The following is a 134,325-nucleotide window of genomic DNA, read 5'->3' as shown; positions in this document are numbered from 1 at the left end:
GCTCACTAACCCTAAACTTAGGAGTCATCTGGCAAAAGAAAGGCAGAAAACTCATTACATTTTCTATTTTCAAGGTTTTATTTCAAGGTTAGCTAAAATTTTTGTAGATATTTTTTACTATAAAAGGGTAAAATTTACTATTTTTAAATACCTTTTGTCATTCAACTTTTTCTTATTGCATTCCTTCAGTATTTCTTTGTTCCCCACAAGTTAACAACTGATATAAAAATAATAAAAAACCAACAAAGAGAAGAAAAAAATGAGAAATACAAAAAAAAATACAAAAATAATAATAATTAGCAGTACAAACAAAAAGGAAGATAAACATGAGAAAATAAGGTAAATTAACAAAACTATTATTAAAATAATAATAATAATAAATATTTTTAGATAACTTAAATAAAAAAACATTCTGGAATACATCTCACGACCCACCATTTGTGTCTACGACCCCCCAGGGGGTCCCAACCCACACTTTGGGAACCCCTGTCTAACTCTGTTTAGAAACAAAGATCTGAAAAGGCTAACAAGGGTACATTTAACTCCAACACATTGTATTTTGTAAGCAAAATAATAAAAAATCTTTGTGCTCTTGCCAAAAGCCAGTTAACCTTACCATTCTTCAGTTAGGTTAATTTTCCTCCCAGCCCAATAAGCCCCCAAACAAGCACCAGGCAAATTTTAACCTCTAAAATCTGTTTCAGTATCGACCTCAAGTACTTATTTTGGCCTGGGAGTTCAGAGCTCCTCTGAGGGACTTCAGGTTTGTGTTGATTTCGGTTCCTGCTGTGGACAAAGCTTACGTCTTATCATTTTGCTGATTTTGCTGTTCATGCAAAAGTACTGTATTTATATATATATATATATATTTATAAGATTGTTGCTTGGGAAAATGTGAAATAAAAAAAGAAGAAGCTGTTTCATATTGTGTCACAAATGTTGTCAGTCCTCTCCCTTTGCAGCTTATCTCAGTTTGAATGATAACAATATAGAAATGATCAGTCCTGTCAGTCTTGTTCAGGTTTGTAGGTCATATACACTACCAGTCAAAAGTTTGGACACACCTTCTCATTCAAGGGTTTGTATTTATTGTAATGATTGTAAACACTGTAGATTAATACTGAAGACATCAAAACTATGAAAGAACATATATGGAATTATTGAATGAACAAAAAAGTGTTAGACAAAGCAGAATATGTTTTATATTTTAGATTCTGTAAAGTAGCCCCCTTTTTCCTTCATGACAGCTTTGCACACTCTTGGTATTCTCTCAGTCTGCTTCATGAAGTGGTCTCCTGGAATGGTTTCTAATTAACATGAGCCTTGTAAATAGTTCATTTGTAGAATGACTTGCCTTCTTAATGTGTTTGAGACCATCAGTTGTGTTGTTCAGAGGTAGGGTTAGTACACAATTGATAGCCCTATTTGACTACTGTTGTAATCCAGATTAATGTAAAACCAGATTATTTCATAGTTTTGATGTCTTCAGTGTTAATCTACAATGTTGAAAATAGTTAAAATAAATAATAACCATTGCATGAGAAGGTGTGTCCAAACTTTTGAAGCTTTTGTAGATTGATAGAATTAACTCTAGTCTGTTTCATAAGCAGCATAAAAAAACCTCACCAGAGCTTTGAATGGACTTTTACAGAGAGATTACATGATGATCAATGTAAAGTCCTGACAGCCTGACATCTTGATAAAGCTTCTAAAGTTACATTAATTCATTTATAATAATTGACTGATGAAACCAGGAAACACTAAAACGCTGCTCTGTTATAAATGCTGCCTTCATATATTTATGTTGGGGTAATGCTCAGTTCTTTTTCTGACTGTTGAGGAGAAGTTGTGGTTATGAATGAGGCATTATGGTCTTCAGGTTCCCTAGTTCGTGTTGCAATATTATTAGAAATTGATTTCAGGTTTAAAAACCACCACAACAATGACTGCTGTCCATGAATCTGATTTTATGACAGATGAAAATATTTTTAACATGTATAACCCGAGCAGGGCTGGTTGAGCCTCATTGTGATTTGATGATATATTTGACAAATAAATCCACCTGTGACACACACTGGGTGCTCTCCAGGTTGTCTTTATAATTAAACAGAAGAGCTTGTTGAATAGAAAACCAAAAGGATTAAGTATACCTTTCACCATGGAATAATGACAACGTACTGCTGAACACAAAGGCTTTGAGCCTCAGATCATCTTTTCCCCCCCAGGGTTAGTGTGTGTGTGTGTGTGTGTGTGTGTGTGTGTGTGTGTGTGTGTGTGTGTGTGTGTGTGTGTGTGTGTGTGTGTGTGTGTGTGTGCGTGCGTGCGTGCGTGCGTGCGTGCGTGCGTGCGTGCGTGCGTGCGTGCGTGTGTGTGTGTGTGTGTGTAATATAATAGAAGTACAATATCCCTGACTTCCTGCTCCCGTTACACAGCTTCAGAAGAGGAGCAGCTCAAGTCCTGATTTTACCTGAATAGAGAGAGAAGCATGTTTGAACGGTCGGATTTGGCCGACATCTGCCGCTCTGGTTTGCTCTCTGAATTGCTTTGTGATGAAAGCTTTGGACAAAAAGCCACAAAGCAAACACAGGGCAGACTGCTGCTCACTGAGTGTGTCACAGATTTTGTCTTAGGTAATTACGGGCTGATGAGGTCCTGTTTGGACACGGCTCCTGTATGCAGGAAATCAAGGATCAGTATGCGATGATTGTATTACATTTGTCTTCTCATGGTAGGCTTTGTTGGATCAGATTAATGTTTTGATTTGGTAAAAAATAAAATAGATATCATTTTTCAATGGTCAATTTTAAGTAAACCTGAGAAATATGTCCAATGAAGAGGACTTTTAAATGCTCCTCACATCTTAGTAACTTCAGAATCTTAATATGAAAAACAAATTCTAAGTAGTAAAATGTCATAAAGTGGATTAAATACTCCTTAGTCATTTGTAATTTATACATTTACACTTTAACTACTGCTGAACTTCAAGAACAAGAGTTCTAAGAATACTTGTATGCTTTTACATCAACATTTTAACAATATTTTTAATTTCATAAAAGAAGCATTATAAAGATCTATCTATCTCATGCTCAAAAAAGCAACGTTTCAGTTTGAAAAGATTAATCTTAGATTTTGATTTAGAGTTTAACACGTGAATAGTTAAAATTCTGCTTCTACAGGACTTTGTGGGTGTAGTTTGATCAGATAAGGTGACACTGACTGAGGTGGTAACAGTCATCAGATTCAGATTTAGATGTGGTTAAGTACTGATTGGTTCATCGTAGTATGTGATATCTTTTTCTTCCAGTTAAACCCCGCCTATTCAAACCGAAAATGACACACACACAAACAGAGACACACACATATATTCATATATTACTGTAAATCCATTACAATATAATCAAATTAATCACATTAATCACATTTTGAAATGCTTGTCCTTTGTTGTATTTTTCGCCTGCAGATGATAAGTCAAACTTGTAGTTCTTGTGGTGGAAAGATGGTTCATCACAGTAACGTGCACACAACTTGTTTTTCTCAAAACTTCCATCTGGAAGCTTTTTTAAAAAAAATGAAACTTGATGTTCGGTAAACCAGGTCTCAGTCGACATGTCACAGTCAGGTCATCAAATTGCTGAAAGTACGAGAGGAAGTTTGGTTTTAGGATTAATGGGCGTTAAAATCAACACACTAAAGGTGATTGTATTAATCACATGCTTTAACACATTAATGTTGACAGCCCTGATATAACTGTACATTATCTAACTCTGCTGCATACATATGGGGGATTTGGCTGAGCTGTTTTCTTCTCACATAATCAATCTGTTTTGATGATTAAACCGTTCACTACATTGCCTGATACACAGTATACTGCTACATGTATCATGGTGTGAGGAGATAAAATGTCTGCGTGTGTAATGTGATTATCTGCAGCCTCAAACCTGCAATTTATCTTAGTGCAGCAGGTGCATTTATTTGTAAGCCCCCCCAGCAGAGTATCTATTTCCATAATTGAATATCAGGAGCAATCTTCAGGTCAGGTGAAGATACTGTATGACGGTCTGTTTACTGTCGGCGCATGTGGGGAGCGGCCATCAGTGTTCAGAGGCGTGCATGTTTCTCAGGTCACTGATATCACATGTCCATTTATATTTAATTTGCTGGACTACAGCAACATCGTTGAGTAACGAGGTGTGCAGAGGACGCTCCTGTAAACAGCTCCTGAAGAGTTCAAGATCAGAGTTTTGCAGTTTAACAGTGACTTTTTAAGGAATAGGGTTTCTTCTGGATTAAACCCAAAGTTTAGTACTCATTTTTATTTTATTACTAACTCAAAAATAGTTTTATTCTTTTATTAGAAGAAAAAGCAGTGACTGTATCATTTCAGTCGTGCAGCTGCAGTATTTATGGAGCAGTCTAGTATACAAACAGGCAGCAGTCCTATGAGAACGAGACAAAGTCTCTCCATTTTCCCTTTCCATCCCATATTTCCTTGGTGACCTCTTAAAGAGCAAGAGGTTCTAAGTGAACTATTTATCCAGTCTGCATCCCCTGGAGGCCTCTGCAGACTGCTGCAAGCTCTCCTGTCTGCCCAAAACCTCCCCAGGCCCCGCTGTGCTTGTCAAAGAAAAACTGCCATGTTTAGTGCCTCTCCCTTGAGTGCTGCTCCAGCTTCACTGCTGCTTTCTTCACATGAATTTGATTTTAGGAGTTTTTTTAATAAGGTTCAGATTTACTTTTGTGATTGCTGCTTTAATGTTTGATCGAAATGACCTTAGATTAGTTTATAAATGAGCCTGAATCAATCCTGTTTTCTCATGCACCCCCCTGGTGATATCCAGCCAGAGGAGCTGTTCATTAAACACTGGAAACACTGGAACTCTCAAAGAAATGCAAAAGAGAAACAGAATAGTTTTCATCATTCAAGTTAGCCTGATATCAATTTGCATTTAAGGATTAATTTACATTAAATGAAAAATTCTCAATCACACTAAGTACTTCAAACTTTGTATGGCATTAGTATGGAGTAACTGTCATTTCCACCAGTAATTTATATTAGCAGCTTTTTAAAGATCTTTTCATTTGTAATGAATGTCTATCAGAAGTCATTTCTTCTTTCCATCCTCCTGTAGAAATAGTCCACACTCTGTATGATGCTTTTAATGGAGTAGGTTTGATTAACTCTACACACATTTAGTGTTTGCATGCACACGTGGGGGTGAAAGATCCAGCACTTTAAATGTGGCCTTTTCAAGTTCCTCATAGACACAGACACAATTTTGCACTGAAGCCTGTAGTTGTATATCTGTGCAAATATATGAAACCTGCTAAAGAGAAATGCTAGTCAATTTGAAAGGCCATGTTGTTAGCCATGTATACGTGCAGTATATGTTGGGTTTGATGAGGGCCTGAGACTGTTGTGTCCCCCACTTAACAGCATTGTTTTTTATTCTTCAAGCAATGAAGAGGTTTGTCAGGATAATGAAAAATGTAAAAAGCTCCAATGAGGAACTTTTGGTTTGTGTTGATTTTGGACCCTCCTGTTGACAACCAATACTTCTTATCTCTGCTGATTTTGTTCTGTACATAAGTAAGAGATGCCCCCCTGTCTTCTTCTTCTCAATGGCTCAAGTCAAAAAAGTGGTGTACTGAAGTAGAATATCTAAAGGGGTAAGAGATACAGGATCGTGGAGCTAATGGAGACGGTGGTCTCACTAGGGAAAATTGTGACCATGGCCCCTTTTTGTAAAAGCTTTGCCCCTGTAGCAAACAATTGCAGGGAGGGGCTGTGTGGGAGCTGCTGACTGTTTAGTGAACATTTGTCCTCTTGCAGAGACGGGTGCAGTAGTGCTGTCCTGTCTTTTTCTTATCTTTCAGCATGGCATGAAGCTGCTTTATCCACCAGTGTGCTGTAAGGTGAAAGCTCCCAAGGTGAGACAAAGGCCCAGACTGGACTCCTCAGTCCTGCCTCAGTCTGTCTGGTATGGTGCGCCGCTGGGAGATGTGCATCAACAAATCCATATGACCGCACCAGACAGACTTCAGCACCGCCTGCTCAACCTTTTGTAAATCGGCATTTTGATGACAATTCCCTGTGTCGACTTGTTCCCAATCAATACACACAGAGCGGACGCCTTAATAGACACAGATAACTCCTGCTTGGCTGCTGTATCTGTGGGCTACGGAGACTGACACCCTGTCTCACTCTAATCAATAATCGGCGTGTGGCGTGGTGCACACGCTCGGCCCTGCCCACTCTGCTATCACACACAGGGGCTTGGTTTCCCCCGGCAGCAGGGTAAAACTGCCCAGCAACTCCCCAAGGTGGATGAATCGGAGATGTTACATGTGAACTGGCTGTCAAAACGATTTTGTCATCTCCCCTTCTCTCCGGTGTTTAAAGATGCTGACACACTGTGTTTGGGGTACCAATGTCTTCTTGGAAGTGATGGAGGCTTTTAGCCTTTTTTTTTCAAACTGCCTTTATCCGTTTAAGTGTTCACTCGAGTGTTAGAATTCACATTTCACCTGCCACAGACATCTCCCGGCACCTCCTGCCCTCTCACGGCTCCCTCTCAGGTCATCTGATTCAAATCCTTCTTTGAGTTTATAAACTTTAGCCTGAATCTTTTCTTACACTGCTGGTTACAAAGGTCAGGGGTATTTGTCAGTTCTCTTTTTTTTTATTTTTTTTTATTTTGAGGTGACTTTACACTTTGTCAGTCAGGATTTATCCCCAAAATTAAACAGTATACAAACTTCCCTTTTTTTAGGAATAGGGTTACAAAATCCCTCATCAAAAATAAGATAACTATAAAACCATCCTATAAAAATATTTTATTTAAATATATTTCTTTAAAGAATGTCTTGAGAAGAAATTTGGCTTTTGAAAATACCAGAAGGCCTTCATCAGCCGGCTGCATAAGACTCTGAGGTTCATAGTTGGTTTATGGATCTTTGCTATAAATATCCATCCTTAAATGTTAAGCCTTGATTGTCAACATTTAGTTTTTGAAATCAATTTAAAAGCCGATACAGGAAGGTAACGATCTGTATTTATTATCTTTATTTCTTGAACTGGTAACATCCGTGGAAGCAGTGTTTTTAAGGCGATAGAGGACATCACAAAAAAGAAAAGAGGAAATTTAAAGGTACAGTTTGTAGTATTGGAAATATTTCTGCAATAGGATTCAGATTCTAAATTTAAACACTCTTGCTCACACACCTCTCAATGATGGAGCTCCTGTGATGTGTGTTAAGTACGATCGTCCATTCATCAAGTTTTACCAGCAAAGATTCTATCAGTACGTATTATTTTGCACACAACAATTGATCGCAGATTGTCTTTGAGTGATCAGAGGGTAGATGGTTAGAAGTCAAGCTCTAACTCTGAGTGAAGAGGGCCAGATCAGATTCAGCTTGGGGTCATTAATGTTTCAGAGGATGCCAGAGGGAGAATGGGAGAGTTTCCATGTCCTTACACTGAGGCTTTATCATTTGGATCCTACTGTGTGCAGGTCTATTGTGAAAGTGTCCCTTCTCTGCTGACTGGCAATGGACTGGCCTGAGATGAAAGAACTAGAGACGTTAGGTTAATGCAGACTGAAAGAAAACTCTTGTTTTGATCAAGAAGGATGTTTGATGAGGAACAAAAGATGGAACTTGAAATCATATGACAAACACTCTTCTCCTGCAGGATTTCTCAACCAAGACAACAAATTTAAATAGCTTTCATTTTCAACCTCTCTCCTTGCTCCGTCTTCCCCAGTCATGGCCCAGTGTAGACCTCTGGGGCTGTGGAAGTACTTACCATCCTACTCGTATATGCTGCGATCCCCACAATGGCATTACTCTGCTTTGATCCTGCTGCAGTCTGACACATGACCACACAGACCCCTGAATGGGCATTAGTGCAGGCTTCAGCAAACCCAACATCTGTGCCTCCCAGCACTGCCACTGCTCAAATCATTCATTAAATCAGAACACAAAAAGTAACTTTACTTGAATGCCTCAGCATAAATATTTGATCATGGCTGAGAATAAATCTTTGTCATTTTGTTCTCCTTCCTCCGGCTGCGGGCTCCTCTTATAGATCCCTCCTCGCCTAGCGCTCTCTCTCTCTCTCTCTCTCTCTCTCTCTCTCTCTCTCTCTCTCTCTCTCTCTCTCTCTCTCTCTCTCTGCTGTTTGGATACAGGCACATGCTTGGCTTGGTCATTTATGAAATGGATCTTATTAATATTTTAGAAAGATTCATAGCTGCAATCAGGCCTGGTTAAGGGAATGAATGTATCACAGAGTAACATCTTGAGCTGCCATGCTCAGTCACAAATCATAGCCTGTTTGCATAGATAATATATGCTGAGAGAGGGTTTGTGTGTTAAGTTGACAGGAGGACTAAACATTCTTCTGTTATAACACATCTTACTACTTCATTAACAGTTTGGCTACACAGCACTGGCTAGTACTCCACGTGGTGGATGTAGTCATGCATAGAGTTCCTCTGTAAGTGTTTAGGTCAGATTCAAAAGTGAAATTATATAAAAATATAAGGTGCTCAGGCTCTGTCAGGGTGGACTGGGAACCTGAGTGAGTAGCTATCAAGGTTGCACCACAACTGAGCGATGGGCTATAGGACTTAAGCATCTTTTAGGTGTGTTTGTGTCTTTTTCTGTCATTGTGTGCTCTTTTCAGACGTGCAGCTGTGTTGGACAAAGCAGCAAACTCTGCTGTTGAACAATGAAGCCAATGTGGAAGTGCAAAACATCTGGGTATTAAAAACCGTTGTGGTCTATTATATGCACACAGTTTACAGGAATTTATTTTTTTTGGCGCCTCACACTTCTTGTTTGGCTAAAGGCTGATTTATACTTCTGCGTTGAATCAACGGCGTACCCTACGCCGGGGGTCGACGCGGACCGCAAGCTCTGTGATTGGTCCGCTCGGCGGCTTTGTCTTTCCCGCATTTACAACACTTCCGGGATCCCGGACATCGGCCACACATCGGCCGTGTATTTCATCTCCTCCTCTCTATTCTTCATGTAATCATGTCTGTATGATAAACAGCAACATGTATCAGCTGTAGATTAACATAACACGCTCTGAATCTCTGTGGAAAAGTAAACAGAGATCGTAGCGGGACCGGAAGCAGGCGGCCGGCTATCAGAGAGACCGCACTGCCCTCAAGTGCTTCGGCGGAGAATTGCTGCGCGACACAGACACACCGACGCACAAGTATGTGGGGCTCATGTCCGCGTCAGCCCCTGCTGCGTAGGGGAGACGCAGAAGTATAAATCAGCCTTAAGAATTGAAGGCCATGCAGAAGTGTTAAAAACTGCAGTTCATCAAGTGTCCACTTGAGGCTGGCTACAGGAGTACCGGAAACCACATACACACCAATTCAAAAAAGTCGATCTTTACAGCAGAAATAAACATGTTTACAGCCTGGTACAAAAGACGAGTGTAGTCTGGATAGCTTGTTTCTCTATCAGCACACACACTGTACGGGGGTGAATTTTTCTCTAACATGGCAATTTCGAAGATATTAAGATTACGAGTCTTCCATAAGAGGCACAGCTGACTTGATTGGCAGGCGGGAACACTGTAGCTGTTGGCTAGGAGGCGCAAAGCCCGCCACTCGCTGGACAGCAGTTATATTGCGTTCATCATTTCCAATATGGCTGCCGCCAACGATTGGTCTCAAAACAGTGCTTCAGAGACACATGGGTGACGTCACGGATACTACGTACATTACTTATACAGCCTATGAGAGTCATGCGTAGTCTTGCATAATTAGGGGTGTGACTGTTCTGACCGAGAGGCGGGTACATTGTACCTTTCAGCCAGGAAACCAAACACCTGCTTCAGCTCCACCTCTTAGCTTGTGACTAGACTGACCGGAAGTTAGATTGAGTCAGCATTTCAAATATGGCGACCACCATTGGTGGACTTCGAAATGCTTCTTCAGAAACCAGTGGGTGACGTCACTGAGACGATGTCCATGTTTCATCCAGTCAAAGTGTCAAACTCTTTCTATCTCTCAAGAATTGATCCTGGACCTCAGCCTTTCAGTAAATCTAAAGCCTGCTACACACAGGTAGCTTCATTTCATTATGTTTTGTTGGTATAACAGTTTCACCTTTGAGATACAAACACATCAAGAACTCCTCTTCTTGTAATAAAAGAATCAGCACTTCTCAAATGTTGAATTTTTTCTTGTCTTCAGCAGTTGTACAAGAGTAAACTCTGAATGAGCAGTAGTGCTGAGAACACATTTTCATGGTTCTCTTGTAAAATGTGAGGTTTAATCTCCAGCTTCAGCTGGGTTTGCTCTCGTATTTCTCTCTGCACATTTTAAAGTCAAGTCTTCTCTCGACATTAATGCTAGGATTTGTATGTGAATCTTGCAGCTTTACTCTTCACACATCAATATCTAAGTGATGCAAAGCCTCTTTACAAGTGAACAAGAGTATCAACTGCACGCTAAAAGGATATAAAGCTTGCTCTCTCTTGTCAAGATTTCCTTTCCATGTGTTTTCTTTCCCCTGAAGAGAAGAGAATCTTTTGTTTTCAGGCCTTTTAGTCTGAGTGGATCCTTTTAATGTCACCTTAAGGATTCATATGTTATCAGACATGACTGCAGATAAATGATGAATCCAGGCCAACAAAGTGGGAGTGTGGTGAAGGAGCAGAAGGGGGAAAAGAGGTGAAAACAAGTTGTTTTTGTTCAGTTACACAATATAAAATGATATGTGTAAACCCGTGGAGAAAGCAGAGGACTGTGACACTGACACAAGTTTTATCTGAGGAGCAGAGCAGCCTTTTTGTTCCTGAGTGACGGCTCACATCCAAATGGTCCAGTGATATGTAATGCTTAATGAACCAGAAAAACATGTCTTTAAATGAGCGGACAGCCTTACTGACCCCCTCTTTCGTCAAACCTGTGGGTCCCCCATCCCACACTTCCTCCCCCTACCCACCACCAGCAGCCCCCCATGGACTCACGCTGTTCAGGGCCTCAGACCCTCTGAACAGAGTCCGGCTAATGGAAAGCTTTCAAGGCGGCCACAGAAGATGTCGGCTCTCATTTGGCCTTCCTTATGTTACTGATGTGTATGCCTGTGTGTGTGGGTGTGTGTGTGTTCGTGTGTGGTCACCGCTGAAGAATCACACACAAACACCTTGGGACATGCCATTATAAACAGGCCTGAAGACTGAAAACAACACATCTCCATCCAAACACACACATGAACACACACACCAACATCGACTCACACTGAAGGTAAAATATGCTCTGAAACATTCTCCTTAAAAAAAACTCCACAAAGCTTCCATTACCCTTGTTATTCATCAGTGTTTTATTTTGATTCTCAGAAGTTGGAGAAGTAATTTTGATAAATACGATTTATGAAGCATTTTGCTATACAAAGGTGCTGTGGGATGTGATACATGCTTTATATATAATTCCATACAACTCCAAACATTGAATTGTCCCTAGGAGTTTGCGTTGGTCTCCAGTGCAGCCTGCATGTAACTGCCTCTGCATATTAATAAATAACAATTAAATCAAACAATTGACCATTCCCTGTAGCAAAGCAAAAACCAAAGAACCAGAAAAAGCATATATTGCACATTATCCATATTGCACATGTTTTTCAAAATAAAGCTGCTAGCTGTGTAATGATTCAAAATAAATAGACATTCAAAGTCATTTCTCAGACGAGGAGCAGGCAGTACAGAGAAGCTGAAATAGACAGAATGAAATCCAATATTTGAAGTCACTGTTTGGAGCTTTTGGTTTGTGCCAATTTTGGCACCCCCTGTGGACAAAGTAGTACCTGCTTTCTCTTTGCTGATCTTGTCCTGTACATAAGTCATTTTTACTGGCAAAAAAAATCCCACTCCTGATGTCTTTAACATTCAGATGTATCACTCTTTGCAAACTCTTTCTGTGTTAAATGTGAAACAACGGCTGTCTCAGTTAATTGCTCTCTCTGACATCGACCATCCAACAACTGTACACATTCATTATAACAGTATATGAAAACTCAGTCTTGTTCCTGATGGTCTTGTTTGCTGTTTTAGGTCATAAAAATACTTCAGTATTATTTTTAATCTGATTCATAATGGACTAAAAACCCCACACAGGAGCTTTAAGTTCTGGTTGAAGCCTAGCAGCCCTCTTCAGAATCAGAAGCCTGAATAAGATGTTCTAACTAAGGCAATGAGAACTGCATTGTTCTTAGTTAATATGAAAGTAAAACCAGGTGCATTTGTGTGATTCAGTTTAACCCTCCTGTTATGTTCATGTCTCAGGAACAGCAATAATGGTTCTGGGTCAATTATCTATAAGTGTCAGAAACCAAAAAAGTCCACAAAAACTTTATTTATATCTCATTATTAACTCCATTACTAACCATTTAAATCACTACTTGGTGCATTGAGGAGAACTCACTGGTTTACATGAAAAATTGATGTTAAAGTTTGTAATGTGCTGCTAATGTACACTGGAAAGACCTACTTATAAATACAATAGTTTTACATAACATATATTTTTGTTTATTTCATTTTACATTTTGATTTTTTTTCTTTCATTAAGTGAAGCCCAGATAGTTATGCCGTATTTAGCTAGTTTGGAGGGCATATATTGCCTAAATGGGCAGCAACCTCTGAATACCGCTAGCCTTTCATCCACTTTGACATTAGGGCCTGGGTTATAGAGTAGTAGAAGTTGCTCTACACACAATCCCAAAGAAACAGTTAGTATTTGACTCTTCTAACCCCTTTTAGCCTCCACTTTGACTGCTGACTGTAATATGAACATTAGGGGGGGTTGCAAATAGGTGAAATGAATCATTTTCATTGTATGTGTTGATAAAGCTAATTAAGCCAAGCAGAAGAAGTTTCATACCAAATAAATACCTTTAAAACATTTTTTTAGATTTTTGAACTTTATAATGGGTCAATTTGACCCGCAACAAAAAATAAAGTGTTTTTGATTTTTTTAATTTTTAGAGACTGATCAGGTTTATGAGATAAATGATTAAAATCAAAACTGTGACTTATATTTCTACAGCTGATTGAGTCACAGATGAGAGTTTCGTGATTAAATCCTGGACATTGCCGTACCTTGCCAGGGATATGTTTAGAGTCAATGAAGATATTTTAACAACATAACTTTTTTTGCTATCCAGTTTTTTCTTCTTAGCAAAGCTTTATGATGAATGCAGCATAGAAAGGGGGCTTTATTAGAAGGTATAGATATGCGTTGTCTGTTTCAATGAAACAAGATGCCTCACCGGGAATATTAGGAAAACACAAGGGCGGTAACTGACTGAATATTTTTCTGTTAAATCAGTTTTGACTTTTGACTACAAAGCTTAATAGAAATCTAACCTTACCCAAACCCTCTCTGCTGTTCAGATTCATGTCAAGCTGGAACCTCAACCATCATTCTCAAAGGGCTCTGAACACCAAAGACACAGACATTACTGCTCACTCAAGATCATTTTAGAATATATTTTTGCAATATATTACTTCATGATTTTTTGAATCTCGCAAGAAATATGAAAGTTATAAGTAACCATGCTAAACTCTTAAAGTCAGTGTGGTTTATAAGACCAATGCAGGGGAAGCTTGGTGTAGTGGTGGCTGACACTCCAGCAGTAAGTTTGTCACTAACAGGGCATCTCTCCTCACACGTGTTCAGCCTGTCAGCTGCCTCGTCGACGTCTCTTGTTATTATTTTCCTCTCATTCTGCTGCCTTTTCTTTGCGGAGTCATGAATAATTTGTGTCTACGCCTTGTTGCTCGATGACAGCTGTGCAGTTGGTTTGCAGTCTGTTTTTCAGATCAGGTGAATAATAAATAAGCCTCTCGCAACAAAAGAGCTGTGTCCTATATGAGCCCTGCCTCACTTCATCTGTCCTAGCTTAGCTCTGCGTGTCAGCCACAGGGGAGGGGGACAGGTGAGCAGAGAAGTCTCCCTGGTGTTGAACGTTTCCTAAATGAAACGTGTGTAGAAGGCAAGACAACACTTTTTATCTTACAAGACCTCCCCCCACCACTTCCCCTATTTGAGCATTAATCAGTGCTTTTTCTCAGAACCTTGCAGTTAAATCCTTTGTCTCTCTCAGCTTATCTCTCTTTGTAACTCGTCTAACCTGTGTGAAATCTGCTGAACAGAGAGGGAAAGTAAATACCTCATTATTATTACAATATACACAGCAGGTCTGCATGCCCTCAGGGAGATTATCCCGCTGATCCTCTCTTCATACGACTCTATCTTCTCTCATGAACAGCACAGATATATATAAACATTTAGCTAAAGCTGCTTATTCTACATATTAATGCTAGTCATTTGCTGCGTCTGATTTGTTCCTTTTAATTTATAATCTCTGTGGTATTGTATGTGAGTGTTTCATTAGATTCCCTACTGCAGTCTGTGAGTATTTAAGTTGTAAATCAGGAGTTGGGCTCTGGTTTCAAAACCAGTTTCATCACGCTAGTAACAAGCGGTCTGCTGTAACATGTAGCTTACTATGTTTAAACTTATTTCATAGATTAGCATCATACCTCAGAAAAACGTAGTGGTTGTAGAGGTTGAGCTGGACAATGTGGAAACAATGTGATCATTAGATTATTTTCCTGGATTTATTAAAATCACTGTTTGTCCTGACACATAAATGCTACAAGTTTGAACCATAGACTGTATAAATAATGGACGTAGTATCAGTGATGTCACCCAACCGTTCCTGAGAGCTGTTTTGAAGCCAATCATAGGCAAGAGCCATATTGGAAATGCTGAACTCAATCAAACTTCGGCTGTTTTCGAAAAACGGCCTGCTAGATACTGCGTTTGAATTTAGTATGTAGTATGACTGTTCTGTTGGATCTGGTCTGCAGTACCCTGGGTCAGACGTCACTGAATTTCTGCTTTCTGAAAGCTGAAGTAAACAACGGCTGAGTTGTTAGCGAAACTGATCGTTAGCATCACTTCAATCAATCAATCAATCAATCTTTATTTGTATAGCGCCAAATCACAACAAATGTTATCTCAAGACACTTATGATTTAAGAAGTTAAGAAGTGGTTTATATGTAATTTAATAATCTTCACAGCACCTAAAAACTGAGTTCCCCCCATCAAAAAAAAAAAGAAAAAAGAGAAAGCGGAACCAGCGCTGTGCATTGTGGGAAACAGTATGCGAGGCAGACTGGTCCGATGCCTACTGTGAGATTTCCCCGAATCAGTAGACATCCAGGGAGTTTTGAGATACTGCAGATTTTGCTCTTGCTGTTTTTTTAATCAGGCTGTAAACATGTTTATTAATGCTGTAAAGATCATCTTTTTTGAACTGGGGTCTATGTGGTTTCCGGTGTTTCCGCAGCCAGCCTCTAGTGGATGCTCGATGAATTGCAGTTTATAACACTTCTGCATGGGCTTCATATTCTGAGACGGAGGTTGCCAAAGACAATGTTGAATTATGATGGAGGCCTAAAGAAAACATTTAGTTCTGTGGTTTTATAAACATGCACCAAGGGTGTGAATGAAAGTCTTCAGGCAGTACATGAGGAGGTTTTTATCACTAAAACTAATCTAGACCAGGAAATCAACTCAGCTATGTATAACAGGACTCTGGTGTGTGTGACTTAACTTGGACTCGAGCACTTGTGACAACCCCCTACTTAGATCCCCTCCTCTATCTGTCTCCAGGGCTGCAGACCCATGAGCAGGCTAATCAGGAGGATGAGACACACCTAATCTCTTGACTGCACACCTCTGCTTTAGAATTTAGTTTCTTTGTTTTTACAACACAACACCCCTACAGCACATTTACAGTCATCATCACCTGTCTGACGTCACAGATTCTTCACATCCTCATGTTTTTGTCAATTGTGACTCCCATATTTATCCGGTCTAAGAGCAGGGTTTAGACACACTGATGACCTAAACTGGGGTTGGGCTCGAGCATTAACTTAATTCAGACTTAGAGGACTGTGACCTTTACTATTGTTAAAGACTATTTTATTGTTTTATCATTATTATTATTATAATTATTATAATTATTATTATTATTATTATTATTATTATTATTATTATTATTATTATTATTATTATTATTACTATTATTATTTAGTTATCATTATTTTATATCAAACTTAATAATGTATTCAGTTATTCAGTTTCAAGCAAGGCTTGCACATGGGTTCACTTTCATGCATATTCCTGTGTTGTCTTTAGCAACAGTACCTGCCGTAACACCTAAAGAGTACTTTGGTGACTCAGACTCAAAATCAGACTGGAACACTAGAGACTCAAGACTCAGGTCAAATTTCAGGCTTAATGTTTCTACTACAACACTGCCTTCTTCACTGGAAAAAATGCCCCTCCAAAAACAAGAAAGAAAAACTTATTTCAAGGTACTTTTGCCTTGAAATAAGCAAAAATAATCTGTCAATAGAACAAATGAAAATTAGCTTTGTAAGATTTCTTAAAATAGGACGAAATATTTAGAAAACTGTGATCTTAAAATTAGCAGGGAAAACTTATGTTAAGCAATATTTAACCAGTATTTTAAAGCTTAATGCCTCAGAATAAGCCAGGAATGATAAGAATTAGTATTTTGTTACGCAAAAAAATATTTTTGCACTAATATATTTCATGTCAACTTCTTCATTTGAGATATATTCACCTTAATTTGAGTTGTATTATAGCGGCACTTCTCTAGGTTTAAGACCATCTTGTACTTGAAATAAGATTTTGAGTTTTTTTAGGATAAGCCAGCTATGCTCTAAAGTAGGTGTTTCATTGTGTGCATGTAGTTTGAGGATGTATAATTTTATCTGATTTAGACGAAACAGTGCCTGAAACTGTAACCCACCCTTAAAAACAACAACTTTCCTTTCTTTCTTTCTTTCTTTCTTTCTTTCTTTCTTTCTTTCTTTCTTTTATCAATGGAGCTGTTTTCTGATAGATTCTCCAATGAAATGCATTTACTTAAATCAAGTAAAGGGTTTGTCTTAAATGAAGATTATCTGTCTTCTACAAATAAGATCTCAGCTTGAAAAATGTATGAAATGTAAAATAAACCTTGTTTCTTCTAAATTACAACTCAAAACAAGATCATTTCAAGATTGTTTGACTCAACAAGATATTTAAGATGTCTTAAAACAAGTCCCTCTACCTTGCTCAAATGTTACTTGTTAAGTAAATGTATCTTAAATCAAGTGGGAGAAGACATTTTGACTAAAAATGAGACAGTTTCACTTGGTAAGATTTTGAGTTTTTGTAGTGATAATTGTTCCTGAGGTGAACAACTGAAGCTGAATTATCCAAAGAAGTCTCCTCCACAAAATAAACCGACCTGTTGAAGCCAGTGACATGCTGAGCAAAAGTTTCAGGCTACTTTAGTTCCCTGATGATATTCAGCCAGGCAATGGGGCTGCTGAAAATGTTAATAACTACAATCCCTCTGCCTGGTGAAAGATAAACTAATGAGGAAAAACAATCTGAAATACTACAGTTAATGTTAGGGTAAAAATAGACAGATGAATTTTGTTGTGTGTTTCTCGCAGTGTGTGATGTTATGTGAGGCCTATTCATATCAAGTCAGAGATGTCTAAAGCTCATACATCTGATCACTTTTATTGAGATTGATTTAGAAATCAGCATTGTTGAGAGGTATTTAAAAGGTTGAACTAAATGTGCTGTCCACAGTCTGATGAGAGTTATCATGCTTGTTTCAGAGTTCAGCTTCTTTAAACAGTCATGGTGATAAAATCAAAACCAAACACCAGAGTGTCTAAAAACCCTTTTATTATTCATGTTTAATTTCAATGAATAATTAAATCTTCCTAAACCACAAAACCCAAACCCTGAACTTTTTAATGGCACAACTATGTCTGTCAGGAAAAATTAATCCAGTGCGTCCTGTGGGTGCATGCATATGTGATCGTGTGCATGTGTGTGTGTATTTCTGAGTGTGAGCACTTAGGGTCAAAGATGCAGGCCTGGATTTGAGCCCTTAGACTGCAATGCTCTGATTACTCACTCGCTCGAATCGATTGAGCCGTCTTCTATTCATATTTGATAAGCCTCCGGGCAGTGGGGTAATGCTTTAAAAAAATCCAGCCGTGCCCTTGGAGGAAATCTGGTCAGCCCTAATGGCTGGTTTTGAAGATTTTTGCTTGAAAGTTCTCTCTGAGATTGTGCTTGAGGTGTGTCTCTCAGCTGCAATCATGCAACACAGATGAGGGGAAACATTAGTCAGATGATGTTTTCCTACAGGGCCGTCAGCGTTAATGTGTTAAACTGTGTTATGATGAAGGTCTGAAAGTATAAAGTTTGATTTGCTTACATTTGTTTTAAACGTGTCCCTATCAGCACACTGTAGTTAAACTGCTGCAGTGTCTTCCTGCTTCTTTCTGAAAGGCACATTTTGTTATAAAAATATCCCAGATGGTTCAGTTGATGAGTCATAACTTAAATACACCCTTCGTTCAACAGTTTAAAAATATCACAGAAGCACAGTGAGTTTGAGCCACCACCTACATACAGGGGCAGCTAATCAATTGCCAATTGCCACAGACCTGTGGATGAAACCTAACCAGGCCACTCAATATTATGGAAGACTAAGGTCTCAGGGAAGTCCACGTGTCTTAAATTGTAAATATGGACTTTAAAAACTGTTTTAAAATGAAAACTAAAGGAACTTTGAAGCACTTCAAAAAGCAATTAATCCTGATTAACTATTGAAGCTCAGCTATTACCAGTGATTCAAAAATAACCTTAAATGACACGATGTTGTTCAGTTGCTTAAATTAAATTAGATAAGAGTATTATGATGGAGGTTCAGGTTTCTTAAACCAAATTAACTTGGATGTAAACTGTTGTAGACTCTTAAGTATTAAAGCTAAGAAGTGCACCAGCCCATTATTCCATCTGTTCTGGTGAGGTCCCTTTTAGTATGTTTTAGAAAGAAGTCTTTTTCTGAAACCCTCTGCCAAACTGAACCAGGTCCTTTGATTTCCTTCCTTCTCGTCAGCTTAGTGTTACCTTCAGTCTTGAATTTGTAGAATCTGAAAATCAAACGTGTTGCTGTATGTCTCTTTTCTTAGCTGATGTGTATGATGAGTCTACCTTTTTTTCTTCCTGGCACCCCTCCCTTTATGAATTCAGATAAAATCCTCTGCACTGTTTGGAGATCAGAGTACGATTTTACAGAGTGAGGTTCCCCTCCTTGACATTTTTAAGAAACTACCTGAGTATTTTTTTTTAATGGAGCTAGTTCTTTGTAAATTCATATTACAGTGTGTAACATTGATGTCCTCTCTGTATTGCTGTCTTATATTTAATCTATTATTCAGAATGTATCCTCTGATCAGCTGATGTTTGAATGTTTGATTTTGTTCCTCATTGATTACAGTTGAAAAAAATTAAGCATTTAGAAGAAAGAAAGAAAAAGAGAAAGACAAGCTTAGGTGAACATGTTCCTCTTTACACCTGAAAAGGCCTGCTCTCCTTTAATTCAAGGAGCCTGTGGTCCGGCTGTTGGCTTGAGGCTGCCTCAGAGTGTTAAAGGCACTTAATGGTAAACTCAGCTTTATCCCAACAGGAAGAAAGTCCCCTGTGAGCAGATTCAACATCACTCAGACTGAACAGTGTGTGTTTTTATTTTAGATGGCTGCTTTGTCTCCGTCACGCTTTGCAGTTTCCGTTATATAAAGTGCAGATTTCCTGTAAAGTGAGTCATTTTTAGCAGACATTTAAAACTGGGGGAATGTGATAAACATCAGGTTTATTTTTATTCAGAGAGAAGAAGTGACACGACTCCCTCTGTGCAACACAGCACCAAGGTGCACAGCTCCATTAACTTGGTCTTTAAAATGAGCTCGCCTCTTTCCTGTGTTCTCCTTCAGCCTGTTCATCTGGGGCTTTAAAATATTCAGTATTTTCGCAGGCCTGGATGTTGTACGATTTTGAGGGAAGTGAGGCATAGAAAATCCTTGTGAGTCAGTGATTTCAATCAATGTTGAGGGAGGACGACTAACTGATTGTTCTTGTTTTTTCTCTTTTGTCCTTGTTGGACTAAGAGAGAACAAAGTCAGAGGGATATTAATGGAGAGAGCTAACCGTGTCAAGGATATATTGTGTGCAACGTCAGCAGTTCTTTCTGAATTGAAATGATTTTCTAAAGAATTTGATTTATCTGGTTTCTATTGAAACCTTTTGATAATGACTCAATGAAAGAGTTTCTATTCTAACAGCTTTTTTTCACACCAAATTATTTGCCACTGTCCATTTTATAGCACTCTAATTTACTTTATTTCAAACTACACATACTGAAGTCCCTCCGTCCACCCATGTCCCCCAGGTTAGACCAGTTTTTAACTCCACACTGGCAAAAAAATCCTCTGACTCCAGCCCATCCCTCTGAGGATCACAGCTGCTGCATGCGTCTGCCAGCTTCCTGCCCAAACCCAGCTTTGTTTTTCTTTTTTTTTGAATAACAGCCATGAGGGTTAAAAAAAAACACCTGTTTAACAGTTAAATCTGCTCAGACTGTTTAAGGTTAAAACACTCTGCTGCAGTGGTCAAAACAAACATGAGCTGCAGTCGCCTCTGGGCATTCACAATCACAGCAGTAAGATGCAGAGGTGTCCTGCTTCTTTGTTAGTGTTTGAAGCTTTAACTCACCAAAACACTTTGAGAGGCACAAATTATTTAAGCTTATACTGCTGTTCTGTTGCTGGATTAGTATACAAAAGTGCATAAAACATTTCACTCACTGAGGGTACAGAAAAAATAAACTCATGCAGGAGATGTTTGCTCAGCATTTAGAGCTGAAAATGGAATGAAAATACAAGTGGCCTTTTTAAATTTCTTCTAAACTCCTTCATTCAGTCTGACAATTCACTTTATCTCTCAAAGAAGTCATCTTAGAATCGTCAACTTTCAGATTTTATTGCATTTCTTGATTTCAATAAAACCAACCATCAAAAACGTATTTGACAAAATGCATTATGAGAGCAAAATGTGCAAAATGTAAAAGTGGAAGATTACATCTAAGGCCTTCTGTTTATTAAATCACACAGGCTGAGGAGACTGTTGTGCCAGCATATCTTCAAACTGAAAACAGAAACCCTCTGGTCTTTGCAGAGGCGCTGATTTGCAGCTTTGCAGGCTTTACTGTCATCAAGGTTATTAAAGTGAGAGTACCAATATTTGGGTTTAGAGTCCACTGAAGCCGAATCCAGTCGACGTTAGCACGATGCATTTCTTTCATCATGCGCCATCACATGTATTTATTCGTTTTGATCAAAGCTTATCTCTGGTTTCATGGGCCTGTGGAGCAGTCTTTGAAAGAAGTAGTGTTTCTGATGTCTTCACTGTAAAACGTCCGTAAGAAAACGGTTCAAGCCTTCACGCGTCTTATGAAAATAAATAAATAATTATACATATAGATCTATGATACATGTCTTTCATCTGTAATAGCTCTGTCAGATATCCGGACTCTTTCCAGTAATAATACTTTAAAGACCCTGAGGTCAGATAATATTATGACATGATTTTTGCAGAGGACTAGTCCTCTTTATTGTTTCAGTCCGTGCTGCGTCTCTTTGTGCCGCCTCAGGTCCACTTTCCTCTGGAAGCCTTTCCCGCAGAGGTCGCAGCCGAAGGGTTTGTATCCGGTGTGTTTCCTGCTGTGCGTGATGAGGTTGGAGCTCTGGCTGAACGCTTTCCCGCACACCTGACATTTGTGTGGCTTCTCACCTGGAAAAAAACAAAAAAAACATGTAAACACATTTTAGCTCAGGTGAACTGTGATCAAATTTAGAACATATTATATTTATTTTGAGGCGCTTTCGGACTTTTACGCACAAATGATTGACATCCTGTGAGGTACAGGAGGAATACCAAAACAATTTAACTTGTGTGAAGATTTACTATCTTCCGTTTCTCCACTCACCTGTGTGGATGAATGTGTGTTTCTTCATGTCTGACTTCTGGTGGAACCTTTTCCCGCAGTACTGGCACGGGTACGGCCGCGTGTCTGAGTGGATGAGCAGATGCGTCGACAGAGTTGACGACCTCTTGAAACTTTTACCGCATATTTTGCAGTCGAAGCTTCTTTCCTGAAACGAGAGCGGAGGTGAGTTAAAGGTGACACATTGATAGAAACTCAGGCTTTGCGATCAAGAATACGCAGACCCCAGCGTAGAGGTGTGAACTCGCTGGGGTTTCTTTGAAGTCTTGAGAGGTTACCTGGGAGTGCACAGCTTTGTGTTGCTCCAAACTGACTGCGTGCCCGAACGTTTTGCCGCAGATTTCGCAACCAAACGGTCTCGTGCCGCTGTGCGATCTGCGGACGTGGACTTCCAAACCGTGTGGAGTAGAAAACACCTGACGGAAGAAGAAGAATTAGATATGGAAGTTTGAAAGAATCGCAATTAAATAGTGTTAAAATAGAAATATGTTTTTGTTGGATTGATAATTCAATAGTTGTAATTTGGATATATTATTGGGAGGGCAAAGGTCAACAAAGGGAGTCTTTGCCACAGAGCTTTGTTACTTTAATCGCATTAATCATTAGGATTGGCAGGCAGAGCATGGATTTGGTGTCTTCCTTTTTTTATTGTAAAGGCTGAGATACACAAAATTGTATTTCATTCCCACACATGTTTGTATGTCAATCCTCACCTTACTGCACTTGATACACTTGTAGGCACCATTGAGGATCAGACTGGAGCACAGCAGGTCAGGTGGGGCCTTCACACTGTGAGCTTTCCCGTGCAGGCCTCCATCAGGAAACAGCAAAGCAGCAGCATGCCTCCTGTAGTCTCCATAAGCCTCCTCGCCCAGAGTCCTGTATGAGTCCAGAGCTGGGTGGGTGCTCCTGTCTCCGTAGAACGATAAAGCTCCTGGCCCCCTGTCCACCTCCATGCTGGAATGGAGGCTTTGCTGCACCAGGGGCCTCAGTCCGGGCCCCGGGTAGCTGCTCCAGGCGTATGGCCGGAAGGGGATGGTGAAGGGCTGAGTCTCGTCCACCAGAGGAGAGAGGGATTTCTCCGAATCAACTGCAGAGAACAAATGAAAATTTAATGAAACCAGAGACATGGTTAAAGTGAGGCGTTTATGCCCCACAGGGCCCAACGGAGTCATGCAATGTTTCTTCAGAGAATTCTTAGATGGTGATACTGCTGGGATATCAGACTATCAAATGGAGAAGACGGAGTATGTGCTGTTATAATGATGAAATGGAACAAAATGGTTAGATATTCACGTTTAACACACTCTTCAACAAGTAAACATGGAAAAAAACAGATGACTGTAGCCTCATCAGTAATAGAAGGTATACATATATATATATGGTTATTTCAAATTTGCTGAAAAATAAAGCCCCTCTCAAACCACAATGTGGTGTGAAAACAGACAGAATTGATTTAATCTGAGAATTGAGTGTATCTGCTGTGCGTCCCTCTCTCCCGGACATTAGATATGTACAGTGTTTATTCTTTGTTTTTCATTATTTGAACTGATGAGTCTGTGTGGTTTTGTTTGTACCCGGTGATGCAGAGGGGGACGGAGGCCTCCAGAAATCTTCATAGTCAGAGGAGGGACCGCACAGACTGTCGGCGATGCTCAGCGGAGACTTGGGGGAGAAATCCGCAGTGTCAGCCAGGTGAGAGTCAGGAGAGAGACCGTACCTGTCCTCCGACATGTCGGTGTCATCCGGGAGTTTATCCACCTCTAAGGAGAAAACAAGGAGAGACGGCAGGTAAGCAAAAAAGAAGTGAGGCAGTTTTTGAAAAATCTACAAACTGTATTATGGCACATTTAGTTTAGTGCTCTACAAATACGGCTCCAAGTAAACCTACTGAATGTCAAATTATTTTGAAGTGCATGTGCAAAAGCATAGGAAAAGACAAGCTGTATCCTGCTTTAAACAGCATGACGATGTTACATAAAACTGGGAAATTCAAAAAACGATCATATTTAAATGATTTGTTCAAATAAATTCTTAGAAATACTTTTTCGTTTGTTCAAAATATTCCTACAGATATTTTGTCTTTATTTCAGTATTATTAAAAAAATGAAGGCCTATTTGGATGAACTGCGTCAAGCTTTAATTCTATAAACCGCAAATCAGTGGCACCTCAGTGCATGTTTTGTCTCTACAATTTATCTCTAACATCATGGATATGTGAAAAATTATGTCAATTGAGTTGAAAAAATTGCAAGATTGAAAAAGGGTAGATCATACTAGTGAAAATGATGCATTTTTCACAAACCTGAGCATATGTGCGCCAGAATACAGTCCAGTCTGTTGTAGTCATCCTCCAAACTCCGGGGCTGGTGGTAGCTGTGCGCCTTCTTACTCTTCACCATGAAGGACCGAGGCATCTCTGAAGTGAGAGGAGACAAATCCTGGATGAGAATCCCGCTGCAGGAGGAGAGAGCTGAGCGCGCGGAGTGAACCCTGAAAGATTTGATCTCCACTGGACTGCTGCAGAGATGCGACTCCAAGTGCTTTAAGAGATTTCAACCTGACCACAGAGCATGCGCGCCAGTGTTTGTCTCGTCTGCCAGGTGTTAAGCGGACAGGTGTCACTGCAGCGGCTCCTCCACTGCAAAAAATATCCGGCTTCAGTGTTTGTCATGCAGCACGTATTGTGGTTACAGGTGAAATTAAAATAGTCTGCAGCGTGGGCGACTTCTTGTCACCATGTCCTCCATTTAAACCCACTCACTTCAGGCCTGTTCAAAACCAGACAGTGTGATTTAAGTGAGTGTCAAGAAACAGTCGAACAATTAATAACTTTCATTAAAATGTAAAGACAAATGCTGAATTTAGTGACGCTTTGAGTCGGACTTTTTACAGCGCAGCGCTCATCGCCTGGAGCTGCTGGCCCTTCCCGGATCAGACTACGGCTCGTGTCTCCTGAAAGAGCCCTCGGCAATCAGGAGAAGTGATACAGGCCTTATCAGAGTCTCTCTCAATCTTACATGAGAGGAAATGCTGAGGCGAACCCCTGGGTGTCAGTTGCTGAGTGGCATAAAGCATGTAGTAATAAAAGGTTGGGGGGAAACTCTGATCGTCAAGTGGCATCTTGTGCGTAGTATGGATCATATATTTAGATCATTGCTCGGAAATGCATAAGGGGGGCAGCCTACAGGCTGATGATGAAGCTGACGAGGGCTGTTTATTTTTCAGTTTCATTGTATACTTGGAAATGAATGAATCCGAGGTCAAATTTTAACAGAACCTTTATTGAAATGTCAGATTAAAAAAGGGAGGGTTAGGGCTCTGCACATGTCAGAGTTCGGTGCAGCTTTGTCCGGTCTGTTGCTCTGTTGGGCCTGAGACTGTCATTACGCGACAGACACTAGCCGTCCTCACGCCTGCGGTGACCGTTTCACATTACCCTGAGTATTATGCTCAAAAGAAAGAAGCCCAAAACAGAGACAATTTGTTTTCTGTTCGCCCTGCAGGGTGCAGATTGTTGCGCCAGTTAAGCGTCATTACGCACATGCAGGACAAAGGAGTCGTGCGTCCTGGTGCCTTTTTATCCACCGCAGTGAATCCTAAATCAGTTGCGTGGTGGAGCAAAGAGGACTTTGATTATCAGATAGTTATTTAACCTTTAAGATTAATGACATTTAAATCAATTGATTTTTGATTTAGGCAGGTCTTACATTTTCAATTCTCCTTTTCAGATAATTCTCGATATCTTTAAATGTTTAAATACAAAATTAAAAAAAAAGTCAAAATCGAACCTTTTTTTTTTTTTTTTTTAAATCGCAGAGCTTCAATGTAATCTAATTTTATAAACCGGACACCAGCTCTCAGCTCAAACACAGCACTGAAAACACACGTTCATTGCTTGAGTGACCGCTTCATTCTGGACTCAGTCAGGTCAACGCGAGAATCTTCTGCCTGGGTCAAAAGCTACAGATCACTGCAGCTGTCTATCAGTTCATGACGACAGGAAATCAAAGCGCCACATGCAGATTAGACACAGCACGGCCTGACATCCGGACACAGTGTGGGTGAAGATATGAGAAAAGTGTAAGCAGACAGGAGGCCCTGCTAGCCGGAGAGAACCGATAGGCCGGCGGAGTTGCGTAAGATGGATACCAACTGTTGCGACAAGGAGTTACTGTAAATACAATGAACACGATGAATAATAATAATAATGAGAATAAACAATTTCCCTAATAATAATAATAATAATAGTAATAATAATAATAATAACCAATATAATATAGTATAATAATAATAACCACTATAATGTAATAATAATGATAATTCTGCAGAGGCTTGGCTTTGTGTGGAAGTTGAATAGACTATTATTATCCAAATGTGCAGTTGTTAATCCACAGACTGAACGAATTGAACCATTGCAGAATTTGCACTGCATAATGTATTAAGTAACACGTTACTCTCCATAATAAAATATCAAGTAAATTACAATCGAGTCATAAATCCCACATAGCAGCATAAATAGATATCATCGCGATCTTACCATAAAGAACGCTTCAGGATGCATCACACTGTTACAAACTGTAACAACGTAAGGTTCGTCAGAAAATACTTCAAATTCTAAGAATAAATTCAGGAAACTGCGTCAGTAATATCTGTCCTGTGCCGATTTAAGGACAGGGATTTTCTGTCAAATTCGGCTACTGATGAAAGTCCCCATGAAGGCCGTAGGGACTTATTTCTAACATGACGGTAGAATTACTAACACGTCTTGTTGGCATATGCAAATATAAGTAGTCTGGTTTTCAACCAGCCTGCTTAGATTAAACTGTTATATTGAAGTGTTACTTCCCTGCTGCGTCTTAACACTCACCATCAAACATCAGCTAGCATCATCAGTCACTTCAATATACTGAACATCTTAACTCAGTCCACTCAGAGCTACTCTAACCATCTCACAGTGCTGTCTAACACATTCCCGTCTTTATGGCATTAGGCGTTAATACAAACCTTCTCAATCTTCAGGAGAGCCTGAAGAGAAACGCTCCTTTGAAATGTGGTTTTCTGCTTGAAATGATTAGTAGTTTGAGGCTGAGCTCTGAAAAACCGCTTGAAATCACTTCCTGAAAGCTCTCAATCTTAGCTCTCAGTCTTCACAGAGGAAGGCAGTCAACATCACACATGTGCGCTCACTCTGCGGCTGAGCTGGAGCAGGTTAGAGGTGACATTAAAGAGACACAGGAGTGAAGGAGTTTAGCAAACATTTTTATTGTGAACTCATCACACACACATACACTCAAATCTCATGTAGTCTCCAGAGTGTGCTGACTGCTCCATAGTGTTGCCATGTGTGTCCTTACTGCACTGCAGACTCCAACAACAAAAAAGTGCCATAATGTGAACCTCGCATCAAACAAACACAGGGTATCTTTTCAACTCAAGTTTTTTTTTTCTGTTTCCTGGACTGTTCACGCTGCTCACCTTTCAGTTAGTGTTCAGTACAGACATTCAGAGAAATTCTGACTCATCCAGGTCCTTGCTAATGAAATGGAGTGAAAGTGGCTTGTGGGTGAGCTCAGTTTAGAATACAGTGCTTTTACTTTAGTAACACTGACCGCTCCTAATTTCCAATTTATGCCCAGCTTGAATTCCCCAGGGTTACAAACCATTGTATGTGCAAATTGATGATACACAGATGTATGATAGGTTAACTCAGGTCTGACTCTTTAACAAATGAACTATGTGCAGAATGGACTGACTCATTTTGAAAGCTGAGCTGTGGTGCTTTCAGAGAATTCAGTACAAAAGTCATATCATGAAGAAATAAAGCAGTCCCCTTTGCTGCACTGATTTTAAATAGAAGAGTGTTCAAATTTGTTTAGACCAAAGGGAAATTCTAAACATAAGTACAAATAAAGTGGACTGAAAGCTGTATGTTAAGGCCAGGCAAAATTGATCATTCAAATTTTAGTCATCCCTCTGACAAGTTGAAGAAAATCAAATTTAAACAGGTAACTTCTGCAGCACTGAGAGATGTCCTCAGATCCATTTAGAAATGGTAAACCAAACCTCATTCACAAAACACTCATTTTAAAAGTCCTTTGCTTTTCATCTTGTGGACAAAGCACTGACTTTTACTTTTGTAAATCTGCATTATAATGTATGTCTTTCAGAAACATTTTAACTCCTCATTTAATACAAAACAATCAGTTTATTTTGGAGTCATGCTGCCACAGTGAGACAGATTACGACAGAGGAATCTTGGTAGTGAGCCTGGTTGAGTCTAACCCATCTAACAGGTGATCAAACGGAGTAATGTTTAGTCTCAAGCAGCTGGAATCAGCACTTAGTTTTATAGTCAGCGGAGGTGGAGGTTAGTTTCCTGACACATCCAGAAGCGTCGATATTGGCAGATGTTTTACAGACAGAAATAAACACAAATAATCTTGCAGTCAAAATCATGCAGGTATATCATGGCTATTGGTCTGAACACCATCAGGGCCACGCAGAAGATAAAGCGTGGGGGGATCTCTTAATTATCCTTTTTTAGAATAAAGTCAAATAGTTGGGAATACGCCAAACTCTTAGTCGTAGGGTCATTTAAAGGAAGAATTTCATGTTTCTCATATCAAAATGTAAAGAAAATTCTTCCTCATGGGGTTCATTTTACTTTGACCTGGCACTAATACTGTTCATCAGTTTGTTCCTGACATTCAACTTCATTTTAAGAATGCAAATAATGAAAATACCCTCTATCTCTCCACTTTTTTATCCAATGCCTGGCTATAAATACTCTATAATTCTTTTTTAACTTCTCAGGAAAAAGCATGCCAAAGTCTTCTCAGGAGGAAAGTCAGTAATTATTTTTCTTGTCTTGCACAAACGTATCTCCGTGTTCAACAAACAGGATCTGTCATTTGTGTTAGCGTGTTTTAACTACATCCCTTTTTTCTTTCCGAATTGTTCAATATAATCTTAACATCAGATATGCAATAGATACATATTTTCAAGTTCAAAAGGAATTGAAAACAAAACAAACAAACAGAAACAATGATATTACACATTTACATATCTACAGGTATGCAGACGTCACACTGACCTCATGCTTCACCAGCTCTGGTGAAAGCCATGCGGCGTGCGCTAAGGCCAAAAGAGTCATTGCTGGAGGAGACGAGCAGCTTCAACAGCAGCCTCTGACCGAGCTCATCAGGACAATAGATATATTTATATATACACACAGTACTTGTATAAATGTGCCTCTGCATGGTGGACACTTAGTAACGGCATCAATACATGTTTGATGTTCTTTTATAAAATGCTTTTAAAAGTATAAAAACACGTTAGATGAAGAAGTGGGTGATATAGCATAAAATGTTTATTGCACAGTCTCTCTCTCTGTGTTGTACCTACAGGATGGAGGGGGGCGGAGGAGTGTGATCCTCCTCCTCCTCCTCCTCCTCCTCCTCCCCCTCCCCCTCTCCTCGGGTTATTGTGGCCCAGTAGAGTTTGATATGCTGCAGGTTATTGATGTCTCTGCTGAGGCCCATGCTGAGGATCTGCCTCTGTCAGTGGCGTTTGCGGCCCTCAGGAACATAAAGAAAAAAACTACAAAAGAACTAAATAGACTCCATCTCTAAATGTGTTTCTCATGATATGAAATGATGATGCATCTGATGTCTGAAATTCAGAACTCCTAGATCCAGACTTCTCTGAAATGGCTGCTGGGAACACCTCCTCTCCCTGACTGGAGGCTGTCAGCATGTGTCCCATTCTGCTCATCACACGGTGGTGGACTTGCTGCTTGGAGGAACAGAGAGTCGCAGGGCCTCATCATCCTCTTCCTCCTCATCGCTGTCTGTGTCCGGGAGGTTTGGCCGCAGTCTGATTCGACCCATGCCCCTCTGCTGGGTGTCCTGCAGGATGGTGTCCTTGACTCCATCCTCATCTGAAGACTGGTAGGACCGACTGTCCCCCACATAGTGATTGACGATGTGGATCCCATCAAAAGTGGACGGATTGTCCAAGCGCCTCTGTCCTTTTAAGCAGCATATCTGTGAGAGAAAGCAGGAGGAGAGTTAAGAGCTGCAAAGAGATTGATTCATCCTGCATGCAAACCAGAGACTGTATACAAAAGATGGACGACATGACAGCTCCCTGAAAGTGAATACAGTCAACGATGCAAACACAAATGTGTGAGAATAGGTGGACACAAAGACTAACAGATAAAACATCAACAACACAACATGTAAGTGAGGTTTGACCAGGGGTGCATCTCGGCTTGAAGTGAAGCTTTCAGCAGAGCGTCTGCCCCCTAGTGGCCGGCTGCAGCATAGGTCAAAAAATCTGTCTGGGAGCAGTCAAACTTTAAAAACTAAATACACGTTGTAAGGGCCATTTCAAGATGTTTGTGTGTGTGTGTGTGTGTGTGTGTAGGACATTAAGTTGTCCACTAGGGGTCTCCCCTGTTCAGTGCACATGCATATTTAGGTAGGAACCTTTCACCAGGTATCAGGTGTTGCTAGACGGGGAGCACAAAAAGTTTTTTGACCGCAACGTGCCGCAACGCCAGGACGCTGGCAAGGTGTAAATGGGAATTAATTACGTTTTATGGTTTTGATGGACACTGTATTGGATCTTGTATGTTGACACGGTTGGAGAAAGGACGATGAACAATAAAACATTCGTAAATTGCAACCTGAAGACATCAGGATCTTATTTCCACAAGACACACGAGCAAGAGCGCGTCAACTATATTTAAGCCCGTCTAGGCAGCCCCTCTGTGGCTTTAAGTGTGAGGCTTGGCCGCTATACACGTCGTACGAATGTTTCTCACATCTGTATGCTGTGGTGATATGTAGTTAGTATCTGAGTGTTTTTTGTTCAAGTCCTCTTTTTTCTGAAAAGTTTCTTTTTCGTTAGTTATTAGAGTTTAAAAAACAGGGTTTTACTTCAAGGTTTCCTTTGATTCACAGCCGCCGTAGAGTGAAACTTCAAAGGACACACAGCGTCTTGTGACGTAAAGCTGTAGGGTGGAGCTCGTTACAGTGGCTTCACAGGCTCTGGCTGCACAATGGCTGCACCCAGGAGCGAGATTTTTTGGCTTCAGAACCGTACAACGGGAAGAGGCGGAGAAACGCTGTCCATTTTTATTTACAGTCTATGGGTTTGACAATGCAGGGTGAGATGACTTTCAAAAATCAAAGATGCAGTCGGCAATAAAACCAAGATGAGATGGGAACAATGTCACATGGGCCCAATCTCAATGTCCTCCCTGAGGCCTGAGCCCTTCTTGACTTTACTGACGTCAGCTGTAAAGTGATTGAGGGCAGGAGGCTGTAAGGGCTCAAACTGGAGAACTGGGAATGGGACAGAACTTTGTGACTTCTCATGTGACCTGCATGACGTCACCAGCTCACCTTAGAGATGTTAGGATTTTTTATTGCACAATTTCCTCAAATTCAAGTAACTTAAGGGAGTGACTGCCTGATTGTCATGATCGTCATGTGATCCAGGCTCTTACCGTACAGACTGCTTGATCACACAATTTAAAATATATAAATTATAGGCTATATAACTATAAATATATAAATTATAGGCTATATAACTATACATATATAAATACACATATGTGTGAAGATAAATAGATTAGGCTGTTTTCTATATTTATACTTACAGGCAGACTGTTTTACCTGTAAATTTCCTGCTTCTTTTTTGCCGTCGCACTTTCTTTAAATTTCATGTTATGGTGTTCGTTTACCTTTCCATGCTCGCGGGCTTCCCCTGGGAGCCCCGTGTTTCACGTCACAATGCTATGAACTCTGGGTAATTCCCTTACGCTAAGTCTCGCGCCTCAAAGTCAGTGAGTGCTTGAGTGTGGACTTTGAGATTGGGCCATGGTATGAGCTGTCTCCCAGTTCCAAACTACATTCAGCTAATGCATGGTAGAAACGGATGATTTACGTACTGCACTACAGCTGCAAGAAGGGTCTTCATGAATCACCAGCAGCAGCAGCAGCAGCAGCGGTGATACGAGAACCGCAAAACGAATGAGCCGCAAAAATGATGAGTCAACATGGACCATCTCTGACACTGAAGGTGACAAAGTCACAGGTTGCAGATCAAATCGAGAAGTTATCCAGTGGACAGATAATGCGAGGCTCTGCTGAATGTGCTGCTGACTTCTGAGTGTTCAAAACAATGGAGTCAGAAGATGGTCAAACCACAGAATGAACTCCGACAATCTTTCATAATTATCTCAATCATTTAAAATTTTAAAAAACGTACATCAGTATGTAGACTGGAACTGGGACACAATGCTGTGTCATTCCCTCATGGGTGAGCGTGAGCCCTACTGAGGACTACATGGGAGACGGCCCTGAAGGTGTCTATTGGAAACTTGTGAAGTGGCTATGTGCTGTTGTTTTGCACATGATCTTTTCCCTTGTTAGACTGAAACCTTTTTGATGAAGCTTAAACCTCACCTTCCTGTGGTTTGTCCAAATAAGTGTTAGAAACCATCATCTTACGACCTGCGATGTGACTGAGGGGGGAAATAACAACATCGCAGCTATAGCAACACTGCAGTTTGTCTTGCATTAGCCTCAAGAGCTCAAACAATTCTGAGTATGTATATGTATGTATGCTTGTGTGTTTCTGCAGGCATGTAAATTTGCACTTGTGTGGACGTGCCTGTGCTTGTGCATGTCTGTGCAGGCAGATGTATGTTGGTATGGATAATGGGGTACCTGCTTCTAGATGAGGTTTTGGTCAGCTAGGCATTCTTTTCTTTTTTCTTTTCAATGGTTGTGATAGGTTGGTACTGTTGTTTTTGATTTTAGTGATATATCGTGAACCCTGACTTTACATCCTGATGGGGGGGGCTAGGGGGGGGGGGGAGGGGGGGGTGTCCAGTTATTCCATGACCACTCAATTGAGTATAATATGTGAATAAGAATGTGAGAAAAACAAATAGTCTATCTAAGAGCTCAAACAATTCTGACACTCAAAAACAAACTTGGACAAACCATTTAAAGATGAGATTAAAACTGAGTGTCATGTTTTAATGTAACAAGAGGGAAGATGAAGCAGTAAGTGTGACGTCTATTTTTCTCTACGCTGTTATCTGGAAGCATTCTGTCTTTCACCAAGTTAGGGAGGAGGCTACACAGTGAGGGTTCAACGTTTAGGTCACAATGTAACATCTGCACCAGCTTACCTGGGTCCACCTGCCATTCAACAGACAGACATGTAGGAAGAGAGACATTCAGAGGCCAGTTCAGAACTCAATACAGAAAATGACAGAATAAGCCTACGTTAAGCTGCACCTGTCTAAACTTGGCACCCTGGCTTCCTGTTGTTTAATGCAAGAAGGAAACTTTAAACATCTGACTGGCTGTAGTCAAAATTTCCAGCAATATGATGCAGTGATGGAGGAGGATGGTGCGACAATATATACGCATGCAGCTTTCAAGTTTGCTCACTGCTGGCACTTGAGGTAGAGTGAGTCAGAGGGTCACGGCTCGCACACGCTGGCCACCGGTGAAAAAGGGTGCGAGGAGAAATGACTCCTTACCTGCACACACGTCAACTCTTCGACCCTTGATCCTGTTTTTAGTTTTCATTCTTGTGTTTCAGTGAAGACAAAATATGTCAGAGTATTTCCCCTTACTGTAAACAGTGATGAATTCTGATAATGATGCACCAAATCATTCAAACACAGACACTTGTTTGTTTAAGGCTGACACTGCAATTTCTTAAGATATACAGATTTAAATATATATATATATAAAAACTTTATCACCAGATACATGCATGTTCAGGTACATATTGAAGAATTTCAGAACTTTAGGATCCTGTTTTCTTCCAACAAAACAAAACACAAGTCCATCCTATCGTAAAACACTGTTCAGTCCTCTGCCCGCAGCTCTGACACATGCACGGCACGGGTGTAAATATATACGAAGCAGAGGAACTGAAGCATCACCCTCTGTGTTGCAGATTGGTTATTTACTGGTTATCTGTGTAAAAATGTTCACATCTTAATCTACATCTACATTGTAAAGATAAACAAGCCTCCCAGTGCGCTGATGAGATAAGTATCTCAAACTGAAGCTGCAGATCTGTCAGCTGGCACGATGTACACCAAAATCTGATTACTGCTATTTGTGTGTTTTAATTTGAATCATAAAGATGGTGGAGCGTGGAGCTACGGAAGAGGATAGGGCCACTGTAAAAAATAAATAATTTACGTCCAATATATATTTTGTATAATAATTCTGACTTTAATCTCAGAATTCGACTTTTCAGAATTCTGAATTCTAAAGCACGTTTCAGAATCAGCTAACTGCGCACAGCAGAGACGCTCAGCTGAGGGCTGCAGCTGAGTGACAGGTCTCCACGAGCGCTTTTTTTTCTCTGTTGCCGGACTGATTCTGACCTGGTTGCACTCCCGGCTGACACATGACTGCATTTAAATGCTTATTTTGCTATACATATATATATATATATATATATATATATATATACACATGTATGTATATGTACATACGTATATATATATATATATATATGTTTATATATATATCATTATAAGAATAATAATAATAATACAACATATTTCTTGGACCCTTTTTTATTTTTTTCGTTGTCCCTAATCCTCTTCTGTATGTAGCAGACAGTGGACGCTTACTTTTGAAAACAAAAGCTCACTGTCTTATAATACCTGTGATTCATGTACACTGCAGATGCACTCACTAAGAGGAAACATTTATCAACACATCATCTCAGAAAACAATGAACGAAGTATGTTTTGTTAACACAATATACACATTGCATTACTTGTTGCAGTGACTGCATGACATGCATGTTTGCAGGCAGGTGAAATGCAGACTCATTTCTGAGTACTCTGGAAAAGGGCTGCGACTGTATAGTTATATAAAAGACAATAACTCAAATGACCAAACTGAAGCAACATATGTTTAGTGCAACCCTGACATGCATCAAAACCAAGAAGATAGGCAGAATAATCAAAAGAAAGATGTTCTAGGGCCGTAAGATTGAGATATATGATCAATCTTTTGATGTTGTTTAAATTTATCATTGATCACGTTTGACTTGTTTACTTGAAAATCTTCATGATATGCATTAATGTACATCATGATCTGCTTTGGCTTCACTCTGTGATAAACCATGCAGAACTCTCTACAGTCTTCTCTAGTTGATGACAGTGAAGGTGTCTGCAAGACACGTGCAGTTACTACTCCGCACAGGAAGTCTCTGGGTGTAGTTAACACTTGTACCAATCTGTAAGCTCAGAGTCAAAACCATATCTGAGCCAATGTTTTGAAATGCAAGATCAAAGCAACGGCAACAACAAAATCTGAATCTGTGCAAAGAAAAAAAAAAGGGTGCAAAATAAGATAGTGTGAACACGAGTGGACCTTCAGCTTGTTTTGAACGCCTCACCTCGTGCTTTAGCTCTGATATCTGGTCTTTGAGGTCATGGATGTACTGACTGGAGTCGGTGTGGTTCAGCTGGCCTTGGACCTTTCCTTCTTCTTTCTGTTGGTAGACAGGAGGAGAGCAAAAACAAAAATCAGTGCTCCATGATAACAGCATCTTTTCAATTCAGAGGAGGGTGAAGAGAAGAGTGGAGCTGTTTCAGGACAAAGTCATTCAAACTTGAATTAAGTAGTAAAATAAATATCTGTATGCAAAGAACTTAAATCATTATGTGTGTGTTTCTTCACTGAGAAATTAAAGCATCGAATGCAATCACGTCAAAGGGTGAATTTTTTTTTTACAGTGGGAGAAAAGCTGTTTTTAATATCCAATAAAACTTGAATCAAAAGATATTTTGTTGTGGAAAAGTAGAGCGCGAAAGTAAAACCAGAAGATATAAAAACAAGCATGAACGTACGCTACCAGTCAAAAGTTTGGACACACTTTCTCATTCAATGGGTTTCAGTTACTGTAATTATTTTCCACATTGTAGATTAATACTGAAGACATCAAAACTATGAAATAATCTGGTTTTACCATAATCTGGATTACAACAGTAGTCAAATAAAGCTTTCCAGTGTGTGCTAACCCTACCTCTGAACAACACAACTGATGGTCTCAAACACATTAAGAAGGCAAGTCATTCTACAAATGAACTCTTGACAAAGCTCATGTTAATTAGAAACCATTCCAGGAGACCACTTCATGAAGCAGACTGAGAGAATACCAAGAGTGTGCAAAGCTGTCATGAAGGAAAAAGGGGGCTACTTTACAGAATCTAAAATATTAAACATATTCTGCTTTGTTTAACACTTTTTTGTTCATTCAATAATTCCATATATGTTCTTTCATATTTGTCTTCTGTATTAATCTAGTGTTTCAAATAATTCCAATAAATATAAAACCTTGAATGAGAAGGTGTGTCCAAACCTTTGACTGGTAGTGTATTTGAATGGATTCACCTAAATGAGATCACATGTTCCTCTCTTCTTGTTCTTATTGTGCAGTGAGAAATGAAGCAACGTTCATGAATATCTTTCAGTACCAAGGTTGTTGTTATTGAAATCACAAATGGCCTGAGAAGCTCAGTAAACTCCTCCTTCACTGGACATTTTTCCACCAAGCATATTTTTGCACAAGTTAGGGACTTGGCTGAAAATATATCAAGGAGCTGTGTAATCAAAATAGATTTGAGGACCATAAACCTGCTGCACAGAGAAAACAGCAGCAGACAGCAGAGCCCTGCTGCTCTAAAAGAAGCACTGCAGAGAGCACATCTTGTGAGGCGGGAGAATGAAGCAACAGATGTCAGGGGAAACACAACACAGTGTCACTTGTGCTTGATTTCCTCCTGGGGCCCTGGGGATGAGTTTGGTTGGTAGCTTTAACAGTTAAACAGACCCCTATTGGACATTTTCTCAAGACATCTGGAGACAAACACACACTCTATTTCAAACCTCATTCACAACCTTGAACCAGCTCTACACTTAGACCAGCTAAAAACACACACAGGAGTTCAAACCACAAGCTGCAGCACGGGGGCACTGAGACAAAAAAGGGAAGATGTGTAAACAGCAGCTAGTATCACAGAGAGGTGATCAGTGGCTGGCTACCACCACAGAATATATACAGTATATCGTTTCTGACTCCTGTGCTGAGGTGTGGTTGAATATGGCAGGTCTCTGTGGGACTTCTTTTTTTTTTTTAAGGAGTGAAAACAAGTGAGATGATTCTAAGAATCTGTTGTTTTTGAGGTTTCACAGCCCCAAAAATCAGCAACAAAAAAGGCAGTTAGAGAGACTTCCTTGTGTTCAGCTGTGTGAATCAACAGGTGTCAAACATGTCCTTCTCGTGTTTTTCAACTCTCGAAGTCTGTAGAGGAATCAAAGATAAGAGGGGGGGATTCAAGAACCTGGCATAATACAGACAACATGCCACGGTTAAAGTATTCAGAGAGTGAGCGAAATCACTGCAATGACACAGAAGAGCTCAAGACATGCACAAGAAGTCTGTTTGACGGGATGGTTCAGACAGCAGTTATTCATTTTTATTTTGTTCATGTTCTCTGATGAAGCGAGGGACTCCTACAGAAATATGTAGACATTTAGGAGATGAAACAATGCCCTATACTAATGTATTCATGTAGGCTTATGGACTTTATTCAGTAGGTCTGTTGTTTTATCTACACATGTTACTGATTCACGTAATAAAATCACTACACCTCTGTTAGGTTAGGTTAAAACTTCTTTGAGGAGCAGATGATGATTCAGGCTAAAATAGTACACCAACACTGTACTCTGGTTTGGGGACACATTCATCCAACAAACCGCTTCACTGCGACGGGCAAAACATCAAACATGCTGATGAAAAACTGTGTGTAAGGAGCCCAATCATTGTATGCATTATTGTGATTTTTATGATGGTTTTAATGTGTAACATTAATGATCAAGTTCCACATCATGCCTTATTACACATGAATTCAGAGCAAAGATAAAAATGTCTCACTACAGGCTATAAAACACTCAGTATAAATCTCTGAGCATGTTATAGAAACCTCAGAATAAACCATGCATGTCACCTCTGGTAGAGTCTCTGCTTCAAAATGAGAAACCACTTCCTATCAGCCCAGAGACAGAGCGGCTGCGGCGCTGAGCAGGGACCATATCTGTGATAGTGAAGCAGCTTTACATGCAAACCTCTCTGGGCGGCTTGGTTTTCGTGACAACTTGGTTGATGTCAATAATTCAAATCTGTTTATTCAATCTCTGCTCATCTACGACCACCTGCCTAATGTCCTGTGGGCCATCCTCTCATCAGGTCGGTCTGTTCAGACCCTGACCTGATGAGAACTGGACAACAAGATGTGAATGTTAGTTTTATAAGGCACATTTTAAATCTAACACCCTTGGTGTCTTTTGTTTTTTTAAGTTATATTTATGGGCTCTTTTTTGAAGAGAGACAGGAAATGAAGACATGTAGGAAATGGTTGCGGTCAGGAGTCCAACCGGCGACCCCTGCGATAAGGACAGCCTCTGTATGTGGGGGGCTTAGACCGCTAGGCCACCCTTACTGTTAATGGAATTATTGACCGACCTAAATTAAAGCATCAAATGCAATCACGTCAAAGGGTGAATTTTTTTTTTACAGTGGGAGAAAAGCTGTTTTTAATATCCAATAAAAACTTGAATCAAAAGATGATTTGTTGTGGAAAAGTAGAGAGCGAAAGTAAAACCAAAATATATAAAAACAAGCATGAACGTACGCTCCAAGTCAAAAGTTTTGCTTCTCATCCAACGGGTTTCATTTATTGTAAGTATTTTCAACCTTGTAGATTAATGAAGACATCAAAACTATGAAATAATCTGGTTTTACACACCTCTGAAAGTGCGCTGTGGTATCTGACAACAAGACGTTATCAGCAGATCCTTATAGTCCTGTAACCCACGAGGTGAGGCCACCACCCATACACATCAATGAACCTTTGCCCCCTGATATCTGTGGACCACTAGCCTGACTCAGACCTCTAGCTATCAGACTTTGGTCCTTTTGGTCCTCTGGTCAAAATGGCTCACATCCTTACACGTCCTTTAATGTTCAGACTGTTCGCTGTGTATCACTGTATGGATTTCTAAACAGAAAATTGTCAACATCCTTCTGCGTCATATTATCTCAAATGTTGCAAGAAACAGATTTTTTTCATGTTCTTGTAAGAGAAGCAGATTTCACCCACAGCTTGTGCAGAAGTAACCAAACCACAGACCAGAAAGCCATGACTGCCACAGTGATTTCACATTTAAGATTCCATAACCTGGTCCTGACGGGAAAGCAAACACACCTTTGAAATGTCTATAATCTCAAACTGAAGAAAAGCGGCGTCACTAAAGTACAGCTATAAAGTTTTTCTTGCTACTGACACACTTCACTGCGAGTTCACTGAGCGGATTCTGCAGAGAATGAGGGCGGTAGTGGTAAATTTCTGGTGTTGCATGTTTTGGCTCTATCACTTAGTAACAAAACCTCAGACCACACAGTGTGATTGTGTGTGCCTGTGAGGAGCTGGAGGTGTCACAACTTATAAATAGTGTCAAACATCTCAAACTAAGCAGAAATCTCATTTTACAGGAGGAGATTCAAAGTGTTGGAGGTTGTGTGGATTTCAGGAAGCAGATCACTGGCATACAGTACCAGTCTAAGTTTGGAAACACCTTCCCATTTAATGGTTTGTATTTATTTTAATTAATTTCCACATTGTAGATTAATACTGAAGACATCTGGTTTTGACATAATCTGGATTACAACAGTAGTCAAATAAAGCTATCCATTGTGTACTAACCCTACCTCTGAACAACACAACTGATGGTCTCAAACACATTAAGAAGGCAAGTCATTCTACAAATGAACTCTTGACAAGGCTCATGTTAATTAGAAACCATTCCAGGAGACAACTTCATGAAGCAGACTGAGAGAATACCAAGAGTGTGCAAAGCTGTCATGAAGGAAAAAGGGGGCTACTTTACAGAATCTAAAATATAAAACATATTCTGCTTTGTCTAACACTTTTTTGTTCATTCAATAATTCCATATATGTTCTTTCATAGTTTTGATGTCTTCAGTATTAATCTACAGTGTTTACAATCATTACAATAAATACAAACCCTTGAATGAGAAGGTGTGTCCAAACCTTTGACTGGTAGTGTATTTGAATGGATTCACTTAAATGAGATCACATGTTCCTCTCTTCTTGTTCTTATTGTGCAGTAAGAAATGAAGCAACTTTCATTAATATCTTTCAGTAACAAGGTTGTTGTTATTGAAATCACAAATGGCCTGAGAAGCTCAGTAAACTCCTCCTTCACAGGACATTTTTCCACCAAGCATATTTTTTGTTCATTCAATAATTCCATATATGTTCTTTCATGGTTTTGATGTCTTCAGTATTAATCTACAGTGTTTACAATAATTAAAATAAATACAAACCCTTGAATGAGAAGGTGTCCAAACTTTTGACTGGTAGTGTATATTCTGGGAATGTCTAGTGTTAAGACCCATTCTGGATAGAGTTTAATAGAATATCAAAAAGTACATTTAACATTGACCTGCCCCTATAAATTACTGCATTGTTTTTAGGAGATGTAGATTTCCAGGCAAGACCTGTTGATAAAGACCTGTTTGGCATTTTGAGTTGTGCTTGTAAAAAAAGCCATGACGAGGTGCTGGTTGCTTCCTGAACCTCCCACAATACAGGACTGGATTAATATAGTAAAGTATATTTATGTTATGGAAATGATTACTTTCTGTTTACAACTTCAAAAAGATGTATTTATTAAACTCTGGTCCAAGAGGACTAACTATGTAAAATCCCTACAGACAGATTATGTGAATGATACCATTAAGGGCCCGGTGATGCTGTCTTGTCTCAGCTAATTGCATGTTGTTGTTTTTTTTATTTATTTTTTTTGCGTTTGATTTTCTGTCACTTAAATCCCCTGAAATGCTTCTGGCTCACTCTAATGTATACATATTGTCTCCCCCAGGTTGTCTTTAGTTGTAATAATCTTTAAAAACGGAGGACTTCAGAGGAAATGAATATTATTCTCTCTTTTATATGTCAATGCTCTGTATAACAAACTGCTGTCCAATAGCAAAAATAAAGAATAAAAACAAACCATCTCAAACTACATCACTACTTCACTACTTGTAATATTCTATGGAAATGTCATGAACTGTTTATAACAGTGTGAACTGGTTGTGTGTGGTCATGAGGACATCTGAGATTCTCTTTGAAATGCTGGATTTCAAAGCAATCAGGACTTAAACAGACGTATTCTGAATGATTACAGCTGTGATGGCTTCACTGTGATTCAGCAAACCTTCTTCACAGGAAAAGTTATAGATCATGCAAACTACTTTAACACACATTATAATCCACTTGCATGCACATTATACGGCAAAGGTATAAAACACTAAGTTAAAGTTTATCTCCTGCTAATCAATGCTGACTATAGAGACTTAAAGTATCTATGCTCAAACACAGATATTTTAACAAGACTGTCATTGGAATTGAAGCAGAAATCAACATATGCAATATTTTTGGTTGAAGGTGCTCCTGGTGATGTTGCCAACTTGCAATTGTGCAATTTTGAATCAATCAATCTTTATTTGTATAGCGCCAAATCACAACAAACGTTATCTCAAGACGCTTTTACAAACAGAGCAGGTCTAGACCACTCTAATGTTAAATTATGAACAGAGATCCAACACCAAGACTCAGCCTTATCTCATCTTAATCCACCATGAGCATTGCACCTCGCAGTATTTAGATAGTTACAGCTGCGAGAAAAAACTTCCTTTTAACAGGCAGAAACCTCGAGCAGAACCAGACTCATGGTCTTTAGTTATAAAGCACCAGATCACAACAGAAGTTATCTCAAGATGCTTTTCCAAACAGAGCAGGTCTAAACCATACTCTATGTCAAATTATTAACAAAGATCCATCATCAAGACAGGATGAGATCCAGTCCCATCTTACAGACAGGACTCAGTCTGATCTCATCTTAATCCACCATGAGCAGAGCACCTCGCAGTGTTTAGCAAGATACAGCGACAAGGACAAACTTCCCTTTAACAGGCAGAAACCTCCAGCAGGACCAGACTCATGTTAAACACACATCTGCTGAGACCGTGTTGAGTTGTGTTGGCATTATCTTGCACTTGTACTTGTTGTGTGCTGCTCTATCAGAGGGCATGGATGACTCAGAGGAACTTAAAGGGTCAAAGTTCCTGCATTGACATCAGCAGAGCACTTAAAGTTTGGGATAATGTTTCAGTTTGTTTCTTTATTTTTATCACATTTCATTTATTTTTCTTACTGTTATCAGAGATGATTTTAGATTCACAAACAAGTAGCAATAGCAAAATGTCTGTTACTGATCAGTACGGGGGACATGGTGGTGTGTAGAGTTTTATAAGAACACAGAGTTTAAGGATGTGACTTAAAAAAAAAACAACTACATTTTGACTTGAAAAGAGGAAATGATGCTCACTGTGCGCTGCTGAGTACCGATAGGAAGTGAGGGTGCTATGATACAATCACTGCTTCTGACATTTCAAATAAAAACTCTATTTTCAACACTTAAAGATTTGGGGCTAGATACGTGATGAATCATGTATAGCCCCGTCTGAAGTAATCACATTCACCAGAATATATACGCAGGTTGTTAAAAAGACGAGTCACATTTCCTCCTGAACATCAGCTCCTTCAGAAACATCTTGTAAGTGTTCACTGAAGACCAACCACACCCTCTGAAGCCCGTATACACGTCATCTCAGTATCCACAAGCTGCCACACTGACTGCGAATAACAAACCAGTATTACTGCTGCAGACGAGTCTGAAACCAATCATGATCGGTCTGGAGATTATTTGTTATCAATTAGAACGACTTGGTTGTGGCAGAGTAAGACCAGGCCTGTATTTGTTTTGGTCACCCTTGTTTTGTGTAGCATTACATCTGTTTGGGGGTAAATACTGGCTTCTTCACGCTGGGTGGTTGAGACTGGTTTACAGTGTTGGTAGTTTTACATTTATTCATAATATATACATTTTTCTAATTCAGTTTGACCAACGTTTGACTCCATGATAGTCCTTTGATCATGGCTATTAAATGATGCATAGAAATAGATAAATCAACATAAATGAGCTGCAAGATAAAAACAATGTAATTGTAGCAAACAGTCTGACTGCAGAGTATTAGATCCTGTGTTAAAGCTGGGGTTGGTAGTCAGATTTAGATCCACTTTTTGTTATACTGATTAAAATGATCTTTATGTCCCGATGGCAATCAATACATAATGTGTTCTTAAAAAAAAGTGAAAAAAGCCGCTATCTACAGCCGGAGTAAACCTGGGAAAACCAACCAATCGCTGCCATCAGGAGCCAAATGATGAAACCAATCAAATCCCATCCTGACGTTCTGCCCGCCTCCTGCACGTACATTTCATGTTTGTTTGTGTTTTTAACTTTCACTATGAGAATGTTTTGGTGTTTTCTTACTGCTGAGTGAAACAAAGCGGAAACCTCCGGTCTCAAACTATGAAGCCCATGCGGAAGTGTTGTAAACTGCAATACATCAAGAATCCACTTGAGTCTGGCTGCAGAAACACCAGAAACCACATACACACCAATCCAAGACAATCTTTGCAGCAATAATAAACATGTTTACAGCCTGGTTCAAAAAACGGCTTGGCTCTACGTAGCTAATCTCTCTATCAGCACAAACTGTACGGGGGGTGAATTTTTTTCTAACGCGACGGTTCGCAAGATATTAAGATTACAAGTTTTTGCCCAAATAAGGACATGACTGACTTGACTCCTGGTTGGGAACACATAGCTGTTGGCTAAGAGGCTCAAACTCCGCCCGTTTACGTCACACTTTGACTGGTTGAGTTCTTTTACATACATTTCCAATATGTCTGCCGCCGTCGATTGGCTTCAAACAGTGCTCAGGAACAGATGGGTGACGGATACTACGTCCATATTTTATACAGTCTATGAGTGAGACATGAGTTGACGTAGTGCAAAACACAAACGATGTACTGAGGACTGGTTTTGAATCAGTCACCATCATATGGTCGTGAATCAGCGGTGCTCATGCATGTGAGTGGGGGCGCCGTTTTGGAGGAGCTCCGAGGGGAGGGGGGAGGGGTTAGAAGGAGTCCTGAGGAAATGCTACATTCAAATTCATTCTAGTGTTGACTACCAACCCTAGCTTCAAGTACCGTTTATGTTAGGCGAACAAAACAAATCTGCACTGTTGTCTCTAACTTCTGCCTGTCATCACTATCTATGTCTAGCTAATTTTTCTCTCTGAGCTTTAAAACACCAAAACACTTGATCTATATCTACATTTTCATCTCTTCATATGCAACAGCTCATATCTAAAAAGGGGAAATAACTCAGCTAATCTCTGCCTTTGGGGCTGCGTGGGTGCAGTTGGATTAGATCATATTGACACTGGCGTCTCTGTGGCAACATGAGCAAACCACACGGTTTTCAGATTCAGTCATACATAAGGAACTTCTAATTGGTGTACAGGATTAAGTGATATAAGCGTTTTCCTATCAGAGATTAAAGCCCCGCCCATTTCAAAGCAGCGAGTAATCTGACAGAGACTACAAATGTAAAAATGATCGGAGGATTAAATGATATGTTTCTTTTTTGTTTCTCTTAACATTACATCATTTTCCAAAACTCATTCTTTAGAGCTGACCTACAAACCTTCATCCTCACAGCATTGAAGATAACACTCTTCCAGAGATGTGTCAATATACACATTCATGAATGCAGTGTTGCTCTGTCTGAGGTGAAGTTAAATATGTTTAATGTGGTTTGCGAAGGAGTTGTGGAAACTTCAAGTTTAGTGCAGAGGCAGGAGTGTGACTGACAAAACAAAGAGTGGAGCATGTGTGAGTGTGTCGGTACTTTACCTGAATCTCAAGCTCTGAGATCTGTTGCTGGAGTTCAGCCATAGCAGCAATGTTGTCAGCTTCCCGTAGCCTCACTGCCATCACTTCTTCTTTACTCTGAAGGAAAACAAAAGAAGTTATTGGGACGTTATTTGAGACACCAAAGCCCCCGGGGGGGATTAAGTGGACAGTTACAAAAACGTTTTATGTAAACAATTTTTTGGGAACTATTACATGTTTAGATATAGATCTTGCAGAGGGAAATTCCTCTGCTTGACAGAAATCTTGCACCATCAACAAACCCAAAGGGAAATACCATCTCTGAAAACATGAAAGATTTCCTTCTCTCTTCATATTTTGATACTGTTTAATCTTTGTTGTTTTCAAGATAACTTGCTGATTTATTAGAAGTCTGTTTCTTCCTGTGCACTCAATGCTAAATGTAGTAAGCATTGCAGATTAGAAGGAGAGTAGTACCTTGCATTCAATCTCAGCTTGTCTCCGCTTGATCTCTTGCAGTTGCACACTCAGGTCTTTGTTTTGCAGCGTCAAGGTTCGCACACACTCCTGCAGACAGCGGCCCTCCTGCTCGGCCCGTCGCAGATGGTTACTGTGAATCTGATTCTGTTTGAGCACAGGTGGCAGGGTGACAAAAACACTGATGAAAAAACATTTTATTTTGTTAGAAAATGGGGTCAATGCATAAGAAAGACTGAGAGTTAAAACCAGGTGACAAGTATTGCCTGCACTGCTTCACTCTCATGAGTTGATACATGAGCTACAAATGAATGCTGCCCTCTGAAGGATCAAATGTGATAATACAGGTAGAGAGCTCACTTCTTTTGCTTCAAATGATCTGGGAATTAGACACATTTAAAATCCAGCTCCCTCGTGAGGGTCGCAATAGTAGAATACGTTTTTATTCCTAAGATAAATGGCTTTGCAAGAGGAAAAAACTCAGACTCTAAATTGCAAAACAGAAAGATATCAAAAGAATGAATCAGCTGGCTCAGGTAAATGTAACGTTTTGACCTCTGACCTGTGTTTCCAGCTCCAGCATCCTCTGCCGTGTCTCTCTCAGCTCTGCCTGCGCTTCAGCTTCTCGTAGCCTCACACTCATCAGCTCATCCTGCAGCTCGCTCAGGGCGTTCTTCTTCGGGCTTTCCTTCCAGCGACCTGCCGTGCGTGCCAAGTGACGCTGAGGAAGAGTCGCAAGTCAGTCACCGTCTTTTCATGTTGACTCAAACAATGATAATGAACTGATGACCTGATTCTCACCTGCCAGTGCTCTTCCAGGTCTCTGACTTGCTGCCTCAGCTCTTTGAGGCCGGTCAGAGCCTCGGCCTCTCTCAGCTTCACCCCGATCAGCTCCTCCTGAAGACGAGCCACGTTGGTGTCATCTGGTAGAGACGTGTTTCTCTGGAGAGAGCATGTCAGGATTTTAAAACTGTGGCAGTAGTTGTAGAGTTTTCTAGCCAGTTCATATATTATTAAGATGTTAACAATACATAAGTATTAAAAATGTACCTTTTCCACATCCAAAATCTTGTCCTGCATCTCCTTGAGGGCGCACTGAGACTCGGCCTCCATCAGTCTGGCCTGAACGAGCTCTCTCTCCAGCTGCAGGACAGACTCCTCAGAGTACCGAGGGGCTCTCTTCTACAACACAACATGAGTCTAATTGAGAAGGGACAGCAATGTAGTCCTCATGGGTCTGACTCTAATATTAGTCCTAAATGAAAAACTGGATTTTCAGATTTCAAGCAAAGTAAATAAGCTTCTCAAAATGATTCAAGTCTATGAATCCCTGAAGGTGATATCATGTTTAATATCTTATCTTAAAAACATGAAATATATTGACTGATAAGCGCTGGTCTGTTACAAATTCATCATTATCTATGGGCAGCACTTTCTGCACCACATGAGGCAGAACTTCACAGCTGAGCAGGTGGTTTGACTAAAACTGATTAACAGTGTGCAAAAGGATATTTTAAAGAAGGTTGTCTCAGTAGCTTTGCAAAGTAAAATAACTGCTAATGTCACATGCAGAGCTCTACTTACATTGCAGCCAAATGTTTTACTGTATCCCTACTATATAAGTAATTAATGAATGTTTCATCTCCAAACTCTGAACCCTCACCAGTCTTAAAATTACCAGGCTGGAAAGGCCCAAGAAAACTCACCTCTCTGCACTCCTCATTAAAATCATTCAGCTGACATCAACCATTTGCTGTTCACCTTCACGTGAATGATTAATGACAACTCATTGTAAAGCAAGATAGCAAATTATGTAAAACATGGAAATACATATGCATTATCATCAGGAGCCCAAGCATCAATAATTCACTATGTTAGATGAAGAGATATGCAGTGAGAGCAGCCTGTGAACAGGGTGCAACGTGTGAAATCCAACCAGCCTGGAAGACAGCTACTCAGAAATTCATGAATGCATCTCTGAGAATGCAGAGGACTGGAAATGGTGCCTGAACTGTGTAGTTCTCCATGTTCCAATTTGAATTCATGCATATCAAATCAGATCATTACCCAAAGCTGATGTGCAAAATGAGAAACGGCCTGCTTACCCAGTGCTTGGGTTTTTGTTGCAGGGCGATAATCAGACACATCTGACTTTATTTGTTTTAAACTGGACCATATGTCAGTTCAGAGTTTTAAAAAGCCCAAAGTTTCAGCTCTGCACATCACAAACTCTTCTGGGAAACATCCTCAGAGTCCCGGTATCTATGACAGAAGACAGGATCTGAACCAGTGAACCTGCCAGATGGAGACCCTGTGGTCCTCCTTACCGCGTTTGGCCGATGCTGTTGCTGCGGCTGAAGCTGCTCGATGGTTTTCTTGGCCTGCTCCAGCTGAGCAGTGGCCTCCTCGCTCTGCTGTTTGACTGTGGCCAGCTCCCGCTTGACCAGGTAGTTCTCCTCGGCCTCCTGAGCTCGAGTCACTTGTCCCTTGGGACATAACCAACCGAGGAGGAGTGAAGTGAGCACGAGAAGAAGTAGAACGCAAGGACGGCATGGGGGCAAATTAGAGATAGAGGGCTGGGATTTCTAAGGACATGCTTGGTTAACTCTAGCAATGTGTGATTTGTATTTAACTTCTTAGCTTTTCTCAGCATGATTTGTGACACAGTGTAGCATGTCATGCACCTGTTTGATACTGTAATAAGTAATAGTGATCAGGTTTAGTGCTTAATTCAGAGAATCAATGGAGTTCATTAGATTCTGTATTATTACTGTGTCTTTTATTGAGCTAATCATGCAAGGCTATAAAGAAAGACAGAGAAAGAAGGACGCAACATTAAGGGACGAGGGTAAAGAGAAAATAAGGGAATATACCTGGATCAATCTATCTGCCAAGGAAGCACTTTCCTACAAAACAGAAATATTGACAAGAGACAGCAGAGAGAGAGAGAGACAATCCAGGGGACAGTTTAAGGCACACACAGGAACAATTGATTTTTTTAGAAAGAAATGCAATGTTCATTTCCCCTTTAGAATTATCCTTTTACAGATGGCACAATATTGTTTATACTCAGAGGTAGAAAAAGAACATTGCATGCAGGTGTGTTGAAAAAAGTGCAAATAAGCTGGTCACAAAGTGAAAAAATCAGGCAGTGCAGCAACACAACAACAGGTTTCAGAAAGGAAGAAGCAAAGGACAGCTCAAGTTTTAGCAGAGAATGAAGTAAGGTGCAAAAATATGCATGATAAAAGTGCGGAGCTATGTTAATGTAGTTAAGTGTAGTTGATAAAGTTTTTTAATGGTTAGAAAGAGTTAAAGAGGACTTTGAAGTTACGTGACAGAGCAGCAGCATCCAGCTAGGTTTGAATAACGGATCTGATCAGACCGCAGTGTTCTTCCCTGCAGGCAACAAGGAGTACCAAACACCCTGAACTATCCATGACAGACCTCATGCACGGTGCTTTTACTTGGAATAAGACGTGTCAAAGACACAAGAGGGTGCAGAATGATACAAACTGTGCACCTGGGCATGCAGTGCTTTGTATCAGCTTGAGCAGCATCAAGCAGCCACTTTCACGCTCCAGACAGGCTTGTTTTAGTCTCTGCCTCAGTTAGTGTGTCCTGGTGGTGAATTTAAAAATTCACTACAAGTTATTCAAGCCACGCACAGAGTCAGCATGATGCCAGGTCCAAATGTGACGTCTGTTTCTGACTCCATGTACAATCAGAAACTCCCCAGACAGAGCAATCAACCCACAGCGGTGTACTGTGTAAATGCACATCCTTCAACTAACACAGCTCAGTTAGTGTAAGACAAGACTCCGTTATTATCATTATGAGGGGATGCATGATGTACGAGCAGACACGGCTGGATGGGTTAATGTGATGCTGATGAGTGAGGAGCTTTGTCACAGGGGCTCCATCAATAGAATCAACTTCAGACAAACCCTGACGCACTCACTTTCTCTAGTGTATCTATCCTCTGCTTCAGCAGCCGGTTCTCTGTCCGCAGCCTCTGCAAGACAGAGAGTTACAATCACATCAAACTAATAAAGCACAGTGGGTCCTCCAGGACACTCAGGGATCTGCACCAACCTTTATCTCCACCTGCTCCTCCATCTCTTTAGTTTTGATTGTAGTGTATTCTTTCTCTAGCCTGAAAAGAATTGGAGACAATTAGTAAAAACCACAAACATCTGTTGTAAATGTTGATTTAATCATATCAGTCTAACACGGGACTTCCACCAGATCCATGTCCGGTCCGTCTCCGATCAGCTGCGGTCCAGCTCTGTGCTCTCTCCTCCGTCAACACCTACTGGTTGCGTTTTCAGAACACAGCACGGAGCAGGACCGTCGACAGCTGGAGTCATGTGACAGAGGTTTTCTCGCAGTAAATACTGAATCAAGGATTCTCCTCCTCCTCTCCTCATCCACTTTGTCGGAAAACATCTGACTTGATGACTCCAGGCCTGCCTCCGTTCAAAATGACATTTTGTTGTCATAGTTAAGTTTAAAACGATCTAAAGATTAACATAGAGTGTTTTATTCTGAAAATTAACCAGATGTTTCCATTTTGTTTTGGTGCCTGACTTCCTGTCCCACTCCATCTGCTCTGTTGAGATTGATGCGTCGTGCTCTGGCATCCAGCAAAAAGAGAAGTCTTGCGTATCTGATCTGTTGCGTTCCGACCTACCGGATCAGAGACGCAGCGTTGTGTGCGAGTTAACAATAGACTGTAAAAAATATGGACGTAGTATCCGTGACGTCACCCATCTGTTTCTGAAGAGCTGTTTTGAGACCAATCGGCTGCGGCAGCCATATTGCTTCTGTCGAGCCAGTGTGACGTAAAGAGGCGGGCTTTGAGCCTCCTAGCCAACAGCTGAAGTGTTCCCACAGGCAGCTGTGCCTCTGATTGGAGGACTAGTAATCTCAATATCTTCGAAATTGCCGAATTACAAAAAAATTCACCCCCTCACAGTGAGAGGACATCGAGAAATTAGCTATTCAGACTACACTCATCTTTTGTACCAGGCTGTAAACATGTTTATTAATGCTGCAAAGGTCGTCTTTTCCCCATTCATGTGTATGTGACTTCCGGTACTTCCGGAGCCAGCCTCAAGCGGATCCTCGATGAACTGCAGCTTTTAACACTTCCGCATTGACTCATATTTTTAGACCGGAGGTTGCCGCTTGGAGTTAACAGATTAGAATAGAAACCTATCAGATCGGTGACGGATTGGAGATGGACCGGACACAGGGATCTGGTGGAATTTGGCCGTAACCCGAAGTCATGAAACAACAAGCATTAAGAAAAACAGGAGTGAACATAATCTGATATGAAATGACGTATTAAATCATGACAAATTCAATACTCCACAATTGTATTCTTTAACTCCCAACTGTCTTTTAGGGATTATTTAAAACAGTTCAAAATTTAGATGACTTAAAAAAGAAATTGATTGACTTAACAGACATTCATTTCGAACACATGAATACAAATTCTCAAAGGTTATTTGCTTTGGTTTCATGTAGCTCTCATCTAACATAGGAACATTTTCTCTGTTATTAAGACCAAAGGAAACAGTCAATTTTGATGAACTAGCTAAGAGAGGTCCATAAATGTACATTGTGAAGTTTTGAACGTGAGAGGGCATCTACAGATGGGATGAACATTTCAATGCTGTTGTGTGAAGAGGCAGCAAAAAAGGGGAGGTTAGAGATAAACTGTTGTGCTCACTTTTTCATCTTCTTGGCGTTGTATTTAACCTGATAAGCAGCCTGGATGACCTTATCTGGTCCACTGTCCAGCTGGTGTGGGATGACCCTCTGAAAGTGCTAGAGGTGGAGAAAAGAGAGCAGATAAGTGCCACACACCCTCAAACCAGCTACTTCAAAACAAAGACTATGAGTCAGGTGTTTCTTTGACCTCAAAGCACTACATTACACAGCAGCAGTTAAACAGGTACACTTATGGAGGATAGGTATCAATTATGTGGGTGTGTTCAAGGATCCTCCCAAGAGGGTGCTGTGTGTTTAGCTCCAGAAATCTGAGCTGCTGAAATGACAAGTTATATAACGGTTGAGGCGATGTACCTGTAACATTCCCTCCATGTCAAGCTGGATGAGTTCAGTCTGATTCATCTGGAGGATGGCAAGTCCCACACGGAAAACTATCTCTAGACCCTGAAGGAGGAGAACAACAGCAACATGGAATCATGTTTTCAAAGAGAAAATGATGGTCAGTAGAAAAGTGTTGTAAAATATTTTGAGAGTAAAATATGAGTCAAAAGTTCTCACAGGAGGGAGAAAACACCCTCCTGTCACCCTTTGATTGAACTCTGTTGTTTCTGTTTCCTCCAGCAGGTGGAGCTAGTGGATAACATTTCCATCACTCACTGTTCAGACAAACTAGAGCAGATTTTAACTTTACATCCTCTGAGTGAAAACACTTGGCATCAATGCGAGCGTCGACTGTTCCTCTTTCAGGTTTCACATCTGCTTTTTACACAGCTTTATTGAGGCTTGTAGTCTCTGTGACGATGGTTCAACAGCAGCTCATGTTCAATTACTAGATAAACACTAAAAAGTAGAAAAGAGCTAAAGCTAAAGACACCCTGGAGTACTTCTTACAGAGCTTAACCAAGAGTGAAATACAAGCTATATAAATAGGATAAAAGTGCGAAGACACATTTTCTACAGAAAAGATGTGAAATATAATTTTTTCCTTTTCACTGACCTCACACATGAAAATGTCAAAGATCCTCGTGGCAACAGGCAGAGGGAAGGAGGTGAGGAAGATGGTGAGGAACCACGAGGAGGCATACATGGATGTGTGAAAGCTCTGAGCCTGGAAATGTATGTGCAGGTCTGGGAGTTGCTCCTGCAAGTTCACAGATCATATGGGTTCACATCATGACAGCTATGCATGACTACAGTCTGACTATCTGTGAACAGATCTCAGAACAGTGTGAAGTCTGATGTATACGTGTGCACAGGTACACAGAGCCTACCCTGGAAGCATTTATATTCATGGACTAGTGTGTTTGTGAATTACACTGGTAAAAGGTTAGTTGGTGATGTTTCTATGCCAATAAGTGAAGCTATCACTGTGCATGCACAATATCTTTCTAAAACAAGCCTTGAGCAGTGTGTCCTACTTTTTCCGTAGTTTCAGAATGAAGTGCAATACAGACGAGTCACAGCTGTAATTTACACCGCTGCAACAGGTTGTTATATTTCAGGATAAATAATCATCAGACTCAAGTGCCATGTGTTTTATGGCATCACTTTATCACAGACGTATAAATTTGGTCCCATTAAAAGTATTTACCTGGCATGTCTGGCATGAAATAGAGCATTGGTTGTCCAATGTTTTGGGAGTGGAAATTAATTTCAATATTTCAATCTGCATCTTTCAAGACCTCTCACATGTAAGAGTCAGATATTCACAGAGCTGGGTTATTCTTTTGTCCTTTATTGTATTTAAGAAAGTTATTTTTAAACCCCTGGAAACTACATATCCTCCCTCACTTAAACATACTGAAACATATGGGATGTGATCAAAGATTTTTATGTTATTTCAATTTGATATTTAAAGAAGAGAAAAAAGAAATTATAGGTGTGGAGTGAGTCAATGTCTGTATAAGTCATTTTTTTATGTTTGTTTGTTTGTTTGTTGATCTTATTTTTGTTTTTGTTGTTGTTTTGGGTTACTGTTAATTGAATTGTCCACTGTGTTTTATTGTTTGTTTTGATTCTCATGTGTATAATGTTGAATGTGAATAAAAGAAATGATACAAAAAAATAAAAAGTATTTACCTGAATCATAACCTCAAACTGATACATGCAGAGTCCCAGCTCAGCCATGCTGGGTTTGAAGAGCTCCCGTAATCTGTAATCCTGCATCAGCTTCACAAACACACAGAATGCCTCCTCCTCTGGCATCTACAGAAACAACAGGATGAAGTCAAACACTAACCATGTGAAACTGTGCGCTGGCAGCTGGCGAATCAGAGTGTTTGCGGGCATGTGAGGTGAAGATGGGATTATTACCTGCATGAGGAGCAGTCCAACAATGAATGCACTCCCTTGACAGTAACCGACCTCACGGTCAACCAGAGAATATGCCTGAGGTGAAAAGGATTAACGTTATTTGAGTTTCAGTGAAGGAAAAGAGTCTAAGCCGTACTCACTTTCTTCGTGGATTTACTCGACTAACACTTTAAACCCTGAAACCACGGCTAAAGCCACATATTCTTCCTGTTATCTGTGAACATGATCATCATTGTATCTGGATTTTACCTTCATGACGTTGAAGAGCACTTCCTGACCCAAGCTGTCTTTCTCCTTGAAGAATTCGTGTTCAGGATATGTGCGGGCGATGTCTCTGCGAATCAGCTTCTCGCAGGGTGACGTCATCTTCAGGAGTTCTGAGTACTGATCTTTGATGGGCATATTCTGGGCGTTGCATAACAGCTGCCATACTATGGCCCGGAAGTGGTGAGGGACCCCTTTTCTGACAAGATCCTGTGGAGACATGCAGTAACAGATACTTCATGAAACTGATATGAATCCAGCAGTTTTAAAAGGGACTAAGGCGACATTTAAATCATCCTCATTTATGAATGTGTAAGAAAAAACACGTTTCCTGTGAAGAAAAATAAAAGACACTTGAGTTTCATATAACAGGATGAGCCATGGGAATGCTTTGTACTCTAGTATCTTTCCTATTGAAGCACAGTGTGCAGCTTGTAATAACACAATTGCCATCTCTGAACATCAGCCTGTCAGTGAGCCTCTTTTCACTGTCATTTGTTTCCATATATTACTGCTGATACAATTTGATTAAGCAATTTCCTGTGCTGACAGGGAACACTGGTCTTTCCTGCTGTGACAGGATTGTGTGTGTGTGTGTGTGTGTGTGTGTGTGTGTGTGTGTGTGTGTGTGTGTGTGCGTGCGTGCGTGCGTGCGTGCGTGCGTGCGTGCGTGCGTGCGTGCGTGCGTCCGTGCGTGCCTGTCTGTCTGTGTGCGTGAGTGAATGTGTGTGAGTGTGTGCATCTGGTCAGTGCAGGGTGCATCTGGAGCAGAGGTCCTCCCACACAGGGTTTCAGCAGGGGATCCCTCACGCCTCTCAGAGGTTAGATGAGACAATCCCAGCTTTGTGCTGAAACAATGCACCGCCTCATATCTTGGTCAAGTAAAGGCTGCTCTCAGAGGCAGACCATCGATTTAACTCTGATTGTCTCCTCGCGGTAATGCTTGGTGACAGGCTCAAACATATACAGTTGATCATGTACACTACCAGTCAAAAGTTTGGACACACCTTCTCATTCAAGCGTTTGTATTTATTGTAATTATTGTAAACACTGTAGATTAATACCAAAGACATCAAAACTATGAAAGAACATATATGGAATTATTGAATGAACAAAAAAGTGTTAGACAAAGCAGAATATGTTTTATATTTTACATTCTGTAAAGTAGCCCCCTTTTTCCTTCATGACAGCTTTGCACACTCTTGGTATTCTCTCAGTCTGCTTCATGAAGTGGTCTCCTGGAATGGTTTCTAATTAACATGAGCCTTGTCAAGAGTTCATTTGAAGAATGACTTGCCTTCTTAATGTGTTTGAGACCATCAGTTGTGTTGTTCAGAGGTAGGGTTAGTACACAATGGAGAGCCCTATTTGACTACTGTTGTAATCCAGATTATGGTAAAACCAGATTATTTCATAGTTTTGATGTCTTCAGTATTAATCTACAATGTTGAAAATAATTAAAATAAATAAAAAACATTGAATGAGAAGGTGTGTCCAAACTTTTGACTGGTAGTGTATATAATCACTGATTTCAATGTCTCATGCTTTTTTGAGTGAATTGGGTGAAGATGTGCAGAAACATGTCAATAGCACAACCACAGTTACCCATACAGAAGGGGTGCCTCCTACAGGTGGACTATTCCAATCACCTATTGAGACCTACGTGACTTTGCTAGTGGAGTATCATTTACTTTTTCTGTATGTAGGAGTTGCAGTCTGACAGGCTGCAAAGCATAACAACCAAGTAAAAGACTGAGCCTTTAGTGTCTGTTGTTCAAGGTCTTTACTGGCAGCAAATGATCTGAGGAAGTCTCCTCCACTTTTTCATTTCCACATTTCAACAAAGGTAGAAACCATAGACTGTATAAATAATGGACACAGTATCCATGACATCACCCATCTGTTTTTGAAGCGCTGTTTTGAGGCCAATCGTCAGCAGGATCCATATTGGAAATGCTGAACTCAACTTAACTACTGAGCGCATGTGACATAAAGAGGCAGGCTTTGAGCCTCCTAGCCAACAGCTACAGTGTTCCCGCCTGTCAGTCAAGTCAGCTGTGCCTCTCATTGGAAGACTCGTAATCTAAAAGTCTTGATAACTTTGATACTCTTGATGAATTGTTGCTGTTTGTGTCTGTTTTTTTAAATGTCACTGTAAATGACTCGGTATTATTGTAAATGAGGGTTGCCCCCATAGATTGTGAATAAAAATGGACAGCGTTGCTCCGCCTCTTCCCGTTGTACGGTTCTGAAGCCAAAAAATCCCGCTCCTGGGCGCAGCCATTGTGCAGCCAGAGCCTATGAAAGCCACTGTAACGAGCTCCGCCCTACAGCGTAGCATCACAAGACCCTGTGTGTCCTTTCTCTCTACGGCGGCTGTGAATCAAAGGAAACCCAGGAGTAAAACCCCGTTTTTTTTAAACTCTAATAACTAACGAAAAATAAACTTTTCAGAAAAAAGAGGCCTTGAACACATATATAACTAACTACATATCACCACAGCATATGGATGTGAGAAACATTCGTACCACGTGTATTTAGTTTTTAAAGTTTGACTGCTCCCCCATTCAAATGAATGGGGGAGAAGGATTTTTTGACCTATACTGCAGCCAGCCACCAGGGGGCAGTCACACTGCTGAAAGCTTCACCACCAGCCAGGCGAGCTGAACCCCTGGTTGCCCCTCAATGATCTCTCAAGTATAAATAAAGGTTGATTGGTTGATTGATTAATATCTTCCAAATTGCCGCGTAATGAAAAAATTCACCCCCATACAGTGAGTGCTGATTGAGGAATGAGCTATCCAGACTACACTCGTTTTTTGTACCAGGCTGTAAACATGTTTATTTCTGCTGTAAAGATCGTCTCTTTGAATTGGTGTGTATGTGGTTTACAGTACTTCTGGAGCCAGCCTCATGCAGACACTCGACGAACTGCAGTTTTTAGCACTTCTGCATTGGCTTCAATTCTCGCGGCCGGAGGTTACTGCTTGGTAAAGACTTAGCACTTGTCTAATGCTAAAGGGCCAACAAGACGTCAAAAACAGCAGGGAGGTGAACAGCAGCTAGCTTGTTTGTAGTTGCTAAGCTTGTTTATAGATTAGTGTTCATGGTAAACAAAGTGCAACCAAAAGCTTAATTACCTGCAGAGGTAACCTCTTTTACAAAATCAGCAGACGGAGTGCTATAAAAACGTGTAAACACGGAATAACAGATTTGTTAAACGTAAACAATGGTGACATTACTAAACTAGTAAGAGCGTAGTACGCTGAAAATATTGTTATATCTGTAGGTTAGCTGTTGCTTTTAGAAATTTCTGTCCTAAAGGTCCAACATGAGACTGATGTTGGTTGATAAAGGGTTTGACTGCAGCACTGAAACAGAAAATGAGAAGAGAAAGTTGAAGCTTTGTTTTTAACAGTCAAGTCTGATTCCACTGAGAAAACTCTGAGTTGGGTGCAGCCCTGCCAGATATCCCCTGATCTAGATTCTTTTCTCCTCAGACACGGTGGGTCTCTCTGAAATGTTAAGTCTTGAAAACACACTCAGGGATTTGCTGACAAGCTTCCTTCCTTCATGCAACAGACGCTGTTTTTTTCCGAGGAGGCAGAGGAGGAAGAAGCATCGGTTTTGTGGATACCTCAGCAGTTATGATTAATATCCCACGTTAGCTGCAACAACAACCATCTGGTCTTTACTACTTCTGTTAAATTACACAATAACACCCATGCATGTGTACGTGTGATGTAAAACACTTCCCTTTTCACATAGTCAGTGATGAGAAACATAGAAACCCTGCCCCTGATAATACACATGTTCGACTCCATTTGCATAAAGGTCACTGCAACAAGGTCAACGACAACGCCAAGACTTGTTTTTACATGTTGACATGTTACAGGCACGATGTGAAGCATGACGATGATGATCATGGGGATCGACTGAGCATGAAGATGTGAGTGTAACCATGACACAAATTTAGTATCCCTACATTAGCTACCTGTTGTTTTTTAGGATTGAGTTAAGGGTTCTTTAAACCACTTCAGTCATGTTCTGGCCTCTCCCTGTATTTCTGAGCTGTTATCCCCAAAGAGCCAGGACTCAGTCTGAGGTTCTCTAGTAGTGCTTTCAGATTGTTTGAAGGTCTAGACCGAAAACCAAAGCTGAGATCGAATCAGCAGGGTCAGTCCCTTGTTTTATTTCACTACTCAAGACATTTTTACTTGAGCTTGAACTCTTTAGTCTGATTTTCATTTGTCTGTTTGTTTTAACAAACATGTATGCTTTTATGTTTGCTTTTGTTGCCTGCTTGCTTGAGTTGTCTGTTTGCTTTCTCAGTCCTTTCTTCTGCCCGTCTTCTTTTGCTGTGTTGTGAAGCACTTTGTGACCTGTATTGAAAAGTGCTTTACAAATAATAACATATTATTATGATCAATTTTTAAAGCTGAACGATGCGAGACAAAATAATGCTGTGTACAACAATGCTTGCTCACAATAACTGCAGGTCTGAACACATCAGTGTGGCATGTATACATTTTAAAGACAGAGCAAGAAGAAGAGGAATAAATGAAAAGTGGTTCTCTTTTCTTTCTCATGAAGGTAACAGGAAACAGTGAAGAGTGAAGAAGGGTTGGGTTTTTAGATTTGTATCTTCAAAGAGCAAAAACACCCAGAGTTAGCACCGGATTCTGAGTCTGAAAGAGGAAGATTCAGTTAAGCTAACTTTCCCTTAAATTTAGAATGAAGGCAAGTGAACTGACACCCTGTTAGTGTGTTGAAAAGTGTTGGTTCTGAAACATGCTTTAAACTTAAAACACCTCCACTCAGCGAGTGACAAGAGAGCAGCACAAGAGACTTAATGATGGTGAACAAGCAGAGTATAATGCAGATAGAGCCTTCTACTGTTTAAAAATAATATCCAGATACAAATTTTGTTGAATCGATTTTAAACCATCCTTATTTGTATTTGTATTTTTTACCGTCTTGCCATATATCCTTACATCCCTACTGTTTACCTTTGACTTTTTGCAGTTGTTATATGCTGTCAGTAATATCAAGAAAATAAAGGGTCCTGGCTGAGTCCCTGTTATGACTCAGACAGTTATCAAACCAAGCACTGAACAGGGTTTTTACCAGAGACAGTGACTGGCCAAAGGGTTATCACAAGACTTACAGGACTACACCAAGAAACAAACAACCTAAAAATAGCTGCAAATGTCAAAAACTCAAATAAGTAGTTCAAGGACAACACTTCAGGAATACCCTGGACAAAGATAGCTTCAGAAGTTATATCCTGACCAAGTTAACATTCAAACAAGTAGGGTCATTGTAGCATAAAGGCAGAGATATACACACAGAGGCCTCAGAAACACATCACAAGAGAGGCTGCGGGTCATATCTTCTATCTTTTTATAAGGTTAAAAGTAAAGCACGTCAGACTCTATAATGCTATCATTCTAATCCAACAGGATATGTTTAAAAATGCAGACAATTGTTTGAATATGTTCAGCTTGAACCATAAGCAGCTGGTTCAAATGTGTCTGAGTTAGCTCTTAATGCGGTCATGTGTCAGTAAGCTCTTAAGCTGGACTGCACAGGGCTGTCACTCTACAGGTAGTCATGTGCTCACTATCTCACCTTAAGCTGCTTCTCCTTCTTCTTGCGCACATCCTCCCACTCATTGACAATTCGTCCCCACAGGATCCACGTGTCCTCCTCCAGGTGGGAGAGGTTGGAGGACGCAGAGGAGCTGGACACCAGGGAGGAGCCACTGTTTCGCCTGGAGCCGTTCATGGAGCGCAGTGACTTGCAGTCTGTCTCCAGCAGCCTGTTGTGGAGGCAAGAGGGTGGAAGTAATGTTAACAGTGTGTACAGTGTGTACAGGGTCAAACGCAAGACCGAGTATTTTTTTATCATAGATCAAAACCTGACTCAAACATCACCTCTTAGCAGACGCCCTCTTAGAACACAGAATCTGACAAAAGTTTTTGCGATGTGCGTTATGAACATGTCAACATGCTCTGGTGACAGACCTCAGTCTATTAAGTGTAACTCCAACAGCTGGAAACATTTTCTCAGCCGGTACAGATGAAGGCGCAGAGAGAGCGAGGTGAGAGCTGGTGTTAGTTAACTGGGGACTTTCAGTCAATGCGTCTGTAATTATCTGGGATTTCAACAACTGTTGAAAACAGAGAGCGTCCTTGTGAACATCTCTAAGTTTAGTTATTCGTTAAAGACACAGCTGATGAGTACATTTTGACATTACAATGAAAGGAACTCTTTGTTTTCAGCAGCTGTTGTAATTCTGACAGCCACAGACCCATTTGGTTGAAAATCACCAGTTAACATGGTCACTCATTAAACCAGAACAATGGCATAGTTTCCCCACTCCAGCCGCCCCGTTGGAAGGCCGACATTAATAAAAGTATTAATGCTTAGTTTAACTAACCAACAATTTAGGTGCTGCAAACACACTCAAAATGAGGGTGACGATGTTTAACTGAGGAGTTAAGGCACAGAGTCAGTGACATCTTTTAAATCTCTTCTTAAGACCCTTTTCTACAGACTTGCTTTTATGTGACTTCATCCTTTTAACCGCTTTTATTTTTATTTATTATTATGTTTTTATCCAGCTGATAAATTAATTGTTTTTAATTTAATTTGATTATTTATTGTTTTATTATTTATTTTTCATTTATTATTTTAATGTTCCTAATTCATCCTTTTCCATTTTCTTTTTTCTAGGTTGTGATGCCGTCTTCTTATTCTGAAAACCTTTTTATTGTCCTTTAATGCTTTTACTTACTTATCCATTTGTATTTATTTATTTTTATTCATTTATTTATCTATCTATTGTTTATTTATTTATTTTTGAAAAATCTCTCTTTGAATGATTTATTTGTCTATTGTCACACCACTTTATTCTGTTTCATTTACGTTTATTATTTTTAGGAATTCCTAAACTCAATTCATGCTCTGCTTGTCAAAGCACTTCGTAAACATTTGTTTTTTTAAAAAGGTGCTATACAAATAAAGTTATTATTACTGTTATTATAACTGTTTAGTTAGCTAAACAACCACATTCCTAATCCATGCATTGCTGTCTACAGTCTAGGGTCAACAGCTCGACACAGGAACACACAGCAGAAAGTGTTTTAGTCCAGTTACTGACAGTAACAGATGTGCTGGCAAAAAGCAGCTTTTCTCAGAGCAAAACTTCATGACAAAATCAAATTTATTATCAAAGAACCAAGTATTTCAACTTTTAGAGGCTGTGAGAAAGCAATAAAAAAAAGTTTAACTGTAGACATATGACGACTTGTGAAACAAATCTTTAAAAGTTTCAGTTAAAACATGCGAGTGGATATACAGAGCTGCCTGCAACTCTCACCAATACAATTCTGAACCAAAACCCAAAGCTGAATTTAGGATTAAAAAAAGGAAAAACATCACTCTGCATCCCCAAATATAAACACGAGAGTTAGTTCAATTAAAATAAATGACAAAAGACAAGAAGAACTGTTGTTACAATGAGCTGTCAGAACAGTTGCATGCACACAGGCATGACACTTTGTTCAACCTTTCACGTGATTTAAGCAAGTTCTTGTCCTCTTTTTGTCCTGCTGTTCATACATGGATATGCTAAAGGAGTGCAGGTCCGTCTACAAGCACAATCAGTGCTGGATCATTTCCAGGCTGTGACTGAGGCAAAAAGACAAACCACACCACTGTTGAAATCAAAGCGGCCCAGATTTCTTGGGCAGTGCTAAAAATGGACAGCTCATTTAAAGCCACTGAACACTGATTTATTGCAGCTTTATGACCCACAGAAACCAAAGAACCAGACTGTCACAGTCTGATCAGAAGCAGTGGGAGGGAGCTGATTCCCTTCTTCTCATGTCAATGTTTACAATCTCATCTGATTCAAGCATGGCCCAGATACAGAATAATGAAACCTGTACTATTAAAACTATAACACAGCTTTCCCAGTCATGTTCTGTTTGTTCTTCAATCTCAGTACTGGTATAAGTAGTTACATAACCAGACCCGAGGAACAGACTAGGGTCTAAACTAAGTTCAGGGACATGTTTTATGCCTCCAAAAGTCCCTGCTACTGAGGGTGGTGCTTTCCAAATATACAGAAACTTTCAGAATCAAGATTTCAGTTGAGCCACCATTTTTTAAACACCTGCAGAAATGAATCAGCATTTTTTTATGTTAGTTTGTCATAACACCTTGAGTGATGTCAAAGACAGAAGCATCAGATGAACCAAAAAACAAAGTCCATGGTTGATTAGATATTTCTGAGGCTGACCAGCACCACGAACTGATGTCAGTGAAATGCAATAATAAGGTGTCACAAATATGGTGTCATATAAGCAAACACATACGAGCAGTACATTTCACACTGACAAAGTATTGTAACCATCTCACATCTGAATCACACTGTTTTTCATACTGTGTATGTTTTCAATTACCTGGTGAAATTTTATCTGTGCAATAACTTACTTTACTATCTATTCATAAGATTGAAGTGATCATAGTGTGTATACATCTGTAATATCTGCTATATTTGATTCTATTTTATTCTATTTTATTCTATTTTATTCTATTTTATTCTATTTTATTCTATTTTTTATTTTATTTTATCTTATTTTATTTCATTTTATTTTACTTTTACCTTTATCATTACTTTTATTATTATTATTATTATTATAATTATTATTATTATTATTATTATTATTATTATTATTATTATTATTATTATTATTATTATTATTATTATTATTATTATATTTTTAACTATGTAAGTACAACTGTTGTATTGCCCTGTCCAGTGTTGTAAGCTGCTGGAACAAAAGAATTTCCCCCAATTGGGGATCAATAAAGTATATCTCATCTTATCTTATTTGTCGCTATTCATAAAAGGAATTCTTTTTGTCCAATATTCACTGATCTCAAAAACAAGTGGCAAAACAACTTCTGGTTAGAGATCAATCAACCACCTGTTCACATTATGATAATAACTGGCAGGTTGACATTGAAGACAACACCCTGATGCTTGCATTAAGGAGGAGGGTTTGCAGACTTGGCAAAGTAAAGTGCTGCTGGCACTGGGAATAAAACAGGAGAAATCCGCAGCGGGTATTCTGAATATTCAGAACTCTGATTATGTGTATTGAATTTACTAGTCAGCACCTGAAGAACACTTAATTAAAAGCTAAAAACATTACAAGCTAAAGTAATTTATTTGTCAGCTGGTCGATCTTGGACTGTTACACCCTTATCAGTTTGTAACCAGAGCTACAGACAGCGACCTGATCAAGGATCATCATGAAGAGGAACGAAGCTGTGACGCCCAGCCTGTGCAGCGGCACAGAGGAGCTCATGACAGCCACACAAAGGCTTGGACACCTGATCTCGGAAAAAGGCCGAGGCCTCTGCACTGGAGCCTGTGATGTCACTGAGGGTGCTCCCAGATTGGCTCGGGTTACAGCCAAATTTGGGTCAGATGGGAGGGAGTGAAACGAACGACCCGAAAGACCAGCCTGCAACAGAGCTTCTTTACGTGTCTTCAGCTCCACCGTGGAGACAAACTGTTAAAAAACCAACATCTAGTTGCTGCAATTAACAGAAGTTCTTGCATTGTAAGCATTTCAGTGTGCCCTTACCAACAAGTCACATACACCGCAAAGTGGGTCATGTTAAAAATGAACCTGAACACACTGACTGACACCCCTGCTAATAATTCACCAGTGTCCAAACACGAGTCTGCAGCATAACAAACACAAAACAAGAAACACTACAGAGAATTTGTCTTGATCTAACAATATTTCAGTTTTTTAAAGTCCATTTGGATCACAATTTTAAGATTGTTAAAAGTCAACGATTGAGCAGTGAATACTTGTTAAACTGAATAACTGTTTTAATGCCTTTACTTCAATTTGCAGTTTATCACAGCAGGACCACAAACACAAAATACAATACACCTTACCAAGAAAGGTTCATGATGCAATCCTCATGTCTCTGGTTTCTAAGATTGCTGAAGCACTGACATGTCTGGTTTACAAAAAGCAGCAGTCAGTGTGGGACTTCCTTGTAAATGTGAAGCCACTGGGTGAATGCTCAGGCCTTTATCTACTCTGTAGGGTACAAAGGCCTCACCAAACAAACAAACACTTGGTAAGCAAGTGCTGAATGCATCACAGTATCTGTAGTACCAGTGGAAGCTCCAAAGGGCTCCCTCTTTTTGCACCTGCTAGTTTTCTCCCCGGGAAACTTTGAGCGTCAGTAGGAATATTTTAAGACCCTGATTTGTGGTGCAAATGTCTTTATGTGGAGGAAAGCAGTTTCATTAAATGTTTAAAATGATAAATCACTGGCACTGCCTGTCTGAAAAGTCAAATTCTATCCATCTTCACGATTCCAATTATCCTTTTTTAGTAGAATTCAAGTTGTGCACAAATCAAAAGGAGAAAGAAGGAGTAGTATTTACAGCTTCACTCACTTCACTGCACTCTCCCTGACCTGATTATGAATTACCCAATACGTCAGGTCTATTAGGTTTGCTGTTGTTTCTTTGGGTACTTGCTGTCAAACTTAATCACATTAATGCATTCCACAACTCTCTAGATTTTCCATACCCTCCACAGGGTTGGAAAAGAAACCCTATAATTATGTCTCTCTGTTTCTTTGTCTTTGGGAGTTCTGACTGTTGTCTGGCTGTAAGCCTCTCTCTGTCTCTTGTATCCCTGCTGTAGAAACACACTGCCTTTTATATCTGTTAACTGTATAAATCTTAAATCCAGTGGCAGTGTCTATCAGGACATTAAGTGTCAACGTAAAGTTTTCTAAGGTAAGCAAACATATCAGGGCTCCAAAATTCAATTTAACTACATTTTAACAAACATTCTGACTACAGCTAGAGCTGGGCGATATTGAAAATGATTTTGTCACGATAAAATATTTCATATCAGTCAATATCGATCATTAACACGATAAATATCAAATCATTGTCATTTTAATTTAAAGGCAAATTTTTGGTCCGTTTCAGCTGTGTTTACATTCCACTCCGAATGTCTTTAAGCCCCGCCTACCTCTCAACCTCCAACATGATTGGCTGGTCAATGCCGTCTTCTTCTTCTGTCTAATGTTGGGTGGCAACTAGTGATTACGGCTCATTAGCGCACCCCTTTCCAGTGGTTTAGGGGTGTAATTGCAGGTTTATTTATATCAAATTTTATCGAACATTTGTTATATTTATAATGAGAAACATTATATCACAATAATTATCATTGTCGAATTATTGCCCAGCCCTAACTACAGCTGCCAGTGTCACGCTATTTATCTATTTTTTAAATCTTGTGCAATTTACCCTTTTGGTGCATCATAGTTACGCAGTAGCAGCAGCTTCTTCCTGCTTTCTGCTGCCCACTTTATGGAAAACAATGACACCACACTGCTCTTTTGAATGGCATATTTCATTCTGAAGAACTCCCAGACAGCTCAGTTATCAAGTCAGAAGTAATGTGCACTGTGTGTTTAAAGTGTAAGCAGCCAACTGCAGAACGAAAGCAAGCAGAGCACTGTTTTGGAGTATTGAATCACCACAGACATATGGACAGGACTCATTCAAAGAAGTTAACTGCAGCGCTTGACAAGGAGGACTGAAGGACAGTCAACATTGTGGAAGACTTGGGTTGAATGAATGTCCTCAGGTTGGCAAGTTGAGACCAAGTGGCAACCTCTGGCTAAATATGAAGTCCATATGGAAGTGTTACAAACTGCAAATCATGGAGAACCCGCTTGAGGCTGGCTGCAGAAAAACCGGAAACCACATACACACCTATTCAAAAGTGACGATCTTTTCAGCAATAATAGACTCTTTTACAGCCTGGTTCAAAAAACGGCTTCAGTCTGGATAGCTCATTTCTCTATCGGCACACACTGTACGGGGAATTACGTTTTTTCTAACGCATCAGTTTCAAAGATATTTAGATTATGAGTTTTGCCCAAAAAAAGGACACGACTGACTTAACTGACTTGACTGACTTGACTGACAGGTGGGAACACTGTAGCTGTTGGCTAGGAGGCTCGAAGCCCGCCTCTTTACCGCACACCAGCTCCCAATATGGCTCCTGCCAATGATGACAGCGCTCAGGAACAGCTGGGTGACGTCACAGATACTACGTCCATTACAGTCTGTGGTTGAGACCAGACATATGTGTTACCATCCCAACAATAGTTTCACTCATAAAGGATCTGTTTGGAACAAAAAAAGGAAACAAAATGGAACTCCTGAGAAGTTGAAATTCTGTTGCATTAACCAGGGATCACTGGACATCAGTGAGTGATCAAATACACACCATACTAAAACTAATTGGACATTTTGTAAATGCACTCTTGCATATTCTGTATTCTGTAGTGTTATCCTTCAAAAATAAATGAACACTGTATTTCACAGAGTAAGCACGTCGAAGCCGTCTCCTACCCCTAAGTCGTGGTTTCAGACCATGCTGGTGCAGCAGAGCAGCCTTTATCTGAATAATAAATCTAAAGTCAAGATCATAAAGTACATTTCATTGCTTTCCTTTGATTCACAAATTAAAACACTGGTAAGACTTGCTCACAATGTTAATATGGACTTTAAATGGTTTTGAAATGAAAATGAATGGATTTTTAAACACAATTTACAATTAAAATTCAGGGATGAATTGTGATTATAAAAAGTATAATCATTTGAAAGCCTTGGTTATCATCACCAAACATAAACACATGTAAATATAGCAGTGGTCTGATCAAGAAACCTGAAGTCAATCTATAAAGCTCCCACTCAATGAAGAGTTAGAAATGCACTAAAGTCTGGAGACCTTACAGAAACATATGAGCCACAGCTGGCTCAAGTGTTATATAAATATAGTGTTTTTACATCACTATACAGTATGAGCTAGTGTAATGAAAAGTCCCCAGCCTCCCTGCCAAACTCTACGCCCATCTGCATCTCTGTTGAACATTTTTGGATGATAAAATAAAATAACTTGTATGTTTCCTAGACCCTCAGAATTCCGCTTCAGGTCAGTGTGGACAGAAGAGTAAAGGATCCTTGTCCGTCAGAAGCAAAGAAATGTGTCTTGTTAAAGATCTGTGCTGTGTGTCTTCAGGAGACAGGGGTCAAAGGCTTCTATGTGACTTCTATATGACTTCTGTTTTCCAGATGGAAGTCGGCTCAGAGCTCCACAAAAGACATTAAGAGGAACATGAAACACTCTCCTGGCTGGTTAGGATTTTCACTAATGAGGGAAAGCTTTGCAACAAGTGTCCCTCTGCATTCTGGAGCAGGAGCTGTTGTGGGCGTTCCGATGAGTCACAGACCTCTGAATTCAACAGAGCGGTGCTGTCTTCTTCTCTGAAGTTAACTGTGACACAATCCTGAACTCTGAACTGCACTCCCGGTTTCCATGCTGACACTGACTGCACTAGCCATGGGTGAGAGAAACAACGGAGGAAGAATTCACTCAGCTGGCTACAGAGAGGTGTCACGTCATCCTCCACCAGTACTTTACACTGACGTGAACAATGAGCGCAGCAGAGACAGAGCACAGAAATCATCTTACTGAAGAAAAGGCGGCTGCTGTGAAACTGGACTGTGCTGTACTCTGGCTTTTATCAGCTAAAATGAATTGGTAGGTAAGATGCAAAGATGTGGCAATTCATTCCTTGAAAGGAGCTGCCCTACGAATCTCCATGTGGCAGTATAAACAGGAAGCATCAAAACCTGAAGAATCATCAGTAAGTTCCCTCTAATTCTGCCCACCTGTAGACATTGAACCATTTTGTTCCTGTTTTTTATCTCTGCCTCTCTTTTAGCAACAAGGTGACCAGTGTTTCTCTGCATCCTGATTTTTATATAGTTCCTAAATTGAGAATCCAGCAATAGAAGGTCTGCCACACAATGTTAACATCAACTTTGAATTACGAATCTGTGCAAGGGGCACACAATGACAAAACAATAGATAAACCCGAATTGGGCAAAAGCTGCAAATAATGTCCAGTCAGCTAAAAGAGCCTAAGAAGACCAAATCTTCCCCAAACCTGTCAAACTAGAAATGTTCTTCCACCTATATCACTCTGTCTTCATCCTCTAGTTCACAAGCAGACATGTCACAGCCTGCTGGATGTCACACTCATGTGTGTGTTTCTGGTTAAAAATCAGGAGGGGGATGGTGGGGATGTGGAGCATGAAGGCTGTCTGAGTACATCCGATGAAATCAAGGCAAGGGGAGAATGACTAAAATCAAAATGAATGAAACAATATTAAATTTTTTTCTATGTCTATAAATGTTTATATAAAAGTTGTACTGAAAGTTTTGTAATGACCAGTTGTAACTAGTTCAGTAGTAAAGTTGAGGTGACTATCATTGCAGTGACACTGATCAGTACAGATGTATCAGTCCCAGATGGTTAAGAATCAACGATGCAGGGTTGATACAAATCAGTGAGATGAAAAATGATTATCAATACCCTTTTATAAACAGCAGATGGCACTAGCTGCCATTGACTTCTCTTGTTTGACCTCAATGAGTCTTACATCCTCAACATATGAACACTTTGCAGACAAGGATGCACCTCAAAGGACGCGGGGTGGCCTTGGGATTTAAGTATCCAGCCTATATACAGATCAGCCATAGTCATTGTCACTCAACGCTGCACAACCCTCGGCCATGGCCCTTTGCTGCATGTCTGCCCCCGCTTAATACTCCTCTCTCTTTTCAGCTGTTCTATCAACACAGGCAGAAAAAAATGCCAAAAACAATGCCTTAAAAAAGAACTACACAAAGATGACACAAAACAATTTTCTCAATTCTAAATTGCTTTCTGCCTCTAATCCACCGGTAACTGATCTTTCTCTCTTTAATCCTAGGCCCACTAGTCGTACCCCCACAAATGATCTTCAGGTCAAAGAGAGGGGAACTGGGGCGCTGGTGGTCTAGCAGTCTAAGCGTCCCACGTATAGAGGATATAGTCCTCGTCGCAGAGGTTGCCGGATCGACTCCCGGCCGGTCGACCATTTACTGCATGACTTCCACCACTCTCTACTCCCCACATTTTCTGTCTCTCTTAAGCTGTCCTGTCAATAAAGGCAAAAAAAAAATGCAAAAAAGAAAGAGAGATAGAAACTGAATGGAGGACTCTCGGCACAGCCAAATCACAGAGCTTAAGGTTATATTAGGGATGGAGTGAAAATTTGGCCACCGAAAATGGCCCAAAAGTGCATTTTCGGCTGAAACAGAATTTTGTGATGACACAAGCAAAAACCGTGGCCAGTACGCGCTTGTCTGGATAAGAGCCAACATGTCTGCATCCGTTCTTCTTTTAATTGCAGCACTAAAGCGTCTTCTAAGGAAAGAGGTTGAGATGATCACGGAGTGAAAACAATGAAAAGTTCACTCTTAGAGTCTGTCAGCACACGTTTCACTGAGATCTATTCAGATCCTCTGCACTTCATCACAACTGTACTTGATCCGTGTTATAAAGATCATTACTTGGGTGTGGGAATAAAGTAGCGCGCAAGAGTAATGATCAAGGCCACGATGGATGCGGAGAACCCGCTTGCCTTGATTTTAATGAGGTTAGTACACAGTAGGGATGCAGCCAGGAGCACAACTGTGTCATAATAAGTCTGCAGGCGGAGGAAAAAAAGTGCACATGGAGACCTGTCACTAACATCGAAACATGCTTTAAACATAAAACACCTCCCTGATAGGAACCAAATACAAGACCACATGATGTTTGTTTCACATGATATAAGATCAAAACAAATATATGTGTTTGAGTAAGTTGTTAACAATCAATTAATCGATAGTTGATTCATTGTTGATATCCCTAGTACACAGTCACAGCCATTATACAATGGTAAAAAAAAATTGTCATAATAATTTATTTGGGTTTTCAGTTTTCGGCCTTGGTTTCCTCATTTTCGGTTTTCTGCCTGGGTTTCCTCATTTTGGTTTTCAGTTTCGGCCAAGAATTTTCATTTCAGTGCATCCCTAGTTAATATTGTTGATTGCTTTTTGGTGTTTTCATTTAGTCCTGTCACTTAAAAAAAGTACATTAAATTGTTAAGGAAAAAGTGAATGACAACAGGCAAACTCATATTGCTGGAGTTCAATAGATCCATGAATTAATGGAAACCTTGTGTGTCTTGTGATTTTGAAGAACTACTGTTTTAGTGTAATGTTTTGAACAGTCCACACACTCAGAGACAGACTGTTTACCTGTTCTGCTCCTCGAGCTTGGCGAGCAGCTCCACATCGTCAGGGCTGAGCTTCCCCGGGGAGGACGGCGAGAGGCCAGGCGAGAGGCCGGGTGAGAGACCGGGCGAGAGACCGGGCGAGAGGCCGGGCGAGAGGCCGGGCGAGAGGCCGGGAGAGAGGCCGGGCGAGGACAGAGACGTGGAGGAGGAGGTAGCAGTGGTCTGCAGGGAAGTGGGCGTGGCCACCTGGCTAGCCATCTGACTGACCGTGTGGGACACCGAGTTCTTCACCCATGAGAGAGTAGAACTCAGCTTACCAGCAACTTTGTCTGTCGCCACCTGTAGAGCAAGAAAGAAAAGCCTGAAGTGAGACGTTACAGGATTAAAACTTAAGTGTTTATGTAAAGTGACAAGTCTTAAGTAATGTGAACAACAACACAAGATACAGACCAACGACAGGCAAACGACAGAACATATCTTAAGTTGAGCTAATATACACACTTCAATGCAGCAGCAAATTTACAAACCATGTCTCTCATAATGTCCTTTCAGGGCACATCATGGTCAAGTCTTTTACCAGCTGCCAATTTATTCACAGAGGTCTCCTCCTCTCAAACACAAATGTACCTCCTGAAAAGAGGATTTTTTTTTATTTAAATGAGTATCTTCCAAAGGTTCTTTAGCTAGCTTTACGAGCAGAGCTGCTGATAACTAGAGCTTGCTATCTGAGCAAAATCCAAAGAGTTTAAAAAGTGATAATGTAATAATAAATTATTCTGTCTATCTATCTGGCCACGAGAATTACTTTGTCACTTTAATGTGCTGCATTCATTTATACAGTCCAGTGTTTTCAGTCTGATATGCTGGCTTCTCGTGTACAACACTTCAACAAACAACAGTAAATCAAAGTGCATTCTGCAGCAAAGCTTCAAGAACCTAAAGCTTGTTATCAATACTTCCCATTAAGTTCATTTTAGCATGAACCCTGAATCCTGTGAATCTCAAACATTTAAAACTGCATACAGATACATCAGAAATCACTGGCTTCAGCCGTCAACATACCCCATGAAATCCAGCATAGTATATCCACCTGGAGAACACCACTAAAATACAAATCTACTGATTTAAAATGGAGGCTACACATTCTCTCCTTTAGGTAATCCACTGCTCTGAACCTTCAACTGCTTTAATGACACACTGGCCCTGTAGTCATATGCTGATCACACTGTCAGGAGGCAGGAGGGGTCAAAGTACTCCACCAAAGATAGGACTTCTTAAGATCTCTCAATGAAGTCAGTAAGGCGCAGGAAGTGAACCGCTGCGCTCAGCATAAAAAAATAATCTGACGTTCACCTCAACTCACACCTGAGACAAAAAGAGAAGAAGCAGAGTATTCGGTTTCACCTCTGCAGGAAGTCTGGATACTGCCATCAGATCATCATACTGTATGCGTTTGACTGAGTAAAATGATGAGTCATTTTTCTGTCTAACTATCAGGTCAACAGAGCGATGACACACAAAGGAAACCAAGAGAAAGCAAAGACAGTGGAGGGAGAGACTGTGGTAAGTGTGGTGTCAGGTAGGAATGTGCTGCAGAGAAAATGACATGCTAGCTAAGCTTTTCTAACCGACCTGTACAGAGATAGAGGCAGAGTGACGGCAGCACCACACAGGGACAGACGGCAGTTTAATATCAGTTATTATCTGTGAGTACAAAACTAGGTTATCATATCAAATGCTGACCGAGAGCAAATTACATTTTAAATCTCAACAGCTACATGAAGACAAAAGAGAGCTTTGTTACTTCATTTATATGTCAAATACAATAAGAAAAGATTGATATTAAACAAGATGAGTCCTAAAAGCTGTCTAAGTTTGCAATTAATGTTTAATGTCCAAAAGTCTCCTCAAAGCAAAGGGCTAGAACACGTCTTTAAATGTTGATCATTTTTTACATTGTTTTATCTTTTGGTTTAAAAATTATTATTAAAAGATGTGTACAGAGGCGCTGGTGGACTAGCGGTCTAAGCGCCCCACATACCTCTACGCCGTAGAGGTCCCTAGTTTGTCTCCCAACTGCAACCACGCACTGCATGCCCTGCATGTCTTCCCCCTCTCTCTACTCCCCACATTTCCTGTCTCTCTTCAGCTGTCCTATCAAATAAAGGCAAAAACTCCCCAAAAATATAACTTTAAAAGGTGTGTACAAAGGAAAAGGAACATAACTTCTATCTCTTTTAAAATATAAATGTTGTGGTCCACTGATTTCCTAGAGAATTATCATTGAGCATGAACCTAGAAAGAAAAAGTATAGTTATTGTGGCAAATGTGAGAATATTTACTGTTGTAATTGTAATTCTAGTGATAATTATTGTTATTATCATTAAGTTTCTGTATGTTTGTTTCTGTATTCATTATTTGTATTTATTCATATCTATTTTCTTGTTATCATTTAAGAATTGTATTGTCTTATTTTTATGTTATATGACACTGTCAATTACAAGTGTTCAACACAACTGTCAAAAACGTTCTAATGAACAAAATTCCTCAAAAAAAAAAAGAAAGAAAAAGTGTCATCCCAGGTTTCATGCAGCCGAGACCCTTTGTCTTTCTTTATCACAGATAGATCTGTAAAAGACAACATGTTCAATTCATTAACAAAACTTAAGAGAAAGTCTGCAACCAAATGATGTTTATATTGTGCATACAAATTCCAGAATTGTAATATATGTATGGGTATTATGGCAGGTGATGTTTCTTCCATTACAGATCTCTGGGTATTGTCTTTGCCATGTCTGTTTTCAAATGTAGACAAACGGGACATGGGTACAGCGATTCATGTTTTTATAACAACACCCTGTTCCTGAGCAGTCCCTATGAGCAGCATATTTACTGAACTTCATCAAAATTGACAATACAGCTAAACTAACAGACCCTCATCCTGGACACCCTACAGACCATCTGCTGTAAATCAACATGGAGGGAAACCTAACCAAGAAGAGATGACACACATGTGGTAGTGCACACCCAAAACCCATTTGATTTGTTAACATTAAAAGCTAACTATAAATATCACAGAAATATGAATATGTTGTGTTTTACCTCTGAGTGCCAAGAATTCAAAGGAAGTAGGTGGGTGACTGGGGCAGGGTATCAACAGTTACTATAGATGACTGAATAAGCATCGTGAATCTTCCATTCATATGTTTGCATTACAAAGGTATCTGTTATTCCTCTACATGGTTTCTTTAAAAAACTACCATGCTTCTTGTGATTTGTTTGTTTTCAGTGCAATACAACACAACACACTGCCCAACAATAATAACAATGAAAGCCCAAAGCGGTGATGAACGGGCCCTCACACACAGGCGCTCTTCCTGTTGGTTTTAGGATATGGGTGCAAGCAGCATTTTGTGCATCCTGATGCCCTGAATAAGCTTGTCCGAAATCATGCATGTAGCTTAAAGAAACCTCTATGGGGAGGGTTATTTTACCCTTTCTTTTTAACCCTTTAGGGGGCGCTTTGGAGCAGATTTGGGGGGGGGATGTCTGACATTAGGAATGTGAATAAAAAAAAAGTCAGGCATGTATGTTGAATCGTGTTGAGGGGTTGCCCAGTTGGAAAGAAGGGGGCGCTATTGAGCGTTTTTTGGGACTTATAGCACTGGACCAAAAGAATATTGAAATTTTCACCAGGCCTGATGGGTGTGACAAGTTTGGTGAGTTTTTGGGCATGTTGAAGGCTCCAAAAAGGCAATTTACTGTACTAGGTAGAAAGAAAGAAAGAAAAATCCTTAGGGTTACAAGAGGGGCTTCGTCGACCTTATTGGTTCTCGGGCCCTAACAATGTTTCTTTTTTTAAATTGCAGGTTGCATTTCTGAGCACAGGCTGTCCTTAACATAATAACAGCCTCCACACAATCAACATTCATACTGTATCTTCAATATGCACAGAACAAGAGTATTCAGTAGCTGTGTGCAGAGAAAACAAACTCAAATCTTAAACAGCTCAAATCCCACGGCAACAGCAGAGACATAAATAGTCAAATATTTGTACAAGAGAAGATGAATATGCTATGTCTAAATGCTCTGGAACAGACCTGTAAATGCAAACATCTCCCCTTCTTTACAGGCAGACTGATGTCATGATAGAAAACTGTTATTATTATAATATTAAAGTATAAAAAGCAGATTAAAAAGGATATAAAATATGGCATGGACTGTGTCAAAAGACAGCAATATCACTGACATGAGAACTAGGGCTTTCAGCATCCATCCATCCATCCATCTGTCCATTATCTATACCACTTTCCCATTCAGGGTCACAGGGTGCTGGAGGCTATCCCAGCTGTCACTGGGCGAGAGGCAAGGTGCAGCCTCGACAGGTCACTAACCTTCCACAGTAATAAAATATAGAGACAAACGACCATTCATAACATTTCAGAGTGACCAGTTAACCTGACAGGCATGTTTCTGTGTCAAACAGAATTCAAATATCAACAAAGTGCTTTGAGTTTGAGCTAGCAACTACGAGCTAAGCATACAGCTGCAGATCGAGTGGCAACCTCCGCTCACAAGATATGAAGCCCATGCTGAAGTGTCATAAACTGCAGTTCATTGAGCGTCCACTTGAGGCTGGCTGCAGAAACACCAGAAACCACATACACACTAATTCAAAAAAGACGATCTTACATCAGAAATAAACATGTTTACAGCCTGGTTCAAGAAACAGCTTGGGTCTGAAGAGCTAATTCCTCTATCAGCTCACACTGTATGGGGGGGTGGATATTTTTAGAACTTGACAGTTCAGAAGATATTAAGATTATGAGTTTTGCCCATTTAAGGACATCCCTGACTTGACTGACAGGCGGGAACACTGTAGCTGTTGGATAGTAGGCTCAAACCCCGCCTCTTCACCTCACCAAAAGTTAGGTTGAGTGCAGCTTTTCCAATATGGCTGCCGCCGCCGATTGGCTTGAAAACAGCGCTCAGGAACAGATGGGTGACATCACCGATACTATGTCTATTATCTATACAGTCTGTGATTACATATCACTTAACTTCTTTATTTTTAAGGGGGGATTTATCTTTTTTATATATTTCTAAGCCTTAGTTCAATGATCACTGACTTATTAGTTTTTTCCTCTGATGACATAACATCTCTTGATTTCCAACGACACTGAGAGTTAATGAAGGGAGAGGGAGTCTTTGTTTGTTATGCACTGTATTGAAATGAGCTGCAATTTTTGTTCATGCACTCTACATATTTTTAGATCGATAACAGAGTTATTGGATTAAAAAGAATATAAATAATGCCTGTATTTCACAGAATAAGCACTTCAGACTGTCTCTTCCCTCTAAGCCATTGTTTCAGCGCACACGGGTGAAGCAGTGCAGCATTTCTCTGAACAATAAATCTAAAGGTCAGGTTCATAAAGTTCATTTTATTGCATTCTTTGAGTGTTTTTGAAAGCGAGACACTGTGAGGCTTGCTTTAGATTTTCAATATGAACTTAAAAACTGTCTTTAAATGTAAAATAATGATATTTTAAACATGTGATCAAAAAATATGATGAATTGGGAAAAATTATTGAAATTCAGTGAATTTGGGGGCACTGGTGGCCTAGCAGTCTTAGCGCCCCACATATGGAGGCTACAGTCAGGTTGCCGGTTCGACTCCCGGCCAGTAGACCATCCACTGCGTGTCTTCCCCCACTCCCCGCTCCCCTCTTTTCCTGTCTCTCTTCAGCTGTCCTGTCAATTAAGGTGAAAAAGCCCCAAAAAATATATGCATATAACTTAAAAAAAAAATCAGCTAATTTGAGATTTAAAAAATGAATCGTTGTACAGCCCTAATAAGAACAGAAACAATCTAAATAATTGATTTGTATCTCAAACAAATCTGTTTTTCACTTTAGTCCACTCCTTTTACACCCACTGATCAGTCTGCACTCACTAACTGAAAGAAAAGAGGGAACTTAAGGGCATGAGGCTTCTCTGAAAACCAACCCCCATGTGGGATCCCATGCAGAACCAACTGAGGTGATCATGTAGACAAAGCAACATAAGGACAAGAGTGAAGTTGGGCCTTGTTTGCGTGTCCTCTTATGAGCTTTGATTAAAGATAAATCTCATTATTGATGACCCCAGTAACTTCATCCGGTAAAAAAAACTTACTGAGGTTTGCAGCTTTCAGCAAACTTATGAAGACCTGACAACCACGTTCAGTGGGCAAAATATGACACAAAAAAATCATAAAATGTTATCAACTTTGTCAGGACAGGCAAAAACCAGAGATGCCAATGTCCAGGTGGCCTTGGGAGACATTCCTCCTGGTAAAGCCAGCCAACTGAAGCAAGGCTTTCCTATAAATCCTGGATCCAGAGATTGTTTCTGCTTTTGTTTGCCAAAGACCTCAAAGGGGCCCTGAGATGCAATGCGCATAGTTAATGAAACCCACAGCAAGGGAAAAAAGAAAGCCTCGTCAAAGAAAGACTGTAGGGGGAACCGAGAAAGACCAAGGGAAGAACAGAGAAGCACTTCCTTTCTCCTCATTTGAAATTCAAAATTGATTTCACAGAAGCAAACAGAAAATCCACAGTCATGTAAAAAAGAAACAGGTTAAAAAATAAAGTAAAGACAACTTTACAGCTACAACATTCAAATGTAAAGTTGTTGCAGCCTACAGTAAACAGAAGACTAACACTCTTCCCCCTGTCTTTAATCACATGTCTTTTCTAAGGGATGAAAAAGAACAAAACAGTCTTGCCCAGCAGGAGAGAGCCGGGCTATCTTCAGGGAAACATGCCGTTCATGTGCTGTATGAGGGAATTAAAGCACAGGCCTGACTTACAATAACACACTCACACTGAGGTAGAGAGGCCTTTCACTTCACCCACAGAGAGAAGCTCAGATTTTCCCAGTGTACAATCAGCATTTCAATGGTGTTGCTGGGGGCTATTCTTTCCTACACAGCCACATAATGAGAACTAAAAGTACCAACAGCACAAGCTAGTGTTTTATACTCTGTCTGCAAAAACAGCACTGCAGAAAGTAGACTTAGAGTACTGTGGGAAATAAAATGTTTCAATCAATAACACCAACACATAAATTACACTCTGGACTAGCTTCTTCTGTGGGAGTGACAGCGTTGGTCGATGAAAAGTTACAAAGTACTCGGTTAAATCGTGTGAAGTATGCAGTGTCTGGTCTGTGACTAGATTCAAAGTCACTTTACTGTGTCTTCTCTATTTCTGTCCAATATCATTGCAACTTGAAATGCATGCATGTATTTCAGACTTTAAAACACATGCATATTTTTTTGTGATCCTCTCCCTCCAAGGATGTATTATCACCCCCTCATGCAGTGTGTGTTCTTTTAGTATCTTTGCTGAGACCGGGGGTCTAAGTATAGCCTGGGAAGCTTTTTGTTGTAAATGCAACAAGTACTGACATGTGTTTGCTTTGACACAGCCACCCCTCCACTCACAGTTACAACATATTCTCTCACACAAAAAAAAAGATTTAAAAAAAAAGGGGGGGGGGGGGGGGGGGGTCTTCAGGGTTAGATTCTGATGCTTTGGGTTGCAGTGATGAACTTTGTCACAGCCTCAGAGGAGGGAGGAAACATGCTAGTTCAAGCAGAGTGACTGAATTCTTACAGCAGCACATTTGTTCAGGACATCACTGCAGAGAAGTTCAGATACACAATTAATCAAATGTTGAGCTAAAAATATCAAATCATATAGTTCTTCACACGAGTGCTTCCACTTGGTGACACTATGACAAAGGACTTTATTAAAGTGAATGGTATCATCCTTTAAACACACTTTTTCAACAGGTTATAATTATGCTAATTGCACATGAGAGATTTGTGTATTTTCACATATTTTAAGCTTAATTCTGATGTGTTTGGATATTTTTAGCCAGACAAAACTCTATTTATAGTTTTGGCTTGTAATATTTTTTTAATCTCTTTTTGTTGTTTCTGTTCTTTTATTGTACAAAATTAGTTTTTTTTAAAGTGCTTTTACAAATATTAATTGTATTATATAAGTCACAGAATGATATATGGTTTTGCACTTAAAGTAATATTTAGCTTTATTTAGGTGAGATATTCAAAATGAGTATTAGGATGACGTAGAACAGGGGTTGCGAGGCACAAATGGAGGGTCATGAGATGTCTTCTAGAATGTTTTTTTTTTTTAAGTTATCAAAAAATAGTACATTTTACCCATTCTAGTAAAAAATATCTACAAAAACAGTAGCTAACCTTGAAATAAAACCTTGAAAATAGAAAATGTAATGAGTTTTCTGCCTTTCTTTGTTCCCAGATGACTCCTAAGTTTAGGGTTAGTGAACAGTTAATTATCAAAAGCATCAGTAGCAGCAGGTTAATTCATAATGGCACAGGAAACACAGACACATGATCGTGTAGGTAGGGTAATTTTCTGCAGACCAGCTAAATAAAGCCACGTTAAATCACTTTGAGGGACAGTGGGCGTCGTGAGTCTTTGGCACCTTTATTTTGGGGGTCGTGGGCTGAAAAGATTGGGAACCACTTAAATAGAATACTTCATTATTTCTACAGCTGCAAATAACTATGACTGTAAATGGGGTCAAGATACTTACAATAATTAATGGGATATATTTAATGCAGGATTACTCCACTGTGTTTGCTGTTGGTTTGTCTCTGACTATTATTAACCCAAATTAAATACTTCAGAGTTTACTGTATCACCATGTGGTGAGGAATGGTATCAAGTCATGACCACAAGGAGTTAATAGAAACCCAATAACTTCCACAGAGGCACTGGCCTGTATTGTGTTAGTCCCTCTCTCTTTTATAAGCTCATTCACATGTATATCCACCATTTAAACATTGTGTACTGTACTGTGTACTGAGTAAGAAAAGGATTCCTATTTTTAAAACTGTGTTAAACATAGATGGATGTATCTCCCACTACACCGCTCACTGAGCTGAGTTGTTGTTGTTGCAACTTGCAAGTCACTTCTCTGCAGTCTGAGTTAAAGATATCCTTGGCATGGACACAGCAAATGCCTCTGCTCGTCAAAGGTTGCAAATCATGTTCTCACTGATCAAGAAACATTAAAGTTTACAGGTATCAAACAGAAGACAGATGAGTTACATACAGGAGAAGTCTCTACTCCTTTTATGGCTCGCTGGTGTTATGAGCTGAAATGGAGATCTAGCATCAAATGCAACAGTATGTTTTTCTTCCAGAGAGCTCTACGGTCTGCGAGAATACAACAAGATTACATTACTACATATAATCCGACATTTACAAGCAGCAAACTTTTATCATAGTACAGTATTTTGTTGGCAGGCTATGGCTAAACTGAGTCCTTGGCAAGCCAGTGAAGCAGTTTATAAACAGCATACATTACTGATAAAAGCTGCTAATGCTACTAACCGGATGAAAAAGTGAAGTGCTGCTATGTCTGCATTTCAAAAGTAATGTCACATCCTTCACTTCGAATTAGAATAAGAAAAGAAGCCGTGACTTTATGAGTAAGTGCTCATTCCAGTTATTAGACAGAGCCCGAAAAAACAATATATTTTACCTTGAAGCGTTTTCAACCAGCCGCACCAGACGTCGTGTGCTTCCCATGCACAGTAGAAGTAAAGTCCTGCTTTTACAGACAGAAGACGTGTTTCCAGACACTTCAGCCGGATTCATCAGCTATATTTTACAAGTTAGCATTGCTAGGCTTCTACTTGAATGCTAGCCAGCGTTTAGTTAGCTAGTTCCCATTGACTCCACGGTCCAGCCCATGCAGCCGTGTAATACGTGTACACAAATGTCTGCAGAGCTCAGACAGACGGCGGCCTACCAAGTGTTTACATCGCACGGAGCATGCGCGTTTTCAGCAAGTATTGGGCAACAGTGACATCTAGTGGTTAAGGAGTCAAACTGCAGTTCAAATAGCCTTTCATTCATTCATTTAAGGGAAATAATGTGTTTCAGAATTAACAAAGTGAAATATTTTCGCTTGGGTCAAGGGCTGCATTTGTATAGTATTTTTCTGTAGTGAAAATGCTTTTTTGTTTCTTACAGCTGAATACCATTTGTTGAACAAGCAGATGTGAAAAAATGAGACCAATATAAATCATGTCAGAACCCTCCCCCCCTAATGTGACCTGTAACATGAACAATTCAACTGAATTTTTTTAAAAATCCTTTAGGGGGGAGAATAAAAAATAAAAAATAAAATAATGTGATTGCATCAGTGTACACACCCTCTAATCACTGGGGATGTGGCTGCTTTCGGAATAAACAATCACACTCAAACTCATGACAAATAGTAGTCAGTATACACCTGTCATAATTTAAAGTGACTTTGATTAATCCCAATAAAGATCAGCTGTTCTAGGAGGATTTTCCTGACATTTCCTCAACTGCATCTTACAGCAAAAGCCATGATCCACAGAGAGCTTCCAAAGCAGCAGAGGGATCTCATTGTTGAAAGGTATCAGCCAGGAGAAGGGTACAAACATGTTCCAAGGCATTAGATTTACCATGGACCACAGTGAAGACCATCATCATCAAGTGGAGAAAATATGGAACAACAGTGACATTACCAAGAACTGGACATCCCTCTAAAACTGATGAAAAGATGAGAAGAAAACTGGTCAGGGAGGCTTCCAAGAGGCCTACAGCAACATTAAAGGAGCTGCAGGAATTTCTGACTAGTACTGGCTGTGTACTACATGTGACAACATCTCTCCTATTCTTCATATGTTTCACCTATGGGTAGGGTGGCAAGATGGAAGTCTTTTCTTATGAAGAAAAACATCCAAGCCTGGCAAAATGTTTTAAAAACAAACAAGAAGTCTCCCAAAAGCATCAAATGTTTTATGGTCTGATGAAAACAAGGTTGAATTTCTTGGCCATAATTGTAAAAGGTATGTTTGTCATAAAAACAACACTGCACATCACATAAAGAACACCAGACCCAGAGAGAAGCATGGTGGGGGCAGCATCATGCTTTAGGTCTGTTTTTCTTCAGCTGGAACCAGGGCCTTAGTCAAGGTGGAGGGAAGTATGAACAGTTACAAAGACCAGTCAGTTTAACACAAAACCTCCAGGCCTTAGTTAGAAAGATGAAGATGAAGATGAATTTCACCTTCCAACACGACAATGAACCAAAGCATACATCCAAATCAACAAAAGAATGGCTTCACCAGAAGAAGATTCAAGTTTTGGAATGGCCCAGCCAGAGTCCAGACCTGAATCCAGTTAAATATCTGTTGGGTGGTCTGAAGAGGGCTGTGCACAGGAGTTGACCTCACTGTCTGATGGATTTGGAGCTTTTGTAAAGAAGAATGGGCAAATATTGCCACGTCAAGATGTGCCATGCTAATAGAATCCTACAAAAAAAAACAGAGTGCTGTAATAAAATCAAAAGGTGCTTCAAAAAATGATTAATTAAAGGGTGTGTACACTTATGCAACCAAATTATTTTAGTTTTTCATTTTTCCCCCTAAAAGATTTTAATTATTTTTTCAATTGAATTGTTCACGTTATAGGTCACACTAAGGAGGAAAAAGTTCAGACAGGATATACCTTGGTCTCATTTTTTTACATCACAAAACCTGGCATTTTAACAGGGGTGTGTCGACTTTTGATATCCACTGTACATACAACTGCATCCATAACAACATTTATCAGTTGTTGTTTTTTACAATTCATTGAATCTCCATACTACAAGTGTTGTTGTTTTTGTAATGTGTGTATTACAACTTTTGATATTTGTCCCTGTAGGCCTTTAGTTGTAGTTGTTTGTGTGTGTGAGTGTTTTACCCTTTTTTGTCCCTCATTAACATGCATGTCAATTTGTTTGATTATACATCTAGAAGAAATTAAAACTGGACGTATATTCCTTGTATGTGCCCACTTGCTCAATCAATAAAATTAAACTGAACAGAACTGTATCATACAAATCTTCTTCAAACAGAAACACATTCATTTGTATTAAAACACAGGGCTGCTGGCTTAGCTCAGGCTGTTGCAGGCTTGACTTATGGCTTTGACTCTTAATGTATGTCCACTTTCTTCTCCCCTCACTCCTGTCTCTCTTCATCTGTCCTATCAAATAAAGGCAAAAATGCCACAAAATAAATCAAACTAATGACCAAATGTATGAAAATAGAGAAAAAACACCTCAGCAACATGTACAAAATGAACCACTTCCTCATATTACAAGCATTTAAAATCCCTGGAGAGAACAGTTCATCTTAGGTGATTGGGGTTATCAAGGGGTCATGTCAGTACGCTCCTTTAACTTATTCAACTCTCAGAATGGTGGCAGAACATTAATGCTCTTCGTTGAAGACTATCTTTTTAGAAAGCAGGAGGCAAAAATGGAACCTCTCTTGACCTTACACATTGTTTCTGCATATTTTTAATTAAACACGACCTCAGCTCTGTGCTTGAATGAAACCTGGTCAGCGATATCATTCAGCCTAGAAACAGTGATGTATATCAAAATGACCATTGTGTTGCATAAAACCAAGTTTATTATGAGAGTGTGAGTGAAAGGGTGAAGTCTTCCTGTGGCTCTGTATGTGTAGTGCTCATGTAATCTGATCTGAATAACTTACCTGAAGTTCATTGTTGAGAGATTAAATTCTTCTGTTTGAGCAGACCGAAGGTTTAAAATGTTGGTCTCAGTGTTCTTCTGGTCAATCCTTGTTGTCTGCGTTCCAGAAAAAAACTTTAATCCATTAATAAAACATTGTTCTTGCTGTGAAGTCCAAATGAAATGAAATTTCAAAACAATTTTAAATCAACAAAAAAAAACCGAAGTTAAATTATCTCTGAAATACAAGAAAAAGACAAAAAACTGCATCACTATGCTTGGTTCAAACAACCAGCCTCCACTGAGTGAGACAAGTCAACAGAAACCACTAATGAAGTAACCACATCAGCAGAAAATAGCTCGAGTGAAAATATGATGAAGCAGACTGCCTTCATTCACATACCAAAGTTTCTTAAAAGCTACTATTCAGGTTTCACATGGACGCAGTGACGCATATCTTTTGTTTGTCTGACACTCCTGTGCTCATGGAAGTCACTGAAAAGCAGATGACGCTGTAGGCTCAACTAAGCAGCACCTAGACATTGTAGGTCACTCAATGTGAAACCCTGTCTCATTAGTCACACCCATGACTGTCAGATAGAAATAACTATATATCTATAAACACACAGCAAAATGATCCTTTATTGCACAGCCATTCATGTCCTTAAAGGATAAAATACAAAATAACAGCTGCTAAATGATCGCAGTTTCCCTTTCTTTACATTAATACGTGAACTTTTTAAGAATAATTACACCTTGGGTGAGACATCAGACGCCAATGTCATGGTGTGGCAGGTGCGCCCAACATCAGCTAAACTTGATTACTCAGCTAACTGTGTCGATACCAGCATTGCTGTCTGTCACACCCATTTATTTAAAAACATTACCATGTAATTAGGTTTAGGTTGTATCTGATGCAGATTTTCAAAATAGACCTCTGTCCGTATAGAAAAGAACTGGCCCTTAGATTTAGTAGCTTTCATGGAGTGCCAGGAGGCTTTACTGAGCTTGTCAATAAATATTACACATAGAAGGGAATATCTATGTATCCCTCACCTATAACGCTTTGAGTGACATAAACTGAAAAACTAAGCTAACTAAGTCAATATTCTGTATAAATAACAACACAAGTAAACCTCTTTTTTTGCAAATGAACTATACAATAACAGAAGGGTGGATCAAGCTTCATTGGGACAGCTTTTGAATTTGGGCCTTGTGTTGACCCTCCTTCTATTGACTGAAATACAAAATGCATGAACAATTTCTATGACACCTGTTATTTCTAAATAGGAAAGAAGGCTGTAAGGTATTTCCATAAGACAACAGTTTTTGTTTAAATGACCCCCTCCTCCCTTGTGTTTGTTTGTTTATTTGCTTGTTTGTTTTATGTAACATTTGATTGTTTGTACAGGACCTTTAGGCGGTTGAAACAGCACATCTTATCACTGACTTAGCTCACTTGTAACTCAGTCTACCAGGCGTGGTATAAAATATTCTATTATATGTTTTCACTATTTAGGGAATAAACCACAACCTGCTCATACCGTCCCATTTGTGATCATGCTACACCAATGTGTTTTCTCCTCATAAAATAGCTGAACCAAATGTGGAACATTTTTGTGACTATTTTAAATTTGAACTATATTTTCTGTGAATATGGGGGTTTAAAAGCCCCACCTATTTCTGAGTATCAGAGTATTTTGAAACAGTCTGGTGGAGCAATGATGTTGGGTGTATTTTCCTATTTTTCCTGAAATGGAATAGGTCAGTTTTAATGAGTGTGATTCTCCCTATCATGTGTGCTCACATTAGGGTTGCCAACTTTCTCACTACTAAATAAGGGACAGGTGCACGGTGCCATGGTGGTGTGAGCATGATGTGTGAATTCAACTTATATTCATATTCTGATTCAACTGGAAATGCAGAAAGTGTGTATATTCCCTTTAATCCTTACTGTATCATTATGTAACCTCATATGAATAAACCTCAAATAAACCACAATTTGTCTCTTTACATAAAAAAAACAGCCCAAAATGCAAAAGAGGAGTATGACTCACTAAATGTACTTCTTCCATGGATACTTTTTGCTGCTCTTGACTGACTCAAGCAGCCTTTAGTCCTTTTGCACAGCCAGAGTTTTTGCAGGACTTGGTACACTTGCGCTGTTTGCGCGATCTTCTCATGTAAAAAACAAACATAAGAGTGATTTAATCTTTATCAATGTTCGCCCCAGCTCAGTAGGGGGCAGAGTGCTGAATCCTGCAGCATGGCGTTTCTCAGGCTCATCCTGTGACGCGCTATTTACGGAGCATGCGCGCTACGTTCTTCCTTTTTCCAGTGCAGCGGAGTCAAGCCCCAGTCTTTGGCTCCGGGCTCCTTCTTAAGGAGACAAAAAGACTGCAAAATGGTTTGTAATTCATCCCAATATGCGCCTCCATGTGTACCTAAGACATGCATCGTGTGCTGCGAGGTGTCCAACGATATAAAACATGTTGCTGATGTTCAGATGAAGTTAGATTATCTACCTGCTAGCACTTAGCCGGCTCTGTTTAAACGTGGCCTAATGGCTTCCTTCATAAACCCACTGCTTCCTCCTGCCTGACTGCTGTACTGTGATTCTTCATTAGTATGTAAATACAGAGTCCCTTCATTCACATGCCTGACTTCTCCTTTTATTGTGGTTTACCTCCAGCTTGTTAGCCTGTCATATATCCCATGTAGCAGAATGCTAACTTCTGTCGTCCACTTGCATTGGATTAGCTTGCTAATGTTACCCCATGTCAGTGTCAGCTCAGTAGATGTGCTCAGAGTAACACGGGACTAAGTTAACCTGTATTTTACTCAATGTTAACACCCTGATTGTAATCCAATGCATGTCCTCCTGCAGGGTTTTGTTAAAGTGGTGAAAAACAAGGCCTACTTCAAGAGGTATCAGGTCAAATTCAGGAGGAGGAGAGGTAAGACCACCTGTGACAGATATCTGCCTTCTCACAGATAGATTGTGGATGATTTGTGAGGTAATCAAAGTATGTGTTCTTTTCAGAGGGAAAGACTGACTTCTTTGCTCGCAAGCGCCTGGTTGTCCAAGATAAGAACAAGTACAACACACCCAAGTACCGGATGATTGTCCGTTTCTCCAACAGGGACATCGTCTGCCAGGTGAGAGTGCTCTGAGGTTATCCTGCTTATATTCTGTAGGAGAGTGCAAAGTCCTCGAAGCAGGAAGGGGTACGTGTATTTAGACAGCTGTTCTCTCAAAATCAACCACATTTAGAAGTCAGAAGGGGAAAAACATGGTAAAGAACTCTGTCTGACAATGTAAACACAATCAAGAAACAAATGATTTGATTACGGTCAAGGATGTTACAACCCAAATCAGAGCTGCGTTCTAAGTCTTGTAATAGTAAAAGCCGGTTTCACTCCTAAAAAGGAATGTCTGGACACCCTTCTCCTGAATTGATTGAGTTGCTCTTTCACATGTGCTTCATTGACCTCCCTCCCCTCCACCCATTGGATAGGATATTGGGGAGTCGTGAGGCAAGTGTAACGATTCTTTTTAACAACGATTTGATTCGTATCATGATTAGTGGTTGCCGATACAATTAAAGGACGATATTGGTTCATTTAGAATGATACGATCATAACGATTCAGTGACTTGAAATCGATTCAGTAACTTTTTAGCCCAAAATTCAACCAGTGTGACTGAAATAAATACCTTGTTATTGGACAATCCTAGATTCCTGATGTTGCTGTGATGTTTTACACCAGAGTTGAGTTTTGGCCATGTCTCTGACTAAACATGCTGGCAGGGCCTGAGGCTTCTGCAGAGCTGAGGACGGCCTGCGTTGTGTGAAATCCCATGGCGCCTTAGTAAGTGGTTGGATAGATTTGTGGTGTTGCCATGGTTCTTTACTTGACCTTTACATATCCTACAAACAGCGAGCGACTTATTTAGAACATCTCCGTCTTTGCAAAAGCCAAAGTGATTCCACACGCTGGACCACAATGGTGGCTTGATCATTTCTGGCTCGCCGGCTTCTCCTGCCATCCACCATGCTGTGCTTTGTCTGCTGGCGCGTGGCGATGACATTGCAGACAGGCACTGAATTGAGTAACGTTTAACGTCTTTATCATTTTAAAGTGCAAAAAAAACATCCATATAAAGTCTGCCGTGCAAAAAAGGACATTGCACAAGTCACAGTGCAAAGTAAAAAGCTGTATTGACAAATTTACCTTTTTATATAGAAGCGTTGAGTAGTTGGACGTATTGACGGTATACATACAGGCACAGATGCTATGATGGCGAGCAGAAAGAGCGTGACACAGTTTCATTACTCACAAACATCCTCAGTCTTACCACAGCTGCAGGATCTAAACATCATACTGACTTCTTTCTGCGTCCTCGCATCAGCTCACACTTTCTTCTGTGAAATTTTGGAGGCTGGCTGGCAAAAGTCCAGATAAAGTTGGGGTGAAGAATATGGCTGTCAGTGTTCACAAATGCAGCTCACCCTGAAATTTAGGCGGTAACATTGTCAGTAGTTTCATGCATGTGTGAGGAAGGTGTAACTCTGTGGCCTGTAGAACAGAGTTGGTTGTCCAGCTTTATGCATACAATGTAAAAAGTGAATCCTGAAGAGGGTGAACTCATGGTTACCTCTGATTGTGTTGCAGATCGCCTATGCCAAGATTGAGGGTGACATGATCGTGTGTGCGGCCTACTCACACGAGCTGCCAAAATACGGAGTGACTGTGGGCTTGACAAACTATGCAGCAGCCTACTGCACTGGTCTGCTGGTGGCCCGCAGAGTAAGTCTTTTAAATTGGTTATGTAGATGAGGTGTTTAAAAGTATGTTTGCACACATGAAGCTCAAGTTTTTGATCTTGTATCTAACACTTTGCATTTGCTCATCAGCTGCTGAACAAGTTTGGCCTGGATAAGGTGTACGATGGCCAGGTAGAGGTCACCGGTGATGAGTTCAACGTGGAGAGCATTGATGGTCAGCCTGGCGCTTTCACCTGCTACCTGGATGCCGGACTTGCTAGAACCACCACAGGCAACAAGGTGTTCGGTGCCCTGAAGGGGGCTGTGGATGGAGGCCTGTCCATCCCACACAGGTAATGTTCCATCTGATGAACGGCTGTGGTTTACAATGCGAGTCTAGAATCTAGTTATGGTTGATGTGTTTTATTTGGATGGAAATTCTAATAATTTTCTTCACTGGACAACCATGAAGTCAGGAGAGATAGGAATACTTTGAAAGCAGGATTTGTTGCTTCAGTCAAAGCTGACTTTTAGTAGAATTTATGTTTTTCATGGTTTGCTCTTGTGGTTGGACCTTTTTTCTTATTATAGATCTTGGCCTTCTCTACAAAAGAACAGACGTATTAGAAAAAGCAGGGCCCAGATTTCCATTTCAAACACATGAGCAGAACAGAGCCCTTGTTGTGACACCTGTGCTCTTATCTAGAAAAACAAAGCACTTTCACAAAGCTGTGAGATTGGTCAGTTCAATTGTTTTTGTATTCTGTTCCTGTTGTCATCGTAGAGGTTTTTGTTTGTGCAGGAAACGATACAATGACACTAAAAACTGTTAGGTTTGCAGAGTGTTGAATGCAATTTTGGAACAAAACTGAACACGTGTCATCTGGCAGGGTGAGAGGGATTCAAGAAGTGCTGCAAACTCTATCAGATATTTAACTATGGCTGGTTTCTATGTTCTGAACTTACAGATATTTATTTTGCCTTAATTTTCATTGTTTATACCTTTTTTTTTTTCTTTTCTTTTTTTTTTCTTTTTTTTTTTAAAGAGACAGCAGGGGGGTAAATATCAGATGAAGAGGTTGGTGACCTCTTTGGTGTTGGCACTAGAGATCTCACAACACATGAATTTGAACTTTGATATAGTAGTGGGAAAAAGTCAGGAAGATAAAAAACAAATCCAAACCATTTTTCCTAAAAATGTGTTCCCAAAGAAGATGGTTCCTTTTGAATTGTCATTCATAATAGAGAGGAGAAGCGTGTATCTGTAGTGTTTTTTTTTTCTAGCATTTTAACAAACAGACATTGAACAGGTGTCTGTCATTCTGTAGTGATGTGTCAGCAGCCCACAGGTCAGGACTGATAACATGCAGGAACCAGGTCTTTTTCCTCTGCTCGCTCTGTCTGCAACAGACTTAACTGTACTGTGTGTATTTTATTGAGATGCCATGGGGACTAAACAACATCAGTACTTGTCAACCTGTTAATGAGAACAGTTAGCAGTGTGGTGTCTGCGACAGAGGGCAGAGCACTGAGGCACTCAGCATGCAGGAAGAGAAGCTACTTCAGGTGCAAACTAAATCTGGAGTCCTCCTGCAGCCTGTTGCACCAGCTGTGCGTAAGCTCAAATGTAGCTTAGTTTGAATGTGATTTCTCATTTAGGATGGAGTTTACACTCTACTAACGTTTTGTGCGTTGCACCAGCTGAGATAGTTCAAACATCAGCCTAAGTTACAACTTAATTCTTACACTTGGCTCCTAGTAGGTGTAAAGTCCTCCGTAGAGTGCTTGTTGCTATGAGTGTTGTTTTGAAAGATGGGATGATTCGGAGGATGAGAAGATAGAGGTTTCTCCTCTATCTCTTCTCTTTGGCAGCGTGTTATCTACGAGAGATTACATCCTTTGGAAAAATATGATGACCAAGATTTGCACTCTAGTATATTAACGTGTGTTGTAGTTAATTCTACCACTTGATGTCACTGTTATTATACACACTGTAGATTTAGGCTATAGTTATCACCTTACTGTGACACTTTATCAAGATTTACATAACTTTGTTTTTCTGTAACTGTAGTGTGTTTCAGCCGCTGGTCAGTTCTGAGTTGATTGGGCACGAAAGATAACAATGTAACAGCCCCTGTATCAAAATCCTCTAAATGGCTGCTGGAAGTGTAAACGTCATATCTGAGACAATGTTGTTGTTAGTTTGGACGTTACGGTTTACTAGTTAAAAACCAAACAATGACATAACTTAAGTTACAAACTGACTAGTTTCAATGTCTGGTTTAGTGAGGACTTTACACCCTAGTATAGTAGATCAGTACTACCAAACATAATTGAAATTGTACAATTTCAAAGCACATAGTCCTGAAAAATGTTAGTCCCCACATTTGGACACCATTAGTGCTGTACCTACTTATGTAGTTTAAAGTTACACATATCTGGTCGTGCTCTTCTTCAGTCACCTGAGAGCTAGCTGCTGTTCGAGCAGCTCTCAGCAGACGTGCAGAAATGAGATGAAGATGCATAGAAGAGCGCAGAAGATAATTAAATGCTAAAACATGCTAAGCACACTGGAAACCATCCACAGATCGGAAGGATCAGTTTCTTGAAGCTGGAAATTAGTTTTGATGTGACCTTTTTATGTTGAAGTGTAGTGGGTGTACCTGGCCTGTCTGAGCTAGGTCTAAAAATAGACTACACAAGTTTACAGTTCCTTTGCCGAACTGTCTTGATCGAAACTGGCGGCAGAAATAAAACACCCAAAGCGCTGAAAACAAAGGATACATTTCTGAATCTAAAGGTCCATGATCACATGAACCTGCAGGCAAGAGGTTTGTTCATTGCACTCACGAGAAAGCAAGTGAAACAGATCAGCAGACATGAAGCCTCCTTGTTGACATTTGTCAGATTAAGATGCATCTGAGAATACAGATAACAGGAACACCTAACAACCAGTGTGAGCTAGGAGAATAAGATGCTGTTCATGTATTACACTTAAGATGAATTTTCATTTAAGGCAGCACTGTCAACTAGGGCAGGGGTTCCCAAGGTGTGGATCAGGACCCCCGGGGGGTCACGAGACACAAATGGGGGGGGTCAAGAGATGTCTTCTAGAATATATATTTTTTAAAGTTATCTAAAGAATTTATTTATTTTTGTTTATTTACCTGTTTATCTTCCTTTTTGTTCTTACTGTTATTTATTATTATTATTGGTTTTTTTTGTATTTATTTTTTCTTCTCTGTTTTTGTATTAATTATATATAACTTGTTAACTTGTGAACAAATAAATCCTGAAAAAAATGCAATAAAAAAAGTTCAATGACAAGTTATCTAAAAATAGTACATTTTAACCATTATAGTACAAAATATTGACAAAATTAATAGCTAACCTTGAAATAAAACCTTGAAATTGAATATTTAATGAGTTTTCTGCCTTTTTTGCCAGATGACTCCTAAGTTAAGAGTTGGTGAACAGTTAATTATCAAAAGCATCAGTAGCAGCAGGTCAATTCATAACATCACAGGAAACACAGACACATGCTCATACAGGTATGCTCATCTGTAGACCAGCTAAATGAAGCCACATTAAACCACTTTGAGGGACAGTGGGGGGTCGCGAGTCTTTGGCACCTATAGTTACAGGGTCCTGGGCTGAAAAGTTTGGGAACAAGGGCATACGTGTTCATTTCCCACAATGTTTGACCAAACCTGCTGTGAATTTACCTTTCCTATGTTTTTGTCCACAGCACCAAACGCTTCCCCGGATACGATCCAGAGAGTAAGGAGTTCAACGCTGAGGTTCACCGCAAGCACATCATGGGTATCAACGTGTCCGAGTACATGAGCTACTTGATGGAGGAGGACGAGGACGCGTACAAGAAGCAATTCTCTCGCTTCATTAAAAATGGAGTTACCCCTGATATGGCAAGTCCTTATTCTGCACTCTTTCCATGGCCCCTCCTCTGTGTTAAAGTAAACTGAACAGTGTATGATGTTGTAACAGCTGATCTGGACTTCATTACGTGGGCCTGCTCTTTACATGTGTCTGCGTGAACCACTGATCAAGAGATATGATCTCGGCGTCATTGTGCAGTGATTGGATCAGTCCAGTAAGGAGAGCCACCGAATGATGAATAGAACATTTTTCGATTTCATGCTTTTAAATATTGCTCGTCCTGAGCTAATTAACATTTTGCACGTATTAAGCAGCTTGGAATCTCCTGAATCTCTTCGATCTCCCTAACTGAGAAGAAGCTTCTCAAGTCAATAAATGATCTGGTAATGAACGTGAGACTGGTGAACACCAGAAATATGTTCTTTTCAGAAGTTTCATTTATACAAACAGATAAAGAACTTATGGTCAATAATAAATAAGATAATTCAGTGATGAAATACAGCTCAAAGAGCATCTTTGGAAAGACATACAATGTGCAGCTGAGTCTTAGCTGAGAAGTCATCAGAACTTGAATCTGTTTCCCAGTGACCTCTGACCCTCACTGAAAGAAAAGGTTATATTGGACATTAGAGAAACACTTTAGATTTGAAATGTTTCAAAGACATTAACAGTTTTATTTTGTATACAAATGTAAAGAAAACTGTTGTTTTTTTTTAAAAGTTTGAATACAATTGTAGTAAATATCAATCAATAGGTTTAAAATGGTGCCTAGTTTTTAACCTTTATAAGTTATATGCTCTTAATACCAATTTGCATACTAATTTTGCACACATTTCTGCAGATTCTGCATTTATTTAAAAATACAGCTGCAAAGCATCATTTTAACCACACAGTTGAAGAAATATATTCACTATCTCCTGCATTGTGTGCAGTCAAACCAGAGAGTCTGAACATAAACTAAACTAGTCATTACTAAACTGCAAGATGCAAGATCATACATTTGCTTCACCTTTTTCATTTAAGTTCTTGAGATCAAACTTTGAAATATAGAAGGTCTTCTAAATCTATTTACTGAGCGTAGACTTGGCCTAATGGTTAAGTCACGTGCCCATGTAGCGGGTGGCCGGGGTGAGAGTCCAGCCTGCAGCCTCCTTCCTGCATCTCATTCCCCCCCTCTCTCCCACTTCCCTACCCTATCCACTGTCCTCTCCTCTTTAAAATAAAGGTGTAAAAGATAAAGAAAGATAAATGGTAACTAAAGAGGACATACAGAGTGAACTTCTGGACACACATTTGACTGGTTTTCTTTCTTTCAGATTGAGGCAATGTACCTGAAGGCTCATGCTACCATTCGTGAGAACCCCGTCAAAGAAAAGAAGCCTCCCAAAGAAATCAAGAAGAAGAGGTGAGAGGAGCTCAAGCCCAAAGTTTTTTAAACGGTGTAAATGTTGGTTTCAGGGCCTCAGAAATGAAACTTGTGAAGAGTGAGGACTCTGTTTAATGTGAGGGTGCTAGTTGTCTGTAGGTCGTCTCTGACTTCGGGCAAAGTGAGAGAACATTACAGAATAGTGTTTGGTACGCACGTGGGTTATGAGACACCTGAAACATCTGATCACCTGTTCATGTCCGCTTCAAAAGCTACAAATACCAATCCTGTTTGTTCTGTGTCCCAGGTGGAACCGTGCTAAGCTCTCTCTCGGCCAGAGGAAAGACCGCGTCGCCCAGAAGAAGGCCAGCTTCCTCCGGGCACAGGAACAGGAGGCTTCAGATTGAGGCGTCAGTCGACTCCGTTCCAAGTGCAAAATACTTTTGTTCTAATAAATCTATCAAAAAGAGTTCAGTCCTACAATGTGGTTTTTTATTCTGCACTAAAACTCCTTTGTAGCCTGTAAAATGACCTTCTTTATGGAAGCATATACGTACCAAAATTAAGATGAAAACGAAAATTAGAATTGGTTCGTTTTTTTATTTTCTAAATGTTTGCATTATTTGACAATGAATACTCAATAATCATATTTGCACTATAACAAAGCTAAATGTCACACAATTAAATGAAAGAATGACATTTACTTTTTAATTTTCAAAATACACCCTCCTAAATTATCAAAATTCAAATAAGAAAATTCAAAAATTTAAAATTTTCATTTTTTTTTTACTTAAAAAAAATTCGTATTCATCCTGAAGATTAAAAAGCATTTCTATGAATGCATTTTAGTTTTCAAATTTTCTTTTTAATCTGAATTTTGATAATTAGCATCGTTGAAGATGAAAACTAAAATGCAAATAGGATTATTGAATATTAATTTTATTTGTAGTTTCTTTGACCTTTTTTGGATCTTATGCTGGTCATAAAAATAACAAGCTAAGATTTGAGCAGCCTCTGCATGCTTCAACACAAACCTGTGATTTGTCGGGCAACTTCTGCAACATGAGAAATAAGACATGAAGCAATCAGTCATCTTACTTCACAAAATACTCTTTATGGTTTCTAGTATAGCAGACACTGCAAACATTTCAACACTTTTTGGGCTACCATAGTTTTTAAGTCAAATTTATTATATCTGTCTTGGTTTCAAAAAATTGCACTTACTCATGTTCCTTCAGTATATAAACAAAGTATTACATGAATTACTGTAAAATGAAAGTGACATTCCTGCAGGATAAAATGCTTCAGTCATATATGTAGAGATAAATACGAGGAAACTAGTCTGTTGTTTTCACAGTAAAAAGAGTCAACACTTTTATTAAAACCTTTCCAGGGACAGGAGCCGGTCTTGTGCCTTTGTGCAACACTTGCTGATATATTACGAGTCTTTAGTGTGAGAGATCTTCTTCCACAGCAGAGTCTTGAGATTGTTCAGAATCAGTGAGTGCTCAATTTCCATCTGCTCTGTTGAACCTTTCAGTGCGATGCAAGCGTACAGCTGCTTCTCCAGCTCCTCCCTCACATCCGACGGGGCTCCTCTCAGTATGTAGTCCTTGAGCGCTTCACAGGCTTTGGCTAAGTTTGGCCGGGTGACCTCGGGTGTACATCGGTGCTTGGTGAGGTCGCAGGAGGTGAGGCAGTCTGCCCCGTAGAGACAGTCCTCGTCCACATCACAGCGCTGCTGCCTGATGATCTCTTGGAAGGTGGCTTCAGGAACAATATACTGTGCGTTCATCACCTTCAGGTCATGTCGGTCGTTGTACCCAAAAGTGTTGGCGCTCACGTCGCACATGAGGAAGCTGCCAAAAGTGCCGTGAAAAATGTCCTCGACCAGCTCCAGCAGTCCGATGGAGATCTTGGCCTTGTGTGGCCAGGAGGGGGTGAACCACTGGTCCATGCTGCGACGCAGACCAGCAGGAATCCACACCTCCATGATCCAGGGAAGACTGATCCCGTACAGAGGAGAATACGGCACCTTCTCCATCACATACAGGTCCCCGCAGAAGCCCAGCAACTTGGGTGTGTGCTCTCTGTCCTGCAGGACTAGAGCTAACAGGAACTCATTCAGCTGCAGCAGAGCCCACGTGGAGCGAGCCTCAGGCAGTGAGATATGCCCGTCCTTGTTGGCATCTGTTATGGACAATACTTGTGTTGCCAGGTCTGCAAGGTTTGCCTGATCCCCCACTTTAGCCTGTAAGAGAGAGACGAAAACTTAAAGGCACACCAGGGCTGTTAAATGAGACTTTATCCAAACCTAGGTCTGAACTCTTTACAGTGTCAAAGAACAATATAAAGCTTCTGGTGAGCAAAAAGGGATGCAGCTGTTTGAAACTAGAACTGACATCATGACCTTGAGAAAGTGACGGTTCAAAGTTCTCTTTCATGATGACTAAATATTTTCTAGTTTATTATTTCACTGAAAAATGAAGTACATGAAGCCAAATGTATCCTTCCTGTCTCAATAATCAAAAATATCACATCCTAAATGACATATTGTCTAAACGTAAAACACCTCCCTGATAGCTAAACGAAGAATAAGGCCACATGTTGTTTGTTCCAGTCAGTTCTTAACAATCAATTAATACTCAATTAATTGTGAACATCCCTCTCTTCTTTGTTATTATAATCTATCTGTCTTTCATTTCACTGTGTCAGGTGAATGTGTGCTGTGTGTTTGGTGTGTTTGCAGCAGGTTTCAGTGCTTAAAGAATCAAATATTTGGCCCCACTATGAGACTCATCGTGATGAAAAATACAACAGCTATTTTTGAAAAAATATAGTTCATTAAATGTTAACATCTACATAATGTACTTGTATTTTTTGCACACAAAAAGGGAAACATTTAGAGTTTTCATTATTTATAGGTTATTATTTTATGATATTACTGCGGCCCACTTCAGATCAACTTTGGCTGTGTGTGGCCCCTGAACTGAAATGAGTTTGACACCCCTGGTCTAGACTGTATGCAGTACATAAACTACATTGTACAAATATTTCCCTGTTACTAACACGTTCAATTGGTTTCTTTTTGATAAGCCAGATTTTTATGAACAAAGACAAAAGTTTTGAAGATCTTGAAGTTTGATCCACTGGAAAAGTTCAACTGGATTACACTCCAATCAGGTTTCAGAATCTGTGTATTTTCAACAGTTTTATGTAATCTTAGGCACACCCACTACACACCCAATACAGCAGGTGGCAGTGTGCACATAACACAGATGTAAAAAACAGTAGATAAGGCATGTAAAACATGTCATTTTAAACTTGAAAAATCTCAATTTTAAGAATGTAAATCATTCAAAGCATTTTATTTGTGTCTGAAGATACTGTACCTTTGAGTCTTCAAAATAAGAGAGGGCATGATACTGTTCATTCTACGTACAGCAGGGACTTGATGCTCTCTGGAAATTTGTGGAAACAACGTGTGCATATGTATTTTGGGATCTTCATGACTATTGGGTAAATTGGGTTTGAAATAATCTGCAAAGAATATCTGAGAAACAATGTCAAACAGTGAACCCCTTAGTGTACGCTGTGTTTAATGTGTTTCCTTTGACCTTTAAGTGGTTGAGAATCATCTCCCTGAACTTCTCCACAGACGTCCCCTCGCTGGGCTTGTTGAAGGCCGTAGTCCCTTTCCTGAGCTCCATCTCACCCCCCAAATCATACTGTGGCACCTCCTCCATCTGGCACTTAATGACTCCCTCCAGATCTCCCCAGATCCCAGAGTACACCTAAAATAAACAAGGTAAGCCTGGGATGCAGCCGGATTAAGAGAAACAGTGAAGAGGAGAGTCTGATTAAAGAGACCGACCTGGCTGTTGGCATTGGCAGTGTAACACTTCCCCAAGTAAAGCGTGTCCTTCTCACACAGGCTGCTGCAGGCCGAGCCATCAATGACTCCCTTTTTGTATTTGTCGCACTGAAAAGTCCAAGAAAAATATTGGTTAATAGCACAAAGGGAAGTGGAATACAGGGAGTCGAGGATGTAAGACATGAGCAGAGACAATACTCACTATTGAATTTTTGCAGTCGCGCCCACGACACAGCTCTGTGTAGGACGAGTACTCCACATAGACTATCCAGCTCCCCACAAACACTGCCAGCCAGGAAAAGAACAGGTACTTCATGTGTAGGTAGGAAAATCTGGTCTGTTGGAAACAGATTTCAAAGCTTGTCATCACTGAGAACAAAAGCTCAATAAAGTACGCTCATATATGTAGATTTAGTGGCATCATATTGGTTATCTAAATTGCATCAGATTCTTCATCAATAAATCATTGTGAAAGCACTCGCAAACGCTGCGCTGACTTGAGACCAGCCTGGAACCAGGGACTTTTCAGATGACACATCGTAATGAAGATTTATGAAGATGAGAGTCATGTCAGTTGCTCAGGGCCAGTATATTAGAGCCATCTTTCATGTTTGAGTACACACTGTACACTTACCATGAAAATTAGCTTTTATAATTTCTAACAAAGCATTGAGCTGATTATATCTGAAGGCAGTGTTGAACTTGGAGACTTACACAATGCAGGAAACAAAGTCTTTAATGCACTCAAATTGATGTGCCAGATCCTTTATATATCATAAAACTATTTGAACACCCTTTTAATAAAGAAGAAGAGGAAAAGTCTTTCTTGAAGCATGTTTTTAAGCACAGGTTACAAAGTGCTTTACATACAACAGTACATAAAGTTGTCTTTTAACACTTCCACGTAAACAGAGCTACATTTGGAGTCTTGTCTCTATCCAAGAAGCTAATCTTATTTATGTCTCTGTCCAAAAACATCCTCTCTCCTTACAGCTCTGTTTCTGCTCCTAGTAGATGAAATATAAAGGATTAATCCAGAAGTGCATTTGAGTAATAGTTTTATACCTTAACAGGGTGTCTCCTGTCCTGCATTGTAACGAGCCATCTCATCTGAATCCAACTTAACTTTAAATTCTGTCTCTATGTGAGCTAGCTTTGAGGATACTTCCATATTGACACCCAAATGTGTCTTAATGGCTTCCTGGGCCTTCATCTGATACCAAATACAAAATGCAAAACCCTTTTAAAAGTCATTCTTTCGCACGCTAAATGAGGATACGTGGCATGAAAAATGAACAGTTCTGTTTCAGCCATCAAGCATTGTGTTTACCTGCATGTTCATATCAGAATGGTGATGAAAATGTCCATCAAGTGTGATCTCCCTCTCATTAAAAGGCAACGCTATTTTTCATATTGGTGGGACAAAAAGTGAAAACAAAAACAGATCATTAATTTCATCTTCTTCTACCTCGGGAAAATACCTGATGGCCTCGGAAAAAGGGACACACCTCCTGAAGATTTTCATGGCTGCAAGTTAGAAAGCAATAACAAAAGGCTGGCTTCAGAAGAACCCTCCCAACGTTAATCTACTAAAAAAACATTATTAACTCTGTTCGCAGTATGGAAAAATGACTTGCTCTTCACCTTCAGAAGGAGAAGGGGGACATACTATGGGAAAAATTGGATTTCTGTAACCACAGAGACTCTTTACGTTTTCCATTTCCTTTTTCACGTCCTAGTCCTCAATTGGTCAATGTTATATTTTCACATGAAACAAAATAAAAGTAGGAAAAAACAAAAAAACAACCATGATCAATTAGACGCTTGCTTGGTTCATATCAGAGGCAAAAAGGAGGGACATCAGTACTCAGAATGTAGTGATTGAAGAAGATCTGCCTCTTGCTGCATTTTTATGACCGTTTGTGTTCTTCAGTGTTACGTCTGTCCTCAGCATTCTGAAATCCAAAGGTAGTCACAGGCTTGGCTCTACCAGACAGAAATAAAGTGGGCAGGTGAGAATCTTAGGCAACCTGGGCAGTAGGTACCCTGGAAGTTACAAACCCCTCATACCCCCAGAGTAGAGTTCATCTGAGCATACTGAGGCACAAGTAAAAAGAGATGGGGAAATAAACATATAGGGACATTTAGTTTATTGATGATTCTCTGTGACTTTCTGCACATTAATTTGACCAATTGTGAGTTTAAAAAAATCATTTAGTGTCTTTACTAATGTATCAATGACACATACAATAATGGTAAAAGTCAGCTCTGCTCTTTATTGAGATACTTAATATTCTTAGTGAAAATCTATAAAATGGCATCATAATGAAAATTTTAAACAGCAGAAAACTATTGAGCTGAAATGATAGTCTAATGGAAACTTATAGGAGACATTTTCTGGACTCCCTGAGCTCCCTTGTCTCGTAGGTTCCTCTGAGCTGCCGTAGATGTCCTCCTGCTGTGGATGTTCCAGACTCCAGCTGGTACAGACGTGCTGGATTCCAGCGGCAACAGCTTCTACTACTCATCTCATCACTATCACCGCTCCCTCTCTCTTATTCTCCTCTATCCCTCTTTACAGACCCAACTCGGTCGAGGCAGATGGCTGTCTAACATGAGTCTGGTTCTGCTCGAGGTTTCTGCCTGTTAAAGGATGTTTGTCCTTGCCCATGTAACTAACTAAGTGAGACACGAGCTCATCTACTGTGGAGTCCAAGTTTAGATGGCAGCACAAGCAGCTTCCAATAAAACCAAACTCACATCTTGTACAATCCATAAATTAACACATAGGAGTGGAGAAGAATCAAAGTTTATATGAAAGTGCTCAGTCTGTCAGCATTTAAAATAAAGAAATGATTATTTTAGGAAAGTCTCTTTTAATTAAAGGTTGCTGTAAAGTTGTGTGGGCACTAAGTGAATCATCAGGCAGCCTTCATTTTCTTTAAAAAGTAGCTCCAAACAAATAAGCTCCTGAATGTGCCGTGAGCTCAGAGTGTACATCATCAATCCAATGGTTCTTAATGGGTGCTCAGTAATTAACAGCAAAAGCACTTTGTAGCCAAGAACAGCAGCAATGAAACATTTAGAGAAACTCCACACTGTACAGATTTTCTTTCTCATTTCCCAGCTGATAGATACAGTCTGCCTGGATCCAAAATGGTCTTTTTCCAATCGGAGGACATTAGTGAAAAATAACAGACCTTTTGGCAGCCCTACTTTCCAGCTATTATTGATTTTTCCTCTCAGCTTTGACAGTGATGGACTTCCTTTGCTTACACTCATTGCCCCTTTCACTTTCAATCGTCGTTATCAGTAGAAGTCTCTCTTGCCCTCCCCTACTTTTTTATTCTCTTTGCACTCAGCGCTCTGCTTTCCTCTGGGATTCTTCCGACCCAACTTTATTGGGAAACAGAATGTAGCTGGACAGTCACTCTGCTCTTTGATCACACTCAGCCTCTTAAAAAAACTAGCTTGAAAGCAGAAGATGTGAAATTTCTTTTCAGAGATAAAATTTGTTTTTGCTGCTCTTATCTCTAAATGGATCATCTCTCCATTTTCTGCCATGGACACCAGAGATAATGCAGAAATCAAGCTCTCAGACGGCCTCTATATGTCACTCTGTAATCTAATTTCTCTCCATGAAGCAGCCTTAATACTATGAGAGGAGAAAAAGTGCAGGGGTTTATTACTTTGCCATTGTCACCAGCACTGAAGCCACTAAAGACTCTGGGGTCATACTGTCTTAATCATTTCTGAGAATGTCTCATTCCCAGAAACATTCTCCATAGTCTTTCTGAGAATTTGACAGTTGATGAGCTTGCATAACTCATCAGCATTTTGGGGAAATTTAAACATAACATTGGCAAATTGCTCCCTCTTGGAAATATAATACGGAAATATAATGTAAATTTCCATTTTTATGCTGACGACACACAACTTTACCTCCCCATCAGAGGTCAAATTTCAAAATCCTTCGCAAGTGTCTTGAAGAAATAAAATCATGGATGGCAGACAACTTCCTTCTACTCAATAACAATAAATCAGAAATGATTCTAATTGGCCCAGCAGCAAAAAGAACCCTCATCATGCCCAACCTAGATCATTTAGCTATCCTTGAAAAACATCAGCAAGGAATCTTGGAGTCATTTTTGACCAGGACTTGAACTTTGAACCACAGATCAAGAAAGTTGTCCAGTCCTGTTTTTACCAGCTCAGAAATATTTCGAAGGTCAAGTCCATTAATTGACCCAAAAACTTAGAAAAACTCATTCACTCTTTTATTTACTCCCGCCTTGACTACTGCAACTCACTCTACACCTGTCTCGACCAAAACTCAATCCACTGACTACAGACAGTTCAAAATGCAGCAGCTCGGCTTTTAACTAGAACAACAAAATTTACCACATCACCCCAATTTTAGCATCCCTACACTGGCTCCATGTTGTTTTCAGGATCGATTTTAAGACACTTTTAATCACGTTTAAAGCACAACATGGACTCGTCCCTCAATACATCTCTGAGCTTTTATCCCCCCATAAACCAGGACGCAGTCTGAGATCCTCTGGTAGTGCTCTGCTTGCTGTTCCATGGTTTAGACTAAAAACTAAAGGGGACAGGGACTTTGCTGTCAGAGCCCCCCGACTGTGGAACAGCCTGCCAGAGGAAATGTTACAATGTTACAATGTTACAATGTTATAATGTCATTTAGCAGATGCTTTTATCCAAAGCGACGTACACGAGAACAAGAACAACACAAGCAAAGATCAAGACAAGAGGAAACAAGATCAATACGAGTAACAAAGTGCTTCAAGTCAGTTTGGGTGCAGGTACTGCCAAGAAGTCTAAAGGCAATGCACAAAAGTAAATAAGGTTGGTTTTTTTTGTAAAATAAGGAACATGTACAATGAAGTAACCAAACCATTTAAGACCTTCCATTATCATCATCAACAATTAACATCACAGCAATAATGACCAAAGTACCAAGTGCTGGGTCACTCAAGAGCTGAACACAGATTCCCAGAGTAGAGCAGGACAGTGTGAGTCAACTGTAGCTGGAAGACATGATCTGCCACTGGGGACAACAGTGGAGAGCAGTCTAGCTAAGTGCACAGTGCTTCCTAAAGAGCTGGGTCTTTAGCTGTCTTTTGAAAGTAGAGATGGACTCTGCAGATCGAATGGAGTTGGCCAATTCATTCCACCATTTAGGGGCAACAGAAGAGAAGAGTCGAGCTAGTGATTTTGAGGCCTTGTGTGCTGGAATCACTAGGCGCTTTTCAGAGGCTGAGCGTAGCGGGCGAGAAGGGCAGTAGACCTGGATGAGGGGTTCCAGGTAAACTGGAGCAGTTTTGGTTAATGCTTTGTAAGTCATGATTAGAGTTTTGTATCTGATGTGAGCTATTTGTTGGCTTAGAGGCAAGCAGAAGCCTGGTGACTTTGCTCTCACTCAGTGGAGAGAATGAGCTGAGTGAGGAATCACTAGCTGGTGGCCGAGAGCTGAGTTGGTCAGGCTCAGAGAATTTATTACTGATGGTAGCAACCTTGTAAGTAAAGTACGAGGCAAACATGTCCGGGGTCAACATAGTGGAGGGTTGAGGGTTTGAGGGAGAAAGCAGAGAAGTGAAAGCAGAGAAGAGTTTGCGTGCATCGGTGGCAGCACAGATCAGACTTGCATAGTCAGTCCCTCATTTTATTTCACTACTCAAGACACACTTTTATCATAATGCTTTTATTTTGTGAATTTATTTTGATCTTTAACGTTTTACCTCTCTGCTTTTACTGTCAGTTGCTTTTATTGTGTTTTTATTGTTCTTGTGAAGCACTTTGTTACTTGTATCGAAAAGTGCTATACAAATAAAGGTATCATTATTATTATTATTTATTATTATTATTATTATTATTATTATTATTTATTATTATTATTATTACTACATATCACTTAGATGAGACACCTACTGTCCGGGGTGAGATTCCTCTGCTTATTTACAAAATGTTGTCAAATGTAGCCGATTTGGGCAGTAAAATAAAATGATATTAAAATCAAATGAAGGGAATTGAGATTGATTCCTCCTGTAACATTTTACTTTGGCAGTGTGAGGAAGGCTTAAACACCCTTAAAAAAAGCAGAAGTCATAGGAAACAAAAAATATGATTTGTAACTAAAACCTCTGAGATAAATGACGGCTTTTTTTTAACAACAAACCACAGTATGTCTAAAAGCCTCCTAATCCCTGTCCTCATGATAACAGCTCTAATTCCAATCTGCTCATATCTCCTTTGTGTTTTCTGGTTTACAGTTCTGATCGCATATCTACAAGAGTCAAACATCTTGCCTTCAAGTCCTCTTAATACTTCTTAAATGACTTCCTGATTCTGGTTTGGCTGCCAATAAAAGACAGATGCCTTCTTTATGTATATACAGATCATCTCACAAACACTGCACCATGTTGTTAATCTCTCTGACAATCTGTTTAAGCCATGCGACTCAAATATGATTCCTGCTGCCTTGTTTATTGATGGATTTACTTACAATCTGACCATAGTGGACCCACAACAACTTTAATAGCAGTGACCACACAAGTAAGTGCTGCACATAGTTCTCATCGATTTTTCCGTAGGTGAAATGCATCAACAGCAAAGCATTATGGAAATAACACTCTGCAGGGAAACAAATGTATGGTTAGCCTTTTTGTAATCGATACTTTGTGGCTTTCATTTCTACTCAGGCCGTTTCATTTCTATCGCTGGGATTATGTATTGACCCCTCATGATGGGGAGAGTTACACAAACATGGCTAATGAGGCCATATTGATTGTGGCTGCTGTGACAGCTATTAATTAGAGACTGACTCAGAACTGTGGCCATATGCTGAGGTGGGCGGGAAGAAGTGATCCGTCTACATCTGGTTGAGCTCCTTCATCTCAACCCACACACACAGCTCTGTTCAGGAGTGTGTGTATTGAACCATACAAAGTTATGAACATCAAAGGGTACACAATTACAGGCCACAACAAGCTATCTGATGTTGAACTGTTGAGGCAAAGAGGATATTAAAAAGCTGATCAAGTGCAGCACAATCCTGTACTGACACTTGGTTTTTGCAGGCTGCAAACTATTCATCCATTATGTATGGTTATGAAGCTATCCCTCAGAGAATGCTGGTTAATGGGCTGCTGTGCAGAGCCCAGAAAGATGTGACAACAGAGAAACAAAAGACAGAGAGGGCTGTGGGAGGGAATGACAGTAGATATGTATTATATCACTCACAAATATTGTCTGTAAAGAAGCCTTTTATAAAAATACAACACACACTTCAGTTTGAGATAAATCCTGAAATCCACCAAAGCCAGAGGCATGGGGACAATAGTTTGCAAATGACTACTCTACAAGCTCATCATAGCGAGAGAGCCTCTCAGGAACAATATCTTGGTATCTGTGGTTTACAATTTTACTTGAAAATTCCCATTTTCACACTTAGGAGTTAATTTCCCTCTACTTAAAAGGAAGCAGATAACTGAAGTCCTCTTCTTGTCTCTTCTCATGGAGACGTTATCTTCAGACAAGCCTCTGCCTCCACTGTAAACCTCCATATTCATTTGTATCACTCCACCCCAAGATTTATTACGGGTGAGATATTCTTCTCATAATTGCCTCCTATAATAATGGTTGCTTTGGTATCACTAAAACTTAGACCTGACAGGTAATAAGCCCTCACTGACAAATTACCATCATACATCACTTCCTTATTAAACTGGCCCAATAGTCATTATCTGACTTGTTCGAGTAATTGGTTCGTACAAAGCTGCAACCTCCAGTCTTGAAACATGAGGCCAAAGCATAGACTGTATAAAATATGGACGTGGTATCTGTGACGTCACCCATCTGTTTCTGAAGCGCTGTTTTGAGGCCAATCGGCAGTGGCAGCCATATTGCTGCTGTTGAGTGATTGTGATGTAAAGAGGCGGGCTTTGACCCGCCAAGCCAACAGCTACAGTGTTCCCGCAGTCAGCTGTGCCTCTCATTGGAAGACTCGTAATCTCAATATCTTCAAAATTGCTGCGTTAGAAAAAAATCCCCCCCCCCCCCCGTACAGTGTGTGCCGATAGAGAAATGAGCTATCCAGACTACACTCGTCTTTTGTACCAGGCTGTAAACATGTTTATTTCTGCTGTAAAGATCGGCTTTTTTGAATAGGTGTGTATGCGGTTTCCGGTACTTCCGTTACCGGCCAGCCTCAAGCGGATCCTTGATGAACTGCAGTTTTTAGCACTTCCACATTGGACTCATAGTTTTAGTGCAAAGTGCAAAAAGTGTAGTTCCTCCAGTGTCCAGTTGAAGCTGGCTGAGACTCCATCTACATCCAGGTTCAAATGTGCATGTTTAAAGTACAATGAAACATGTTTACAGTCTGTTCAAAATGCAATTTTGGTCTTTTGCACTTAGCTAATTTCTTCATATTTTTTATCACTAACCTGTTTTGAAGATATAAAGGCGAGGAGCAAAAGGCTCACCTCAGCTCCACCTCTTTGCCCGTTCTGGGTTGACCAAAAGTCAAGTTTAGGTAGCTTTTCCAATATGACAACCACCACTGTTGGGCACCATAATGCCTTTTCAGAAACCAATGTATGATGTAACTGAGACTATGAACATGTTTTATACAGTCTCTGGCCCGTACTCGTGATAACCTTTGAATTAATCTGTCTTTGACAAAATTGTGGGCGCATCAAAGGAAGGACTCACACATAGACAACAAAGGGCAAAAAGACGAGAGTATCAGTTTCAAAAGTTCTTATTGAACAAAGTGGTGTTGTACAGACAAAAGAAACGGCAAACATTTCAGTCCATCGTGGACTTTCCTCAGTGCACAGTCAGGATGGATTGACAAAGACAAAATAAGGCTTTCTGGATTAAAACACTGTAACATGTGAATAAAAGTCTAACGGAGGTGAATACATGCAAGGCTCTATATTTATAACTTATATATATATATGTATTTAATGTGTTTTCAATGCACTGCTTACATATTGAAAATGATGTTTCAAGATTTATATAAAGCTTGAGTAAATATAAACTCATATGGGATGCACAAAAAGTGTGATCCGGTTCAGAACCACCTTTAAGAGTTCTGCCCCAGCAGCAGCCCAGCATGCCCCTCCACTTGTCACCGACTGTGCTGAAAGAAGGATGCTACACTCTCTGCACTACACTACAAAGATCTGACTCATCACAGTCCAGACAGCAGGCAACCCCCCTCACCACACACACACACACACACACACACACACACACGCACACACACACACACACACACACACACACACACACACACACACACACACACACACACACACACACGCCAGCCTTCTTCTTCAACCCCCACACAAACATACAAAGCACGCATTTTCATGCTGACTCAATACTGCGACAGGAGCACATGTGAACATGATTTTATCAGCAGAAGAACTGTTTGTCTTGTTCTTTCATTTTAGAAGATAAGATAATGTGGATGCTTTTCAAACACATACGAAACACACAATTACAGCAGGCACATCTTATTCCTGCGAGAACTGCAGCTTCCTGACAGGGGAAACCCCCTCCCACATCCCCACAGACCAATCAGAGCTGTAATGTGCAAAATATGCAGAAGCTTTATCTCCAGCAAAAAATCAGCCTGATTCAACAGCAACTCACTTTATATCCACCGCAGATATAATGTATTTAACCTCTTATATCACCACTGAAATCATTCAAACTGGATGCACAACGCTTTTACTTTCAAACTCATGTACTCTGTCACATACAGTACGGCTGCAGCTGAAGAGCCCCTTCTCTCCATCTCTTTTATAGCTGTCTGTGCAACAGCGTTGGTAATGCATTGATATAGACGTCAGAAGCTGTAATCGGGCCGACGAAAACTAATCTTATATTCAGCTTTTGCATCTTCTTAACTGGAAAGGGTTTAAGCCAAATATGCTGTGAACTTGGATATAAATGATTTCTGATCATAATTTGGCACAAACCAGAAATTCGACCATGGGGACCACAGCTGATGAATATTTGTGCAAAAACTGTTTAATTGTATTTGTGTATTTTCATTTTAGGGTGTGAGTTAAACATAGATGATAAGTCTAACATTACAGTCATGACTTCAAAAAGTACTTAAGTAGATAGAAAATGAAATGAAAAATATCAAATTGCTGTCAAGAAATTCTCTGTACAAGCAAAACTCTTTTTATGATGAAGACCATAATGCATTAGCTATGTTTTGGAGGCATATTTGTAGTATCATTAGAAGACATAAGAGGTCAAATGTTCTTTAATCACAAAATAAAAGTATTAGATCAAGTACTTGGTAAAACATTATTCTGCACTTCAATCTAAAGTCCAAACATTAAAAAAGGAGACCATGCATGATCAGGACCAAAGTTTGCAGCTTGCAGGACTTGTCAGTTCTTGTGTTTCAGTGGAAATAGCTTCTCTCCAAGGATCACTGAATGACACTTCTTAAGTTGTCACTGGGAGGCTGAGGTGGCCTAGAAAACAGAGCGACGCTGGTGGCTGTCCCCTGAGACGGGCCGTTCCTCCCTCTATTCACAGCACTTGACAGGTTTTTTTTTTTTGTTTCTGACATGTGAGGACACACACAGGAAAGTCAGAGCAGAAGTGGTAAGACTGTTCAACCACAATTAGTGAAGCAAATGTCTGTGGCATAATGACAAGGTACCATTACCAATATTTGGTTAGAGTAGAGTGATGCAGGGACATGTTTCTCCTCCTTCTCTCAGCCGGTAAATGAGTGTTAGTTGACTTTTGAATCCTTTTTTTGTCTCCCTGAGACCTCAGCGTGTCCTTGAAGGGCTTCCCTTGCAGAGTTTAATTTTACTTATGAGGAAGGCCACTGTGGGCTTCACCTAATTTCAGTCACAGCCAACTGTTACGTAATGCTCTTCAACAGCTTCCCACATGAGGATGAAGAGGGCAGCCTGATATCAAATACAGATCTGTTTGATATCTAAATCACCCAATACAGATTCTTGATTTCAGATGAATTTGCATGACAACAGACATTTGGCAGTCTTATGAAGACTGGTTAACCCTCCTATTATCCTTGGGGTCAATTGGACCCCTTTCAATGTTTAACTTCTCTAAATTAATGACTAATATCATTTTTGGCTTCATATTTTCATGACTTTTCCTGATTTGATGAGGACAACTGTGAAAACACACAATTAAAATGTTGAAATGGTCCAATTTCTTGTAAAAAAAAAAATGACATCAGTGTTCATTGAAGTCAATTTGACCCCAGGCAGTTTTAGCTGTATATAAGATAAGAAATATCAACATTTTATTCCATTTGTTTTGGATGATATTGAGGTCAGAATAACCAAGGACACTTCCACATGTGACTGCAGGAGCTGGGATTGAATCGCCAACCTTCAGATTGAGATATAATATTTTCAGCCACCATGTCTCTAAAGACATTCAATGATGTGTCTTGTGTCATACGTTTCGGTAACATAGAAACAAGGCAGGGCCGACGAGAGCATGACAAACTCACAGTAGTTTGATGTTCGGTTTTATAAATCAAGTCCATCTAATGCTTTAAATTGTGTTAATGTTTCCTTGTTGACTACCTAAATAGCCCTATAAATAAGATATTTTTCAAGCATTAAGTACCTGACACATAAACCTGGGTAACAATCACTTTCTGGAGGTTTAGATTGCTGGGGTCAAATTGACCCCAAGAATACATGTTAGTAAATTTGAGGGTTAAGCAGCACACAAACCTAGCGTTTCTTTGAGTGTTTGCATGTAAGCAAAATACACGTAATACATGAGCGATCAAAACAGTACGCGTGTTATGTAATGTAAGGTGATTCTAAAGTTTTGCAGCCTCCTTTGAATGTATCAGCTGTAATCATCATGGACGTGGTTGCTACAGCAACGGGGATCAGGAGGATGGTTGAGCCGTCGAGCATCAAGTGACTTTAAGATTCAGTGAGAAAAACCCATACACTGATACCTCCAAATAAACCGCAATCCGTATACAATATGAAGCCCAAACAGTGAACGACAGGCTGTCATGTTATGAACATCGTCTCTTATAAAGCAAACATGAATGTAAATCTCTGCACGCTCCCGGTACATATGGCTTACACGCACGAGCCGGCGTAAATTCCCAGTAGGACCTTACATCAGAGTGTAGGGGGATCTCCCAGATGCTTACCTGGATGTACAGAGGCTTTCTGAAGAACCCCCATGGAAACAGACCTCGTGCCATGGCAAACGCAGAACATCTCACAACAGCTGCTGAAGGAGGAACAATCCGCGTATACTCTTCATGTCAGACTATCAGACTATCAGGCAACGCCTCTCGGGCAAACCCTGGAGATTTTCCTATATAAAACATTATGAATTCTGTCGGCGGCTCCGTCACTGTGCGTTTGGATACGGGAGGCGGCAGACTGAGCTGCGCCGGAGACTGCAGCGCAGTCAGGCTCACATTGGCCATGATGGCTTCTGGGGCGTTTTGACCAATTGGGATCATTGACAGTTTGTTTGTAACCATCTGTGGTTGATAAAAATACACCTACATCTAACATGCGGAATGTACGCTTCACAGGGTTCCTTACCTCCACTGCTCCAATTGTTATCTCTCCAACTTTGTCCTTTATTGGAGGCTGGTGATAGTGGTAGGACTTCAGGGGCTTTGCACAAAATACAGTGAACACATTATTTTTGGTTGAGACAGATTTCTCATGTCAGTTTTGCACATAAAACAACGACTCTCATCTCATCTCGTACTGACTCTCTGACTACTGATGACATTGTAATGCATATTAAATTATATTATATAATTATCTTGCTATATTATGTTATGTTATATTACATTATTATTGTTTACTACAACTTACTGTCATATTATATACCGTTATTTATTTATTATATTGCTTAATCTCGTTACCAACCATATTCTTACCATGTCAACCTGTCACTACTGAAACATTTTTAATACTGCCTGTAATTACTGCAATTAAATCCATTTTTAACATTTGTATTTACCTAAATTCCATTTGTAACATTGAATCTATCTACATTGTATTCTATCTTTATACATATTTTTTATTTTACTTATTTCATTGTACTAATTGGAACTTTTTCTTGATTGTACTTGTGTCTGGGCTGCTGCAACAACTGAATTCCTCCCATGGGGATCAATAAAGTAATATCTTAACTTATCTTATCCTGTCTCACATGTTAAAGATGTAGCTAAATACAAGCAGGGTGGAAATATCCACAACAGAAATGTGAAATAACTTATGTGTTTAAAGCAACTGACTGAATTGTGGTGAACAAGATCAAAATGTATCTCAAAAGAGCAGGTTTTCACAATACAATATTTTGCCATATATATATATATCCACATATAAATACCCTTCCCCTCAGCTCTGAGCATCTGTGCAATTTATCATCTTTCAGCTCATTGTTTTGGCCCCTTTGCTTGCAGTCCGGACCCTGAACTCTTTGCAGCATCACATTTCCAGCAGCTCTAAGCAGGCTGACAGATTTAAAGCTAGATATTCCCCTCTGGACCTACTGGAGACTGAAGCAGATAATCCATGTAATCCATATTGGATTTGCATGCATCTAGTGGTCAGAAAAGGGACATAATTAGCCTCCAAATTAATGCTAACGCAGCTCCATGTCTGCTTAATGTTTTATAGGCAATCACAAACATTCATTAAAACTTGATTTTAACAGGATCATACATGCAGCACTTATGTCAATGATCAGACTGAGAGTATATTACCTTGTAAAGCTCACTCAAAATGTCATTTATGGTGTAAAATTAGAGGTGAACCCATGTAAGGCAGATTTGGGAAGATAATTGTAACATCTTGTAACTGTCAGAACAAAAAGCTTGTTGCCTTACTCAAAAGGAAATTAAATGTGGTAAGAGAAACGACTGATGTGTGATTTCCCAACTCATAACTGTCTTCCGTTGAAATGTGTGTTGCCTTGTACGCTTTTGAAAAATAACACAAGAATGACAAGTCTCAGCTCAGAGGGAAGCTAGTGTCAGCAGAGAAGGAGGAGGGTGTGGAGGATGATGATGAATCACCACTTTCTAGTTTTCACTTGCTTTTTATTATTTATTTTGTTTGACTGGGTTAGGCTGACATCTGTACTAAATGTATCACTCTCCATCTACATAGCAGAGGAACAGACGGATCAGGTGTGGAGCATCTATAATTGCTCAGATGACACAGATCTGCATATTAATATGATGCACGAAAAGCATTAATACCAAATCACTACCGCCTGCAAACATTTGTACTAAAGCTTTAAGTCTATTGAACATTCTGCTGCTCCTGATTCTGCTGTGGGGTGTGAGGCCTCTTTCTGGAATCTCATATCACCCAAGACAGTAAGATCCCACCTCATGGGACGGCACCAACAGAAGGTAATGGGCACTCAGTCATACAGCACATTAGCATGCGCATCATGTGCATTATCGTCCATCAAAACAGACAGCACTTTTGTTTCCTTGTATTTCATGAAATTGCATAGATGCAATTTGTCTTTAAAATTAAGAGAGACAGATTTAAATGCACAAGAATAAAGAATTCATGCAGCACAACAGAGCTGTGATAGCTGCATCGATCAATTCTTTCAGAGGAGAACATTAGAAAAGACAGAAACAAAGCTGTGATATTGGATTTCCTCCGAGTCAGGCTTAGAATTTGAAGGTTTGTGGAAACCCAGAGGAGAGAAACTGGATGCAGATAAGGTATTTCCTGAGATTATGTAATGCTGATTACCTTCAGGCTCTCTGAGTGGGTTGATAAAAAATTCTATTTCCATATAAGAACAAACAAACAACAAACATGCTGATGCAGAGACGAAGGCGCTGGCACTGCTGGAGTTCACAGCGAATACAGCAGAGATGGATGGTTTCTGATCCAGGTTTATTGTTCTCTTTGGGGGCCCGATTAAAGAAATTACAGGTAATCATGTGTAATATAATGAAGGCCTCCTCCACAAACATAACCTTCAGTAGTAATCACCTCCAGAACATCTGTACACATTTCAAATTTCCATGTCTAAATCCAGTTTACCTTTCATTAACAACAGTGATCCCTGTGCAGCCCTGCAGCCCACACCTGCTCATTACCTCGTCTTTCCATCGACATCCATCACAATCATGTGAGTAACCTAGGTAACAAATGACAGTACGTGTCTGTCTCACAGCTCACTAAAAATAATCTCGACGTTCGTATCTGGAACAATCTGTACCTGTGCTTATCATCAGCAGAGATGAAGAGATGAGGACAGTTCTGAAGCAGGTGTTAGGAACAGGTGATGTGTGAGGTGATTTTAAAGCTGGTGCTAAACTTACAACCAATTCATGAGAGAGAAATGTTACCTTGTCAAACCGGTTTTGTTGAGGGACAGCAGATAGACTCTGAGGTAAAACTGTTGTTAGCCTTCCCCCTCATGGTGAAACTCTTGTATTACAGTTTTGCTGTTATCAACTTCACAACACGTTAAAGCAGGGGTTCCCAAACTTTTCAGCCTGTGACCCCCAAAATTTAGGTGCCAAAGACTCGCTACTCCCACTGTCCCTCAAAGTGATTTAATGTGGCTTCATTTAGCTGGTCTGCACAAAATTAGCCTACCTATATGAGCATGTGTCTGTGTTTCCTGTGCCGTCATCAATTAACCTACTGCCAACGATGCTTTAGATAATGAACTGTTCACTAATCCTAAACTTAGGAGTCATCTGGCAACAAAGAAAGGCACATTACATTTTGTATTTCCAAGGTTTTATTTGAAATGTAGCTACTATTTTTGTTGATATTTTTACTATAATGGGTAAAATGTACTATTTTTAATTAACTTAAAAAAACCTTCACAGACTTAAAAAAAAAAAATAACATTCTAGAAGACATCTCACAACCTCCCATTTGTGTCTCGTGACCCACACTTTGAGAACCCCTGCTTTAAAGGATGTTTCCTCTGAAAATAACACCTAGGTTTTAGGAAACAAATTCATTATGTCAGAAGCCGCTGAAAGAAGCATTCAAAGGATAGAGCTTAAGCGGAAGGAACCTAGCTGGGCTAAAATACATCTAACCCAGGATCCCAACTCTCAAGACCAGTGCACATCATGGGACCAGGTAGGCGCAGGACACAGGCTCAGGTTTGATCATTTTGTAGCTCTGGGGTGGGTGTCTAGTGTTAATGCCCGAAACATCCAATGATGCAGAGACCAACACTACTGATGATGTGCCACCGCCCACCAGTTCTTAAGAGTGCCTTCATGAACAGAACATTTGAGTGCTCACCATCTACTGGCACAAAGGATGATAAACATCACATCCTGTGTTTTTCAAACCTTACCTCGCCCTTCAAACCCCTCCTTCTGGTTGTTCTTAGACTTATGCTTTACTTCTTGAGTTATCCATAACCAATCTGTTCTCTGTCTTGGTTTCAAAAAATGTTGCTGTACAGGGTGTGTCCAGAGATGTGGCCAGGTGTGCAATGAGCATCCTTGGAATCTATTGGCCACCCCGAAATCCAAAATGACATTCATTATTTGCACTGTCAGAGGCGGGACCTACGTTAAAGTCAACTATTTGGACCAAGGCTGCAGGTAGATTTCTCCCCTTTTTTATCATTTGGTTTAGCTTTTTGTTTTTTGAGGGGGGCTGAAGAGAGGCAGGGCATGTCGGGAATAGAGAGTTGGGGGGAAGACATGCAGCAGAGGGTCTTGCGTCAAACCATGTTGGCTCAAATATAGGACGGAAATAATTAGTGGAGACAGAAGTTAAAGATAAATGCTTTTTATTCATGTGTGTTCACATACACTTCCCCCTTTACATGAGTCAGTGCCACAGCTGGTCTACCCCACTCCAAAAATACTGGACACTGTCCCTGGAAAGGTGTTTTTCTCTGACAACTGCACATAAATCTGTGAGGGTCAACAGTTTTTCATTTTTGTGATGGTTCCACCTCCAAATTGAGACACAGGTTACTTACATTTACTAGTCTGGTAAGCTGATCAGAGAAGATGTCTCCAAACATGAATCAACATGATAAGGATTTAGAGATGGACTTTATATCAGAGTATGAAGAGTGCAACTGATATAATTGCTTTAATGTATTGCCAGTATCTATGTTAAATAATTGGCAGTACAGACTCATGAACACAGTTCAAGCTGTGATGGGTTTTTGTGATTGATTTAGCAAATAGAAGGAAACATTTACTGTTTCTGTGAACCAACCTACCCTGAAGGCAGCAGAAGATAAATGAATGTTTCTCTCCTGCAGAGTGAGTATTTAAGTATTTGATCTTATGGCAGTCCTTCACCAGCAGAGGGCAGAGCAGTACTAAACTATTCATGATGTTTATTTGGACTTTCCTGATTAGAAGCAGAATAAACAAGGTGTCACGTCTCTGTTTGTGAATGTGTTACTAGCTCATGTGTAAGCAGAGGTCAGTAGGATGTTTCCTTTTCCACTGGTAGGAGAGTAAATGAGACTTTTAATGACAACATTTAATGACAGGATAAGATCCAGTCCCCTCTCAAGACAGGACCCAGTCTGATCTCATCTTAATCCACCATGAGCAGAGCACTTTGCAGCATTTAGTAAGTTACAGTGGCAAGGACAAACTTCCTTTAACAGGCAGAAACCTCCAGCAGGACCAGACTCATGTTAGACACACATCTGCTGAGGCCGAGGGCGGGAAGGGAGAGGGGATCCCTGAGTGTCAGTTCTCCGGCAGTCTAAGCCTATAGCAGCATAACTAAGACCTGGTCCAAGCCTGATCCAGCTCTAACTATAAGCTTTATCAAAAAGGAAAGTTTTAAGCCTACTCTTCAAAGTAGGGCACATCTCAAGAAATAAGAATGTCCCGAAAAGTTATTTTTATTTTCAGGGATTCAAGAAGGTAAGCTTTCATAATTCCTTATATCTGTGATGTCAAATGAAGTGTGTCATGTCACGAAGCTCTTCCAAATTCTTGAATCAGCTGTTCTGTGCGGCCAATCCTCTCAGAGCTGCAGTCCTCACTGTTGCTTGTGCACTTTCTCCTACCACACTTTTACTTTCCAGTCAACTTTGCATTGAAATACTTGGATACAGCACTCTGTGAACCACTGACCTTCTGTGGCTTACTCTGTGGAGGTTGTTAATGATCGTCTCCTGGACAAGTGTCAGGTCAGCAGTCTATTCCATGACTGTGTCTGCATGTTCCGAAGTAGACTGAGAGAGACAGGGTTCTTATTCTGTGTTGACAGTAATTTACTCAAACTCCAAATGACATATTTTAATATTTTGACATATAATTTTACATGTTTTGACCTGCAGGCCATGATTATCAAAATATAATGCATGAGACATTTTAGTTTACATGTAATAAGTCCAAAACATATATCAAATTGTCTCTTTCTTCAATGACTGATGGATAATACTGAACCTTTTAATGATATTCTTCTTTGTTGAGAGGAAGCCGTGCAGGCTCCAGACTTCAGCAGCCACATGCTCAGGTGTGTCAGCTGTGATCAACACAGCTGCGTGTTTGGTTGTATGGGTTTTTGATTTCTGCAACACAATCACTGCATTGTAGACGAGCATATCAGATGTGCTCTGACGCAGGGCTTTTGGTTGCTTTTCAAATTGGATCACCCCGAAGGAAGAAGCGATTCATTCCTGAAAAAAAGATCTCATATCATTAAAAACTTTCAAATGACTTCACTTTGTGGTTTGGATGAAAAATGATAGTGTTCCTGTTGTCAGTAAACATTATAAAACCAGACGATAAAATATGTATTTTGTTGTTTTAAAATCCAGCTGCATGGAGTAGATGTTCATTTACTAGTGTATGTGAAGAAAGTCAGAGAAACAGGAGATGGTTTCGTGATTCAACATTTAGTCACAGCTGATCTTTAATGAGCACTGCGATAGGTTGGCGACCTGTCCAGGGTGTACCCTGCCTTCTGCCCTAAAGACAGCTGGGATTGGCTCCAGCCCCCCCGTGACCCCTAACGGGATGAGAGGTCAAGATAATGGATGGATGGATCTATAATGATCTTTTTCAGCAGTGTTGTACATGTTATATACAAGGCAAGGAAAGTTCATTTAAAATGGCATGTGTCAGCAAAAAGACAAATGAAACAAGACCTTTAAACTACAGATGGAATATGAAAACATATTCAAAGAGGAAATTTAAATTCATTTAAAAAGTGTTAAATCAGAGTCTAGAAAAATAGAAGCAAACAGAAAAGAGAAAAGGACTAAATCAGAAAGTCATAATGAAATAAGTATTAGAATAGAATCATAAAAGTAAATGTACAGTGTAATGAAATAAAAATAGATATTGAAATATATTTTTTAAATAATCTAATAAAGGCATCTTCAAACACGTGAGTCTTCAACCTCAATTTAAAAGAACTGGACACATTACCAGAGCTGATATTGCCAGGTAGATTATTCCAAATATATAGAGCATAACAACTTAATAAATAATAGAATGAATAAAGAAATTAATGAAAAAATCTATTGATAAAGTTGAATTAAAATAAATGAAATATAGCAGAGTGAGTGTCTAATCTGAAAATATCTTGTCTTCTCCCTCCCCTCCACCACACTCTGCCAGGCGAACAAGGTTGGACTCTATTTTTACATCTTCAGATCTGTTTAAATCTTTTCCTCGCACAGAGCAGTTTTCAGGTTTAAAGACTTTATGTGGATTTTAGCATCAAAGCCTCCTCTGTGGGGTTTCTGGGACAGCTCAGGGCCCTGCCTGGCACAGAAGGAGCAAACTGTGGGCCTTAATCCAAGGGAAGACTTTCTGGAGTGGATTGTTTACAAAGACACTTTGATTAAAGCAAAACTTGTAGGTGAGTCTGAGTCTGTCTAAGGTAAGTATGCACAGAGTAAATTATTTAACAGTCATCACCCAGTTTTAGGATATTCAAATATGTTTGATTTTATTTGCCAAATGTCTTATTTATTCTTTCTTGATCTTTTATTTTGATATTTTTCATAATGTAGTGCTCATATTTGCTAATGTCATACTTCTTTTCATGCTGTTGATGTTATGTTGTTAACTCTGTAAAAGGACTTTATGGTGAGTTATAAATAAACTGGCCTTGCTGTTTACATCTTCAAACCTGTTTACATCTGCTCTTTGTGAAGATATGTAATGACATGTTTGTTGCTGATTCCCCTTAGATCCTGCCGTACATTAAGTCATTATGTCAGACTGTTTCATAAGGTTTGAGTTTACAAAGTGACTTAGTTTAATTCAGCCTTGAGCAAGGGGGTAGAGGAAGTGTGAGTCACGCTGCACCAGAAGAGAAGTGAAAAGCAGGCTGTGAGATGCCTGAGCTTCATACAGGGTCATGTGGAGGACTAATAATAGCACAAGATATTTTGCTCAAACATAAATCTTTTACTGAAATTGAAAATAATCAATTACTTCAACCAGCTGTTACAAAAGGCTCTACATAAGAGATATATAAGGTCTGTGCATAAGAGCTGATGAAAGAGAAAACAGTACATGAACAACAGGAACAAGGTTTTCATCTGTTAACATCAAGCATCCTGTGGATGTCATGTTCTGATATTTGTGCTGTAAATCCTTGACAGCACGGGTAGAAGATCACAGGCATTCCCAGAGCCGGCCCTAACCGACTTGGTGCCATAGGCAAGATTTTAACTGGTGCCCCTTGTATTGTAACCAACTCCACCAACAATCACATCTCATATACACTTAAAGAAAACTGACATACAGCTTTATGTTTTACAGCAGGGGTTCCCAAAGTGTAGGTCAGGACCCCCTGGGGGGTCGTGAGACACAAATGGTGGGTCGTGAGATGTCTTCCAGATTTTGTTTTTATAAAGTTATCTAAAAATAGTAAATTTTACCCATTATAGTGAAAAAATATTGACAAAAAGAGTAGCTAAATTTGAAATAAAACCTTGAAAAAGAAAATGTATTGAGTTTGCCTTTCTTTGTTCCCAGATGACTCCTAAGTTTAGGGTTAGTGAACAGTTAATTATCAAAAGCATCAGTAGCAGTAGATTAATTCATAACAGCACAGGAAACACAGACACATGCTCATATAGGTAGGGTCATTTTCTGCAGAGCAGCTAAATGAAGCCACATTAAATCACTTTGAGGGACAGTGGGGGTCGCAAGTCTTTGGAACCTACAGTGATGTGAAAAAGTATTTGCCCCCTTCCTGATTTCTTATATTTTTGCAAATTTTTCTCACTTAAATGTTTCAGATCATCAAACAAATTTTAGAATTAGACAAAGATAACCAGAGTTAACATTAAATGCAGTTTTTAAATGAAGATTTTATTATTTAAGGGAAAAAAGTTATCCAATCCACCTGACCCTGGGTGAAAAAGTATTTGCTCCCTAAACCTAAGAACTGGTTGTACCACCCATGGCGGCAATAACTGCAATCAAGTGTTTGCGATAACTGTGGATGAGTCTTTTACATCGATCTTGATACATTTTGGCTCACTCTTCTTTAAAGAAATGTTTTCATTCAGCCACATTGAAAGGTTTTCGAGTATAAACGGTCTGTTTAAGGTCAAACCGCAGCATCTCAGTAGGATTCAAGTCTGGACTTTGACCAGGCCACTCCAAAACCTTCATTTTGTTTTTTTTAACCCATTCAGAGGTGGACTTGCTGGTGTGTTTTGGATCATTGTCCTGCTGCATAACCCGAGTGTGCTTTGCCTTGGAACTCTCTCGTGGATGCTGTTTTTGCCCGGTCTCTTTCTCATTGTGGAATCATGGACACTGACTTTAACTGAGGAAAGTGAGGCCTGCAGTTCTTCAGAAGTGGTTCTGGCTTATTTTGGGACCTCCTGGATGAGTCGTTGCTCTGTTCTTGGAGTCATTTCGGAAGACCAGCCACTCCTGGGAAGGTTCACCACTAGTCCAAGCCTTCTCCATTTGTGGATAATGGCTCTCGCTGTGGTTCTCTAGAGTCCCAAAGCCTTAGAAATGTCATGGTAACCCTCTCAAGACTGACAGATGTCAATGACTTTGTTTCTCATCTGTTCTTGAATTTATTTGGATCGTGGCATGATGTGTTGCTTTTTGAGATCTTTTAGCCCACTTCACTTTGTCAGAGAGGTTCTATTTAAGTGTTTTTTTTATTCAACAGGTCTGGCAGTAATCAGGCCTGAGTGTGGAGAGTGGAATTGAGCTCAACTTTCCAAAAAATCAGGTTAATCACAGTTCATTTGTCATTTAACAAGGAGGGGCAAATACTTTTTCACATAGGGTCAGGAGGGTTTGGATAACTTTTTTCCCTTGAAAAATAAAATCATGATTTAAAAACTGTATTTGATGTTTACTCTGGTTATCTTTGTCTTATATTAAAATGTGTTTGATGATCTGAAACATTTAAGTGAGAAAAAATGTGCAAAAATATAAGAAATCAGGAAGGGGCAAATACTTTTTCACAGTGCCAAACACTCGCGACCCCCACTGTCCCTCAATGTGATTTAATGTGGCTTCATTTAGCTGCTCTGCAGAAAATGACCCTACCTAAAGGGGCAAATACTTTTTCACAGCACTGTGTGTTTTGGGGGTCGCCATCTGAAAAGTTTGGGAACCACTGATTTACAGGTTTCCTTTATTCTAAAATAAAAATGACCTCTTAAAGAACATTAATAAAATGGTAACACTGATATTTAGCAGGGGGAAAAAATACAATTTCAAAATGCATAATGTAATAGTAGTTGAATTTATTGAGTCATTATATAACGCAATAATTTTCAAAGTGCACTTTCAACAAAGCAACAGTCATGTATTAAGTGATGATTGAAAGGCAGAAGCAAAATGCTTATTTAAGCCTAGCCCACATTTTCTATCTGATTAAGTAGGCTTGTCAGGTGATTGAGGTTGTGGTTGAGGCATGGTCCTCCTCCAGAATTTAACTCAAACTGGTTATTCTGTACATTTCACCTGAGGCAAGAAATGATAGGCTTTATAAAATCTTGTCCAGGCACTCACTGAGAGACTGTTTTTAAATCTAATGTTCTGAAGTCCTTTGAAGAGAACACTAAATAAATTCAATAATGTCATCAGTAATCAAATTCTGGATCAAAGTCAGGAAACTTCTCTGATCCTAGATGTTCAGCTCGGAGGACTGAAGACTGTCCATGGATCAGTGGAACAGTCCTCTTCAGTCTTCTCTGGTGCATCAACCTTTGTGTGTTACAAACCAGGTCGAATGGCTGATCTTGGGAGCATCATGAATACATTTTTTTATTGTCTGCTTGCAAAAAGCCAGCCTTCAAAAACAAGAAAAAATATACAAAAATTGTGGGTATATTACTTAAACTAAGCAAAATGATCTGCCAACAGAACCAGAAAATTTAGCTTGTCAAGACTTTCCAAAACAGGTAAAAATATCTAACCTCAATGAACCCAGAAATACTTTAACATTAGTGTATTTTCATTAATAACAAGTGCATTTCTCTTGATCGAAATAAAAAAATACGAGACTTCTTTTCTCAATATGTCGAAAAATATTCTTAAATTAAGTAAATGCTAGTGCTGTTATCTTGACATAGTGACATGCATTAGGCATTACATTTCTTGAAACCAGCAAAGTTATACTAAAAACTAATTTACTTTTCTTGATGAAAAGACACAAGTTAAGAATATATTTCTCATTATGTATCATTTTCTTAAATTTCTTAAACAAGCTAAAAGCTGTGGAATTCATAAATCATATTAATGCCTTGTAATTAGCAAGAACATCTGAATGTAACTATTTCTGTTTGAAATGGTTTGAAATGTTAAATGTTTAAATATTAAGTGTCAGTTTGCAGTACTGTGCCAACTGTGCTAATATATAGTAATACATATTTTATATTCTTTCATTGAGAATAAAACAGTGCATTACATTTGGCTGTCATTTGTTTTAATTGTGTAAAGAGATACAATTGTGTCAAAGTAATACTTTCTTATTTAATGCTTGAAATAAGAAATGATCACATTGAAAAAGCAGTTTTATACTTGTGAGTGTTGATGAAACAGCTTCGTAAAGTTGATATTCTAGTTTCAAGCATGTAATACTCAGTATACTGTAGGTCATACAATCTCAGTAACAAGCTATCTTACTAAGATCATTTAGACCCAAACAGTCAAAACAAGTGAAACACTCGAACATAAAAACTGCTTAGTGAGAAAAACTATCTTATCAGGCAGAAAATAAGAACATTTCACCTTATCTGAGATATTAAATCTTACTTAGATTTCAGCTTTTGCAGTGCGTATAATATGTATTAGCCGAACTCCTGCACATTATCCAACTTGAAAAAAAACACAATTATTAGAAAACTTTCAGTCTTATACCTACATACATACAGCTGCTTGTGACAAAGGACAGAACACAGAGAACAAAGGGTGCGGCTGCAAGCCTGCAACTATTTACCATCATAGTAACAGGTGTGAGAAAATACAGGTAGTGGAAAATAACAAAAGTCAACACCCTGACTAAGAGTAAACATGATATAAAGGGAAAAAACAATCAAACAATAAATTGTAAATTGATAAATGGATCTCAAAGGGACATTAAGTTGGATAATAATCAGAATCTGAAGAGCGATAATCTATCACAAGTTTAAAGATGTAAATGAATGAAAGCCAATCATCCTCACCAGTAAAGCAACAGTTAAAAAAGACAACTAGTGGCAAACAGATGAGATTTTTTTCTGTAGATGTTGTGTATCTATCACACTTTGAGTCGTGATGGTGATTATTTATTCTAAAGTGAAAGTATGCTAGAGAAGAAATGTGTACCTACCAGACATTCAAGCTGTTTGACTTCTTGAGGAGAGGGAAGAAAAAAACATTTTTTTTTTTTTTTTACTTTTACATTAATAGAGTAGACGAAAGGTTGTTTTTTGCTTCCATCTTTGCCCTGCACCTTTAATTTAATCATATTAGGCTTCTAACTGGTTTTAACAGATGACATCACCTCACTCCTGTCCTTGCTTCTCTCCTCTGGCTTCCTCTGCGTTTTAGATTTGAAGATTTTACTGACCACTTTTAAAGCTCGCCTGAGTCTCACCCCAAACTACATAACATAAATGCTACCAAATCACAAGCCATCTCGCGGCTTTAGATCCTCAGGTGGGGCATTTTTGGTTGTTCCAGAGTCGAGGCTGAAATCCAAAGGGGATCGAGCTTTCTCCATCAGAGCCCCCTCGACTTTAGAACGACCTCCCTGAGGAGATAAGGCTCTCAGTCAGTGACATCTTTTAAATCTCTTCTTAAGACCCATTTTTACATACTGGCTTTTAAGTGACTTTATCCCTCTAACAGCTTCTATTTTAACCAACTAATTAATTGTTTTACATTTTATTTGATTATTTATTGTTTTAATTGTTTGTTTTTTTATTTATTATTTTAATTTTCCTAATTTTTCTTTTTCACTTTTTCTAATCTTCCCGATGTGATGTCGTCCTTTAATTCTGAAAACCTCTTTTATTGTCCTTTTAATGCTTTTATTTACTTATCCATTTTTATTTATCCATTTTTATTTATTTATCCTTGAAAAACCTCTTAAACAATGATTATTGGTCTATTGTCCCACCACTTTATTCTCTTTAATTTACGTGTATTCTTTTTAACCACACATTGTTTTGCATTGTTAAATTCCACCTCCCTGTCTGTAAAATGTTTACTTTGTTATTGAACCATGCTTTGTTTGTCAAAGCACTTTGTAAACATTTGTTTTTAAAGGTGCTTGATATTATTATTATCATGATATTTATCAAATTGCAATTTTTTGTTTGATTATTCATTTCCCTTTATGTTATGTTTACTCTTAGTCCGGGTGTTGAGTTTTGTTATTTTCCATTACCTTTATTTTCTCACACATGTTATATGATGGTAATTAGTTGCATACTTGCAGTCACACCCTTTGTAAGATATTCTGCCCTTTCTCACAATCTGTTGAAGGTGTAGGATCTGAAATGTTGCAAATGAATGTAACATTTAGAAGTTATAAAGTGTGCAGGAGTTCTGCGTTTTTTGATGGTCCCACTCCTCTCCTGTCACACCTGTCCTGTTCTAGATGAGCGAAGCCTTTTTTCCTTTGTGCATGTGGAAAAAGCATGCCTGTTTTGAAGATTGCTTCCACTCCTGGATCACAAACATACACATTGACTGACCTCTCTCATACGTGTCTTGGCAGAGTAACAGAGTTGCTGCTCTGTGGATGCTGTTGCTTTTGGTTTTTGGCATGTGATCAGCTACACAATGTGTTCGTGACTTCCCAACTTAGAATATGTTTTGAATGCTCAAATACTCAAACTTTTCATTACATCAATACATGTTAACATCCAGATCTGAGTCTTTCCTCAGGTGTAAAAAATAACAGTTGCTTCATTTATGTCTAGTCCTTTAAAGAGACAAAGTGGCTGTTGCCCGCTCTCCTCAGAACTCTGTCCCCAGTCATTATGTGTATCAGTGATCAATTCTGCTGCAGGCATTGAGAAGCCAGTCTTATGACTTACCAATTATAACAGTGTGTACTGAGACTGACTGTTTTTAGATGACCTCCAGACATGTACTGAGGTTAGGGCCTATAAAAAGCTAGATATGACCAGCAGAATAGTTCTTTCACAAAGTGGTTTTTCATCTCCTCCAGCAGCACAAAGAGGAGTCTATGTCTCCTTAGAGAGACAGCACTTGATGTTGGAATCAGTTTGTCTTCAGCTCACTGAGGTCGGCAGCTGTATTGAAGAAGGTGACTCTGTTGCAGTTTGAAGTTCTAGTTTGAAGTTGCATTTTGTGCTGTGAGGATTTTTAAAGCTCAACATGAGTAAGTATCACAGCGAGCTGTCTCAGAGGGAGCAGGCGTTACTGAAAATCCGCCGGGACAGCGACACGAAGGCTGCAGAACTGTCCAAGATGGAGAAGATGCTGCAGCAGACCAAGGGCCTGTTAGAGAAGAAGGCAGACTCTGGATCAGAGAGCATGGACTTACAGGAGAACATGGGTCTGTATCAAAATCAAAACTTACTTCATTGATGCCGTATTTGAAATTATCTTATGGTTTTAAGTGATGGTGTTTTTATTTCCCCATTACAGTGGAGGACCTGGAGGAGAGAGTGCGCTCCAGCAGACGGCACAGGAGGAACTCCCTCCACCACACACAGATGCTGGAGAGTCAGATGAAAACAGTGAAAGGTGAGCTAGTGGGCACGCTGGACCATCTTGAGGAGCTGAGGAACGTCCTGCGCCGCTCACAGCAGAAAGCAGAGGAGCGTAAAGCTGCAATGGAGAAGCTGGCAGCAGGACTGCGATGAGCCACCTGCTCTGAAGTTGCTTTGGATTCCAAACCAGATCTCCAAGCTCTAATAGTCTAACCGAGTAACTGACCTGGCATCCTGCATACTGTCAGTGACGCCTGGAAGAGTTTACATTCAACAAGACCACACTCACATACTGGTTACATGGTAAGGAAAAGATTTAAGCTCTGTTTCGCTCCTCTCATTCTGCAGGGAGGCCAATGTTTGGCATCCAAAGACAGAGTGTCAGAGACCTTATTCATGGTGGTTCACAACATGCCTTGAAAAAATAGCCTAATTAAAACAGCCATGTTGTCCTTTTATCCCTCTCTTATGTCCTACTATTAATAAGTCTGTAACTTGAATTCTTAATGTTGGCATACTTGATTGTATTAGTTCTGCTCAGCATGTGATTTTTCCTGAGTGTGTGTGTCTTCTAAAAACAATCTGGAGATTACTTTAAAATAACTTTTGCTCATTTCAGAATCAGGCTTGGAACTTAAAAAAGAGGAACAGATACATTTTAATTGTATTATTATAAATGTATCTTTAAATGTATATAAAAAGAGTAAATTAAACCAAATAGTGCATGTTGAATTTGTTTAAAGCTGATTTGAGAAACATTTTGTTTGTGTTTTCTTTTTCGCACCCCCTGTGGACAGAGCGATAACTCTTGTTTGTGCTGATTTTGTCTTGTACTGTACATGCATACGTCATAAGTCACATTAGCAGTAAAACTTTTCACTTCTTGTAAATCTCTGATGTAAAAGACATTTCTGCAGTGAGCTGTTCATCACTTTGTCTGACATCTACCTGGATTCAGAGGTTAAAGCATTAAAACTACCACCTAGATATTTTCTGTCCTTTAACTAATGGTTTTGTTTACGTTTGAAGGTAACAGAGGCATCAGTATTGTATCAGTCTGTTGGATAACCAGCTAAAAACTTACATCAAGTCTATATAAGATATGGGAGAGCAATTGATCACTACACTGGAAAAAAATGCCCCTCCAAAAACAAGAAAAAAAAAACCTTTTACCTCAAAATAAGCCAAAAAATCTGCAAATAGAACAAGTCAAAATTTGCTTGACAATTAGTATTTTTTTCACTCAAAAAAACATTTTTGCACTAATACATTTCATATCAGCTTCTTCATTTGAGATATATCCACCTTAATTTGAGTTGTATTATAGCGGCACTTCTCTATGTTTAAGACCATCTTGTACTTGAAATAAGATGACAAAGTTTAATTTGAGCATTTTGAGATATAATGTCTTCTCATAGTGAGCTGGATATACTAATATTCAGTCATGTTGTTTTTTTAGGATAAGCCAGCTATGCTCTAAAGTAGGTGTTTCATTGTGTGCATGTAGTTTGAGGATTTATATTTTTATCTGATTTAGAAGAAACAGTGTCTGAAAACTGTAATCCACCCTTAAAAACAACAACTTTTCTTTCTTTCTTTCTTTCTTTCTTTCTTTCTTTCTTTTATCAATGGAGCTGTTTTCTGATACATTCTCCAATAAAATGCATTTACTTAAATCAAGATTATCCATCTTCTACAAATAAGATCTCAGCTTGAAAAATGTCTGAAATGTAAAATAAACCTTGTTTCTTCTAAATTACAACTCAAAACAAGATCATTTCAAGATTGTTGGACTGAACAAGATATTTAAGATGTCTTAAAACAAGTCCCTCTACCTTGCTCAAACGTTACTTGTTCAGTAAATGTATCTTAAATCAAGTGGCAGAAGACATTTTGACAAGAAATGAGACAGTTTCACTTCGTAAGATTTTGAGTTTTTGCAGTGTATGTTCATCAATTTATGAAAAAAAAATATGTGTGTGATTGGTGATTCCAATAACATTGTACAAAAGCCACCCTTTCTACTACTAATGAGAACATGTTGTTTCTCTTTTGTGCTGCAAACCTCAAAGTTCATCAACAAGACATTCACTATCTGACCAGCCTCACATAGTGTGACATTTGTAAGTACAACCTGTCTAAATATGAATAATAAACACTACCTACCTGTGTACTATTTGATTATTTATTGTCTGACATGCACAAATATCATCCTAAGAGGGGAACATTAAAAAACGTATCATAGAAAAGAGCAGAGGAAAAAACAGTTGCATGTTTTTCTCTGTAAGGTGTTTTCTTCCCAGGTGACATTGAAGTGCCTTTCAGCGTTTCTTCTCCCTCAGGGATCAATAGTCTGTTGTGTGTTTACTGTGTTGAGTCATGCAGAGCTGCAGCTGTACTTTCCCTCCCTGTGGCTGAGACGTGATCACACCTAATTTAACACAACTTGTTTCTCACACTGTGACATGCTGAGAGGCTGACCCTGAAGCAGACGTTAAACTGTAATTATATCACTACTGCATGGAGTGATTATGTTTTCATAGACTGTCCTGTGCTATTACATAATTCTTCTCATATTTACATGATGATTAGTGTATTTTGATATTACATAAACAAATCTGACTCTGGTATGAGTTTATGTTGAGGTGTTCTTTGACTAGTTTGTTATATTTAAGGCTTGGGAGGAAAGCAATTACGGTAATTTGATTAACTGGCGTTACTCTAGTTGAGTAGCTTTTTTTGTGCACTTGTACTTTTTTGAGTATTTCTTAAATCATTATTTTTACTTAAGTATTTTCTGTGCAAGTATTACACTTTGCTTGATTTTGCATAGCATCAGTTACTGAGTAAATAAATGTACTCAGAGCATTCAGGCTTTAACTTCAGCTGCTAGCAGCCCACTGATTGGATGACATCTACACTTCAAAAAAACTCTTATCTTACCAGGTGAGTTTATCCCAAATGTACAAAAAAAATCTCCCCCCTCCTAATATCAACTACACCAATCCAACAGACCTAATATGAAACATGTTTCACAATATTTGAAGTGAAAATTTTTCTTGATAAGTTCCTTCAAATAAGTTTTACATTTTTTTTAAGAGACTTATCGAGACAATGTTGCCTGCGGCATTGGCAGCCATTTTTACTCATTACAGTCAATTAGTGCATTATTTTTGACATGTAAGAACAAGCCTCACTGCACAGCCGGCTGGGACTTAAGTGTACAGGGAACATCTTCAAAGAGCAATACTGATAATACCTTGGACAGATGCAAAGTCAGAATCACTTCACATTAATGCTGTGGGTTATATTAAAGGAATTAGTTTAGGAGTATACTTTCACATAATTTGGAGGCAATTTCTTACTCCCCCTACTTTTTACAGATTAACAGATCTATAGTTTTACTTCTACTGCAGTAAAATATTGTTAAAGTAACAGTACTTTAATTGAGCAGAATATTTTAGAACTCTTTCAACCCAAGCTTGTTTTTACAACTCTTGCATTTGTGTATTTCTTTAGGGTAGGCCCAGTGATGAACATTGGGCATCCACTGAAGGTCATTTTCAGACTTTTCAGTTTCCCACAGGCGTAGATCGATGCAAAGAGTTTGTTTTTCCAAAAAGGAGAGTGTTTTAGTCTCTTTCTAGCGCTTTCTAAAAGTTCACTTTTCACAGCAAAGATTTGCAGCAACTCGTGTCCAAGTTCAAGTGCAAGACCAACACTCTTCTTTTGTATTTGATGCTATGAGGCAACACTGAAACTAATAGCTGTTCTGATTTTTTCTTCTCCATACTAGGACCATCATAACAATCCAGATATGTAAGATTTATGAATCACTCATTTCTTTTTAAAAAATCCTTTAAGGTGCATTAGTTTCAGCAGCTGTCAGTGAACGCAGGCCTTTCTACCTCTCACTTTCCTGCTGGTTCAAAAGTTGCACTGGATCTGATCTCAGAAAATTCTCAGTTTTTACAAAATGTAATGATAATAATAATAATAATAATAATAATAATAATAATAATAATAATAATAATAATAATACTAAAAATGATAATAATAATAATAATAATAATAATAATTGTATTTGCATAGCACTGTAAGTAACAAAGTGCTTCACAGAAACAATAAAAACAGACAGTAAAAGCAGAGAACTGCAAAGCCTGAACTGCATTCACTGCCGACACACACCATGGGATACTAATTCTAAGAGAAAACATTTACATTTGTGAGAGGAATTAAACAAAGTAAAAAAGAAAATGACTTAATATCTGATGATATGAGAAGTTCCTCTGAATAAAGCAAAACGCAAACAATGTAAACTTTAATTTTCTATTTCTATCTGCAAAATCATGGTCATGGACATTTGAGACCCTTTTTAGTTGTGCTGGAGCACCTCTAAATTTCATCTCATCACCCCTTAAACAATAAGACAGGAAGGAACACCTGCCCAAATAAACTTTTGAATTCGACAGGTATTTTGTATATATGTTGATCTTACTATCTAGCTATTATCTTAATACAGTGTGATAAGTCAATAATATTCTAAATTAATCATGTCCCTGCATATATCAACTCCCCCAGCTCCTCCTCTCTCCAAAGCTGGTTTCACCCGAAATCCCTGTCAGACCTGCAGGTGAGCACAGACCAGGGGTGGAAAGTAACAGCTTGCATTTACTCAGGTTAATGTTATTGAGTTGCTTTTTTGTGAACTTAAATTTTTGTTGAGTTTTTTCATCATTACTTTTACTTAAGGAAGGTACTGTGTGACTTATTGTACTCTGCAACATTTTCCAGAGCATCAGTAAAAAAATGTTCAAAACATTCAGGCTCCCCATCAGCTGCTAGCAGTCACCTGATCGGATGGATGTCTACACTGTAAAAACCTCTGATCTTACCAAGTGAATTTGTCTTAACTGTAGTCAAAACATCTTAACACACTTAATATAAGCTACCAAATCTGAATCTTGTAGACTCTTTTGAAGAATCTTATACTATGACCCTGCAGGGGGCGCTGTAGACCTCATCCCACTGATACAGAACTACTTTTCAAATTCAATCAGTGTCTATTCACTATGTTCTAACACTGTCAGGGTAGACACTCTCACTACTTCATATGAGTGATTCTTCATCACACATTGCTTTCTTACCTCAGTTCTTGATGCAGTTTTTCATCATTTTCACGCCTTCAGAGATGGATAATAGCTGTACATGCATGATCAAAGCTCCTGTGAGGAGCTTTCAGTTTGTGTCGCCCTTGAGGCAGGGGTGAAAAATAAAAAGGACCCCTGCTCTATGCTACGGGGAAATAATGAGCATCTACACTTCATTTTCTGCATTCTATTTATTCAACAACTTGAGGTGGAAATGTAATTATATAAAAGGAAAACACAAAACTTTTCATAGAAAAAAAGAACCTCCTGCATGAAGCTCACATTGTAGTGGGATTGAATCTGTTACTTTACACATAGTCCTCTTAAAACTGAGTAGTTTAACGTAAATCAAATGTTAGAATTAACTGAATTAACACTTTAGTTACATTTTATCACCTTGAACCACTCTCTGTTAATATTTTTACACCTGCTCAATTAATGTCTGCAATACCATCTCATGTACACAACACTTCAACAGGAGGAGGAGGAGGAGGAGGAGGAGGAGGAGGAGGAGGAGGAGGAGGAGGAGGAGGAGGAGGAAGATGTAAGAAAACCGGCTGGTCTACCTTTCAACAACGTTCTGTCTAATGATGTCTTTATGAAGTGTTCCTTTATTGTGTCATTACCACCACCACCATGTCAGCTGCAAGTATGATAAACTCAGTGACACTCTCCACACACGCCCATTTACACTGCATGCACAATTATTAGGCATGTGAGTATTTTTGTGAATATGTTAAAAACTGTTAACAGTCGTTTTCAAATTTGTCAAGAAGTCAGATAGTGAATACATTTCTTCAACTGTGTGGTTAAAATGATGCTTTTCAAATTATGTTGGCTGTATTTTTAAAGAAATGCAGAATCTGCTGAAATGAGCGTACCAAATTATTATGCAAGTTGGTGATAAGAGCATATAACTTGTGAAAATTAAGAACTAGGCACCAATATAAATGTTCTATTGATTGAAAATAATATTTACTACAACTGTTTTCAAACTTCAACAAAAACAACTGTTTTCTTTACATTTTTATACAAAATAAAACTGTTAATGTCTTTAAAACATTTCAAATCTAAAGTGTTTCTCAAATGTCCAATATAACCTCCTTTTCTTTCAGTGTGGGTCAGAGGTCACTGGTGAACTGATTTAGTGAGGTTTCTGATGACTTCTCTGCTGACTCTGTGAGCTGTACCTTGTATGGCTTTCCAAAGATGCTCTTTGAGCTGCATTTCTTGCCATTACTGTGAATGATCTTCTTCAGTATTGACCACAAGTTCTCAGTCGGGTTGAAATCTGGTGAGCAGGCAGGCCAGTTCATGAGGCAATCCTCTTTAAAGCCCTGAGATGCCATCCTGTCCTGGGAATAACGTGAGGCATGTGACGGTGCATTGTGCTCATGCATGAACACTAACATCTTTTTCACTTTAGCTGAATGTCTTTTCCTCCATGCAGGAAAATACAAAAGAGGCCCAGTGGTGGGCTCATCACTGGGGCCGAGGTCGCAGAGGCAGTCAAACAGCTCCGAAGTGGCAGGGCCCTGGGGGTGGATGAGATCCGCCCGGAGTTCCTCAAGGCTCTGGATGTTGTAGGGCTTTCCTGGTTGACACGCCTCTGCAACGTTGCATGGACATCAGGGACTGTGCCTCTGGAGTGGCAGACGGGCGTGGTTCCCCTTTTCAAGAAGGGGGACCAGAGGGTGTGTTCCAACGACAGGGGATCACACTCCTCAGACTCCCTGGAAAAGTCTACTCTAGGGTGCTGGAGAGGAGAGTCCGGCTGTTGCAGGAGGAACAATGCAGTTTTCGTCCTGGCCGTGGAACACTGGACCAGCTCTACACCCTTAGGAGGGTGCTGGAGGGGGCATGGGAGTTTGCCCAACCAGTCCACATGTGCTTTGTGGACTTGGAGAGGGCTTAAGACCGTGTCCCCCAAGGTATCCTTTGGGGGGTGCTCCAGGAATATGGAGTGGATAGCCTGTTGCTACGGGCCATTCAGTCTCTGTATTGTCGGAGCCAGAGTTTGGTTCGCATTGCCGGCAGTAAGTCGAATTTGTTCCCAGTTGGGGCTGGACTCCGCCAGGGCTTCCCTTTGTCACCGGTTCATTCATAACTTTTATGGACAGAATTTCTAGGTGCAGCCAAGTGGTGGAGGGTGTCCAGTTCGGTGGCCTTGGGATTCCATATCTGCTCTTTGCAGATGATGTCGTCCTATTGGCTTCATTGAACAGTGACCTCCAGCTCGCACTGGGACGGTTTGCTGCTGAGTGTGAAACAGCGGGGATGAGGATCAGCACCTCTAAGTCTGAGGCCATGGTGCTGAAAAGGGTGGCTTTCCTCCGGGTCGGGGGGGAGTCTTTGCCCCAGGCGGAGGAGTTTAAGTATCTTGGGGTCTTGTTCACGAGTGAGGGGAAGAGGGAGCGGGAGATTGACAGACGGATCAGGGCGGCGTCTGCAGTGATGCGGGCGCTGTACCAGTCTGTCATGGTGAAGAGAGAGCTGAGCCAGAAGGCAAGGCTCTCAATTTACCGGTCAATCTACGTTCCCACCCTCACCTATGGTCACAAGCTGTGGGTAGTGACCAAAAGAACGAGATCACGAATACAAGCAGCCGAAATGAGCTTTCTCCGCAGGGTGGCTGGGCTCAGCCTTAGAGATAGGGTCAGGAGCTCAGACATCCGGGAGAGGCTCAAAGTAGAGCCGCTGCTCCTCCCCATTGAGAGGAGCCAGATGAGGTGGTTCGGGCATCTGGTCAGGATGCCTCCCGGGAGTCCCCCTTTAGAGGTGTTTCGGGCATGCAGTTTGCTCGTTACTCTGATCTGTCGTTTGTTGCTGCAAACCAATCACAGGTGGATGGCGTCAACCTGGGAGAATACATGTCTTTCCCAAGGACACTTCAGCATATGGACTGCTGAATTTGGGATCAAACCACCAATTATCCTGAAGCCCATTCATCTGTTTCAAGTAGGTTTCAGTCCATTAGTAAACAATATGTTAAACAGAGGCTCCATTCTGGCTTACTTTAGCGGTATGAACCTGAAAGAGGGACACATTTTCTCATCATTTACTTACAATATACAGTGGATATCAAAAGTCCTCACACCCCTGTTAAAATGCTAAGTTTTGTGACATAAAAAAATGAGAACAAGATAAAACATGTCAAAACTTTTTCCACCTTTAATGTGACCTATAAAATGAACAACTCAATTGAAATAATAATTGAAATACGTTAGCGGGAAGAATTAAAAATAAAATAATAAAATAATGTGGCGGCAAAAGTGTACACACCCTTTAACTAATTATTTTTTGAAGCACCTTTTGGTTTTATTACAGCACTACGTTTTTTTTGTAGGAGTCTATTAGCATGGCACATTGTGATGTGGCAATATTTGCCCCACTCTTCTTTACAAAAGCTCCAAATCAATCAGACAGTGAGGGCATCTCCTGTGCACAGCCCTCTTCAGATAAACCCCACAGATATTCAACTGGATTCAGGTCTGGACTCTGGCTGGGCCATTCCAAAACTTGAATCTTCTTCTGGTGAAGCCATGCTTTTGTTGATTTGGATGTATGCTTTGGTTTGTTGTCGTGTTGAAAGGTGAAATTCCTCTTCATCTTCATCTTTCTAACGGAGGTCTGGAGGTTTTGTGTTAAACTGACCGGTGTTTGTAAGTGTTCATACTTCCCTCCACCTTGACTAAGGCCCTGGTTCCAGCTGAAGAAAAACAGCCCTAAAGCATGATGCTGCCCCCACCATGCTTCTCTGTGGGTCTGGTGTTCTTTATGTGATGTGCAGTGTTGTTTTTATGACAAACATACCTTTTAGAATTATGGCCAAAAAGTTCAACCTTGTTTTCGTCAGACCATAAAACATTTGATGCTTTTGGGAGACTTCTTGTTTGTTTTTAAAATATTTTGCCAGGCTTGGATGTTTTTCTTCATAAGAAAAGTCTTCTGTCCTGCCACCCTACCCATAGCAGAAACATATGAAGAATAGGAGAGATGTTGTCACATGTAGTACACAGTCAGTACTGGTCAGAAATCCCTGCAGCTCCTTTAATGTTGCTGTAGACCTCTTGGAAGCCTCCCTGACCAGTTTTCTTCTGGTCTTTTCATCAGTTTTGGAGGGATGTCCAGTTCTTGGTAATGTCACTGTTGTTCCATATTTTTTCCACTTGATGATGACGGTCTTCACTGTGGTCCATGGTAAATCTAATGCCTTGGAACATGTTTGTACCCTTCTCCTGACTGATACCTTTCAACAATGAGATCCCTCTGATGCTTTGGAAGCTCTCTGTGGACCATGGCTTTTGCTGTAAGATGCAGCTGAGGAAATGTCAGGAAAATCCTCCTAGAACAGCTGATCTTTATTGGGATTAATCAAAGTCACTTTAAATTATGACAGGTGTATACTGACTACTATTTGTCATGAGTTTGAATGTGATTGGTTCATCCTTAACACAGCCACATCCCCAGTTATAAGACGGTGTGTACACTTATGCAACCACATTATTTTAGTTTTTCTATTTTTATTCTTCCCCCTAAAAGATTTTGATTTTTTTTCAGTTGAATAGTTCATGTTATAGGTCACATTGAAGATGGAAAAATTCTGAGATGATTTATCTTGGTCTAATTTTTTTTACATCACAAAGCCTGGCATTTCAATAAGGGTGTGTAGACTTTTGATATCCACTGTACAAGTCTTTAGTTTGCCAAAATAACATCATAATATACACGAGCAGACAAAGTGCAATCCTTAAACTTTTTTTTTTCTAAAAGGGAAAGGAGATTGGGTGGATAATTTCTGATGTGTCCAAGGGAGTCTCTTACAACAGTGGCCATCCTAACTGTTGCTCTGACACGCTTTTGCAGGTATGCACAGGTGAAAAAATTCAGGAGGGCCAGCTGATCGAATCACATAGAGAGAGAAGAGCAGTCTGGTCCTTTAGCATTTGATAGAGTAACTTAAGTTCAGTTACATTAAGAGTCAGATAACTGTTGCTCAAACCGATAAAAAAGGAGGGAACAGGTAAAGACAGGAGAAATCCTTGGGCAAGATATTTTTCATGTGCTCTTATACAAGTGCTGCTGCAGGAAATTAAAACTCATGAGACACATCTGCTGGCAGTCATGACTCAATGATTCATGTAGCTGCATGCATCCTTTGTTCAAACAGGCAGAAGCCCTTTTATCAGATGTGCCACATGTTTCATTACAGTGTTCCAGTAATGTCAAATTTTGCGGCCATGTTGATTATAATCTTCAGTTATGTAATATGAAAGAGGGAGGGTTTAGTCCTTCCCAAGTTTGAGCAAGTAGCTGAAAGTTGGCACCCTTTGTGTTCACCCTCTGTGGTTGGGTTGTGCCTGTGCAACTGAGTGCATGTAGTCTTGTGGAGGCATGGTGGTGTGTCCCAGACAGGGATTGTGTGAGGAGTGTGCACAGTGCACAATAAGGCTGAATGTGCTGACGCAGCTCTGATTGCA

At 39.7% G+C, this 134,325-nt stretch overlaps 4 protein-coding genes across 6 annotated transcripts; 1 reads left to right on the top strand and 3 right to left on the bottom strand.

Moving 5' to 3' along the window:
* Positions 1–20,942: 20,942 nt before the first annotated feature.
* On the bottom strand, positions 20,943–26,893 carry gfi1ab (growth factor independent 1A transcription repressor b). Its single transcript, XM_034711229.1, has 7 exons — positions 26,853–26,893; positions 24,288–24,401; positions 23,560–23,745; positions 22,696–23,072; positions 22,261–22,398; positions 21,965–22,130; positions 20,943–21,768 (listed from the first exon to the last, which is right to left on the bottom strand). The coding sequence occupies exons 1-7, from the start codon at positions 26,860–26,862 to the stop codon at positions 21,587–21,589; spliced, it is 1,173 nt and encodes a 390-aa protein (XP_034567120.1). The 5' UTR covers positions 26,863–26,893; the 3' UTR covers positions 20,943–21,586.
* Positions 26,894–27,231: 338 nt separating this feature from the next.
* Positions 27,232–79,823, bottom strand: evi5b (ecotropic viral integration site 5b). Of its 2 annotated transcripts, XM_034709751.1 has the most exons (20): positions 79,567–79,823; positions 70,004–70,320; positions 59,367–59,556; positions 53,721–53,945; positions 53,472–53,546; positions 53,238–53,363; positions 52,156–52,299; positions 51,513–51,602; positions 51,157–51,254; positions 49,515–49,575; positions 49,381–49,434; positions 48,293–48,325; positions 47,747–47,905; positions 46,470–46,601; positions 46,221–46,361; positions 45,982–46,140; positions 45,420–45,566; positions 44,964–45,059; positions 35,444–35,539; positions 27,232–30,030 (listed from the first exon to the last, which is right to left on the bottom strand). In XM_034709751.1, exons 2-20 carry the CDS (start codon positions 70,237–70,239, stop codon positions 29,758–29,760), a joined length of 2,535 nt encoding a protein of 844 aa, XP_034565642.1. In that variant the 5' UTR covers positions 70,240–70,320; positions 79,567–79,823; the 3' UTR covers positions 27,232–29,757. The 2 variants fall into 2 exon arrangements, with proteins under 2 accessions (XP_034565642.1, XP_034565650.1); XM_034709759.1 differs by lacking the exons at positions 47,747–47,905; positions 48,293–48,325.
* Positions 79,824–84,864: 5,041 nt separating this feature from the next.
* LOC117830228 (60S ribosomal protein L5) lies at positions 84,865–93,083 on the top strand. Its single transcript, XM_034708266.1, has 8 exons — positions 84,865–84,991; positions 85,472–85,541; positions 85,628–85,743; positions 87,260–87,394; positions 87,502–87,704; positions 91,100–91,277; positions 92,565–92,653; positions 92,922–93,083. The coding sequence occupies exons 1-8, from the start codon at positions 84,989–84,991 to the stop codon at positions 93,019–93,021; spliced, it is 894 nt and encodes a 297-aa protein (XP_034564157.1). The 5' UTR covers positions 84,865–84,988; the 3' UTR covers positions 93,022–93,083.
* On the bottom strand, positions 91,905–108,968 carry LOC117830216 (divergent protein kinase domain 1A-like). 2 transcript variants are annotated; one of them, XM_034708245.1, is made up of 5 exons: positions 108,712–108,968; positions 96,691–96,825; positions 96,489–96,596; positions 96,232–96,408; positions 91,905–94,865 (listed from the first exon to the last, which is right to left on the bottom strand). In XM_034708245.1, the coding sequence occupies exons 1-5, from the start codon at positions 108,763–108,765 to the stop codon at positions 94,053–94,055; spliced, it is 1,287 nt and encodes a 428-aa protein (XP_034564136.1). In that variant the 5' UTR covers positions 108,766–108,968; the 3' UTR covers positions 91,905–94,052. The 2 variants fall into 2 exon arrangements, with proteins under 2 accessions (XP_034564136.1, XP_034564145.1); XM_034708254.1 differs by lacking the exon at positions 108,712–108,968 and adding an exon at positions 97,819–97,885 and having other exon boundaries at positions 93,690–94,865.
* Between the last annotated feature and the right edge of the window lie 25,357 nt (positions 108,969–134,325).

Source organism: Notolabrus celidotus, chromosome 2, assembly GCF_009762535.1.
Source record: "Notolabrus celidotus isolate fNotCel1 chromosome 2, fNotCel1.pri, whole genome shotgun sequence".
NCBI lineage: Eukaryota > Metazoa > Chordata > Actinopteri > Labriformes > Labridae > Notolabrus > Notolabrus celidotus.
The sequence above is the reverse complement of the archived record's forward strand: the minus strand, read 5'-3'. Positions and strand labels throughout refer to the sequence as shown.

Coding starts and splice junctions, on each gene's coding strand:
- gfi1ab (XM_034711229.1), bottom strand. Junction 22,399..22,695: donor AGTGTATCAAGTGCAGTAAG/GTGAGGATTGAC, acceptor TTCTTCCGTCAG/GTGTTTTCTACTCCACACGG. Junction 21,769..21,964: donor ACACACATTCATCCACACAG/GTGAGTGGAGAA, acceptor GTTTTTTTCCAG/GTGAGAAGCCACACAAATGT.
- LOC117830216 (XM_034708245.1), bottom strand. CDS start 108,765: ATGGCACGAGGTCTGTTTCCATGGGGGTTCTTCAGAAAGCCTCTGTAC. Junction 96,597..96,690: donor GCGACTGCAAAAATTCAATA/GTGAGTATTGTC, acceptor TGGACTTTTCAG/TGCGACAAATACAAAAAGGG. Junction 96,409..96,488: donor CTGCCAATGCCAACAGCCAG/GTCGGTCTCTTT, acceptor TGTTTATTTTAG/GTGTACTCTGGGATCTGGGG.
- LOC117830228 (XM_034708266.1), top strand. Junction 87,705..91,099: donor GGCCTGTCCATCCCACACAG/GTAATGTTCCAT, acceptor TTTTGTCCACAG/CACCAAACGCTTCCCCGGAT. Junction 91,278..92,564: donor ATGGAGTTACCCCTGATATG/GCAAGTCCTTAT, acceptor TCTTTCTTTCAG/ATTGAGGCAATGTACCTGAA.
- evi5b (XM_034709751.1), bottom strand. CDS start 70,239: ATGGCTAGCCAGGTGGCCACGCCCACTTCCCTGCAGACCACTGCTACC. Junction 51,603..52,155: donor TTGACATTTTCATGTGTGAG/GTCAGTGAAAAG, acceptor CTCCTCCTTCAG/GGTCTAGAGATAGTTTTCCG. Junction 45,060..45,419: donor AAGCTGAGATTGAATGCAAG/GTACTACTCTCC, acceptor GTTTTCCTTCAG/AGTAAAGAAGAAGTGATGGC.